This window comes from Hoplias malabaricus, chromosome 2, assembly GCF_029633855.1.
Source record: "Hoplias malabaricus isolate fHopMal1 chromosome 2, fHopMal1.hap1, whole genome shotgun sequence".
Taxonomy (NCBI): domain Eukaryota; kingdom Metazoa; phylum Chordata; class Actinopteri; order Characiformes; family Erythrinidae; genus Hoplias; species Hoplias malabaricus.
The window spans coordinates 56,751,315-56,858,702 of record NC_089801.1 but is presented as its reverse complement, the minus strand read 5'-3'; the positions used below and the strand labels follow the sequence as shown (position 1 = coordinate 56,858,702).

Sequence of the window (107,388 nt, the reverse complement as noted above, 5' to 3'; positions counted from 1 at the left end):
TTAATTCAGCCAAACTCGGTAAGCACTACAACATGAACAGGCTCACGGTGGGTCCAGAGTCTACTCCAGAAAGTTTCACTCACTCACAACTTCATATAGAGATTTATGAGAAGTTTTCTGGCATTTTGAGGAAGTGATACAAGGAGGCCAAAAGGCTACAGTTTGGTGAAATACGTTTTTACTGTCAAAGCAACATTAATAGCTATAATACTAATAATAATAAAATTTGTGTTCTTTTTTTGGTCAGTCTTCTTGATAATTTAAAATTTTCTACATTAATCCACGGTGCCATCTTCATTATGAATCCTCATGTGAAGGTTAAAGTCTGATAATGTTGAGGCTCTCTCTCCACACTGGAAGCAGATGAACGGGTTCTCCCCAGTATGAATCAGCTGGTGTAGGTTTAGTTCTGAGAGCTGAGTGAAACTCTCCTCACACTGTGAGCACTTGTGTTTGTCCTTCATGTGGACGGTCATGTGTCTTTTCAGAGCGTTTGACGTGGTACAGTGTTTCCCACACTGAGCGCAGGTGAGAGTCTTCTCTCCAGTATGAATCATCACATGATCCATAAGGTACCTCGATTTTGAAAAGCCTTTCCCACACTCTGAGCAGGTGAATCTCTTTTCTCCGGTATGAACTTTCATGTGGAGTTTAAGGTATCGTGATGTTGAAAAACCTTTCCCGCACAAACAGCAGGTAAATGGCTTTCCTTCGGTGTGAATCATCAAGTGGTTTTTAAGGTTTTTGGAGCCAGAAAAACTTTTCCCACACTCTGAGCAGCTGAAAGGCTTTTCTCCAGTATGAATCACCATGTGGTTTTTATATTGCGACGATGTCAAAAAACTCTTCTCACACTGAGAGCAGGTAAGAGTCTTTTCTCCGGTATGATTCGTCATATGGGATTTAAGGTACTTTGATTTTGAGAAACCCTGTCCACACTCAGAGCAGGTGAAGCGCTTCTCTCCGGTATGAATCATCATATGGGTTTTAAGATATCTCGATGCTGAAAAACCTTTCCCACACTCCGAGCATGTGAATGGCTTCTCTCCGGTATGAATCATCTTGTGTGTTTTGAGGTTGCTTGAGTCTGAAAAACTTTTGCCGCACTCTGAGCAGGTGAAGGGCTTTTCTCCGGTATGAATCAACATGTGGCTTCTGTAGTGGGTTGATGTCAAGAAGGTCTTTCCACACTGAGTGCAGGTGAATGGCCGTTCTCCAGTGTGAATTCTCATGTGGGTTTTCAGGTGGCTTGAGTTTGTGAAACCTTTCCCGCAGAGGCAGCAGGTGAAAGGCTTCTCGCCAGTGTGCATCATCATGTGGGTTTTGAGGTGAGTCGACTGGGAAAAGCCTTTTCCGCATTCAGAGCAGGTAAAAGGCTTTTCTCCGGTATGAATCATCATGTGCGTTTTGTAGTGTGTTAAATTTAATAAACTCTTCCCGCACTGGGGGCAGGTGTATGGCCTTTCTCCAGTATGAATCCTGATGTGTGTTTTAAGATACTGTGAGGTGGTGAAGTGTTTTCCACACTCTGAGCAGCTGAAGGGCTTTTCCCCGGGGTCTTCTCTGGTGTGAATCCTCAGGAGCGAGGCGTCACTGAAGTGTTCTTCGTGTTGAGTGTTTAGGTCAGGCTCCTGTTCATGATATTCCTCCTCAAGTGGCTTCACCTCAACTTTGAAATCTTTGTTAAAGTCATCTGTTAATGACTCTGTAAAAAAAATAAAGAAAATCCATTGTTACAGTAAAATCAGTGAGATATATCTCACTCTGCATCTTTCTCTAAATAAACTCAGGTGTCAGCTCTTCTTAGAACAGTATCAGTCTCTATCAGATGCTTAGTTTTGCAGATGGTGCCCTGGAACAGAGCATTTACAGTAGGCAGTGTATATTTTAGTACATTACTGAATGACACTAACATAGAGGGCTAATAAACATTTCTCTGGAGAGTTCAAACGATGAGTAAAAACCAGCTACATTTGAACCAAACTGGACATTTTCTCTGGGAATCCATGATGTTACTGGTTGGAAAAATGATTAAACATAAAATAAAATAATAGTTTAATTATTAGTCAGAGTGTAGAGGCTTAAGGACTGTGGCCTGATTCTACAGTGCTGTAAGTAACTGGACAATGACAGTCTGTATTCTGCATAATGAAACCATGATTTAAGGTGAAGAACAGAAGTGTAATCAAGATTCCTCTATAGTGAACAAAACAAACTGTATAAAAAACCCAGACTGACCTTCCTTCATCTCCTTTATCTCCTCATCTTCTGTCTTCAGCTCCACTCCCTCCATCACACTGACATCCTCACTCTCCTCTTTAACACTCCACATCATGACGAGTTTCCCAGAGTAAAAATATCTGGACACGACCCTCCAGGAATGAAAAGTTATCATGAGAAAATGCTCGGATCAATGGTCTTCTCAAAATGAATGGACTATAAATGCATTATTTCTGGCCAATTATTTATTCTCCATAAAACCAGCACATCAACTTTTTCCAGCTTGAGGCTTGAACATAGTATCAGACAGGCAGAACATTACAATTCGTCACTCAGGCGTTTAATTATGTAAATATTATTAAGACTTAAGACAAATGAACTGAGTCCACTACTGAATCTCTTATATTTATCCCATTTCATTTTATGCTAATGCTGCAAACCAAACATGGCCTACTTTTCAACAACATTTAATGGAGACAACCATGAAAATATCTGATCTGAACCTGAAAACTGTGTATATGAATGTTAAACACATTAACCTTATACTATCTGCCTTTAAGTCCAAACTTTATAGAAACTTCAAGCAACTCAGAAACGGGTTCCTCTTTGATGCAGTAACAGTCAGGTAAGGCTAAAAGCTGGACCACTGCTGTAAGGATTTGTTGTCATTACTGAGGTCATATGCTGATGCTGCGTGGAGTTTTGGCAACCATGAGCCTTCATCTCTCTACAGATGTGGTTCTCAACTGTGGCACGTGTGCCTCTGGTGGTATGGGTAGCATCCTGAGGTGGACACCTGAAACTTTACTACATTCACTGGAAAAAGAATGATTGGGTAATTGAAAACGTGAAGTTTTCATGTGTAAATTAAACAATCCGTTTCATAGTTTTCATGATTATTTTAAAATCAATGTTTTTCATTAACAAAATACCAAGTGGGCAAATATAAACGTAAAGATCTGAAACAGTGAGCGTACATGATGAAGAATATTGTTGCCTTAGGTAAGCCATACAAAACTGATGAAGGACTTTGTTTAGCACTTGTCAAAAACCCGACAAGGCCAAGTACCATAACAAAATGATTGCTGAGCTAGATCTGTTTTTAAGGTTCACTGATCTAGTCCCTTCCACTACATGCATAGGCTCAGTCCTTTCACTAAATTTGTAATCAGTAAATCAATTTGTAGGCCTACTGTTTATAAGTTTGGGGTGTGTGATATGAATTATAGATGGTATTTAGAGATTTGGGTTTGATGATAGGTGGTACTTTGACTGATAAATACTGTAGCTGACACTGGGCACTGAGCAATGTGAAACAAGTGCTCATTCACATCCCATTTTATTTCTTTTTTTTTTTTTTACAGAAAATATACAGCATCGCACCTTTGAGAAGGTGAAATCACTGATGATTTACTGGTATCCTAAAGACGGTCAAAACTCCAATAAAAACAACGTACAAGACCTTCATCCAAGTCAGTGTTAAAAATACATTGACCATAATGCACTGCGGTGATTCCAGAGGCGTCCTCTCGGTGAATTGTAGCCATGGGAACCGAACCAATGCTCATATAACACAATCACCACATCTCTGGGTTATATCCACTAAGGATTAAGACTGTAGATATTACAGAGTTTACTAATCACAGCAAACACGTTTCATAAAAACACAATTTCCTTCAGAGCCAGCACAAACAGTCCGTCTGATGGCTAAGCTACATTAGCATGTTTACTAACCACTGCTAAACTTGGACAGTTTTCATTAAAAAAGGATAAATTACAGATATTTAAAGTGTCAGCTCATATTTATTAGATAAAATAAAGCTATATCTTCGATATCATCCTGAAAAACTAACTCGAATCTGTTAAACTCGCTTTATTTACTGCAGTTCTACAGAGAAACATACCTTTATTTCCTGAGGAATGTACCATCTCTAAAAAAAAGAGGGGGGTGGGGTGTAGATGGGGGTACCACATTCTCACTGACATCTACATCAGCTTGCCATTAAGAAACTACCAACAATGAAAGGTGGGGTGGGTGTCATAATATTACAATATCCTACACAACATGGGGCTGAGGTTATCGTTAATAAATGTCTTATATGATTAATGACAATAACTATATTAATAATCTTTATTTTAGGCAGGTATTAATAGGAGGGTAGTGCAACAGGTGGCATCTTTTTCACACAGCTCCAGGGTCCTGGGCTTGTAGTTCTGATGCTGTCAGGTCACTCTCAGTGAAAAATGTGGTGTGTTCTCACAGTGCCTGCATGGGTTCCCTCCAGTGGTTTGGCTTGCCCCCAGTGGACTGGTAATGTAAAGTATCCATAGCCATAGCTGTGAGTGTAATATACTCTGTGACAGACTGGCACCCCACCCAGGTTGTGCTCTTGCCCTGTGCCCAGTGACTCCAGATGGGCTTCAGAACCACCACAAACCTGTGTTGGATATACAGCTACAGGCTACAAATGAATACATTGACAAATGGGGAAGGATTTCTCTGGGGATGCAAATAAGCGCATTAGTGAGGTCAGATGTTAGAGGTCAGATTACTTCTGGATCCCAAATGCAGCTCTAACTCGTCCCAAACACACACTGGCTGTAACACCATCACTCCTGAGAACACAGTTCCACCACCCCACAGCCCAGTGCTCTAGTCCTAGCTTGGCATTAAGAAACTGCAGCTGCTCCTGTGAAACCCTTTTAATTTCATGCTTTTCTGTAGAGATCATAAACACTGTGTGTTTCTGTGTGTGTTCAAATAATCATCTGGGTGAATTTAACTTATTCAAGGTGTGTCCACAAACCTCTGGGTGTATAGTGTGCCGTTCAATATTCAGTCATATTTAAAATAAATAAATAATTAAAACATATACCTTTATTGTATTCTTAAAAAAATAAAGTATATAAACACAAATTCTTAACACTGAAAAATTAAGGTAAAGTTCATTGGAGTAACTGCAGACTCACCATCCCTCATGCTGAACTGTGCTGGAGATCTTTCTCCACACTCAGTTCAAGTAAAGACTTCATTACAGGGTTAAACTGCTTGGGGAAAATATCTAAAAATCATTTAATATGAATATGATAGGGCTGGTGTTTTACCAGCATAATCACTATGTCCATTCTTCATGCTTAAAGAGGATATTTATAAAAAAAAATCCCTTGTGCAGTTCACATGTTCACATTAAAGTGTGAACCTGGAGCCCCCCAACCCACACAATGTGAAAAAAAGTTGGAGGGCACAGGAAAGACTGATTTTAGTCTTGACAGCTTTCCCAAAAAAAAAAAAAACCAGGATCACATGTGGGAGAACACAACTCCTAAAGCCCCATGGCTCTGCTCTCATCAATTCACTCTAGAGGGCATTTCATTAATTCAGTAGACCACAATTTCTAATGGTGCTTTTCCACTGGCAGGGTTCCCTGTGAAATGGAGCCAGTGCGTCACAAAATCCCATCTCTAACAGGAATCGTTGGTTTTGAAAACCGTAGCAAAGTTGGCGTTAGTGTTAGGCGCTGTTTACTCATCATGTATCGTGTGTTGTTTTTGGTTTTTTTTTTTTTTTGGACTGAACAAGACCCAGTTCTCACAAACCAGTTTTACTTGTTGCGCGTTCTGCTTTCACTGGAAATTTATGTCGGCTGTAGAGATTTTACAAGCAGTGGTTGGTGCTGGATTTGAATGAGCTCTGCATTTGTGCCGATTGATAGGTCTCTGGCTAATCAGCGCTCTGTAGGGTTTACACCTCACCATTTAGTACGTACTCGGCCCAATTGGACCCCGAAAAGAGCTGGGAATGAAAACTTACCCGGTTCCAGGATCAGGGCCAGATTTGGCCAGTGGAAAAGCACCATAAGAGACTGGACTTATGTTGATGGTTTCAAGTGTTGACTAAACACAGTGCAGAGCCCCAGATAATGAAGCAATGAAGCAATTTGAACATACACTGGATTCACCAGAAAAGAGTCCAGTGTATGTTCAAACCGGTTCATATGGTTCTTGCTCCATATTCTGGAACAATTCCTATGTATTTCACCTTTAGGTTCTTCTGCCTCTTTAACAGACCCTCAGAGTGAAAGTACAGCCTTAGAGATCATGAAAGACTCCAACGAAACCCAAGCTACGGATCAACTCCGGACACTCAGAAGTCTGTGCAGTGTTTCTCCATTACAGAAGCACAGTTTCCACAAAACACCAGACATTTCACGTCTCCATAATGCATGTGTTCATTATTATTTGGGTGTGTGTCATCATCAGTAATTTCAGAAATGCTTAGGTATGGCCCACGTCCTGTATGTACCAGAATAAAGGTCCAGTAATACTGTATTTGACATCACTACTTAAAGTCTGCCTCAACAACAACCATTGCGGTTGTGTATGTGCAGTAGGATTTTTACACAAAATTAAACTATATATTTTGAAGTTTTTAAAAAGTGTCTTAATAATTAAGAGTAAACCCATCATATGACTACTTCTACGAACTGTTTTTTTTAAGGGCTTTCATCAGCTCAAGATTAAATATTACACTCCTTTGAACAGCAATTTAGATTTATAAATTCTTCTGCTGTTTGTGAACCTTCATATGGTTGTGAATGAGTCTCTTTCCTGAGACATATTTCTCTTCTTTTGTGTGAATCACCATGCATCTTTGGACATTACTCAATTTCAGAAAGGTTCCTACCATATCTCATGCTGACTCTTCTAGTGAGAACCATCATATGAGTTTTGAAGTGGCTTCAGCTAAAAAAAGCATTTTGTGATTTCAGAGCAGATACACCCTTATTTTGTGTGAATCTTCATGTGTCTTTTAACATCACTCTGCTTCGAAAACCTTTTTCCGCACTCAGTGCAGCCAAACGGCTTTTCTCCAGTATGGATCAAATGGTGTGCTTTAAGGTGGCTTGTATTAGAAAATCCTTTTCCACACTCAGTGCAGAGATATGGCCTTTGACCTGTATGAATCGTCATGTGATTTTTATATTGTGCTGAGGTAAGAAATTTCTTCCCACACTGTTTACATGTGAACGGCTTTTCTCCTGTATGAATTCTCATGTGTAATTTCAGGGAGCTCAAACATGAATACGCTTTCCCACACTGAGAGCAGGTGAAAGGGTTCTCCCCGGTGTGGATCTTCAAGTGTTTTTTAAAGTCACTCGATTGTGAGAAACCTTTCCCACACTCGGAGCAGGTAAACGGCTTTTCTCCAGTATGAATCATTTCATGTGTTCTTAAATGTTGTAAACTTTTAAAACTCCATTCACACTGAGAGCACTGGTGAGGTCTCTTTCCTTCGTGCTTCTCTTTGTGATATTTCAGTGATTTCTCAGATGTAAAACCCTTCCCACACTGTGAGCAGGTGAAAGACTCTTCTCCGGTATGAATTCTCATGTGTGATTTCAGGGAGCCTGAGACAGAATACCCTTTCCCACACTCAGTGCAGGTGAAAGGCTTCTCCCCGGTGTGGATCCTCAGGTGTTTTGTAAGGTCACTTGATTGTGAGAAACCTTTCCCGCACTGAGAACAGGTAAATGGCTTTTCTCCAGTGTGAATCATTTCATGTGCTTTTAAATGTGAAATGTTTTTGAAACTCCAGTCACACTGAGAGCACTGGTGAGGTCTCTTTCCTTCGTGTATTTCTGTGTGATATTTCAGTGATTTCTCAGATGTAAAACCCTTCCCACACTGTGAGCAGGTGAAAAAATCTTCTCCGGTATGAATCAGCATGTGGGTTTTAAGGTGGCTTGACTCTGAAAATCCTTTCCCGCACTCTGAGCAGGAAAACGGCTTTTCTCCAGTGTGAATCTTTTCATGTGTTCTTAAATGCCATGAACTTTTAAAACTCCATTCGCACTGAGAGCACTGGTGAGGTTTCTTTCCTTCGTGTATCCCCATGTGATATTTCAGAGCTCTCTCAGATGTAAAACTCTTCCCACACTGTGAGCAGGTGAAAGACTCTTCTCTGGTATGATTTCTCAGGTGGGTTTTAAGGTTTGCTAATTTTGAAAAACCTCTCCCACACTCAGTGCACGGGAAAGGTTTCTCCCCAGTGTGCTTCCTCATGTGGATTTCCAGTTCAAGTGATTTGGAAAAATCTTTTCCGCACTCTGAGCAGAAGAACGATTTCTCTCTGGTGTGAATCGTCTCATGTGTTCTCAACTGCAGTAAACTTTTGAAACTCTTTTTGCACCCAGAGCACTGGTGAGGTCTCTTTCCTTCGTGTATGCCTATGTGATATTTCAGAGTTTTCTCACAAATAAAACTCTTCCAACAGTGTGAACAGGTAAAAGGTTTTTTTCTCCTGGTATGAACTCTCATGTGGGATTTCAAGGAGCCTGAGACTGAAAAACCTTTTCCACACTCAGTGCAAGTGAAAGGCTTCTCACCGGTGTGGATCCTCAGGTGTTTTTTAAGGTCACTTGATTGTGAGAAACCTTTCCCACACTCAGAGCAGGTAAATGGCTTTTCTCCAGTGTGAATCATTTCATGTGTTTTTAAATGAGAAACAAATTTGAAGCTCCATTCACACTGAGAGCACTTGTAAGGTCTCTTTCCTTCATGTAACTCTATGTGGTATTTCAGAGATTTCTTACAAATAAAAGTCTTCCCACAGTGTGAACAGGTGAAAGTTTCTTCTCCGGTATGAATTCTCAGGTTGTGTTTCAGGTTAGAATTCTCTGTGATTTCATGATATTCCTGGGCACAATGTTCTTCCTGAAATGGTTTCTCCTCCACTTTAAATTCCACTTTAAGGTCTTCTTCTAAAACATTTCCTTTAACAAGAAACACCACAGATGTTTAAAAAAAAAGTCAGAACAATGTTTATACTTTTTAATTATACTTTCTTAAAACAATATACAATTAGGATCAGTACACACAAGTAGATAAAAAAGATACATCACATACACAAAGCAGAGTGGATTGTAAAGCGTCCTTGGGTATCTAGAAAGGTGCTATATAAGTAACAGATAGATAGATAGATAGATAGATAGAAATACAGTATCACTGATAATGAAACACAACAATGATAATACCTGTTAGAATTTAGGTTAGTGTGGTCACCTCAGGACACAAGCATGATTGTATGTATGCTACTGAGCAGTAGAGGTGCAGTGGATGGGTATTCAGGCTAATCAAGACCACTGTTATAATTTAATTTTTCCCCCCCAAAGTCTAATTTTTATGGGCAGGAAAGAAAAATGCTTGTCAATTTTGAAAGTGAATGCATTTAAATTAATGATGTATTTTACAGAACATTCTGCATTGTATAGTTATTAATATTGTGAATTAAACAAAAACACTATCAAGTAAATGGCATGAAGTGTACAGGCTTAAAGACTGCAGTCTTGATACTACAGTGTTGTAAGCAATTAGACAGTGGCACTCTGTCCTCCAGCACACAGGATTTATACCAAGACTTTAAAGTAAAGTACAAAACTTTAATTCAGTGTTTTCTCCACCCCAGACTGACCTTCCCTCGTTTCTTTTATCTCCTTGTCTTCTGTCTTCAGCGCCATCCCTTTCATTACACTGACATCCTCACTCTCTTCTTTAACACTCCACATCATGATGGGTTTCCTGAAGAAAAATATCTGGACACCATCATCCAGAAAATAAAACAAATCATGAGAAGTTTGGATAAAACTCTGTCTTCTCTGTCTGAACTAAACTGGTGCCGTGGGTAGGGCAAAACCACTTGGGGTGAAAAGGTACTTCTGATATTTCTGACCAGTATTGCAATTTAAATGTTATTTCTTAAATTATTTGTCACTGTAATGCAAATAAAACCGAGAACAAGGTTAATGCACCATTGTTAAAAATACATTGACCATAATACATTGCGGCGAGTTCACGCGCGTCTTCTCGTTGAACTATAGCCATGGGAAACGAACCGTCATTGAGATAACACAATCACCACATCTCACATTTATATCCGCTAAAGATTAACAGTGTACAAATTACAGGGTTTTATAATCACAGCAAACACGTTTTATAAAAGCACCATATTCTTCTGAAACAACACAAACAGTCCGCCAGATGGCTAAGCTACATTAGCATGTTTACTAACCACTGCTAAACTTGAAGTGATCTTTAAAAAAATAAACTAAATATTTTACGAAGGAGTTACTTCAGAGTAACCCGATAAATTACTGTTTAATTTTCAATATTATCATGAAAAACTGAAAAGAACCTTTTAAATTGCAGTTTAACCGCAGTTCTGCAGGGAAACACACATTCCTTTAGGAGTGTACCATCTCAGAAAGGGGGTGGTTCAAAATCTCACCGATATCCTCCACTATGAGCTTCCGATTTGGATTGCACCATGTCTGAATAAAAAAGGGGAGGGTGGGGGGACAATTTACACTTGAATTAAAAGTAGTTTATTCAATTTAACTGATATTCTCCACTAGATGAGGTTTCCATTAGGAATGTACCTGCAGTGAAATGGGTGAATCTCCTAGAGTAGACTGCGAAGTTACAGTAAACATTTGTTATGTTCAAGAAAGTTGTCTTTTTATTTATTTTAGATTAATTTTGGTCATATCATATTGTGGGATATACTGATTTTATAAGGCATTGTGTCCATTAAATATTCTGTCATTGTCCTTTGTTTTTTTCTTTTTTTATCAAAATGTATTGTTTTCAGGGAACTGATTGGTCTTTGAGAGAGAAACACTAGATACCAGCAGTGTGTGATTAGTTATTTATACCATACAATGCCAATGTTATGTGGTAGCCTCTGAAAACCCATACCAGTCCATACAGAGAGAAAATTATTGTTTTCAAGATACATAGAACTGTAAACTGAATACTGCAAGAAAGGATTCAGTGCTGTCCCGTCCCACCCCACAGGACAGTGCTTGTCATTTATTTACTTTCCTTTCTGCTTCTAGGGAAGATTATATGAATGGGAATATTATTATTATTATTGTTTTAGGCATTAACTCACTCTGAAGACAATGTTGGTGATTACAAGCAAAATCTGTCATATTTGTGCTTCATATATCTTTATTACAATATATTATTTATAATAAAAGAAACCTGTGTGTCCTGGTCATAACACATTATTTAATTCATTATCTGTAACCGCTTATCCAATTCAGAGTCACGGGCGCAAGGCAGGAATACACCCTGGAGGGGGCGCCAGTCCTTCACAGGACTACACACACACACACACACACACACACACACTTTTAAGTCTCCAATCCACCTACTAACGTGTGTTTTTGGACTGTGGGAGGAACCCGGAGCCCCCGGAGGAAACCCACATAGACACAGGGAGAACTCCTCACAGGCACTCACCCAGAGCAGGAATTGAACCCACAACCTCCAAGGACCCTGGAGTTGTGTGACTGTGACACTACATTGTGCCGCCCTGGTCATAACACATTCTTCTTATTATTAATAATAATAGCAGCAATAAAGATCATCCTGAATTGGATATGCGGTTACAGACAATGAATGATGAACGAATTCTAGTAATAATAAGAACATTATTAATTCATTATCTGTAAGCCCTTATCAAGTTCAGGGCGGGGGTGTGTCTGGCGCCTACCCAGAATCACTGGGCGCAATGCAGGAACACACCCTGTTGGAGGTGCCAGTCCTTCACACTCAAAAAATTTGCTAATGATCTGTATTTTGTGCAAGTACTCATTAAGCTAATTCACCGAAATGTTAATTCCTTATAACAATTTTATTCACCTTTACCAGTTGTTCCAATAACTGTGAATGTTCTTACAAACTCTGTCTTGAAAATATTGAATTTTTCTCTAGTTCCATGTTTTATCACAAAATACTTATTCCTTCTACAGATAATTAATCGTATAAACATGGAAAACTGCAACAGATAAAAAGACATAATAGAAAACAAATGTCAAACAGACAAATGAAGGACTAATACATGAGATAATGCAAAAATTTAGTAGCAATGCTGGAAGGTAAACACTTCATGTGTGAATCTTCATGTGATTTTCAAATCGTTTCTTTCTCTTATAAGTCTTTCCGCACCGAGAGCATGTATAGGACTGTTCCCGAGTGTGAATTACAGCATGGACTTTAAGGTAGCTTAACAATAAAAAACTTTTTCCACATGTAGAGCAGGTGTATGGTTTTTCTTTTGTGTGATACTTCATATGTCTTTTAGCTTTATTCGGTTCTGAAAACTTTTTACCACACCCAGAGCAGGCAAATGGCTTTTCTCCAGTATGAATCAACATGTGAGTTTTAAGTGTTCCTGATGCCGAAAAACTTTTCCCACACTGAGCGCAAACAAAAGGCTTTTCTCCGGTATGGATCATCATGTGGGCTTTAAGGTGGCTTATTTTAGAAAAACCTTTTCCACACTCAGAGCATGTGAATGGCTTTTCTCCCGTATGCGTCCTCATGTGGACTTTGAGGTGGCTTGCATCTAAAAATCTTTTTCCACATTCGGAGCAGGGGAACGGCTTTTCACCTGTATGAACCATCATGTGGAAATGACAGGTCCTTTTTAATCTGAATGTCTTTCCACATAAAGAACAGATAAAAGGTCTCTCTCCAGAATGAATACGTTCATGCACTTTTAACTTGGATGAACACATGAAGCCCTTCTCACAGTGAGAGCACTGGTGAGGTTTCTTTTCCATGTGGACATTCTTGTGTTCTGCTAGAGCAGTCTGTGAAATGAAACCTCTCCCACACTGAGAGCAGATAAATGGCTTCTCTCCAGTATGAATCCTCATGTGTTTTTTAAGGTAAGCTAAGGTCAAATATCTTTTCTCACACAGAGTGCAAGGAAAAGGCTTTTCTCCAGTATGAATCATTATGTGGATTTTAAGGGCGCTTGAGAACGTAAAACCTTTCCCACATTCAGAGCAGGTAAACGGCTTTTCTCCAGTGTGAATAATTTCATGTTTTCTTAAATGCGAAACAAATTTGAAGCTCCATTCACACTGAGAGCACTTGTGAGGTCTCTTTCCTTCGTGTATCTCTATGTGGTATTTCAGAGATTTCTCAGAAATAAAAGTCTTCCCACAGTGTGAACAGGTGAAAGTTTCTTGTCCAGTATGAATTCTCATGTCTTTCCTGTGAGAATTCTCTGTGTTTTTATGAGATTCCTGAGCACAACATTCTTCCTGAAACGGCTTCTCCTCCATTTTACATTCCTTTGTAACATCTTCCAAGAAATCTATTCCTAAAATAAAATACAGTAAAAGGTAAAAATAATTAAAATAACAGCTATGTTTCTATTCCCCATGAGCACCTGCTACATGAAGATTTTAAGACCAAATTAATGCATGCATTGTCGCTTTTCCACTTAATGGACTCTACTAAACTCCACTAGGCAAATCTGGTACCTGGTCCCTGGAACAAGGTTTTTTTTTTTGCATTGACATGTTTACAAGGCAAAATGCCGACCTTCAGTGAAAACTAGCAACTTGTAAAATGTCCAGCTGCAGCAGAGATCACATTTGTTTTTATCGGACCCACGATGGCAGCTTGTAAAATTACGCCGTGGTCTTTTGAAGAGGTTCAAAGCTCCTTGGATCGGTGGCCGACGAAAGAATCCAGCAAGACCTGGACGCTGCAGCAAGGAAGGAGCAAACTCTACTGATCTGTCTGAACTGATGACGGAGCTGTGTTCAGTCCCAAACAACAACAACAACAGTTTCCAAAGCCCACTGTTCCCATTAAAGACAAGGTTTTGAGACAACACCGGATACATTTCAGAAAGGGGTGGGAGGCAGTGTTATAGTGGAAAACCCACCAATGAACAAGAGGGCATAGCTGAGTAAAGCAGTGTAGAGTCCAGTAGAGCACATACCATGCAGTGTGTGGAAAAGTACAATATGAGTCCTCAACACAATGTCTGTCCTTTACTTCTGCTGATTATTCAATATTTTCACTACAGTGAAGGAACCAAGCCATATAAAACCCCCAGACTGACCTTCATCCATCTCCTTTACCTCCTCGTCTTCTGTCTTCAGCTCGATCCCCTCCATCACACTGACATCCTCATTCTCCTCTTTAACACTGTCCATTGTGTTGAGATTCCTGGAGTGAAAATATCTGGACAAGTTTGTGATCAGGTTCAACAACTCCAAAACGTTTCACAGTCACCTGAGGCAGGGCTCAAACTTACAACCCCAAGCGTCGACACTGAGCATTGTGACAGGGACACTATTTTGCAGCACTTCACCACCCAAAAACACAAAATAAGAATTAGAATTCATTATGTGTGTGTTTCATGTGCTTAAAGAATTATAATTGAAAAAGACAACAAAACGCTAAAAGACAAAAGAACAGCACAGGTAGCCACAGTGAGCACTCAATAATAATTTGGGTGTAAACAAATGGACGGATCCTGATCGAAAGACAAAAGCAGACCAGGGTTGGTCCACTGGGGTCAAAGTTTTCTGGACAGACCACCAGTCATTAACAGAATGTTAAATTGTTAAAACAATTTAAAAATGTTAAATTGTAAATTGGTCAATTTATTAATTTTTCCTTCATTAATTTATTTAGTTATTCTTTGTAAATCAAATTATTAAATTATTTTAATCAACATTGTCACACTTTTCAACCTAATAATTTAATATCAGGCCTATTCATCTTTGTATTTCTAATAGTTGTTGGTAATATTTGTAATTAGTTTATTTTCCATAATATGAAACATTAAAATTAAAATAATATGTGAACATTAAAATTACTTTGAGGACAGTAATCAGAGCGGTCCGATCATGGACTAGCGGTGTGCCGATTATATTTTTGAGACAGTGGACCGATATATGCTCGATGTCTGGGAGATGTGATACGAAATTAAACAAAACAATAAAGCCGCGCTGCCCTTTGTGACTTCGGTATTAAACTACATTCACCATAATGCACTGCGGCGAGTACACGCGCGTTCTCTCGATGAATTTATGGGAACCACTACTGACATAACACAATTACCACATCTCAGGGTTATATCCACTAAAGATTAAGACTATAGATGTTAGAGTTTTATAATCAGAACAAAAACGTTTTATAAAAACACGATTTCCTTCAGAACCAACACAAACACTCTGAAGGCTAAGCTACATTAGCATGTTTACTAACCACTGCTAAGCTTGGACAGTTTTCATTAAATATGAAAATAACACTATACTGAAGATGTCAGTTTATAGTAATCCAATAAATAATCCGTTTTATCCGTGATATTGTTATGGGAAAAAAGCAAACAGAAAGGTTCAATTCGTTTTATTTGCTGGAGTGGTGCAGATAAACATACCTCCTTTCCTTAGGAATGTACCGTCTGTGAAAGAAAAGGAGGGGGCTCCAAAACTTCACTCAACAACTTGGAATACATGAGACCAGACGAGATTTCTACTTGGAAAATGCCATCTCTGAAAAATGGGAGGAGAGTCCACAATTCTGACATTCTCCCTGTTCATCATCAGCCTCCCTGGGAAAAGGGAATGGCAACTGTTACCCATAGAGCTACTAAAATAGCATTAAACCCAGACTTCTGGCATCAATATTGGAGGCAGGATACAAAAACAACATGGTTAAATAAGGGATATGTCACAATAGTTACAAACTATAAAAACATATAAACTTATTAGGAATACCTAATGTAGGACATAAACTAATAGACCAACATAGAGACAGATTATTTGTTTAAAAAAAAAACATACATTTTGCAATTGTCTAAAACTTGCAGAGTTCTGGAGGATTATTCAAAAAGAGATTAAGTGGAATCTAGGAATTAATGTTAACCTGAATCCTGCATTATTTATATTGGGTATACTTCCATAACAATACAGATGATGATTAGACTTATTTGCAGAGAACACTGCTTTTAATAGAAAGGAAAATGATATCCATTTCCTAGTTGAAATTACAGCCCCTTTTATAGTGCGGTGGATGGAAAGGTGGAAAGTTAAAACAGGTTTTTATTATGGAGGAACTAACATCAAGTTTGCAACAAAGAACAGGTAGGTTTCTCAAAACAAATGATCTCACTTAATGCCAGAACTACTGTAACATGTTCTGTATGCCTTTTTCTCCTTGTGATGAGATGTGTTTAAATTTTGTTTAAATTTTAAATAAATTGATGTTGTGTTTAAATTTTAAATAAAGCCTCAGCTAAGAAAAAAATTATAATATGGTTAACAGTTAATTGTTTTCTGTTTCTCCTCACTGTAAAACACAGCAGGATCATTTACCCCTGACGTTTTTAAATACTGTGAGACTCTCTCCAAACCAGTTGGACGATCAGTGTATCAATAAATATTGGTACATTTATCCACCTATTCCATCTGTTTATATTAGTGGTGCACTATGTAAACAATCTGAACACAATATTGCACCCAGGCCAAACCAATCATATGACTGAAACCCACGGAAGTCCCCTCTTTCCAGTAGCGGTAATAACATGGAAAGATATCGGCACCTCACGTTCAGGTGACAGTAACATCGACATCTTACAAACCTATACATTAGGGTAAGAGCGTGTAGGTGAACTGATTTCAAAAGAAAAGCCACAAGTCATTAAGATATCAAGACATTGTGTCATTTAAAAAAAAATGTTCTTAAATGATGACATTTATATCGATTTTATACAAAATGTATTAAAAAGGAATGCTTTACCAATTTCATATACAAAAAATGATAGTACACCATCTGAATGTTTCAGTTATTTAATATCAAGGCATTCTTTATGTAATTTTAAAATAAAGACCTTTTGTGTTATCACATTTCTTTAACTTTAATTCAAAACATAGTTAATTATTAAAAGGACAATTTTAAACAATTATGAAGAACACCGTCTATAAAGAGAGAACTTTTTTTTTTTTAATTTTTAAGGTTTAGTAATCTGTTTTTATTTCTTAATTTTTCATTTATTTTTTGGAAAATAAATAATATTTAATATGCCAGGCCACTTTTCACTTTGTTCTGCAAGTTAAAATATTTAAAATGAACAGACATTTGTTCCCTCTAGAGGCTATTAATTTATTGTCATATAGAAAACCAATAAGACAACTTATTCAGGGGTGCCCAAACTTGCATAAAACTGACACACACACACACATATATATATATATAATCAAGATTTCCCCTATATATATATATATATATATATATATATATATATATATATATATATATATATATATAGGGGAAATCTTGATTATGTATGGTGATATGTTAGAAGCCTAATTCAGAATGTCATAATGTCTTGGCTTAAATGTCAGCTTTCAAGTACCTGACATGCAGTGTTGTAAAATGTGCCAATGCAATGTACCACCTACCTTATCAGTAGATACTGGCACCTACCTATAAATGACTTTTAGATCTCTGCTTATTTGTGCTGACACAGACATTTAACGTGATATTAGCATGGGAACAGCTTGTAGTTCAGTGGTCCATGAACACAGTAACATTGGACTATGTGTTAATATGGGATGCTATGCTTGTAACATGCCACTTGTTTGGCTTTAAGGCTTTAAGTTTACTAGAATTTAAGGCACCTATGTTTAGCTATAGCATATGGATGTTTGGCACCAACTTTTAGCTAGGTGCTTATAAAAACATCCAAGTGCTTGTTAAATGTACTGGCAGATGTTCCCCAATGGAATATATGGCAATGTAACAATAAAACAAATGTCAATGACATCGACATGTGCCACTATCACAAAAACAAAAAAAATTCAATGCCCATGTCATCCGTACGTAGGATACCTATGTCAATGGAATATGCCACTGTCACCCATATATAAGATGCCCATGTCAACGGAATATGCCACAGTCACCCGTACCTAAGATGCCCACGTTGATGGAATATGCCACAGTCACCCGTACCTAAGATGCCCATGTCAATGGAATATGCCACAGTCACCCGTACCTAAAATGCCCATATCAATGAAATATGCCACAGTCACCCGTACATAAGATGCCCATGTCAATGAAATATGCCACAGTCACCCGTACCTAAGATGCCCATGTCAATGGAATATGCCACAGTGCCCATATCAATGAAATATGCCACAGTCACCCGTACCTAAGATGCCCATATCAATGAAATATGCCACAGTCACCCGTACCTAAGATGCCCATGTCAATGAAATATGCCACAATCACCCGTACCTAAGATGCCCATGTCAATGGAATATGCCACAATCACCAGTACCTAAGATGCCCATGTCAATGGAATATGCCACAGTCACCCGTACCTAAGATGCCTATGTCAATGGAATATGCCACAGTGCCCATATCAATGAAATATGCCACTGTCACCTGTACCTAAGATGCCCATGCCAATGGAATATGCCACAGTCACCCGTACCTAAGATGCCCATATCAATGGAATATGCCACAGTCACCCGTATATAAGATGCCCATGTCAATGAAATATGCCAGTCACCTGTACCTAAGATGCCCATGTCAATGGAATATGCCGCAGTCACCCGTACCTAAGATGCCCATGTCAATGGAATATGCCGCAGTCACCCGTACCTAAGATGCCCATGTCAATGGAATATGCCACAGTCACCCGTACCTAAGATGCCCATGTCAATGAAATATGCCACAGTCACCCGTATATAAGATGCCCATATCAATGAAATATGCCACAGTCACCCGTACCTAAGATGCCCATGTCAATGAAATATGCCACAATCACCCGTACCTAAGATGCCCATGTCAATGGAATATGCCACAGTCACCCGTACCTAAGATGCCTATGTCAATGGAATATGCCACAGTGCCCATATCAATGGAATATGCCACAGTCACCCATACCTTAAATGCCGATGTCAATGGAATATGCCACTGTCACCTGTACCTAAGATGCCCATGCCAATGGAATATGCCACAGTCACCCGTACCTAAGATGCCCATATCAATGGAATATGCCACAGTCACCCGTATATAAGATGCCCATGTCAATGAAATATGCCAGTCACCTGTACCTAAGATGCCCATGTCAATGGAATATGCCGCAGTCACCCGTACCTAAGATGCCCATGTCAATGGAATATGCCACAGTCACCAGTACCTAAGATGCCCATGTCAATGAAATATGCCACAGTCACCCGTATATAAGATGCCCATATCAATGAAATATGCCACAGTCACCTGTACCTAAGATGCCCATGTCAATGGAATATGCCACAGTCACCCGTACCTAAGATGCCCATGTCAATGAAATATGCCACAGTCACCCGTATATAAGATGCCCATATCAATAGAATATGCCACAGTCACCCGCACCTAAGATGCCCATGTCAATGGAATATGCCACAGTCACCCGTACCTAAGATGCCCATGTCAATGGAATATGCCACAGTGCCCATATCAATGGAATATGTCACAGTCACCCACACCTTATATGCCCATGTCAATGGAATATGCCACTGTCACCTGTACCTAAGATGCCCATGCCAATGGAATATGCCACAGTGCCCATAAAAATGAAATATGCCACAGTCACCCATACCTAAGATGCCCATATCAATGGAATATGCCAAAGTCACCTGTACCTAAGATGATCATATCACTGGAATATGCCACAGTCACCCGTACCAAAGATGCCCATATCACTGGAATATGCCACAGTCACCCGTACCCAAGATGCCCATATCACTGGAATATGCCACAGTCACCCGTACCTAAGATGCCCATATCAATGGAATATGCCAAAGTCACCTGTACCTAAGATGCCCATATCAATAGAATATGCCACAGTCACCCGTATATAAGATGCCCATGTCAACGGAATATGCCACTGTCATCCATAGGCAAGATGCCGATGCCATTTCATTACTGCCTCTCCCACTTTCAGTGCAGGAGTACCAATAACTGCATGTGTGTTGTAAAAAAAAATATTTATGAATTTGCATCTCTTTAGATTCACTTAAAGTTACTTCAAATAAATGTTGGGTTTTTGTTTTATTTTCTCACTGTGTGATTATTTCACAAAAATGTGATTTCCTTAGAACAGCTTTTACTAATCTTTAACAAAGTTGGTAATAATTGTGGAGAGAATTAAATGTAAACATTCTACAAGCAAAAACTCTAAAAACACCAACCTGAAGATTCATAAACTTCATAAAAAATCCATATTTAATCCCAAACAAATTATTCATTATACAAATAACACATTGTGTAAACACAGAAAACTAACATAAGGAAGCAGTAGAATAAACAAAAACCAAATGTAAAATAAACAAATGAATGCTAAACAATTTCAGACACATTTTAGAAATTTAAAGTCTTCATCATGTGTGAATTTTCATATGATTTTCAAAGTGTTTCCTTGTCTTAAGAGTTTTTCCGCACTGAGAGCACGTAAAAGACTGTTCTTGAGTGTGAGTTACAGCATGGGCTTTAAGGTAGCTCATCAATAAAAAACATTTTCCACACTCAGAGCAGACATGTGTCTTTTCTTTCATATGCATTTTCATATGTCTTTTGGCTTCGTTCGATTGTGAAAACCTTTTACCACACCCAGAGCAGGCAAATGGCTTTTCTCCAGTATGAATCCTCATGTGAGTTTTAAGTGTTCCTGATGCCGAAAAACTTCTCCCACATTCAGTGCAGACAAAAGGCTTTTCTCCGGTATGGATCATCATGTGGGCTTTAAGGTGGCTTATTTTAGAAAAACCTTTTCCACACTCAGAGCATGTGAATGGCTTTTCTCCAGTATGAATCATCATGTGGACTTTAAGGTGGCTCAAACGTAAAAATCTTTTTCCACATTCAGAGCAGGGCAACGGCTTTTCACCTGAATGAATCATCATGTGGAAGTTACAGGTCCTTTTTAATTTGAATGTTTTTCCGCACACAGAACAAATAAAAGGTCTCTCTCCAGAATGAATACTTTCATGCACTTTTAATTTGGATGAAGATGTGAAGCTCTTCTCACAGTGAGAGCACCGGTGAGGTTTGTTTTCTATGTGGACATACTTGTGTTCTGCTAGAGCAGTCTGTGAAATGAAACCTCTCCCACACTGAGAGCAGATAAATGGCTTTTCTCCAGTGTGAATCCTCATGTGGTATTTTAGGTGAGCTGCGGTCAAATATCTTTTCTCACACAGAGTGCAAGGAAAAGGCTTTTCTCCAGTATGAATCATTATGTGGTTTTTAAGAGACCTTAATACTGTAAAACCTTTCCCACACTCAGAACATGCAAAGGGCTTTTCTACAGTGTGAATCATTTCATGTTTTCTTAAATGTGAAACACTTTTGAAGCTCCATTCACACTGAGAGCACTTGTGAGGTCTCTTTCCTTCGTGTATCTCCATGTGGTATTTCAGAGATTTCTCAGAAATAAAAGTCTTCCCACAGTGTAAACAGGTGAAGGTTTCTTCTCCGGTATGAATTCTCATGTCTTTCCTGTGAGAATTCTCTGTGTTTCCATGAGATTCCTGAGCACAACATTCTTCCTGAAACGGCTTCTCTTCCACTTTACATTCCTTTGTAACATCTTCCAGGAAATCTATTCCTATAAAAAATAGGTTAATGGTTTTAAATAAATAAAATAACAGATATGTATCTATTTTTCATGAAAACATTGAACATGAAGATTTTTAGACAAAATTAAATTAAATATGAGTTCTCAACAAACGACTGGCAACCCCTCCAGTTTGTGTTCCTGCCTTGCTCTCAGTGATTCTGGGATAGGCTCAAGACCCTGAACTAAGCAAGTGCTTACAGACAATGAATGAATTAATAAATGAGTCCTCAACACAATGTCTCAGTTACTTACATTGGTCAGATTTTAAAAATTTTCATCACCGCAATGTGCAGCAGCTCGTAATTAAGGAATAAGAAAACTGAATGACTGTCAAATATACTTTACAAAATGTACAAACGTGAAAGAACCTAACTTGTTATATCAGGAAAATGGAACAATTGAAAGTATGGATCCATGGCTTTTAACTACTTTGAAAACTTGGAGCACAGTTTAGAAAAGTGATATTACATGTAGGATTTAACTGCACTTTTATTCTGGAAATAATGACGTTTCTTGTTGATAATATTGAGATTGTGAAATGTTCTCATTTTATTAGTCAAAATAAAGAACATTAAGGACTGCAGTCGTAGTGCTGTAAGTAATCAAGATACAGGATTTATAATGAAAGGAATGAAATTGGGGTAATGTACAAGACTTTAATTCAGTATTTTCACAATAGTGAAGGAACCAAGCCATATAAAACCCCCAGACTGACCTTCATCCATCTCCTTTAACTCCTCGTCTTTTGTCTTCAGCTCCATCCCCTCCATCACACTGACATCCGCGTTCTCCTCTTTAACACTGTCCATTGAGACGAGATTCCTGAAGTGAAAATATCTGGACAAGTTTGAATTCAAGTTCGACAACTTCAAACTTTTCAGTCACCTAAAGAAAGGCTCCAACACATAAATCTGAAACTGGTGTTTTGTGAGATCGACAAGACTTTTACAACACTCCATTACCACAAAACAGAATATAAGAATTATAATTCATTACAATTATGTGTTTCAATTGCTTATGACACTTAAAAACAAACAAAAAAGACCTATTAGACAAATAAAACACACAGAGTTCAGGAGTTGAAGAATAGTACAGATAGCAGGGAGAACAAAATAAGTCCTTAAATGTGTGGCAACGGCAACAGATGGAGAGATAAAGTACATAATAATTCCTCCTTGGGCTAAAATAACAGATAAACACACTCACAAAAAAAAAAAAAAAAAAAAAAAAAAAAAAAAAAAACAGTAACACACCGCTCTTCCATTCACTTGTTAAAACTACATTGACCATAATGGACTGCGGCGAATCCACGCGCGTCCTCAGTGAACTGTAGCCATGGGAACCGAACCACTACTGATATAACATAATCCCCACATCTCAGCTTTATTTCCGATAAAGATTAACACTGCAGACATTAGCGTTTTATAATCACAAAAAACATATTTCATAAAATCATCATTTCCTTCAGAACCAACACCAACTTTCGCCAGATGGCTAGCTACGTTAGCATGTTTACTATATCCACAAAGCTTAGGCGATGTTTTTAAAAAATACGAGTCTAATTAGTTTTAAGGTGACAATTCACAGTAACCCGATAAATTGCCCTTGTATCTTCGATAGTATTATGAAAAGCTTAATAGAAAAAAATGTTAAATTCGCTTTATTTAGTGCAGTTCTACAAAGCTACATACCTTCCTTAGGAATATACCATCTCTATTTATAAGAAAAAAAAAGCAAGGGGTCCACACAAATTCACTACAGATTTCCTTTGGGAATGTACCATCTCTGAAGAACAGGGAAGGAGGGTCCGCAATTTCACTGACACACTCCCTGTAAACTGAAGCTGACTGACAACATCATCAGGTTTTTAAAAGAATATACGTTTCAAAACCCGCGTAAATATGAGGAATGGAGCTGATAGATTGTCATCAGCTTTCCAGGTCAAACTCAATGAAGTAGATGGAGACTGGCTGGATTCCAATAATTGCATGTGTATTTGTAAAATTGTAACTGTGTTTTTTAAAAATTATTATTTATTGACGAGGGAATCTTTCCATTTACTCTGTCCCAGTCAGTGAGCGTACATCGGTCCACTGGCATACCACTGACTGTAGACCACTGCTGGTCCACCATCGGACCACTCACATTACTGTCCTCTACAGGATATAACTAATTATTAATCTCCCCTAACAGATTTTAAATTCACAGAGACTTTTATTCTGGAAAACAAACTAATAAAAATATTACTAACAACTATGAGAGATATAATAATGTTTTGTTGTAGAAAACAATTTTATTACTTTGTGTTTGTTGACAAATATCCTTAAATGATGATTAGTTAAATTAGCATACTCATTGTGTGAAATCCTGTACCCTATATGCATTTATATGAATGACTAACCAGCATTTACATTATGAATTACTTACACATGTAGTTAAACATTTTTGCTTGATCCTGCACTACTAACTCATATGATAATTACTCCTAAAGACATATTATAAGCTAACTTCACTATATGGCATGATAACTTGATATTTACACACAGTTTTAATTCTTAACGTCTAACCTTGAACAGATGTGCACTCCAGAATTGTAACACACTGACATCAATCATAGTGTTGGTCACGGAGGCGCTGATCTGTAGCTTCTGTTTGTGGCCTTGAAGTGTATTTCTGACTCCCTAAATTTTAGTCTCTAGGGAAAAAGTGCTGAGAAGAGAGGCCCATTATCAGCCTGGCCAGATAATGAATGTCTTCAGGGTCACAACAGGCACCTGAATATTGCACGTGAAGAGCTGAGTACTAACACGTGAAATTATGCATATTAATATACGCTAATCAGCCAGAAACGCCTCACCACCAGGCTATACGTCATCATGGGTATAACTATCGCAGTCAGATGATGGGAGGTCAGAATTTTCACTTGGGAGGGGTATCACACTGTTCTCAATGTGTAAGTTCTCCTGGATCCAGTATTTGGTAAATAAATACTTTGATTTGCTTTGAACTTCACTCGACTGGTGTCTGCGACTCTCTCGTAACGGACACGCCTCCCCCGAAGAGGGAGAGTGTATTTTGGACCTTTTTGTTATTTTCTCATGAGTTGGTAAATTTTAAATACTTTGAGAACGGTCCAAAGAAACATTTTTATCTTCAGTTTATAAGCCTGATATAAAATGATTATGCTAAAAATGCTGACACTGTGCTGGATTAAAATTATTCATTAATCTTATTTATAAAGAATAAGAAAAGAACCCAATGAAGGGAAAAAAATGTAAATTGGACTGTGAATGGAAAAGTGCTAAAATGTGGCATTTTGTCTAAAATTCTGTTTAATCCCCAGTGGTTCGCCCAGAAAACACTACTGGACTTCCAACTTTGCCCTCAGTGGGTCAACAGTGGTCCGCCGTCTCCTTGCTATCAGGGGTGTGAGAATCATTAACCATAATGTTAATTCCTTATAACTCTGTTTACTCAACTCCATTAACAACTGTAAAGGGTAGTTCTCTTACACATCCTGTGGTAAAAACTTTTTTCCAAAAATGTATGGAAAATTCATTAATTTTATTCCATTTTTCTCCCCAAAATCCACATTCCACATAAAAATGCCTTATTGTGTTAACCACCCCCCCACCCCCCCAAACACACAGACACACACAACCCAAACCCTCACAATAGCTCCACGCTTTGGGAACCCTCTAGTGTAAACATAGAAATGTATAACATTTAAAATAAACAAACAAATGATTTTTAATTTAATGAATGTAAAAGAATTTCAGACACATTTCTGAAAGTTAAAAGTCATCATGTGTGAATCCTCATGTGATTTTCATAGCATTTCTTTCTCTTATAAGTCTTTCTGCACTGAGAGCACGTATAGGTCTGTTCCCGAGTGTGAATTACAGCGTGGACTTTAAGGTATCTCAAGAATAAAAAACGTTTTCCACACACAGAGCAGATGTGCTGCTTTTCTTGAGTGTGAAACAAAATGTGTCCTTTAGCTTCACTTGATTTAGAAAACTTTTTATCACACCCAGAGCAGGCAAATGGCTTCTCTCCAGTATGAATCATCATGTGGTTTTTAAGGTGAGCTGCAGTCAAATATCTTTTCTCACACAGAGTGCAAGGAAAAGGCTTTTCTCCAGTATGAATCATTATGTGTTTTTTAAGGGAACTTAATACTGTAAAACCTTTCTTACACTCAGAACAGGTAAACGGCTTTTCTCCAGTGTGAATAATTAAATGTGTTTTTAAATGTGAAACACTTTTGAAGCTCCATTCACACTGAGAGCACTTGTGACGTCTCTTTCCTTCGTGTATCTCCATGTGGTATTTCAGAGATTTCTTACAAATAAAAGTCTTCCCACAGTGTGAACAGGTGAAAGTTTCTTGTCCAGTATGAATTCTCATGTCTTTCCTGTGAGAATTCTCTGTGTTTCCATGAGATTCCTGAGCACAACGTTCTTCCTGAAACGGCTTCTCCTCCACTTTACATTCCTTTGTAACATCTTCCATCTTTCCAACATCTTTTCCTAAAATAAAATACAGTAAAAGGTTAAAATGATTAAAGTAACAGCTATGTTTCTATTTCTCATGAACACTTTGAACATGAAGATTTTGTAGACTAAATTAAAGTAAATACGAGTCCTCAACACAATGCCTGAGTTATTTAGGTCTACTGTTTATTTTGGCCAGATTTTAAAATGTCATCATCACCACAATGTGCAGCAGCTTGTAATTAAAGAACAAGGAAACTGAATTCACTTGTAGGACGGAAACTGAATGACTCTCAAATATAATTTAAGTTTCATTGTATGTGTGTGACAGTAACCACAGCCACTGAAACAAGCCAATGGTAGTGTGAATTTTTGTTTTCTTTTTATTTCCCTCCCACTCTGTATGATTTTCTAAAAGCCCTGTGTGATAATGATAATTAATCAATCAATAATTTGAGATCTGTAAGTAACTTAATTAATTATTACAGTGAAATGGAATCATTGAAAGTGTGGTTCCATGGCTTTTAAATGTTTTGAAAATTTAAATGCTTTGAAAAACACAGTTTCGAAATGTGTAATTGAATACAGGTTTTAACTGGATTTTATTCTGAAAATCAATGATTTTACTGGTTGGTAATATTAAAAGGTGTTTGTGAAATCGTAATTTAATTTCTAAAAGTACAAAAACATGAATTGTATAAAAACTAAAGACTGACCTTCCTCCATTTCCTTTATCTCCTCATTTTCTGTCTTCAGCTCCAACCCTTCCATCACATCAACATCTTCAGTCTCTTCTTTAACACTCCACATAGTGATGGTTTCCTGGTTTCCTGAAGTAAAAAAAACCCTGGAGAAATTCAGAAATTCATTAAACTTCAACATACAAGCTCCTCACAGAGAGTCACCAGGCAGGGCTCAAACCCACAAATCTTTGTGACAATACCTGTTGGTGCCCCAAGACATAATATAAGAATTATAATCAATTAAGTACATTTTACATTTGCAATCGCTTGTAATACCTTTTGTAATATAAAAAAACACAACAAAACACACACACACACCCCACTACAGTACATGGGGTATAGAACAGCAGTGAGGGCAGGTGTAACTGGATATTGTGATAATTTGGGTGTCTACAAACAGATTCTTTTTAAATGCATGCTATATAATAACTACGATTAAAACATGAAACAAAATGACATAAAAGTAAACTGCTCGTCCAGTGACTTCAGTGGTAAAACTACATTAACGATAATGCACTGCGGCAAATCCACGCGCGTCTTCTCAGTGAATGGTAGCCATAGGAACAACCACGGTCCTCACATCTGAGTTATATCCACTAAGGATTAACGCTGTAGACTTTACAGAGATTTATAATCACAACAAACACTTTTTATGAAAGCACCATTTACTTCAGAGCCAACAAACAGTCTGCCAGATGGCTAAGCTACATTAGCATGTTTACTAGCCACTGCAATGCATGGTCAGTGTCCTTTAACAAGGAATACCTAAAGATATATATATTTTCATAGTATTTCATATTTCATAGTAGTCCAATAACTGAGATTTGTATTTTCGATATTATCATGAAATTAAATACATATAAACGGTTGAATCCACTTTATTTACTAGTTTTCAAAGAAACATAGCTACCTTTCTTCCTTTAGGAATGTACCATCTCTAAAACGAGGGTCAATACTAGATAGCATCAACTACATGGGATTTCCTTTGGGAATGTACCAACTCTGAAACAGAGAAGGGGGGTCTACAATTTCACTGACATTCCCCTTGCAATAAGATGTGTTCAGCAAGGATTTTAAGTGAATCTGAGTGAGTACATAACCAGAGTTCGGAAAGAACTTTTAACCAGTTTCTAAACCCAAAAACCTGACTCCTAACCTGGTGGTAGGAACCAAGGTGATGGTGTGTCATCAGCTTCAAGCTCAGAGACCTATGCTGTGAGGATCCTGGAAGCTAGGGGCTGTGCTGGAGACACACCTGTACAATAACGCATAGGTGCAGCATTTCTATCTGTATTAATTTAACATAAAGTGGTTTCTACCAACTGTTGGAATAGTGTTTCTCTAAAGATAATTAGAATTAATTCTTTGCATTAAAAAACAATAACCACATAGTTAATATTTTTAAATTTTATTCCAAAATGTGCATTCCTCATAAAAACACTTGGTTATATAAGTACAAACAGATTAAATTAGGTAACAGACTGCTGAGATTGTTATTGTCAGGGTCAAAATGGATAATAAATAAACAAGGACACAAATAATGAATAGTCAGCTTCAGTTAATTTACTATAAATCTGATAGTTGTACTGTGCAAATTTACAAGAATGCAGCACTTGTACACAATTTACATTAAAGTAACAAAGTTTGTGGTTGGTAAGTTGGGGATCATCAGCAGTGGGGTCTGATGGGAGTCTGAGTTGGAGAGACCATGCTCCCATTGTGTTGGTGTACACATAAATCCAGCATGTTTTCTTCCACCGTGTGTTGGTAAAGTCTGGGAAAAATGTTACTCGGAATAACATGGTTTAAATTGTCCAGAACAACAAGATGCATGTTCTGAAGTGAGATGACCCTAGAGAGTCCTCAGCAACTGCACTTAATGTAGCAAACACAGATGCTGTAAACAGTGCACATCTCTCAGGAATAACAGTGGGAATGGCACTTTGATGTTATATAAAAGCTTTTGTACATCCATAACTGTCATAGTCTCTTTCTCCTGGGCTTCCTCTAAAAAAATGTGTGTTTTACTGCACGGATTGGGTTAAATACAGAGAACAAAATCCTCTGTGGTTGTGGTAAACTGCTGCATTTTTCTTATTTCCAGCAGTGCTACATGGCTGCGCTTGGTTTTGCCAGTGCAAAAACATGTAGGTCCAGTGAAGATTGGACTGGGACAAACATGAAATATAGGTGTAAAATGCATCATGTAATGACCAAAGGAAGCTACAGCTGCTACTCATGTGCAGGCATAGCTGAAGTTAGAGGCTTGTCTGCATAGTTGGTCATAGGTGCATGGCACCAGAGAGATAATGGGAGTTGCTAAAATTTTCCATTGAATTTTGGCTTGTATGTCATTTGATAGCAAGCAAACTCTTTCGCTTTGGAAATATCAATCTGTTTTTCTGCAAAACTCTGAAAGCATGTTTGATTTGACTGACTTGACCATGTGGTTCACAAATCTAATACTGCTGTGGGGGGCCGGGGTATTCAGCCAGTCTATAGAAGTGTTTTTAACTTGTGTTTGTGGTAGATCTTCACAGAGTGCGTTTACATGCTCTTAATCCGATAACTGCACAAAATCAGATTTAATCCCATCAACATGTTTACATGAGTCAGACAACAATCTGATTTGTTTTGCAGCAGCCAATAATATCACAGTAAAATGTAACATTAACTTCCTGCTGTGGATTTTTATAAACACTGGTTCATATTACTTCTTATTTAAACATTTTATTTTTAAGATTTCTAATAATACACGATGCTGTTTTGTCTCGCCGTTTTCTCTACACTGCATATGAGACAGACAAGCTTTTTTTTAAACAACAATCTGTTCTTTTAAAGCTCCTGGCAACTCATTTGAAATGCTGTGTTTTTTTGTATAATGCTAAACACTCTGTAGAATGGTGTGGGCATGGTCTAATACTAATGACAGTGTGACTGACAGTTCTCTGTTTATGTTGCCATGGCAACACAGCATCAAGATAGGGTTTTTCTGGGTTTTTACTTTGAACAGCGGTTGTCATTTTTCACAAGATACACAACAAAATGGCACAGGCAGGTAGAATTGGCATTATACAGCTGTGCATGTACAAACCTATGGACGTCTTTTGGCATTTATTTGTCTTGTGTGTGGTTTGGTGTGATTATTTTGCTAACATAATTGAACGAACGAGATACTTCTAGAGCATCTCCAAATTAGTCCTTTCCCTCTTGGCTACTCTGCTGTACTGCCGACCGAGTGGGTCTGCCTTCCCTGCTGCTACTCTGATGTACACGCCGACCCTACACCTAGCTCAATAAGATGGCTCCTAAGCTTTAGCTCACCAGTCCCTTAGACTCAGGGAGGAGGCGTGGCTATGACATAAGCATTACCCACTTTTAGGACTGTTTATTCTACACAGAGAGGAGAGCAGTACTGGCCATTTTTATCATATTTCTGTTTAGCGTTTTGTATTTAAACTTTGCTGAACGTCTCACATAACACCCACGTTTAGAATTATAATAAATAAATAAATAAATAAATAAATAAATGGGCTCCCAGTGACTTTAAACGTTGTGTGTCACAGACAGAGACCCGAGCTGCGGGACACGTGTTTGGGGTGAGGACTGGGGGGAGCGTGAGCCGAGAAATCAGATCACTGAGATGAAGTCCAGCGTTTTTAAACCGATTTCTTGCGCTGATCTAAGAAATCTGAGTATGATTTTTCCATGACCACTTTATTCATGAGATAGCTCCAGAAACCTGATTAAGATAGATAATTAAGCACATGTAAACGCACTCATAAATAATAAAAAGGGATTTCTGGCATCGAAAGGAGTTGAGCACCCATCTCAATAACTGGCAAACTGCTAGACATTGTCTGATTATCATTTTGCTGTAATCCCCTAATAAACAAAACATATAACAGACAAGTGAAAGATTCATGTGTGAATCTTCATGTGGTTGTGAAAGTGTTTCTCTTTCTTATACATTTTACCACACTGGGAACACTTAAAGATCTGTTCCTGTGTATGAGTTACAGTGTGGGTTTTAAAGTGGCTTAGCTTTGAGAAGCCTTTTCCGCACTGTGAGCAGATATACGGCTTTTCTTTCGTGTGGATCATCATGTGTCTTTTAGCGTCACTTGATTTAGAAAACTTTTTTCCACACTCTGAGCAGGTATGTGGTTTTTCTCCGGTATGATTCATCATATGAGTTTTAAGGCAGCTTGACAATGAAAAACGTTTTCCACACTGAGTACAGGAGAAAGGTTTCTCCCCGGTGTGCATCCTCATGTGGACTTTGAGATCACTAGATTGTGAAAAGCCTTTTCCGCACTCGGAGCAGGTGAATGGCTTTTCTCCGGTGTGAATCATAATGTGGGCTTTAAGGTGGCTTGCGTTTGAGAAACCTTTTCCGCACTCAGAGCAGGGAAAAGGCCTTTCGCCGGTATGAATCATCACATGGCACTTAAAGGTTTTCTTCACTCTGAATGTCTTGCCACAATAAGGACAGATGAAAGGTGTTTCTCCAGTATGAATCATCATGTGGGTTTTAAGACACCTTGACACCGAAAACCCTTTTCCACACTGAGAGCAGGTGAAAGGTTTCTCCCCGGTGTGCTTCCTCGTGTGGATTTTAAGGTCATTTGAGTTTGAAAAGCCTTTTCCGCAGTCAGAGCAGATGAATGGCTTTTCTCCGGTATGAATCATCAAGTGTGTTTTAAGGTGACTCGCTTTTGTAAACCCTTTTCCGCACTCAGAGCAAGAAAATGGCTTTTCTCCAGTATGAATCATCATGTGCGTTTTAAGGTGGCTTGCGTTTGAAATACCTTTTCCACAAACTGAGCAAGTGAAGGGTTTTTCTCCAGTATGAATCATCATATGAGTTTTAAGGTGGCCTGAAATTAAAAATCCCTTCCCACACTCAGAGCAGCAAAAGGGCTTTTCTCCAGTATGAATCATCATGTGGGTTTTAAAGTGAGCTGAGGTAAAGAAACTTTTTCCACACTGAGTGCAACTAAAAGGCTTTTCTCCTGTATGAGTCATCATGTGGGTTTTGAGATTTCCTAATTGTGAAAAACCTCTCCCACACTCAGTGCAGGTGAAAGGTTTCTCGCCAGTGTGCTTCCTCATATGGATTTTCAGGTCACTTGATTGTGAGAAACCTTTCCCGCACTCTGAGCAGGAAAACGGCTTTTCTCCGGTGTGAATCATTTCATGTGTTCTTAAATGTGATAAACTTTTGAAGCTCCATTCGCACTGAGAGCACTGGTGAGGTCTCTTTCCTTCATGTATCTCCATGTGATATTTCAGAGCTCTCTCAGATGTAAAACTCTTCTCACACTGTGAGCAGGTGAAAGACTCTTCTCCGGTATGAACTGTCTGGTTGTCTTTCAGGTGAGACTGCTCTGTGTTTTCTTGAGACTCTTCGGTGTCACATTCTTCCTGAAATGACTTCTCTTCCGGTTTGAATTCATCTTTTACTTCTACTTGTAATACAGCTCCTGTGACAAAAACACACCACAGATAAAAGATAAACAGCATTTGTTACAGGAATCTTTTAGGCTCAAGGCTCAAGGAAATGGGGGTCTTCATCATATGATGTCCAAAACTGTGTCATATTTATCTGTAACTAATAAGATATCATCACAATGTGGAGATGCCCCTTGGCTTGTGAAAGCCAAATTACTGTTCTTTGTAATCTTCTTATAATTCTTATTCTCTTTACGATTTTGTAAACGCTACTTCTGGGGTTTTCAAGGTACAGCCACAAAACATCCCATGTTCATATGCCATGTTTTTATGTAATAACAACTATTGGCAGAAACAAACGCAAAATCATGTTTCCATCCACTGCACTTTTGTGAATAACCTTCAGATGACATGACAACTTAAATCAATAAATATAATTTGACTGAGTGCTTGATTTAACTAACTTAATTTTGTTTCCATTGTGAGTGATAATTACAAAAGCTATGAAAACAAGCTCAATGAGGGGCTCATTCCTCCCAGGTTGGGATTTCTAAGAGAACTGTGTCTCTGGTGAGTAAGACGGGCCCCTCTCCCCTCACTGCTCATGGAGAAACGCTGGGCTGGCTCTGTGTGTCTCCGACAAAGCACAAGGAAAGGCCGCAGTAAAGCATGGTCTTTCTAAAACTCAAGGCCTGCCAAGGCTGAGAGGCGTCATGGGGGTGGGGGACACGCAAAAGTCCACAACGTTATTAGTTTGTATCATTAATTATTTAATTACTATACAAACTAAACAGGCTTAAGGACCACAGTCTTGATTCTACATTGCTGTAAGTATTTGGAGAATGACAACTGGACGAAACTTATTCAGCGTTTTCTCCAACCCAGACCAACCGAAGTGTACAAAAACAAATCAAAAGACTAAACAAATGAAACCCAGACTGACCTTCTTCCATCTCCTTTATCTCCTCGTCTTCCGTCTTCAGCTCCACTCTCTCCATCACACTGACATCCTCACTCTCCTCTTTAACACTCCACATTGTTAATTCAACCTGGGACAACCTTCCAGGATGAAAATAAATCATGAGAATGTGCTCTGAACAACTCTGTCTTCTCAGTCTGAACTGAACTGGTGCAGTGGATCTAGCCAAATCATTCACTGTAAAGATCTAACGGTGATATTTCTGACGAATGCTGCAATTTAAATGCTTTCCTGCAAAATTTAGCTTTGGGATTTGCTACTGGATTTCAGAACATCTCGACATGAAACAACCGTTACATTTACACAGTGACCTGATGTTATCAGAGATTCTGTAATAAACCTGTCGTTATGGAGACTGACAAATCCACTGCAACACAAGTGCTATAAATAGCATAATTGGTCACATGACTAATAAATCAACAAAACACGTTATTAACAATTTATTAATCAAAAATTGAGAAAAAATATATTACAACTGTAAATTAACTCACTAAAGAACACAAATAATACAAGCATGAGAATCTAGTGATATGTATTGATTGTCTTGAATGTGTAAACCCAATAAGCCTCACTTTCGTTAAGCTTCCTTTCTCTGTCCACTTTTGTTTTTTTAACATTATTTAAAGGGTGTACTAGTTCTACCAATCAATCTTTATAATTTGCCAATATAAGAAACTGACACTGCAGATATTCCAGTCTACAGATAACACAAGTCAACATATATTTGGTAAAAATTTTGTTTGAAAACTTTGAAAATATGACTTTGAGCGATATTACTACAATTGTGATTATTACATTTAATATACACAGTTCTCTTTTTGTGAGGCTGGGAGATAACTACTCCTTTATCAAGTGTAGGATATTTTAAAGGTAATTCCTAGAAAACAGAAAAAAAAAATCTCAGTCTAATATATGACACTGGATAATAATCCAAATGTTCTTCATACTTTAACTGTTTGAGCTACTTTACTATATTATATGTCTCAAGATATAACTGAGAATGGGAAGCTACATAAATCTCATTAGATATGTTATACACCACATTGCAGGATTAGTGCTAGATTCTAAACCAGCATCTCTCCAGAGATCACAATTCCACCTTATAACGGAACAATATTCATAACTCCCCACAACACTGAGCTATACCTTAAAAAGATTAACACTGTGGATACTACAGAGTTTTATAATCACTGTAAACACTTTAAAAAAAAAGCTCAATTTCCTTCAGAAACAACAGTCCGACAGATTGCTAAGCTACATTAGCATGTTCAGTGGCACCTGCTAAGCTTCGACTTATTTAAAAAAGAAAAAACAAACTATTTTTAATGAGTCAGTTCGTAGTAACCCGATAAATGACTGCTTTATTCTTAATGTCATTAAAAAAACAAAGTTTAATTCGCTTTAATTGCTGCAGTTCTGCAGAGAATCATACCTGTCCTTCCTTAGGAATGTACCATCCCGGAAAACAGGGGGGTGTCAGAAGAATGGTAATGGCGGTGAATTATGGTACATTTGCGCCACCTACTGAGTTAGAAGGTGAAGGGTAACATCAGAAGCATATATCTGTCTATCGTCAGTGAGTATACCAATTCTTCCCTTTGTGTTGAGGACATTTTACAGAGAAGCAGAACAGGTTCAGCTATTTCTAGTACGTTTTGAAGGTCCCTGTAAAGCCCCGTTTCATGCTTCTTTATTAATGCAGTGAGTAGTAACACTGTGCCTTATTCTACACTGTCAGAAAAGCTCACTGTGGCAGTTTACAAGGTGTAGTGTACCTTTAAAAGTACAGCAGTGGTGTTAAAGTCCAGTTGTGTTCCCTAAAGTTCAATTACATTCTCTTCTCCAGAAGGAGAGGGGGGTCTCTGTAATCTTTCATTACAACTGTGGAGAATAAAAGAACACAATAAAAGTCCTGGAGATGAAACGGGGTGAATTAAATCAACACAACTTTAATATCTACAGTTAATATAAAATAAGGTACAGTTATGATCCCTAATTAAAGATACTGTAAATGTAAATTCAGCATGATCATTTATAGTGGCGATAATTAGGGTTTTAAGTGAGTTGTAGAAGTTGCACAGTACCTTCTGTGGTCCCTCCAAATTTCAATGCAGTATATTTAATAATAGGAGATTAAATGTGAATGGTTGGGCAGGGAGTGTCTTGCAAACACAGAGAGACCACCCATAGTTGGACCGATCCCCTGCCATTATTTACCATTTTTCAAAACCCTACAGTGGGCAAATCTGCAAATATCATCACAAAATCTCATTTGTGTCACATTTATTTGCACAAATAATTTTAATTAAGCTTTACATCAAAAACCATATAAATTTTTCATGAAATACAGTAATATTACAACACTAGCTGAAAATAGCTATAGTAAAATCAAGTCTTTTTACACATCCAGTAGTGAATGTTATAGCATTGTTCCCTCACCATTTTATTTTGTTTTGATATTTCCAAGTGCAAATCAAAGAACCGTAGCTGACGTCTGATCCCAACCCCCAGCCTAGGATGTTCTCTTCAAAAAAGGCAGCTTTGCAAGTAGCTTAATTACCAATCAGTGCATTATGTCTGTCTTACAACCAACCCAACTCAAGTGCCCTTTACCGTACACTGCTTTATTCACATTCACAGCACAGCTTAGCTGAAATCTTTGAGCATTTACCACAGACAAATCGCTTACAAGTCTCACAGATGTCAAATGTTTTGTTGCCTGAACATCGTCCGACTTGACACTGTTTCCTTTTAATGGGCGAGAAAGGACTTTCAGGTAAGAGCCGTCTACGTGCCGCTACATTTGCTATTCTCTGACGTGCACACAGCTCCTTTACCAGTTCCAGGATGAATGTTTTCCTGCTTATGTTAACATTCATGCACTGTTTGTAAAGAATATGTGCATTAATGGCAGCCAGGTCCAGGATGTTATAAAACACGGCTATAGGCCAGCGGCGGGTGCCTCCCTTTACCGAATACAGCCGTGCCATTTGATCCATAGCATCAACACCACCTTTAGTGCTGTTGTAGTAATAGACAGTATCAGGCAGTTTCTTGGTGCTGTTATCTGTGGAAACAGTCTGATGCATCGTGCTGAGGATGCAGATATTTTTTTTTGGTTTTGCTTGGTAAATGGTCAGCGTTACTTTCCCTGCTTTCAGAATCTTGGTGGAAAATAGCTCAGACTGTACCTCTGTGCATCGGGGCATCTCACGTTTGTTTCTCTTAATTGCCCCAACAATGGTGGTTCTGTGCTCCAAAAGGCTGTTTGCCAGAGACAATGTGGTGAAGAAACTGCCTGTTGTTACATTTCTTCCTTTCCCCAGGAACGGTTCCATCAAACGCATCACAATGTTTTCTGTCAACAGTTGACCAGCCTGTTTCTTCTCATCTTTCCCAAGATAGGGAAATGTATTCAGCATGTAGTTTGTCACAGAATCGGCAGCCACCCAGAATTTAATGCCAAACTTGTCAGGTTTATTGGGCATGTACTGAGTGAACCGACAGCGTGTCTTGGTGGGGAACAGTTGTTCGTCCACAGTTATGTTCTGACCGGGTGTGTAAGAAGCAATACAGTTTTGCACAAATTTATTGAAGATCTCAGAGATCATGGCAAATTTATCCGTCATGAGCCGGGTAGCCCTCGTGTTCTTGTCATCAAAACGCATATGTCGCATGATTTCTCTGAACTTCTGTCGCGATATTGTTTCTCTAAAAATGGGCATTCCCAAGTCAGAAGACCAGTACTCATCCAGTTTCCTGTGTTTACCCCCAGTTACCCCTCTCAAATAAATGAGGCCAAAGAATGCTTTCAGTTCATCATCTGTCAGCGTGAACTTAGCATTACTTCGTTTAATTTCTGCTTCAGTGTATTTATAAAGGTTTTCCCACATTTCGGGGTCAATCAAACACAGCAGACTGCTCAGGGGACTTCTGATGTTGTCCTTGGCGTAAGATGTGGGTCCTGGGGGTTCTCCTGGGTTATTCCACTCTTGTGGTTTATCCTGAGGTTTGCCGGCTGGTTGTTCAACCCACACTGTGCCATTTTTCGCCTCTTGAAACGAGTCCCCGGCATGTTCAGTTTCGGAGTCTGATTCTGCACCTGAATCAGATTCAATTTCAAACGTGCCGTCTGCCTCATCGTTCCCTTCCGGCACCTCACACTGTTCACCCTCCGATTCCATCTCATCGATATTCCACAGAAAGTCCAACACTTGCCGTGCAGTACGGAGCCTGTGAGTTTTATCGCGAGCTGGGGTCGGAGGAGGACTTTTCTCACTAGTAAGAGGTGTGCTAGTAAGAGGTTTCTTTCCTTTGTGTTTCCCCATGTGAAATTTCAGGGATTTCTCAGACGTAAAGCCCATGTCCCATTGTGAACAGGTTAATGATTCTTCTGTGGTTTTCCTTCTCAGGTTGTATTTCTGTTGAGGAGGGTCTGTGTTTTCTTGAGATTCCTCGGCACCACATTCTCCCCGAACCGTCTCCTCTTCTTTTAGTTCGTCTTGTAATTCATTTCCTATAAGAAAAGAAAATCAGAAAATGAAGAATTTAAAATCGTAGCTCGGTACAGGAAGCCTTTTAGGCCAAATGAAATCAAAATGTGTGTCCCCAACATATGATGTCCAAAACTGTGCCACATTAATAAAACATCACCACAATGCGGATCAGCCTGTATATCACACAAGATAAGAAAACTACAATCACCTTGTAGAAAGGAAACCAATTTATTTTCAAATAAAGCAACAACTAATTGAATGTAGTGAATTTTAATTCAGTATTTTCTCTAAAGTGAACGCACCAAACTGTATTAAAACCCCAGACTGACCTTCCTCCAGCTCCTCCCTCTCCAGGTCTTCTGACTTCATCTCCATCCCCTCCATCAGACTGATGTCCTCACTCTCCTCTTTAACACTGTCCATTGTGACGGGTTTCACTGAGTGAAAGAAATGAGAATGTGCTTCGATCAACTTCTCAGTTTGAGCTGAACCTGTGCAGTGGGTAAGTCTACATAATTTGGGGAAAATATACAGTTTATCGCTCAATAAAGACAAATCCATTTATTTCAGCTTAAGGCCTGGATATACATCCAGACGACCGATGTATCAGCTCTACGATGTTGGGTCACAATACCCACCTTAAAGATTAAATAATGTGGTTTACGCTGTATATCAAGACTTATATTTTTTTGTAATTGCACATCTTTACACACCTCACTGACTGGTCTGTTGTTTTATTGAATCCACAGTCTCCATCTTATAGCTTATGTCTGTGTCACATTAATTCATTCAGGGTCGCGGTGGGTCTGGAGACTACCTGGAATCATTGGGCACAAGGCAGGAACACACCCTGGAGGGGGTGCCAGTCCTTCACAGGGTGACACACTCACACATTCACATCTATGGATACTTCTGAGTCTCCAATCCACCTACCGTGTATTTGGAGCGTGGGAGGAAATTGGAGCACCTGGAGGAACCCCACGGGACATGGGGAGAACACACCACACGCCTCACAGACAGTAACCCAGAGCGGGACTTGAACCCACAACCTCCAGGACCCTGGAGCTGTGACACTACCTGCTGCTCCACTGTGCCGCCCGGTCTGTGTAACAGTTAAGTATTAAATTTATTTACAGTCCACACATATTTTAAATTTATAAAGCTGAGGTCTATGCAGCATCTCTGATCCAATTACAGACAAATACTAAACACACAGAAGCAGTTAACAAATGGAAACAAATGGAACCAGCTGATAGAGAACATTAGATCCCCAACTTTAAACAGTTTTATATCAAGATTAAAACATTCAAATTTGAGCAGCTTACAGCTCAGTTTAAAATACTCTTTATTTATTCTGTAACGGCACTGTACAAAAGATGCACTATGACCAAACTGGCCTTGCCTTGTAGTCTATTCCTTTGCCTACTTTATCTCCATTTCACCCTGGCCTTCAATGGTCAGGACCCACATTTTGGAACTTAAACTGACCATTTAATGTACTACAAAGAAATTTTATCCTTCATTTCATACAATTTTCCCATTACAACATCACAAAATAATAATCATATTTATAAGTAGAGTTAGCTTTTGTTGTGGTAAAAAGGATTATAGAATTATACATCTAAATATTTTTGAGCAAAATGTCCAGTTTATTGTTCAGCCAAATATGAAGAAGACAACACTCAAACCAAAATACATATTTTTTAAATTAAAGATTTACACATAAAAATATGGGAATGTGATTTTACTTAAACCTCATTAGTCTTTCTCATGCACTACTTTGGCCAAAGGTTTACAAAAGAAGGATATCAATCAGGAGTATGTTCTCCTTTCCCTGAAGTGGCAGACGTCAGTCCTCAGAGAAGGATTTACACCAGATGCTGGAACATTTCTATGAGGATTTGATGGCACTCACCCAGTAGCCAAGTTTACATTAGTGATGTAATGATGGAGCTCCATCTCTCCAGAGAACTCCAGAGAGTTCAAATCTGACAGATCAGTACTAATTTATAACATAAACCCCCACATTCTCAGAGCTGTATCCGCTAAATATTTACACCGTAGACTTTACAGAGTTTTATAATCACAGCAATCATTTTTATAAAAGCACCAGTTCCTTACACTAACCACTAACACAAACCGTCCGCCAGATGGCTAAGCTACATTAGCATGTTTACAAACCTCTGCTAAACTTAGAGTTGTACATAAAAATGAATAAAACACATATTAAATATTTTAAGGCGCCAGTTCAGAGTAAACCGATAAATAAACGTTTTACGAGTATTTTACGTTGTTTACTGCAGCTTTACAGATACACACCTCGCTTTTCTTAGGAACGTACCATCTCTGAAAAAGAGGGGGCCACAATCTCACTGATATCCTCCACTACATCAGTTTTCTGTCGGAATGTACCATTGACTATAATTGGGGGTCCATCTCTTATATCGTATACTTTTTAAGTAGTCAATTTCAATTATTAATAATAAGAATAAATATAAACTATATATATTTTATGTAAATGTACATATATTTGTTAGAAATCGTTTTTGTCAGAAAAAGGTTAAATGCTTATTTTTATATTTACAAAAAAACAATCAAGGTTTAAGTGACAACAATGGAAATATATTCTTTGTGCTTTTGTTGTTATACACAAGATAGACACTTAAAAGATTCTTATTTCTATTTCATTGTTAAATCAATCAATCAACCAACTAATCAATCAATCCAAATTTTCCAGATATGGGGGTGGCATTATTTCATATTTAAATTTCAGACCACAGTTCCACTGCTCCACAGCAGTGCTTGCATTTGTTTAAAGGCTTAGAACCTACAGTTTACATATAGTGCCTTTCCTTTTTCCATTTTCTTGAAAAATAAAAATAAATAAATAGAGGATTTTTAGTTTTATTCCAAAATACATATTTCTCATATAAACACCTGATAATGTAAACATAAACAATTAAATTACAGATCATAAAATAACAATAGATCATATATTATTGGATTATTAGTCATAATGAACAAGGGCAGCACAGTGGTGCAGCAGGTAGTGCTGGGCATCTTTGGCCTAATGGTTAGAGACTGGGCTTGGTACCGGAAGGTTGCAGGTTTGATCCCCAGGACCAACAGGAACATCCACAGCTGACGTGCCCTTAAGCAAGGCACTGAACCCCCAAATGCTCCCCTGGCTGATGGCCGCCCGCCTATCTGGGTGTTCCTTCACAGCCCCTAGCGCATTAGTGTGTGTGGGCGTGTGTGTTCACTACCACAGATGGGTTAAATGCGGAAGACACATTACGTTGTACGTTGTAGAATGACAAATAATTGCACATTATAATTATCACTATTATTAGTGTCTCTGTCACAGCTCCAGGGACCTGGAGGTTGTGGGTTCGAGTCCTGCTCCGGGTGACCGTTTGTAAGGAGTTGGTGTGTTCTCCTCGTGTCTGCATGGGTTTCCTCTGGGTGCTCCGGTTTCCACCCACAGTCCAAAAACACACGTTGGTAGGTGGATTTGCGACTCAAAAGAGACCGTAGGTGTGAATGTGTGTGTGTGTGTGTCACCTTGTGAAGGACTGGTGCCCCCTCCAGGGTGTATTCCCACCTTGCGCCCAGTGATTCCGGGTAGGCTCTGGACCCACCGCGACCCTGAACTGGATAAGGGCTACAGATAATGAATGAATGAATGAATAATTCAGAACCAGTGCTGAAAATTAAAGTTTAATCACATGTGGATCTTCATGTGATTATTAAAGTATTTCTTTTTCTTGTAAGTCTTTCCACACTGAGGGCACTTAAAGGGCGTTTCCTGACTGTGAGTTTTAGTGTGGGCTTTAAGGTAACTCAGTGTTAAAAAACCTTTTCCGCACTCAGAGCATATGTGCGGCTTTTCTTCCGTGTGTATCATCATGTGTCGTTTAACGTCGCTTGAGGTTGTAAACTTTTTATCACAGTGAGCGCAGGCAAAAGGCTTTTCCCCGGTGTGGCTCATCATATGGGTTCTAAGATATTTTGGAGCTGAAAAACCTTTCCCACACTCTGAGCAGTTGTGTGGCTTTTCTTCGGTGTGAATCAGCATATGTCTTTTAGCGTCACTTGATTTAGAAAACTTTTTATCGCACTCTAAGCAGGTGAATGGCTTTTCTCCGGTATGAATCCTCATATGGGTTTTACAGTGAGTCGATGTCAAGAAGCTCTTTCCACACTGAGTGCAGGTGAATGGCCGTTCTCCAGTATGAAATCTCATGTGGGTTTTAAGGTGGCTCGAGCTGGTGAAGCCTCTCCCGCACCTGGAGCAGGTGAAAGGCTTCTCACCAGTGTGCATCATCATGTGGGTTTTGAGGTGAGTCGACTGGGAAAAGCCTTTTCCGCATTCAGAACAGGTAAAAGGCTTTTCTCCGGTATGAATCATCATGTGCGTTTTGTAGTGTGTTAAATTTAATAAACTCTTCCCGCACTGGGGGCAGGTGTATGGCCTTTCTCCAGTATGAATCCTGATGTGTGTTTTAAGATACTGTGAGGTGGTGAAGTGTTTTCCACACTCTGAGCAGCTGAAGGGCTTTTCCCCGGGGTCTTCTCTGGTGTGAATCCTCAGGGGCGAGGCGTCACTGAAGTGTTCTTCGTGTTGAGTGTTTAGGTCAGGCTCCTGTTCATGATATTCCTCCTCAAGTGGCTTCACCTCAACTTTGAAATCTGTGTTAAAGTCATCTGTTAATGACTCTGTAAAAAAAATAAAGAAAATCCATTGTTACAGTAAAATCGGTGAGATATTTCTAGCTCTACATTAAAGCAACACTAGATAAGATTTGGTATATTGCTCCTGGGCTCCCCTTACAGTTGCAGCACTGTCCTGAATTCACAAGGAGGTGGAAGGAGTGGTGATTCCTACCCTCCTCCAAAAATTACATAGTGCCGTTTCTGCAGTGCTAAGCCTGGAATAGCAGAGACAGAGGCTCTGTTCTCCATGTTACAGCTCAGAGGACCATCACAATGATTTTTGAAGCTGTAATTTTAAGGTAAATATACTAAAGCTGCCTTGTTAGAACAGTATCATACGCTAAGATCATTTCTATTCACACAAATGTCTCTAGTTAGTTGGATTGTATTCATGTTTACAGGCACAGTGCGAAACACGCACAAGGAATTTGTCTTGGTGAGTGACACACGTGACGCTAAGACACTGAAAAAACACACGGTTTACAGTGTTCAAGAAAATTAGATTTTAACAGAAGATAAATGACGAGAAAATTAAAAATACACAGAACATCACTTCACAATGAACAGCTCTAAGAAGTTCATCAAAATGAAAGGAGCCGAAGAGATGAATGAGTGTGTGACAGGTGAGCAGTGTCCTCCATTCACTCCATTTTAATCAAATTTTCAGTGACTGTGATTATCTCCTTTGTGCTTTTGTTGTTAAACAAAGCTTTAAGACAATAACCACTTCGCAGGTACTTGTGTCTATTTCACTGTTAAAACAAAACAAACACATTTTCCAGGAATGTGGTTTGAACTATTTATTAATAAAGCAGTTCAAATGTCAGAACACAGCTCCACTGCCCCACAGCCCAATGCTGGGGTTTGTTTGTAACCTTCTAACCCACATTTTATATATAATGTGTGTCCTAACAGAGTCTGAGCAGCACGAGGTAAAACTGTTAGACTTTATTAAAGTGTACTACCTAAAACTGACAAAGGTGCCTGGCAACAGTTTGTAGAAAGTGTATTATTACAGTACAATGACACTAACATTGGGCTAATAAGCATTTTCCCTAGAGAGTGTAAATCATGAGTAAAAGACAGCTACAGGTGAACCATGGTACACTGCCTTACTCCATTCTCCTAAACTTTGGAGCACAGTGTTGAGTTTTTATGTTAAATGCAGGTTCTAACTGGAATATATTCTGAAAATTAAAAATATAGTTTGTACTGAGTTTATTCAGAATAACCATTCAGTTACTCATCAAAGTGAATGATGTGAAGTACACAGGCTGAAGATCCGCAGTCTTGATTCTACAGTGGTGTAATTGGACAATGACAACTGGACAGGATTTTCATAAAAAATTTTCTCTATGGTGGATCAACAAAAACCCCAGACTGACCTTCCTTCATTTCCTTCATCTCCTCGTCTTCTGTCTTCAGCTCCATCCCCTTCATCACACTGACGTCTTCACTCTCCTCTTTAACACTCCACATTGTGAGTGTTTTCACTGAGTGAAAATATCTGGACACAACCCTCCAGGAAAGAAAACAAATCATGAGAATGTGCTCTGATCAATTGGTCTCCTCAGTATGAACTGAACTGGTGCCGTGGGTTTTGGGGTAAAGGTCTAATTGTGATATTTCTGACTGATACTGCAGGTTATATGTCATTATTTTCCATAAATTAATTCCAGTTTTTTTATTCCTTTGCCATACCAACCAACAAATGAATTTATTCCAGCTTAAGGCATGAATAAAGCGTCAGAGCCATTTAACTAGCACCGTGTAACTGGGCTACAACTCTCCAACTGAACACTGAATAATGTGTTACTAATAATGTGGGATAACATTAAAACAGGAATTTGCAATTAGAAATCAATACTTTCAAACTGTAATATCAATATAAATGATTAGTTGTTTAGGTGAAAACCTGGCTGTTTTCATCAGTAATTTTAAGTCATTTTCTCTTGATTTTTCATCTCATTTTAAAACAGCAGTTATACTGACACCTAGTGGCCTGGATATATCAGAGGTTCTGTATTAACTCTATTATAAACATAGTGTTGGTGATCACTAAGGGAAAGGCATCAGTCCATCACAGGATACCATACACTCACTCACTCACTCACCAACCTGTGGACAGTTTCTCACACACACAAACTGCTTTTCTTTGAAGGACTTAAAAATAGATGTTGGGATATTTCTGTGGAGATTTGATCTCATGGCAACATATACATTACTGAGGTCAGGTTCTGATGTTGGGTGATTATGTCTGGATCTCAGATCATCCCAAAGGTACAGGATGGAACTTTATCTCTCCAGAGAACACAGTTCCACTCTTCCACTGTCCAAAACTATTGGGTTTTTAAACACCACTGGTGAAGCATTGGAACAATTTCCCGACCCATTCTTATATTCGATAAAAGATTAAAGCCGTAGTCATTAATAAGCTTAATAATAACAGAGCAAACACTCCTTATAAAAGCATCATTACCTTCTGAACCAACACAGTCAGACAGATGGCTAGGCTACATTAGCATGTTTACTAGCCACTGCTCAACTTGAACATTTAATTAAAAAATAAATAAAAACAAAGGAATATCTAAATATTTTAAGGTGTCAGTTCATAGTGACCTGAAAATTCACAGCTTCATCTCCGATATTATCATGAAACTCCAAATATAAACGGTTTAATTCGCTGTATTTACTGCAGTTCTACAGAGAAACATACCTTTATTTAGGAATGTACCATCTCTGAAAAATGGGGGGGTTCACAATCTCACTGACACTCTCAAAGTTGTTTACAGGCAGAAAAATATTAACATATTATTCAAACAATGATCAAATTCAAGCTTGAGTGATACGTAATTTTTTAAAACCAAATGTACATTGCTATTCAGTAACGAATAAGTGAAATATTCTTGCCATTAATCAGGGTGATTTAGGATCATGTATAACTGTTCTCAAGCATTAAACTGTAATTCATACATTTCTGGGAAGATTATATAACAGGAGCTCCTAAAGTAGCTGAATTCACTAATTATTTGGGTTTCTACAAATGTTTGGACATGTACTGTACAACAACCATATTGCCTTAAAAACTCATTTGCATTTCTCACACCATATTCCTATGCATATTTATCTTTATAGATAGAGTACTGTGCAAAAGTTTTAGGCCCCAAAGATTGAGGTTTAAAAAGCTATTTATCTAAGCAGTAAGGGTTTATTTGCTAAAAAAAAACAAATAAACAAAAGATCAAATAAACCCAAATCATATTATTCCAGTGTGATACTCTGTTTGTGAATGTGTTGGTTTAACTTTGTCCAAATCTCTCCTCATGGAGTCCGTATTATTTGAGGTTATCATCCAGTACGTAGTTTTAGCGGTTAATAAATAATGATTTTAAATAATCTGTTCTGTTGATTTAATAAATTCATGCAAATCAAGGAGAATCTGTACAAAACATTGTTCTTCAAACTTACGCTCACCTACAACTTTATAGAAAATAATTACCTTATATTTCTTATTTGTTTTATATTATTAATCTTTTGTATTTACTGTGATTATATATAACTTTATAGAAGCCCCACGCTCACTGAGAAGGCATTAGTTTAAGGCATCAGTGACCACACTTGCATATGCAGGACATTTCCACTGATGTGGAGGCAAATATTGGGTTTTTTGAGAGAAATAGGCTGCCGTCAAGACAACATCTTTTGGGAAGTCCATGGTTATTTCAGCAGGACAACATCAGGCCTCATTCTGCATGTGCTACAACGATTCATGGCTTCATGGATACATACTGCCTATATTTCAGAGACCTGCCTGCAGTCCAGAGCTGCCCACTATGGTCATCATGAAAAGGATATTGAGGCAACAGGTACCACAGTATGTTAAACAGCTGAAATAATGTATCTAGTCAGAAGGGAGAAAAAAAAAAAATTAACAATTGCTATAGTCAGTTCCCATATGACTAAGCAGTGTATTTAAAAGGAGAGGAGATATCATAACGGTAAAAATGACTCTCCCAACGTTGTGTGTTGCAAACCAATCAGTAGAAAATCCCCGATTGCAGCTTGATCTTCTTTCAATTCTTTTACCTCCTCACTTGGAGTATCTTGAACAGCAGGATATATATATATATATGGATCCCAAATCATCCCAAAGGAGCTCCATCTCTACAGAGAACACTGTTCCACTGGTCCACAGACCAGATCAGGAGGGCATATGGACCTCTGGCAGATCATTATGTATTCATAACAACAAATATCTTTTATGAAAGCATTCTCTTCAAAACCAACACAAACAATTCCCCAGATTGCTAAGCTACATTAGCATCTGTTCAGATTGGACAGCTTCCTTAAAAGGTTTTTTAAGGTGTCAATTCATATTACCTCGACCTACATATTGTCATGAAAACATAAATTAAACACAGCTTAACTCGCTTTATTTAGTTACTGCTGCTCTAAAGAGAAACATACCTTCCTCTAGGTATATTCCATCTCAAAAATATAAGGGTTTACAAACGCTGTACCATTACTGAAATATGGGGGTGTCCACCTCCTACATTAGTACTGTTAAAATAGCAGTAATCCTACAGAATAATCCGTGTTTTTTGCAGGTGTGAGGGACGGTTTTGTGATGCCATTCATAAACTCTATAAAGAGATATAGGAATATAGTGTCCTTATATTCATCAAAACCAAGCAGAAAAAATAAACATTACTCATGCTAACACCTAATTATGTAAATACAAACAAATGTATTAGATTTAAATCAATAAAATATACAACATTTACAATAGATAAATTATTTTTTTACATTAATTAATAAATAATCTTTTCTGAACTAATGCTGAACTAATTTAGCCACTGTTATTTCCCATCTTAGCTAGGATTTCACTCACCTGGGAGAGCGTGGAGCACACGCTTCATCTGAGGTGGGTGAAGTCAACTATTGCTTCTTTTTGAACTGCTGTACAAATAACTCCACCTCACAGCTGGTCATGCTTGGAGGGGAATGCTAAATGCCCAGATATTTTATGTCAGCTAAGAGATGACTATCTTATCAGAGAGTGAGGGAGACCAGTTGTGCTCTCCTGGATCCTTAGGACTCCTGGCCTCAGACAGCTGAGGCATCAGTAGAGATGGAACCAAAGGCCTCCTGATAGAAGAAAACACATTTAGACATTGGGAGCCCCTGTATATTCTATTCTGAAGACAGGCCACAAGATGTCCTCATATGGCTTCAACATGATGAATAGTGTGGACTGCGTGTCAACTGTCCACAGTGATTTCATGTCCTCATTTTTGGTCTTCAGTTCAAAAGCCTCAGTCACACTAATACCCTGTCTCTCCTCTTTAACACAGGACATTTCTTTCAGTGTTCAAAATAAACAGCTACAAGGAGGATATTCCTCTGCAAAATTTGCAGTGACTGAAAAAAGAATCGAAAAAGCACAGACAGATGATCTCACAGTTGCTAGGATATATTAGCTCTTTTAGCCTGTTTGCTATCAGTTGCTAACCCTGTAAACATCCCCCAAATGAGAAATACATGTTAACATTAAGACAACTGTTACATAATACGATAAATGACCACTTTATCCTAAACAGACATGAGAAGCCATATAAAAGCTTTTTATTTCTTAAACGTTGAATTTTCAACAACATGCTTCCATTGGCGGCGATGGTTGTAGAGGTGGTGAGTTTTCACATCACTTCTATTATAATCTCACACTTTTTACGTTTAATAACATAGTTACTGGGCTGCCTTAAACTTTTGGAGTTAATTAAACTTTTAAAAATAAAAAGAGCTAGAATCTGTGCTTATGTCTTTGTAAGTTCATTAGTTCAGTTTGCTATGAAGTATTCTCAACACAATTTCAACACAATACTAGAAAGGACAACAATCATCTGTTTTTGTTTTTTAATAATGATTTTGAAAATGCCAGTTCCATGCAGACAGGATATCAGACCAGCATAAAAGACACTTATATGACACATATTTCACAGCACCAAAAACAGATAGATTTAACATTCAGATTCAGGCTTTTTCAGGAGCAAGATCCATTTATTTCACTTCCTGGATTTTGGAAATGTGGGTTTTTTGTGGGTTGTTGTTTTTTTACCTATGCATTCAGATTACTTTGAAAAGTCATTCTTGCTCATTGAATGCAATAATTTGCACATATTAATATAACCTTGTTCATATTTTTATGGATGTCCCATTACCAGTACGTCAAAGTGAGGAGCATTAATGATACTGGCTCAATTTTGTTTGTGTCCCAGAAAGAGCATTTCACACTCTTTCTTTTCATGGTCTACACTAAATTATGCCAGTCACATGTGTGTGCATCATTTAAAGAGAGGGAAAGACTGCAAATGATATCTTTTTCAACAAGAGATTTTCCTTGTAAGACAATATTATCATATTAACAAATATAAATGAGTAATCAATTTATAAATATATGACATACATATTTATTCTGTATCAATAATTAGAACTAGAAGAATAGAATCATATTGTGGGATACTGTATTTTATTTAAATTTAAATTTGAGGGGCTTAGGGCTTCTCACTTTTGGTGTTGGTAAATTGTAATGACTGTAATCATTAAAACTGGGTTGGGACATCATGTATCCTTTTTTATTTTGGCTCCTCATCTAGGTGTCTGCAAAGCTTTGGATCAGGTGGAAGAGCGTGACATTGTAGAGCACCTGGTGGCCATTGTTCCATGTGTAGAGCGCCCTCTCTCTGGGGTTGTAGTCCAGCATAGAGATGTGTGAGTACTGGTTGTGGAAGGGAATGTCTGTGTACTCGTACGAAGACGTGTTTGTGTGGTAGGCAAAGTGGACTTTGGCTCCGGCGAGGTGTGAGTTGGTGACATAAAGGGTTCCACAGATGAGGAACGCCTCTCCGGCGCTTCGTTTGGGGAACCCTGTGTCCCAAGAACGCACTACCTCAAGGGTTACTGGGTCCAGACGGCTAACCACCATGTTCCCCCCATTGGGGATGGTGGTATAAACCGCCCAGAGCCCCATCTCGTCAGCCATGATGTCGATATCCGAGGAGCCGCCCCAAGAGTAGGGGAAAGTGTTGTTGTAGCCGGCCTGGCCCAGGTTACGCTGCATTAAAATGATCCGAGACTGCAGGTGGTACTGGACGATAATGTTAGTCTGGTGTTTGTTGTAATACAAAGAGCCATTATACACAACGTGACCTGTACCTGAAAACAAACATGGGGAAAATACAAAAAGAAAAACAATGACTGTAGGATATCTCTCCAGGTACTTAAAAAAAAAAAAAAGCCATACTCCCTCACTCTTCTCCACAGTGGAAGACATTTCTGGTTCTTAATGAAACGTCTGTGACCTGCTTTGGTCCAAACCCCACAGCAGTGTTCTCCCCCTGTGTAAACAGCCCTGTTCAGAACGCTCGCTTTCAGCACCTGTTCCTTTAAATGACAATGAGCCGCTTGCTGTTCACCTCGACCCCGAGTGCACAGCAGCAAGGAGCAGAAGCTCAGGTTTTTAGCTGCTTTTACTGGGTTCTCTTTTTTCTCCGTTCTCATTTTCTCCGTTTTTACTCAGTGCTCTTATTTCTCCACACTCCAGGCCTCCACCAGCCTCAGAAATAAATTAATTTGGGTTTTATACCCTGTTAATACAGAAATAAATGGCACCAGACTTCATCTTTCCTGATAAGTCCCACTTATCTGCAGTGTTGTGTTTTTTTTAATTCTCCACGCTCCCCCTCATCCCACCCTCACCTCAAAAGCAAAAGTGGTCTGACCCTCATTGCATGAAAGTCTCTCACATCTTTTCTGAGTTGTTAGTGGTACAGACCTGTCTAAATTAAATCAAAAATCTGCCATAGAGTGAGACAGAGACAAATAGAGAGCGAGAGAGACAGTAAGACAGACAGACAGACAGACAGAGACAAATAGAGAGCAAAAGAGACAGAGACAGACCGACAGACAGAGAGAGAGAGAGAGAGAAATAGAGCAAGAGACAGACAGAGAGAGAGAGAGACAGAGACAAATAGAGAGCGAGAGTGACAGACAGACAGACAGAGAGAGACAGACAAATAGAGAACGAGCGAGACAGATGCAGACAGACAGACAGAGAGACAGAGACAAATAGAGAGCAAAAGCGACAGAGACAGATGGACAGACAGAGACAGAGAGAGAAAGAAGGCCCATTCTGACCCATTTCTGCTACAAGAGGGGAGCTTGAAATGGTCCAAACAGTAAATACTGAGAGCTAGCTCTTCCTTTTCTGATACAGTGGAACACTCCAGGCGAGGTGAGCTCCTCAAAGCTGGTGGGTAACCGGTGTTTCAGCTCCCAAGAAACCATTTGATGAACAGTTCAGTATAATCGCACTAAGTATATTTAAATAAAGTATCACATTAGAAGAGTGTAATACCAGGATCGATATCAGTAGTGTGTTCATCAGCCCCTGCACCGTCTGCATTTCTGCAAGCTCAGTTCCCTGACTGACTGACTACAGGTAAAGTAAGAGGGGGAACTGTGAAAATGTTTTTTTTTTTTCTGAATCGTATACCTGCCCAGGGATGAGGAAGCTGATGCACCACAAAGTTCTGGCCTTTTATGAAGTCCTGAAGTGACCTGTACTCTAAGACACGCCTGCCCTTAAAATAGCCATCCATGGACCAGACCTACAGAAGATAAAGGGATTAAAGTCTTCATTCAGAACATTAATGAGTGGGTGATGATGATTTAGAGTGTGGGGCAGATGTGCTCATGGGCTCAGGCAGTGTGGAGAGTGTGGAGTGAGACCACGGGCAGGATTAATGAGGCCAGATAAAGAGAGGAGAGTCTGAGTAATGGTATCATGCATTTGGATGCAGATGTTGTTATCAGTCTGGTTTCTATGGAGATGTGAATAAGAAGCTAATGTGGGTCAAAAGAGCTCAATATATCACAATCACTGAACAGTCTCAGTGATGACTACAATGAGACACCTTTATTTTTAAGAAATACACTTGTTAATCACAGTTTAGCTCATTTAAATTCCCCAGTTTGTTTCTTTTCCTCAATCCCCCTGATTTACCTGAATGGTTCAGGATCTGAGTGAAGTGGGCTTACTCGATTATCAGAGCTGGGAATCATGCTGTCCATCATCCAGGAGCCGAATCTTGACCCAAAGGACCTGATCGTGACCGGGTAGCTGATGCCTGTTAGCTTACCACAACCTGACAACATACACATACACAAATTAAGCTACTGGGAATAAGTTGCTGAGTTGCATGTAACAAGACTTAGTCAAGTCCAGAGTCAATAAAAACAGTATCTAAACAGTACCCCCAGGTCTTAGGTGAAGTCAGGAGTCAGCACCGCCCCCCTGTGGAGTGCAGGTTCCCTAAAAACAAGTCTCAGGTACAGACCCTAGTCATAAAGGCTCAGGTCCAAACTTGAGTCAGTGAAGTTGTTAATCAAATCCAGGGAGCCATGTCAGTGTTTTGTACTGAAGACAGGTCCTGTGGGTCATTTTCTGGTTATCGTACTGGTCTCGTAATTTCCTGGGTGTTGTACTGGCATCGCAGGGGTAAAGGGTAGGAGGGTAAAGGGTCACTGTAGGAGTGTAATGAATCAGTGGAGGAGGGTAAAGGTGGGTGTGGGGTACAGACCGAGGGTGTTGATGCAGGTGTGCAGTCTGTTCTCCAGCAGTACGGCCCTGTGCTGTAATTGGTTGTAGTCGAAGGCCTCCATCTGCTCCTGTAGGTTGATGAGGGCGGAGTTTAATCTCTCCACCTCCTGCTGCAGGTACTCCAGCTGTCCTACATCTGCACTGTACTGAGTGATCACTGCCAGCAGGGGGAGACACTCATTTACACTCCGCCTCAGGTCCTACAGGTGAGGAGAGGGGTGACAGAGAATTACATTATATTCTTAATATATGTTCTCCTGTAAATCCAGCATTTTGGAGATGTGAAGTTTTACTGTAGAGTTTGTGTGTGTGTGTGTACCTGCCGGACTTTAGCTGTGAAACTGTGAGGATTAGTGTGAGCTGCTCTAACTCGTCCCTCCACTACGTTCACTTTCCTCTCAGAGTCTCTGAGATACTGCAGATCACGAGAGGTCCTCAAACCCAGCACCTCCAGATACTGAGACACGTTCTGGACCTGAAACAAACACACACACACACACACACACCAGGCACATTATTAAAAACCTCACAGGTGCTGTACAGTTGTTGACGCAGTGTTTGTGTTCTCCATCCTCTAGCCCAGTGGTTCCCAAACTTTTTCTGCCATGCCCCCTTTTGTAGATGATAATAATGCCCCCCCCACCCCCCCCACCATCACAACAATGATCAGATCCACAGTTATCAAACCAAAAAAACCTTTCACACATTCACCGTCTCCCAGAACTGTTCCAGACTTTACCCAGAGGAGCTGTGTGTGTGAACACAAACATCTGTAACATTGTCCCAGACATTCCCTAAGTTTATCCTGCCCCCGGTTCACACCTGTGTGAACAAAGCTGGGAATGTTCCCGAGAATCACGCAGTTTCTCCTGCATACACAGGCTCCGCCAACTGCTTGAAAGACGCCCTTTCTCTGAGCTGCACAGGCTCCACCCTCTACTTGAAGGACACCTCCTTCTCTGAACCACACACTACACAGGCTCCACCCCCTGCCTGAACCATGCCTCCTTTCTGCACCACACCCTGCACAGGCTCCACCCCCTGCCTGAAAAATGCCCCCTCTCTGAACCACAAACAGCATAGGCTCCGCCCCCCTGCCTAAGCTCCACCTAGTCCCCTGGGTCAGCCTGTTCTCATGGTCAGAAATGACTCTGGAATAAATAAATGTGCAATGTATTTTCTCTTTTTTTACTCTAGACTTAGTTCTGTTTCATGTTGGAAGTGCTGCAAAATCTCAGCCTCAGAAGAAGCTGCAGTGTGAGATAATGCTTTGCTGCCTCTGAGGGAGATTCTGAAAGAGTACTTTCCTGCACATGTGAGCTATGATGCCTCTAAGGATGCTGCAGAAAGGTACATGACAATGCTCTGCTTCCTCTGAGGCAGCGATAATGTGCTATTTTGCCTTAAGCCCAATATATACTTCTGTGTCAAACTTGTGCTGTGGGCAACATGTCAAAGCAAACCCGATGTGTATAAGGCCATTGGGCTCAAAACATTAGCTCTCCACGTTAATGTGCAGAGTATAATTTCACATTAACACGCACATATTTACTAGGTTACCACTCAAAGATATTTTCATGTTAATGTGTTCTGAATGTGTTAGCACTGTAACTTTCCTAGGATGGTGTTATTAAAATTTTTAATTTCATGTTTTGTTATATACAATGTAAAAATATTTTTAAAAATCAACACTGACTAATGTATGTAAAATCTATTACTTTTAAATTTTGTTGAGTTTAAAAATTGAGTTTATTTTAAAAAAGTTAAGTTATTCAAGTCACATGACAAGAATTGATGGTGGCATTATGGGGAATATAGCAAGCAAAGATGCAAATATAGGGCTTACGTCTCCTCCTAATAATTTAATCCTACATTTGGTCCATGAGGCATACTCGCTAAAATGCTTTTTATTTTGTACATATGTGTACTTTAGGGCGGCACGGTGGCGCAGCAGGTAGTGTCGCAGTCACACAGCTCCAGGAACCTGGAGGTTGTGGGTTCGTATTCCCGCTCCGGGTGACTGTCTGTGAGGAGTTGGTGTGTTCTCCCCGTGTCTGCGTGGTTTTCCTCCGGGTGCTCCGGTTTCCTCCCACAGTCCAAAAACACACGTTGCAGGTGGATTGGCGACTTGAAATTGTCCGTGAGAGTGTGTGTGTCTGTGTTGCCCTGTGAAGGACTGGCGTCCCCTCCAGGGTGTATTCCCGCCTTGCGCCCAATGATTCCAGGTAGGCTCTGGACCCTAAATTGGATAAGCGGTTACAGATAATGGATGGATGTACTTTAACATGGACTAATTCTTACATTTATGTGATTATATTCGAGTTCTTTGCTAACATGTCTAGATTTATTCAGTATTTTTTTCGTTTGTTTGTTTTTTTGTTTGTTTTTTTTGTATTCTTTTTTATTTTCACCGTGTCTGATGAAGAATAAGAGCAAGAGAGAATGAGAAATAAAGCTTCAAGAGACATTTGTATGATGTGTGACCATTATTTGTTGGACCAATGCAGCAACTAACACTAATATTTTGCATGTTATCATGTTCAGTTTATGTATTTGGATTTTTTCGTTGAGGGGAATCATGATGTTCATGTATTATGATACTTTACTGCCACCTACCAGTGTAAGGTGTTACTGCTGAAACAACACAGAGCTTTAATGTATCAAATAATAAAAAACTCCAGTGTTTAATTTTGTATAAACATAAATACATAAATAATGTATATATTATTTTAAAGCATAAAGTATAACTCACACATATATCATGAACATTACTCCTGCATTTATGCTGGCTCCTCTCTTTTAAGGGATATTACCTTTATATTAATCCCCCGTCTGAAGACGTGGGCTCAACGTAGCCAGCGCTCAGCTCAGTATGTAATGAATAATTAAAGTGAAACCAATTGGCTACATTCACATAGGCTTTATGTTTTCGTTTGTCAGCTATAATGTGTGATGTAAGTCCTATTATGAATATGTAAATATGCCTGGATTTGAGGCCTCCCATTGGCAGAGACCATAAAAAGTGTGTAAACATTTTTTTGGTCACGTGTTAATGCGCAAAATGTTAATTTTGTGTTATTGTGCATGTGTCAACATGTATTGAGCCCAACAACCTTCCATCTCTATGCTGTAGCTTAGGATGCAGACCGCAGACTCAGAGGGACATTGTTGAAGTTGAACTGAAGAAGTACATGAACATGAACTCCTCTCCTTCACACACAGATGCAGACAGCAGCACATTCACAGTGAGAGATCTCAGACACGGGGTGGGCTTCAAAGATGAATAAAAATGTTGAACAAAGGAAAAGCTCAATAAAATAAAAAAAATTAAAAAAAAGTCAAAGAGAAGATCACGCGGGATAAACGTACCGCTTTGTAATTGTTACTTTCCTGGAACCTCATGTAAACTCTGTTCTTTCCCAAACAGTGCCCTACTCCCTACATATTTCACTTTAAAGGGAGAACAGAGCTCCTATCGCTGCTCCTCCAAGTTCAGCACTGCAGAAACTGCACTATGTTATGTTGGTAAGAGTGTAGCAAACCACCCCTCCTCCCTCCCACTCCTCATTTATTTCAGCAGGGAGCTGTAGAAACACCAGGGGGAGCCCCAGGAGAAAAAGAAACCCAAATGTTAACTAGTGTTCCTTTAACACACAGGAAGCAGAATGTACTACCTTTTCCCATTGGGAATGTAATAAGACACAGGAGTTTACATGGCTACTCTTCTATTTAGTCCCCATTTACAGCCAGTAGATATTTTTGGATGGCACAGGTCCTGAGGACAGAGACTGGACAGTGATTAATGGGAATCAGATGGAATTGTAGGTCACTACTGAATTCAGATGGACTTCTTTGTTGTTTAATGTTATGTGGAATTAAAAATGAAGTCCCCATTTATCCTCCTCTGTCACTGGGATATGATGATCTGAGTGCCAGTGGATTTCAGAAAGCTCCTGTTAGTCAGAGTCAGACGCGTCTCCTGGTGAACGCTGTGCAGGTCTGGAGCTGTTAGCGTGTTGAAAAGTGTTGTGCATTTGGTATCATTTTGTGATAATGTTGATTAATGAGCTGTAATTGTGCTTGATTGCACTCATTATTCTGTACTCCTGTGTGTGTGTGTGTGTGTTCCTCACATGCTGTGTGAGCTGGCGTAGGCGAGCGTGTCGTGGGTCTTTCCTGCAGAGGTTCTGCGGGGGGGCGAGCAGGGTACACACACACTTCCCCTCCACATCCGACACAGAACCGAAAACCTGCCAACCTTCATCATACCCCGGATACACAGCCTGCAGAGAGAGAGAGAGAGAGAGAGAGAGAGAGAGAGAGAGAGAGAATTGACAGAGATAGGAGAAGGTGAGTGAGAGAAAGAGGAAAAAAGAAGAAAAAAACAGTACACAGAGACAGAGAACACAAAGAGAATGGAGATCCCAAAGAGAGAGAGAGAGAGAGAGAGAGAGAACAGAGAGAGAATCCCACAGTAATTCGTAAATTGTCTCAGTGTTGTTATGAATATAAAGCTGCTGAAGAGAACAGACGTCATTAAAATGTTTCCCTAAGTTACACATTAATAAAACATCTGACATCATCAGTTCCTCCTCGTTCTGTTTATTAGTTTTGACAGAAATCGCTGAAATGTTCAGAAAATGTATTTCACAGCTGTAGAAATGATCAACACACTTCACTTTAGTCTAGGATTTGAATTTACAACCCCCTCTCATCTCTCTCTCTCTCTCTCTCTCTCCGTTGAGCTCTTTAATTAGCCAAGCTGCTCCCTAATGCCACTCCATCTGCTCTGATTCACCAATTAACACACACACACACACAAACAACATGCACCCTTCTGATAAACATACACTAACACACGTTAAGACTCAGTGGTCACCCAAACACACACACACACACACACACAGTGTGTGTGATGGAATCAGTTACAATGTCCTCACTCCTACCGCAGTCTCACAGGGTACTAACAGAATCAGGACACTTGGTCCCCACAGGAACAGCAAAACAAGTACACAAGCAATCAATATGTGCATGCACTATTCAGTTAATAAATAAACTAATACATATGCAGAATCAGGATTGTTACAAATTCAGGACCATGTTGGCTTCAAGATTAATTTTTCTCTGATCTATTCTGTCCTGGAAATATATGAAAATAAACACACACACACACAGTCTGGACTCTGGGAGTAAAGGCCAGATTAGATACCATTTGTGAGAGTTTGAGTTTTTATTTTCTGAAATCTTAAAAAAAAGTTGAAAAACATCCTCGTGGACAGAGAGAGAGAGACACAAGTACAGACACATTCTTCTCGCCCACACACACACCCCTCACCCCCACACACACACACCCACTGTGCTGTCCAGTTCATTAGGTTCTTGGTGGAAGCCCAGGGTCAGTTTTTATGCAGCTTGCACTTCAGGGAGCATTTAGACCAAGATCCATTACAGCTTTAAAGAAGCAATCAGTCATTTTTTAACCTTCAGAAAAGTAGCAAACAATATTGATAATGGCCATTGTTTATTATTTCACATTGTTTTCTATAAAGTGCAACTCACGTTAGAATCAAACTGCTTTATTGTCTCTGTATGAACAGTCTATGCTCCATAGAGAGGATCTTCCAAAAGGGGGCAAAATAGGGTTTAATATAGAATCCCTGACACATCCAGGACACTAGGTGTCAGTAATATGGCTCTTTTATATGTTGAAGAGGAACTAGACGAGAAACGGCCGACAGCTCTTCGAAGTGCTACTGACATATCTCTGACTGGACGAGACAGATTCAGGGTCTGAAGCTTCAAAGTTAAGTTTTACCTTGAAGCTGTGAGTCTAATGAAGCTAATAATTAATGGCTTGTCAAATAGTGGCAAACTGCTCAGTTAATTAAAGGGGAAATCTACGATTGTGGGAAAACGCTGTTCTATCAGGTTTTGTTTACATTCAGAAGCTTTGTATCTTTTAACGTGGAGCGGTGTGTCTGAGTAAGAAGCGACTGTATCTTGTTGGTGTCTGAAATGTAAACTTTGTAGCACTTTCGCTCTGTGTTTACTTTCATGCAGTTAGCCCTCTCCTGAATTTAGAGTCAGTTCCACTTTAAGTAATGTAACTGTAACAGCAAAAAGAAGTCAGTGTTACCCCCCTATGGAGCAGAAACAGAGCAACATCCTCATCTCAGTTGGTGCTTTTCAGCATTTGGAGTCTCTCCGTTGTCTAAAAACCTCCAGATGATGTTTCTCTGTCGTGAGCAGAGAGAGAGAAAGCCCAGCATACAAGTTTTTTTGCCCATTTACAGACACTGGGGCTTCATAAACACATTAGAGTGGTTACTAGAGCAAACCGACTGCAGAGTAGCACATGGAGAGGAGACACACTCATAGCTTTATACACAGGGCTTGTGATTAAAATTGTGGATGTCAGATTTAATATAAAAAAAATAAACAAAGGAAACATCCAGGATCAGGCGCATTACTATTAGCACAACTATGGGGTTTACGATTATATGTTAGTATTTAGACTCATCTCCGTTTTTCTCTCAGACCCAGTGTCACTGCTGAATGATGCTGATAGTTAATCTTACATGTATGACCTTCAGTTCAGCCCCTGAGTCCTAACCAATGGGAGAGAAGCTTGGCTGAATCTGTATAAACACCACAGGAAACACAACTTTTGACCCTTCCCTTTAGATATTAACCCAGTGTTAACAATAAAATAAGAATTTTAATGCAGTACTTGTTTAAACCCAGTGTAAATCCAGAGTTGTGCGCTTAATTTTGTTTAGCCTTGTTAAAATGTGTGTGGTGCTGTTTAGTTTTGTTCACCTGTGTATGATGCTTAGCAATTTTTTTGTGTGTGTGTGGGTCCAGGAGACCGGAGGTCCGGTTTCCTCCCAGGCTCCAAAAACACATGTTGGTAGGTGGATTGGTGACTCAAAAGTGTGTGTGTGAATGAATGTGTGTTTGTTGCCCTGTGAAAGACTGGCGCTCCAGGGTGTGTTCCTGCCTCGTGTCCAATGAGTCCAGGTAGTCTTCGGACCCACCGCCACCCTGAACTGGATAAGGGTGGGGGGGGGGGGGGGGGGGTTGTTGTTAGCATGTGTGTGTGGTGTATCCTTCCCTCCTATAAATGTTACATGAGTCTGGAATATCAACAACAGAGGCACTGTTCTCCCTTTTACAGCTCAGTGGAGCATCACGGTGATTCTGAAGCTGTGATTTTAAGTCTGAGAGAAATACCGAACACCTGTGTCCAGGTAACAGCAGGAGACACAGGGTAAATTAGATCTGTAAAAGAAGAAGAACAAGCCATTTCCCTGAGGGGATCAATTAAGGTGATTCTACTATTTAACGGAACACTAGGTAATATTTGCCCTACATAACTGCTGCATCGTACTGGTTTACATTGTTTACACTGGTCTACTGCACCACTTCACTCACTCACATACATGGTCAGATTTTTACATTTCATTTTATATTTTATTTTTATTTATATCTCTACTTTTGATTTTATATTCTAAATTTAGTTTTATATTTCTATTTTTCTTGTCATTATCATATTTTACATTTTACTCTTATCTCAATGGTAACTGTGACTGTCTGTGGGACAGCTTCCTTGTCTGTCTGTTTATCTATCTGTCTGTCTGTCTCTGTATGTCTGTATATCAGTCTGTATGTCTCTGTATATCCATCTGTCTCAGTATGTATGTATGTCTGTCTACCTGTGTGTCTATCTATTTTTACCTTACAACTGTAGCTTTAAACTATAGCTTTAAACGCTCGGAGAGTAGATCCACTTGTCTTGGCTCAGAACTACCGAAACTGCACTGTGTAACTTTTAAAGGATGGTTTGATTTCAGAACAGTGCTGTAAATATGAATTACACTTTGCTACTTCAGGAAGAGCCCAGGAGTAAAAATACCCAATCTTACCTAGCATTTCTTTAAATCGGATATGTATTTGCTGAAAGATGGCACTGAAAGGAGGCTCTGGAGCAAGTGAACTCTCAGAGCGCACTGAGCAGGGTGTGTACAGGCGCAGATTGGGACACAGTGAGGCAGGAACCAGTTCTTCTCACTAACAACTACGGCACACACTTGATTTATTTATCCGTTACATAACCCGCTCATGCCTGGGGGCAGATATTAATAAACACAGACTTTCATTCCAGGATCTGAAGAGATCGGGGTCCTCAGAGTCCTGGAAACCTCAGGGCAAAAAAAACCCCAAACAAACCATGAAACAAGATGGACCCCGGAGCAGCTGCACAAGAGCGGGTCCAATGCCAAGTGTGGGCTAGAGGGGTATAAAGCTCCCGCGCTGGGCTGTGGGGCAGGGGAACAGCAGGTGAAAGAGGCGGTTAACTATTATGCCGCTCCTAAATGTAGACCCAGTTGACAGAGGACATTAGAACATCCCCAACTTTAGATTCTTTTAAATCAAGATTAAAGACCTTCCTATCTGAGCAGGTACAGCGCAGTTTATAATACTCTTCATTTTGCTGTAACAGATTTATATATTCTACTTTACTGTCTTTCTTTTACTTTTTAAAAATTCTTAATTGAATTGCTTTTAAATTGTTTACATTATTTTTAAAAAATTGTAATTCTTTTACTGATATATCCCTGATGTTCACGTGGCCATCAAATCCTCACAGGAATGCTCCAGGTTCCACACACTCATGATTAATGCGACTTGTTGAATAGGTGTCTATGGACTTTCTGCCCGGTGGTGCGCTCTCCTGTGTTTTACTTATTGATGTTTATATTAATGGCTCTGATTTATTATTTATTGATCTGATTGATGTTCAGTTAATTTAATAAAGTGTGTGTGTGAGAGAGGAAGTGTGTTCCCTGTAGTGGATGCCTCACTTATTTTGACTTGTTGTTATATATCTGATATTCTGTGTGTGTGTGTGTGTGTGTGTGTGTGTGAGAACCTGTTGCTGTGAGACTGATCACTGGAGCGTCTGATTGGCAGGGTGGTGTCCCACAGTTGCTGCAGCATTCCCACAGCAACCAAGCCAACACCAGCCAATCAGGACTCATGACTCCACCATCTGAGAGGAGTCCAAACACCAGTGTGTGTGTGGGTGTGGACTTGGAATATATATTTATATCACATGTGGGACTGGTTTTCCATATGATAACCACTACCTGCTCCCCACATCATTAATCATCACATTTAAAGTTGAGGACAGCCTTTTTGGATCAGGGTAAGTGTTATGTCCTAAGGTTGGGGTGAGTGTAATGGTGCTCTTCCACTGCATGGTACCTACTCGACTGAGCTTGACTCAGCTCTACACTCTTTCTAGTCCCTGGTTGGTTTTCCACTCCCACAGCTCCCCCCTGAAATGTATCGATGTATCGGTGTCGTCTCTAAACCTCTGCTGTCTCTAAGGGGAACAGTGGGCTTTGGAAACCACAACAACGGCGGAAGTAACGTTAAGCGGTATTTACATGGTGTATTGGCGTGTTGTTGTTGTTTGGGACTGAACACAGCTCCGTCATCAGTTCAGACAGATCAGTAGAGTTTGTTCCTTCCTTGTTGCCGCGACCAGCTCTCGCTGGATTCTTTCTTCGGCCACAGATCCAAAGAGCGTTTGAACCTCTTCAAAAGACCACCGCGTAATTTTACGAGCTGCTGTTTGTGAGTCGGATAAAACTAATGTGATCTCTGCTGCTGCTGGAGATTTTACAGATGGAGAGTTGGTGCTGGACGTCTGCATTGTGTGGCGTAGAGTGATGACTCTCTCTGGACAATCAGGGCTCTGCAAAGTTTACAGGCCACGATTTAGTCTCTACTCGGCTCGCTCTGAACCACGAGAGAACAGTTTTGGATTTCTTTTGGACAGTGACAATATTTAATAGACAAAATATTGAGAAAGCTTGATTATTATATTTAATATCTTAATGTATTCTGTGCTTATAAATCCAATTGTAAGCTTCATTTAATTAAATATTTTATATGAAATTTTTATAAATTGGGACTCTCGAGGGGTTCATTGTCCTTTTCCTCTGGTTATGTCCCAGCCATCCATAAGCGGGAGGACAAGAGCATACCTCACCCCTCGGTGTCTCTTCAGGTGTAGGGTGGGCTTCCCTGTCCCCATCACTCAGCTCCAGGCTAACAGAACTGGGCTGGTAGGTGCTGACCAGATTCTAGCCATAAACCCCACAGTATAGTGACCCCCCCCGACTGAACAGTTAGCATTATACTGTTATTAATACGTACGCTGATGATCTTCTCAGACGTCCCGGGCTGAGCGAGGGTTTGGTTGAGTCCCACCAGTGAGGGCAGGGTCTGGGACATCCAGTTAGTGATCATTGCCATGGTGCTGAGGACCATCCCGATCTTCAGTATGGGGACACTCATCACCAGACACTGGAACCTCAGAAACCTCAATGCAGAACCAATGAAGGAGTAATGGCACTCTCTCACTCCACTACCTGCAGCAATCTGACTGTAGAACTAACACAGAACCAACAAACTACAAATACAGAAGCAGTGAAGACCCAACACACACTAGCTTAATGTTGCATCTACACAGAACAGTACAGAACCAAAAGAATGAGGAACAAATGCAGGATAAACAGTGCAGAGTCAACTTAGAACCGATACAAGACCAACACAGGACAATATCGATCTAGCGCTAACAAAGAACCAACACAGGAACACTAGCAGTCTCAGTGTAGAATTAACATAGAACTGACACGGGAACACTAGCGGTCTCCATGTAGAATTAACATAGAACCAACACAGGAACACTGGCAGTCTCAGTGTAGAATTAACATAGAACTGACACGGGAACACTAGCGGTCTCCGTGTAGAATTAACATAGAACTGACACAAGAACACTAGCAGTCTCCATGTAGAATTAACATAGAACCAACACAGGAACACTAGCAGTCTCAGTGCAGGATTAATATAGAATCGACACAGGAGCACTATTGGTCTCAATGTAGAATTAACACAGAACTGACACAGTAACACTAGCAATCTCAGTGTAGAATTAATATAGAACCAACAAAGAACCAGCAGAGGAACACCAGCGGTCTCAGTGTAGATTTAACAAAGAACTGACACAGGAACACTAGCGATCTCAGGGTAGAATTAACATAGAACCGACACAGGAACACTAGCAGTCTCAGTGTAGAATGAATATAGAATCGACACAGGAGCACAGTGTAGAATTAACACAGAACCAACACAAGAACACTAGCGGTCTCCGTGTAAAATTAACACAGAACCGACACAGGAACACTAGCGGTCTCAGTGTAGAATTAAAATAGAACCAACAAAGAACCGTCACAGGAACACTAGCGGTCTCAGTGTAGAATTAACACAGAACTGACACAGGAACACTAGCGGTCTCTTTGTAGAATTAACATAGAACCAACAAAGAACTGAACCAGGAACACTAGCAGTCTCAGTGTAGAATTAATATAGAACCAACAAAGAACCAGCAGAGGAACACCAGCGGTCTCAGTGTAGATTTAACAAAGAACTGACACAGGAACACTAGCGATCTCAGGGTAGAATTAACATAGAACCGACACAGGAACACTAGCAGTCTCAGTGTAGAATGAATATAGAATCGACACAGGAGCACAGTGTAGAATTAACACAGAACCAACACAAGAACACTAGCGGTCTCCGTGTAAAATTAACACAGAACCGACACAGGAACACTAGCGGTCTCAGTGTAGAATTAAAATAGAACCAACAAAGAACCGTCACAGGAACACTAGCGGTCTCAGTGTAGAATTAACACAGAACTGACACAGGAACACTAGCGGTCTCTTTGTAGAATTAACATAGAACCAACAAAGAACTGAACCAGGAACACTAGCAGTCTCAGTGTAGAATTAATATAGAACCAACAAAGAACTGACACAGGAACACTAGTGGTCTCTGTGTAGAATTAACATAGAACCAACAAAGAACTGAACCAGGAACACTAGCAGTCTCAGTGTAGAGTTAACACAGAACCGACACAGGAACACTAGCAGTATCACTGTAGAATTAACATAGAACCAACAAAGAACCTACACAGGAACACTAGTGGTCTCAGTGTACAATTAACATAGAACCAACAAAGAACCGACACAGGAACAATAGCGCTCTCAGTGTTGAATTAACACAGAACCGACATAGGAACAGTGATTGCCACCATGTTCCATTAATCTAAAACAAACGAAGAACAAACACAGGACCCATGGCAATCTAAACCTAGCATTAAAACAGAACCAACAAAGTAACTGTGGCAGACTCAAAGTAGCATTAAAATAGAACCAACGAAGAACCAACACAGGAACTATGCCTACCTCTGTGTGGAGTTAACATAGGACCAACAAAGAACCAACACAACTTCGGCAGTGTCAGTGCAGGAGCAGAGAACCAGCAGAGGAACCAAGGGTACGCGGATGTCACAGTAAGTGAATAGCGTTAATAAGGAACAGCGGACGCCTTCGTGGAACTTTGCTGATCATAAAGCTTTAGTCAAACAATGACAATGTATAGGATTAACCCTAAAAACACTGGAAACCCCCTGGAAAATGTAGCCTTTGTCGCGAGGAAGGTGCCGTACTAGGTTCCTCTAAAGCTACAGGTGAAACTTTGGTGCAACGTTGGAATAAATCACTTCCACAAATGTTCACAGCCCAAAAACATCCAAAGACAAAACACTTTCAGTGACCTTAAGAACCCCTGAGTTAAAAAAAAAGAAACAAAACCATCCAGAACAGGAACGTTGTGCCACTCAGATCCGTATATTTCCTCCAGAAACCACAGAAATTTGTGGAGTTCTTCCAAAGTCAGGTTTAACAGCAATATGAAGAACTGCAGAGAGAGAGAGAGAGAGAGAGAGAGAGAGAGAGAGAGGAAGAGGAGAGAGAGGAGGAGAGAAAGGGTGCAATGCTGAAATGGTGAGATGAGAAGATAAGAGACAAGTGAGATGGATGGAAGGATGATGAAATGGAAATGAATAAGAGCTGCTGCAACAATTCGTTTGGCTGAGAACGAGTATGCTCAATCTCCCTCTCCCTCTGTGCTCTCTCTCTCTCTCCTCTCTCTCTCTCTCTCCCTCTCTCACCCCCTCTTTTTCTCCGGATAAGATGCCACCCTGTGGACAGGAGGAGAACTGCACTCTATTTTCTGAAATATTTCTTCTTCCAAGTCAAAACAGAAGGAATGAATTTGACCTGTTTATTGTTTCACATAACTTCATTTTTGTCTGTTTCTTCATCTGTTCATCCATCTCTTATTCATCATCTCTCTCTCTTTTCTGCATTCATCTCTCCATCCATTATTTGTCTGTTTATTTGTTCCTTTGGATTGGAGACTCAAAAGTGTCTGTATGTGTGAGTGAATGTGTGAGTGTGTGTCGCCCTGTGAAGGACTGGCGCCCCCTCCAGGGTGTGTTCCTGCCTTGCACCCAATGATTCCTGGTAGGCTCTGGACCCACCACTGCCCTGAACTGGATAAGGGTTACAGACAATGAATGAGTGAATGGTTTGTCTTTATTTATTCACTTATTAATCTGATATTGAGATTTCACAAATGAACCCGTTCACCAAAATGGAAAATACTTTACTAAGAATATGGTAAAAGTCTTGTTTATTTAATAATATTTTATTAATAAAGTTCCCTCAGGATAATAATATTTATCAAAAATCTCTGAGAAGCTATATGTCTTTTCTCCCAGAAACAAACACTCCCAGAACTTTATTTAAAATCAAAATATGACTGTGTTTCTATTTACTTTAAAATCAGAGCACGTCTTTAACACACCCACCTTTTCACACAAAGAAAACAAACAGAATAAACAAAAACAAACAAACAAACAAAACGTGCAACTTTACTCATGTTTCCCAGAATGCACTGCAGGTATTAGATATAAAATATGTAAACAAATCTTCAGGTGTGTTTGTGTGTAGCACCATGGAAATGTAACACTCAAATAAACAAATAATAAAATATTTTAAAAAAGGAGAAAAAAATAAACATCAACGACTTTATTACAGTATGAAAAGAACAATTATGAGGTTTGCTGAAGTTTGGTAAACAAAAACAAAAGCAGTACAGTAATGAGTGTTCAGGACAAGGTAAAAAATTATTTAATAAAATAAAAGCACCTGACAGGTTTGGCCATGGCCCTTTTCTCATGGCTCCATAAATACACTAAAGTCTCTGTGTTTCTCTCTCACTGCACTCTCTCCCTCTCGCCCATTCTCCTCTCGCTTGCATGGTCCCCCTTCGTTAGCCGCTGGATGTTAGCCATTAAAACACACTGTTCCCACCTCAAAGCCGAATTTCTGCTTGGGTTTTCCGAAATCAGACACAGCCACGTCAACGACGGGCAGGACCTCGGCATCCGGAGAGTTCACCTCCAAAACTGTCCGGTCCTGACCCGAGCGAGACTGGAATAACAAAACACACACAACGTTATCACTAATTATTATTAGCTTCTTTTGGTTGTGAAGATTTTAGAATCATCAAACAATAAATTATATTATAATATATAAATATATTATATTATATACCATTAAAACAACTAATGATGTTTAATAAAGAAATTATTGCTTATTTGTACATTTCTATATTTAAGATTAATTGTAATCACATATGAAGAATCAAACTGCTCTGTCGGCCCTGAATGACACAGTTTACACTCCATAGAGCAGTTCCCCACATTGGGAGAACATTCAAATACATGTACCATATTTGCAATAAGTGAAAATAAAATCAGGCCCTTGTACTTAGGGTGAGGTGGTGTATATATGTGTGTGTGTGTGTTCAGACCTGGCAGCCGTCGTAGATGGGTTGGAGGAAGTGTGTTTTTGTGTAAGAGAGCTCCTGTCCATTGCTGCCCCGGAGCCGAAGTGCTCTGGAGTGGCTGAAGGTGGCGCTGTCCATCCAGCCCACTGCGTTCTGGCACAGAAAAGTGAAGATCTGCCTCGCTGTGGCACTCAGAAGCTTCAGGAAACCCAACTGGACAATGTGCACGTCATTACCATCAACGTCTATATAGGAGAACTAGAGAAAGAGAGAGAGAGACAGAGAGAGAGAGAGAGAGGGAGAGAGAGAGAGAGAGAGAGAGAGAGAGAGAGAGAGAGAGAGAGACAGAGAGAGAGAGAGAGACACAGAGAGAGGTCAAACTAACAAACATATAGCAAATAAAACAACAGGATCCGTCTTCAGATAATGATAGGAGCATTAACTGTAAACAAGCAGTGTTTACAGAAGGGAATGTGTTTATTTATCTTCAGTGTGTCACTGTCTAAAAATAATAAACACAATACTAATCAAATAACCACACCACCCGAGGCCCTCACCTCTGAGCCCTTCCTGAATTGACTGAACCACGTTCCGGGAGTTTCTTTATTCCAAGCAGCCATCTTAACCTGCAGACCAACAAACAAAACAAACAATGAGACAAAGACAAACAACGCTGTGTGTAAATGACCTGTAGAGATCAACGTTCTCACCGTTTGGTGTTTGCTGTATAAACGCTGTGTGTAAATGACCTGTAGACATCAGCGCTCTCACTGTTTGGTGTTTGCTGTATAAACGCTATGTGTAAATAACCTGTAGAGGTCAGCGTTCTCACCGTTTGATGTTTGCTTTATAAACACTGTGTGTAAATGACCTGTAGAGGTCAGCGTTCTCACCGTTTGATGTTTGCTGTATAAACGCTGTGTGTAAATGACCTGTAGAGGTCAGCGTTCTCACCGTTTGATGTTTGCTGTATAAACGCTGTGTGTAAATGACCTTCAGAGGTCAGCGTTCTCACTGTTTGATGTTTGCTGTATAAACGCTGTGTGTAAATGACCTGTAGAGGTCAGCATTCTCACCGTTTGGTGTTTGCTGTATAAACGCTGTGTGTAAATGACCTGTAGAGGTCAGCGTTCTCACCGTTTGATGTTTGCTGTATAAACGCTATGTGTAAATGACCTGTAGAGGTCAGCGTTCTCACCGTTTGATGTTTGCTTTATAAACGCTGTGTGTAAATGACCTGTAGAGGTCAGCGTTCTCACCGTTTGATGTTTGCTGTATAAACGCTGTGTGTAAATGACCTGTAGAGGTCAGCGTTCTCACCGTTTGATGTTTGCTGTATAAACGCTGTGTGTAAATGACCTTCAGAGGTCAGCGTTCTCACCGTTTGATGTTTGCTGTATAAACGCTGTGTGTAAATGACCTTCAGAGGTCAGCGTTCTCACTGTTTGATGTTTGCTGTATAAACGCTGTGTGTAAATGACCTGTAGAGGTCAGCATTCTCACCGTTTGGTGTTTGCTGTATAAACGCTGTGTGTAAATGACCTGTAGAGGTCAGCGTTCTCACCGTTTGATGTTTGCTGTATAAACGCTATGTATAAATGACCTGTAGAGGTCAGCGTTCTCACCGTTTGATGTTTGCTTTATAAACGCTGTGTGTAAATGACCTGTAGAGGTCAGCGTTCTCACCGTTTGATGTTTGCTGTATAAACGCTGTGTGTAAATGACCTGTAGAGGTCAGCGTTCTCACTGTTTGATGTTTGCTGTATAAACGCTGTGTGTAAATGACCTGTAGAGGTCAGCGCTCTCACCGTTTGGTATTTGCTGTATAAACGCTGTGTGTAAATGACCTGTAGAGGTCCGCGTTCTCACTGTTTGGTGTTTGCTGTATAAATGCTGTGTGTAAATGACCTGTAGAGGTCAGCGTTCTCACCATTTAGTGTTTGCTGTATAAACGCTGTGTGTAAATGACCTGTAGAGGTCAGCGTTCTCACTGTTTGATGTTTGCTGTATAAACGCTCTGTGTAAATGACCTGTAGAGGTCAGCTCTCTCACCGTTTGGTATTTGCTGTATAAACGCTGTGTGTAAATGACCTGTAGAGGTCCGCGTTCTCACTGTTTGGTGTTTGCGGTATAAATGCTGTGTGTAAATGACCTGTAGAGGTCAGCGTTCTCACCATTTAGTGTTTGCTGTATAAACGCTCTGTGTAAATGACCTGTAGAGGTCAGCATTCTCACCATTTGGTATTTGCTGTATAAATGATGTGTGTAAATGACCTGTAGAGGTCAGCGCTCTCACCGTTTGGTGTTTGCTGTATAAATGCTGTGTGTAAATGACCTGTAGAGGTCAGCGTTCTCACTGTTTGGTGTTTGCTGTATAAATGCTGTGTGTAAATGACCTGTAGAGGTCAGCGTTCTCACCGTTTGGTATTTGATGTAGAAATGCTGTGTGTAAATGACCTGTAGATGTCAGCGTTCTCACCGTTTGTTGTTTGCTGTATAAATGCTGTGTGTAAATGACCTGTAGAGGTCAGCGTTCTCACCGTTTGTTGTTAGCTGTATAAATGCTGTGTGTAAATGACCTGTAGAGGTCAGCGTTCTCACCGTTTGGTGTTTGCTGTATAAACGCTGTGCGTAAATGACCTGTAGAGGTCAGCATTCTCACCGTTTGGTATTTGCTATGGGGTTGAAGGCAGGTCTCTCCCTCCGCTGTGAAGTTACAGAAGACTTTGAAGGCATCTCTGTGGCAGCCTTGATTCGGATCAATCCAGTACACACCTGAAACACACACCAGGAATAGAAATACCACCTTAAAAATTCCAGAGGTTGGAGCAGGCTGTACAAAAATAAAACTTACATAACGCAACGTACATAACGCCATATTCAGCTCCGCAGTGTTTACAACCAGTGGCGCAGGTAAAAGTGAGTGTCCAGTTTGGTTTGTCGGCGGTTGGTGTTTTATTTTCACTTTGTCAAACGGAGTGAGACCATTCACATGCTTCACAAAACTAATCTGTATCAGTGTGTCTCCCGCTCCAGCTCTGACACTCTGTGAAGTAACAGTGAATGACTGGGGGCCTTTTTCTTGTTTGGCCACTCACCAGAGTCAGAAACTCCCGACAACAAAATCAGAATATTTAAAAAAATAATAAGAATATTTGGAAAATAAATTATTTTTGGGAAAAAATTCAGAAAATTCAGAAAATTATTTCTCAGCATCTAATAATCCTCTATGAAACATTTAGTCAGTGTTTTTTGGGCATGGTCAGAGTTGGACGATGGGTTTGTGTTCAATGTTCAACTTCAAATGTTGCAGACTTTTAAAGTGTTCTGTGATCTAACAAAATTTGAGAAATGCTGCTGCAGATAACACAGCTCCACTGTTCTTCAGCCCAAAGAAATGACACTGTGTCCACAATGGGTTCAGTTTAAATGTGCAGAACCCACTCGGTATGAATGGCTACAAAGGACCAATACACCCCCTCCCCCAACACACACACATACACACACACCGTCAGGTAGGCGAGGGTTACACATCCACAGTTCTTTGCAGGTTCTAGCCGGACTGTGGAAGGTTCCCTGTGGGTTCCTCAGTCCTTCCACCTCCGTCTTCATCGAGGCCAGAGATGCAAACACCTCTTCCATGTCTTTCTCTCCTCTTCCCTCTGCTCCATCACTCTGCATCCACTCCTCCTCCTCTTCATCCTCCTCTCCCTCCACCAGAGACGCACCATCCACACTGGAGTCATGTCGCCGCCTCCTCCCTCCATCCTGAACTGGGAAAGGCACCATCCCTACTGCAGGAGGACCCTGGAGAGAGAGAGCGAGAGAGTGAGATAGTGTGTGTGTGTGTGTGTGAGAGAGAGAGAGAGAGAGAGAGAGAGAATATACATATAAAATTAGTATGTTGTGGGGCTGTGTTTGGGGATTAGTGTTTTGGGGTGAGTCTGTGGTTTTGTGGTTTGGGGATTGATGTTTTGGAGATTCATTTTGGGATTAGTGTTTTGGTGTGGGTTTGGAGATTAGTGTTTTGGGGTGAGGTTTGGGATTGGTGTTTTGGGGATGAGTTTGGAATTGGTGTTTTGGGGTGGGTTTGGGGATTCATGTTTTGGGGATTAGTTTGGGATTTGTGTTTTGAGGTGGGTTTGGGGAAGAGTGTGTTTGGGGCTGTTGGGGGATTAGTTAGTTTGATACTCACTGGAAGTCCAGGAGGACCAACAGGTCCAGTGTCTCCTCGAGGTCCGATAGGGCCCTGAAACAGGACAGAAGACAATGTCTGACTCTGTGTGAGTGTGTGAGGAGTGTGTGTTTGAGTGTGTTAGATATACTCCTCTGACCTGACTTCCTTTTGATCCTTTCTGCCCGATGTTTCCCTGAAACACAGGAGACAGGTCACTGTAAGATTTCTCAGTCTGAGCTCTATCTTGTGTCCTGAACTCATTTCTGTCACTGAGGGCTTTTATTGTTGCGTGTAGGTGCAGGTGTGTATCAGTGTTAGAGACTCACAGACAGTCCTGGGGGTCCGGGAGGTCCGTTGGGGCCTGGGGGGCCGACTGGACCCTGAGGGAGGAGCAAAAAGAAGACAGTGGTTTAGAGACAGAAGAGACCAGAGAACCAGCGGAAGGAATAGAAAAACAGAAATGGCAGGAAAAAAATGCTGTTTCACACACTTTATTCTGTGTGTGTGCCTGTGTGTGTGAGAGTGAGAGAGAGAGAGTTTGAGTTTACCATATCTCCCTTGGGTCCTTGTACTCCCTGGATTCCAGGCAGTCCTCTGTCTCCTTTCTCTCCGAATTCTCCCGGAGGACCAATCAGACCAATTAGACCTCCGTGACCCTGTTTAACACACACCCACACACACAGAGAGAGGGAGAGAGAGAAAAAGAGTGCATTGAGTTCATCTGTAAATGAAAGTAAACTTTGCATTGTGTAGCTCTCGGAAAAGCATCTTCTAGAGCTCCAGTGCTAATATTAATATTACTGGTATTACTAATGTTTACTGATATTTCTGATGTTTAAGTAAGTTTAATCATTCTGAATATTCCCGTTACAGGGCTTACAATTATCATCCTGTCACAGAGGTACACCTGCAGTGTTAAGGCTAATTTATGCTTACATAGTCTGATGCAGCTTTCCCCAGGAATGTAACCACACATCATAACAACAACAAGACAAATGAAGAGGTGGAATGGAAAAAACCGATGCCTCTAAAATAAAGGAGACCGAGGTAGGAAAATGTGCCAACATTGAATATGTTTATTCCTGGCACTGCATGTAAACTACACTCACAAATACCTACAAAGTACACTTCAGAGATTATAAAACCAATACCACTGCACTCAGACAGTGTAAGAAATGTTAGGCACAGAGTGCTAAATCCAGTATAAATGGTTTTATTATACATAGGTTTATGACCTACACTGTGCACTATATAGGGTGGAGACGTTTGAGATTCAGGCCTAGTGTTTTGGCAGTGTGATTGCAGAGTGAAGCAGACACCAACACACAAGTATAAACACATACAACAGGGTGTTTTTGCAGGCTACAGCAGTAACTCTGCCCTGTTTCAACTCAGATTCTGTGCAAGACATTCTCCTTCTCTCCTCCAACTTGTTTTCTCTCCCTCTTCAACTCTCTTCAGCCCTTTATTCCCATCAGGGCATCTTTGCTAGTTGTTCCTCACTCAGGTGACCACAGCTCTTCCTGTTTGCTTGGCTCTGTGCTCCAAAGTTGCCTATTCTCTGTTGCCTCATTACAGTGAAGGCCGCAACCAGTGACACCCAACTAGCAAGACCCTGGAGGATGAAGGGGGCTGGTCGGGTGTAGTGCGATATTTGTGCCTGAAACAAGACAGTGCCTGTCACTGGTTTCTGATTATTTGTCTAGTCTAGCTCTAGTCTAACCTCTTTCTCACAGCTGCCATTCCATCTTACACGGTGCAACAGTTACATTCTGTACAGCTTCCGTGGCATTTAAGGTGGAACAGCAGTCCTCAACTTCTCTAACTTATATCTCTGATTTTACAGATGTTTCACAAACAAGGAACATGTGTTGAGTAGTAAATCAAGGTTAATAACATTTTAAATTGAGAACGATAATATAAACTTTACCTTTTCTCCTTTTTTTCCGGGGTCTCCTTTCAGACCTGGCAGACCAGCAGGACCCTGAGGGTGAAAGATAAAAAAATCTTAACATTCATATCACTAAAAGTTTCAAAATGTTAAAATCAAGCACCTGCTAGGCCTACCATTGGTCCTGGAGGTCCGGAATGACCCGGGGGTCCAATCAAGCCTTGCTCACCCTGAGAAAAAGAGAGAGAGAGAGAGAGAGAGAGAGAGAGAGAGAGAGTGGGGGGGTAAGATATAACATGTAATTTTTGATCCTAAAATGGATCAGCCTGTGGAACTGGAGCCGTGGTGTTGTGTTGTGGTCAGTTCACATACCGCGGGTCCTGGTATTCCTGGGAGCCCCTGAGGCCCCGATTTCCCAGGATTCCCCTGGCCTCCAACCGGGCCGGTTTTACCCAGAATTCCCTCATAGCCAGGAGCTCCCTGGGAGAATGAGGATGAATTGGTAATAGTTGTTCATAGATATGTTCATAGAAATACATAAGGAGAGATAGTCAATCAGTCAGTGAGTAAATAAGAAAGTGAGCAAGTGCGTGTGTGAGCGAGTGAGTCAGTCAGACAGTCACTCAGTCACTTACTCACTCAGTAATTCTCTCAGTAAACCATACAGTGAGTTATCCTGGTAGTGATAAGGTATCAGTCATCTCTGAGTGTAAATGTGTTCATATTGCCACTGTCATGTCCTTTACCTTGTCTCCTTTCAAACCAGGCTTCCCTTCTTTTCCTGGAGGACCTAAATGCCCCTACAGAGGGAGGTGAAGAGCAAGGGTCAGTTTAGACTCTGTTACTCTGTTACAAACAACTTAAGACCATCTGCACTGACCCTTCGTCCAGGCCGTCCTGGAGGACCAGGCTCTCCAGAGGCTCCTGGGGGGCCCTAGAAAGTGAAGAATGAAAATAAATGAATGAGTAGTGGGGAAAAAAAACTGTGAAAATGAGCAGATTATAAACGGGTGCACTCACAGCTTTTCCGGGATCTCCATTGTCTCCTTTTGATCCAGGACCTCCATCGATACCCTGAGAGAGAGAAAGAGAGAAGAGAGAGAGAGAGAGAGAGAGAGAGAGAGAGAGAGAGAGAGAGAGAGAGAGAGAAGAGAGAGAAGATCAGTGTGGTGTCAAAGACAAACATGAGCAAGGACTATCACATCAAAATGTAATGAGTGTATTTCAGTCAAAGTAGAAGGGTCACTTACATCAGGACCAGCCTCTCCAGGAGGCCCTGGGTCTCCTGTAACACCAATAGGACCCTAAGGAAAGAAGAGGCAAGAATAAATCATTACAACAACATTTGGATCCTTTAACATGAATTTCTTATGTGAAAATGTTTATTCTAAATTTGAAACACTGGAATAAGAGAAGGTTGACCAATAATTCACTCCACTTTTATTCGTGTGAGGTCTTAAGACGCCCGGTGATCCAGTTTCCTGTTTAATGATCTGTATTTCACACCTGCCAATATTTTGCTGATGTTTGTTTCATATCAGAAACTCACTGAGTTTCCTTTAGCTCCGTCTTCTCCGGGGGCTCCTCGAGATCCTGGGGGTCCCCCAGCTCCTGGAGGACCTGAGTCTCCCTTCTCGCCCTGGTCTCCTTTTTCTCCCTGGACACATAAAACACAAACACACACACACACACACTTTAGCATGGTCATGCTAGGACATGTCGGAAATCAAAACCAGGTTAACTTCCGTGTGGCTGACACCATCTCAACAAATAGTAACTTCAGAGGAGAAGAAAAGCACATTCAAACTAAAAGTCCCATAGTCAAGTCCCCATACACAAGAAGAGTGTCTTTACTTACAGCTAATCCAGACACGCCAACAAGACCAGGGTCACCTGACTCACCGTCCTCCCCCTACAAACACCATCATCATCACCATCACCATCTTCACATTCATTATCATAAAACATAGCAGAAATAATTGTAAAACTCTTTTGTGTGTAGTGTGTATAGTGTGTGTAGACTGTGTAGAATGTATAGTGTGCGTAGTGTGTGTGGTGAGTGTAGACTCTGTAGTGTGTGTAAAGTGTGCAGTGTGTGTAGAATGTGTAGTGTCTGTAGAGTGTATAGAGTGTGTAATTTGTAGAGTGTGAAGTAGAGTGTGTAGTGTGTGTATGGTGTGTGAGTAGTGTCTGTTGGGTGTAGTGTGTGTGTGTAGAGTTTGTAGGGTGTGGTGTGTGTGTAGAGTGTTTAGGGTGTGTAGGGTGTAGTGTGTGTACTGCCTGTAGAGTGTATAGAGTGTAATATGTTGAGTATGAAGACTGTGTAGTGTGTGTAAGGTGTAGTGTGTTTAGGGTGTGTAGTGTGTTTAGAGAGTAGGGTGTGTAGTGTGTTTAGGGTGTAGTGTGTATAGCGTGTATGGGGTGTGTACTGCCTATAGAGTGTATAGAGTGTAATATGTTGAGTGTGAAGACTGTGTAGTGTGTGTAGTGTGTTTAGGGTGTTGTGTGTATAGGGTGTGTACTGCCTGTAAAGTGCATAGAGTTTAATAGGTTGAGTGTGAAGACTGTGTGTTGTGTGTAGGGTGTAGTGTGTGTAGTGTGTTTAGAGAGTAGTGTGTGTAGGGTGTGTAGTGTGTTTAGGGTGTAGTGTGTATAGTGTGTATAGGGTGTGTACTGCCTATAGGGTGTATAGAGTGTAATATGTTGAGTGTGAAGACTGTGAGTGAGTGTGTGTGTGTGTGTGTGTGTGTGTGTGTGTGTGTATTGAGTGTGGCTGTGTAGTGTGTGTAGCATGAAGTGTGTGAAGAGTGTGTAGCTTTGTTTCTCTGTGAATCACTCCACTAGATTCTGAGAGTGTTATTACAAAATGAAGAAAGGTTGATGAGACATCATTCCCACCTTTTCACCAACTGCACCTGGCTGACCACGAACACCCGGCCTACCAGGAGGTCCCTGTTCACCCATAAACACAAGCAAATTTAGAATTAGGGTTCACACATTCACACTTTATCGTTTTTGCAGCTCCAGTGATTCCTTCAGGTCTTTACTGGGACCCTAAGCTTATGTTTCTTCTCCACCCTGGGTTCGGGGGTTTAGTAAAAGATGATGATTGGTCGGGGGTGTGTTGAGGGATGATGATTAGTCAGGGGTTTAGTGAGGGATAATAATTGGTCGATGGGGTTAGTGAGGGATGATGATTGGTCGATGGGGTTAGTGAGGGATGATGATTGGTCGGGGTTTAGTGAGATGATGATTGGTTAGTGGTTTAATGAGGGATGATGATTGGTCGGGTTTAGTGAGGGATGACAATTGTTCTGGGGTTTAGTGAGGGATGATGCTTGGTTGGGGGTGTGTTGAGGGATGACGATTGGTCTGGGGTTTAGTGAGGGATGATGACTGGTTGATAGGGTTAGTGAGGGATGATGATTGGTTGGTGGTTTAGTGAGGGACGATGATTGGTCGGGGGTGTTGAGCGATGATGATTGGTCGGGGGTTTAGTGAAAGATGTGTCAGGGGTGTGTTGAGGAATGATGATTGGTTGGGGGTTTAGTGAGGGATGATGATTGGTCGGGGGTTTAGTGAGAGATGATTATTGGTCGGGGGTTTAGTGAAGGATGATGATTGGTTGGGGGTTTACTGAGAGATGATGATTGGTCTGGGTGTTTAGTAAGGGATGATGAATGGGGGTTTAGTGAAGGATGATAATTGGTCGGGGTTCAGTGAGGGATGATAATTGGTCTGGGGTTTTGTGAGGAATTATGATTGGTCAGGGTGTTTAGTGAGGGATGATTATTGGTCAGGGGTTTAGTAAGGGATGATGATTGGTCAGGGTGTAGTGAAGGATGATGGTTGGTTGGGGGTTGAGTGAGGGATAATGATTGTTCTGGGGTTTGGTGAGGAATGATGATTGGTCAGGGTGTTTAGTGAGGGATGATTATTGGTCAGGGGTTTAGTAAGGGATGATGATTGGTTAGGGGTGTAGTGAAGGATGATGGTTGGTTGGGGGTTTAGTACCCTAATACATTTTACCAAGCAATACATGAATGTGTAAGTGATGTATTCAAAATAGTTTTGGATACAAATGTCAAACATACCTGTCCACCGCTGGGTCCCTGAGGGCCTCGAGGACCAAGCTGACCGGGCGGGCCCTAAAATCAGAAATCATTCATCAGAGACACAGTTCACAAACTTCTGAACCTGAATTCAACGACTGGGTCATGATAAAAAAAAACAAAACCTTAATGTTATTTTTTCATATAAACGATGGAAAAGACCAATATCTCACAATCAATCCAGCGTGACCGCTCTCTCCCTTCTCTCCTGGGGATCCAGGCATTCCCTACACACATAGACACACACACACAAACACACACACACACACACATACACACACAAATATTAATCTTTTATTTACTTCCAGTCTAGTGGCTAGCCTCTTCTACAGTTCTCCCCCTTGTACCTCCACTCACTGCCCATGTTACTAATCTGAATGAACTGGACAGTACCTGTAATCCTATTGGTCCTGTGGCTCCTTTAAAGCCTCTCAGTCCTTCATCTCCTTTCTGGCCGTACATCCCCTGCTGCCCCGGGGGACCCCTCTCCCCGTCCACTCCCTGAGGGACAAAATATGTCACTAATACAGTAAATCTGTCACTTCACTAACACTGCTTCCAAAAAGAACACAAGACAGAGACATGATAAACAATCACACACTCCAAAACACTGTTTACCTCCCACTTGTGGAGCAGTTAGTAAACATGAATAAGTGAGTGAGTTGGTTCAGGTTAAGACTCATGTTAAGACTCATCTGTCGTCCAGTTCACAGTGTCTGAATATTTACAACTGAAATATCTGTTTTCTCACCGGAACTCCAGGCTGCCCCTCCGGTCCCTGAATACCGGTCGGACCCGGTGGTCCCTGGGGAGAAAGAATGAATAGACTAATTTAACACATGTCAGAGATTAGTGTAGAGAAGAGAGGAGAAAGGGAGAAAAGAATAGAGGAGAATAACTGACAGCAGAGAAAATGAGAATTGGAGAGAAACACTAGAGAAGAGAAGTGCAGAGAGGAAAAAGAGAACAGCAGGATAGGAGAGAACAAAAGGAGAGAGGAAAATGAGAGAAGTGAAGAGACAAGAAGAGTAGTGACAAGAACAGAGCAAAAAACTACAGAGGAGAATGACAGAGATCAGATAAAAAAAAGAAATTGTAGAGAATGAAGGGAATATGTGAGAACAGAAAACAGTAGATGACAAAGAGAATGAAACAGAAGAGTGAAAAGCGAAGGATAAAAAAGAGAATAAAGGAAAATAAAGCAGAACAAAAGAGAACAGAAAGGAGAATAAAGGTGAAGACTGAGGCTTACAGATTCTCCTTTGTCTCCTTTGCTTCCTTTCTGTCCCGGGCCTCCGGTTTCACCCTGAGGGTAAACAGAAACACTGAACCTCATATTCAACTCCGCAGACAGCATAAGTCATGGTATGGCCCTGTTACCTTATCTCCATCCTCTCCTGGGGGTCCAGACGGACCTGTGGCTCCTGGTAGACCCACAGGACCCTGCTCTCCATCCTGACCTGCGGGGCCTATCGGACCCTTCTCTCCCTGCACACAGAGACAGCACAAGCTTACAGAGAGACACAGTTCTAGGACTGTAATCCTCAGGATCAATGCCTCTATATGTATATGTGCTTTCTAATGTCCTTTTTCCACCGCATGGGTCTGGCTCTACACGACTTGACATGGCTCGCTGCGCTTGAAGCTTCTCTATTAAGCTTCTCTATTCTCTATTGTCTCTATTAAGGAATCACTGACATTGAAAACCACAACAACTGAGGTGGTAAAGTTAAGCACTGTGTACTCATCGTGTATCGCGTGTTGTTGTTGTTTTGACTGAACATGGCTCCGCCCCAGTTCTCACAGATCAGTTACTTGTCAAACGTTCTGCTTTCACTGGAACTTTTTTGCCTGCCATCGAGAGCTGCTGCTGTGAGTCCGATAAAAATAAATGTGAAAGCTGCTGTAACTTCAGAGATTTTACAAGTGGCTGTTTGTGTTGGATTAGAATGAGTTCTGTATTGCGTGGTGATTAATATGGCTCCGGCCAATCAGCGCTCTGCAGGGTTTACAATTAACCATTTAGTACCTACTTGGCTTGGTTGAAACCCGGAGCCAGCTGGAACTGAAAACTTACCCAGTTCCTGGGTCAGGACCAGATTTGGCCAGTGGAAAAGCAAAAGAGCCATGCAGAGTGGTGTAGAGAGTAACTACGCCACATTAATATAATTAAACATTCACTCTCATGTTGACTAGCAATAGTGTTCACCGTTAAAGTTAATATTATGTTAACATTGTGTGGTGGAAGAATAGTCTATTGTGAATTTTTCATTGTAAATAAATACATCTATAAATTGAACATCGATGTGTTTTATAATATTTTATATTTACCTCCCTTCACAAAAAGGCAGGCCTTTAACTTTTTTTTATTCTTAATTATTTAAAAGTTTCAATGTAAACTCTAATAAAAGTTTAAAAACATGAATTTTCAAAATATATACCCTCTGAAACTAGTGGCTATAAACGAGTGTCTCCGTGGCTGTTCCTTCTCTTCAAATGAGGCACACTAGGGTGTCTTGTCTGGTGTAAATGGTCCCTTACTGAAACACAATTGACAGCAGGGGGCGCTGTCAGGCTTCTACACACATCTGTGTGAGTCATTTAAAGAGAAGGAACAGCCAACACGTCTGCAATCACGAGTGTTAAAACATGAGGTGAAATCATTTTAATGTTTTTTACCGGTTCTCCCTTCTCTCCCATTGGTCCAGAACCACCGACACTTCCCGCTCGCCCAGGCTGACCAATTGCACCCGCAAGACCAGGAGGACCCCTCTCACCTGTCGGCCCCTAGAGAGAGAGAAGGAGAGAGAGAATCAGAATGTAATTAGTTTCATTTTTGATGATAATGTAATTGTCTGAAGTAAACTTTGTATCTCTATTTTCTTTGGTGATAAAGACATAATCCATCCAAATGACAAAAAGATCAAACACTTACATTTGGTCCAGAAGGTCCAGAGGGACCCCCACTTCCTTTCAGTCCAGGTGGTCCCTGTCAATAAAATATTAGATTAAGTATTAATTGAATTAAATATTTAATACTGTAATATCACACACACATTAATAAATACAGCTCCTTCCTCTCTTTCACTTTGTCATGGTTTCTCACTCCTGAGAATCTGGACTCAAACATTACACAGGTTCAGTTCTCCGTCCCGGCTCTGCCCCTTGATAATGACTCTCAGTTGCGGCTTTTTTAAGCCCTGTGTTTCAGCAAGTCTCTGGTAGACTGTTCCTGGTCTGGGCTGCGTTTATGTCATCCACTAAGGCTGTGGCTGACCATGGTTTTGTTATCATTACTTTATTGAGGTTTTCAGCCAGCAGGTCATAAATTAAGCACCCTTGAGCAAGGCACCTAATCCACAACTGCTCCCCAGGCGCTGTGGCTAGGGCTGCCCACTGCTCTGGGCACTGTTAACTGCCCCCTAGTGTTCACCAGTGTATGTGTAAGTTTGTGTTTCACTGCACGGATTGGGTTAAATGTGGAGAACAAATTTCACTGTGTGAAACACCCTGCCCAATAAAGTGATTCTATTCGATTCTGAATAAATTGAATTTTAATTACATGTCACTGTTTTATTGAATTTTATTTTTGAGCTCTCTATTTTAAATTGACAAATAAGAATTTAGATGAAAAATGCAAAATTACAAAACTTTGAAAATTACAAATACTTTCAGAACGTCATTATATTTTTGCAAATTTTATGATTAAAAGTCAATGGTAAATATTAATTTAGCTAAAATAAAATGAGCAAATTAATATTCAAATCCTTTAAAATGTCCTTGTGATGATGCAGGACTGTTGTGGCTGTAGCTATTAACTCTTCACACATTTAGACACTGTGTGGAAGTGAATATAATCATCAGATACATTTTTCATTGTTTATCGCAGGAGGAGTTTTTTTAATATATATTTTTAAATATTTTACTTTACCACAGAAGCCTATACAATTGTAAGCAATGATGCTCTATTATGTTTCTTCCTTTAATGATGAGTAAATGTCCGTTAGCGACTGTTACCATGGTGCCTGCAGCTCCACGAGTACCACGGAAACCTTTTAATCCGGCCGGTCCGCTCTTCCCTGGGGTTCCTGTGGGTCCAGGGTCTCCCTGCCAACCGAAACAAAAGCACACACATATTTAACGAAGGACAGGATGGTAACAACCAGAAATATGACACGGATGATGATTCTGAACACGACTAAGACCTTTGCCCCCTCTTTGCCTGCAGCTCCTGGTAGACCCTGCTCTCCGGGTGGTCCTGCAGAGCCTGGGTGACCTCTTTCTCCCATTGGTCCCGTCTCACCTGAGTTACCCTGCAAACAAATGGAGATACATAGTAGAATGCCCTGAAACATCTGCTCTGACGTCCTGTGGATGATTCTGACTTGTAGCTCAGGTGGAGAAATTATTTTAACATCATTAGGAATTAACATTTACAAGCTTTACAGTTTTAGACTTTTGTTGACATTGAAACCAGAAATAAACCAGGAGTGCAGTCTCAAACCAGTTTGAAGAGAGAGGAAATAGGAAGCACACTGAAATATAAAATCCTAATTATATTAAGGGTGCAGTCACACAGCTCCAGGGTCCTGGAGGTTGTGGATTTGAGTCCCGCCCCGGATGACTGTCTGTGAGGAGTGTTCTCCCCGTGTCCGCATGGGTTTCCTCCGGGTGTTCTGGTTTCCTCCCACGCTGTTAGGTGGATTGGCGACTCAAAAGTATCCGTATGCGTGAGTGTGTGCGTGGCGCCCCCTTTTCAGGGTGTGTTCCCACATTGCGCCCAGAGATTCTGGGTAGGCTCTGGACCCACCGCCACCCTGAACTGGATAAGGGTTACAGACAATAAATAAAGGAATGAATTAGATTAACCCTGAGCATACTGATGTCATTGAACTTTGTTCAAGACGAGACGCGTCAAAGCAAAGACATTCTGTCACCAACTTCAGTCGAAGATACTGGCTTTTTGCTCTGGGTTCATTTTGGTTTAATGAGGATAGACAAAGTAGAAACTGAGGTATAATAATTTAAAATGTGATCAAAAACATCAGGCTCACAGTAAAAGTGTGCAGAATCGGTATGGCCAAGCTCTGAATTAATTAATTAATTAATTTTAATATCTTTGTCATTCTTCATGTTATAACAAAATAGAAAAAAAAAATGGAATTTACTGACTCTTTTTTACAATCTGTATACAGTAAGGAGGTGGGGGTGATCTTGCTGGATGAATGACAGACAGTAGAGAGAATAGATATAGAGAACTGAAAATACATCAAAAGTCTCATGGTAAACATTGTTTAATATGCCGTAAAATGGCCACAATACGCCAAGCCTCCTAAGGGTTAAGGAAAGAACTCCAGTCATCTCTGGCCAACCCAACCTCTTTTGGCTCCTCCTGGGGCATCCCCAGGTTCTCCCAGGCCAGAAGATATAATCCCTCCAACAGGTCCTACCCCAGGGCCTCCTTCTAGTTGTATGTGCCTGTTATACGTCCAGCAGGAGGAGGCGTCCTTAAAAGACGCCTGGACCACCTCAACGCAAAGGAGCAGTTACTCTGCCCTAAGCTCCTCACCCTACTATGACACTGATGTATGATCACAGTAAGTGAATGACATCAACATCAACATAAACAAAAACACCTGGTGGACTCACCTGTGGCCCCACTACACCTGAGGGTCCCGGGGGTCCAGTCTTTCCTTGGAAACCCTGAGAGAAAATGAGACCACTCAGTGGAGAGACAACAGATGACCAGAGAACAACTGTACAGCAAGATGCAAATAGTTTATAAAGGCATCCTATGATATCCCAGGTGGCTGCTAGGATGCTGTAATGTTATCTCAATTGTTTGGTATTGTAGTCTTATGATATGGCAAGTGGTGTGTTCATGTAATTAAACTCACTGGCTCCCCCCGCTGGCCGGGATGACCTGGAAGACCATCCTTCCCAGAAGGCCCCTGGAAGAAATGTATGGTATTAGGTTTGTACTGTGTTTATTATTCAGGATAAAATGCAAGGATGATTAAGGTCCACTTACAGCTGGCCCTTTAGGTCCAATCTCTCCAACACGACCGTGAGGCCCTTGAGGACCCTGATAAGCAAAGAAGAAATCCAACAGTCGGTCCTCAAACTATATGTAGTTTAATTAATTTCAATTTCATTTTAATTTGTGTGTGTATGTGTGTGTGTGTGTGTGTGTGTGTGTGTGTGTGTGGACCAGGAATATATGGCATTGTAGGGAACAAATCCTGTGTTAACTAGCACATGCTTTAGTGTTAGTGTTATGGTGAACCTAGTAGGAACTAAGGAAAAATTAATGGAGAGTCTCCACAAAATTAATGTACATCTATTTAATGTAAAACATTCACAAATACAAAATGGTGTGTGTGCTAAAGCTTACTCTTTCTCCTGTTGGACCTGGGGGTCCATCATGTCCAGCAGTCCCCTTCAGGAAAAACACAGATCATTAACTTTTATCAAAAAAAACTCATGACCTCAAAATTAAACAAAACAAATTCATGATTCATTATTTACAGGTAGATGAGGAGGTATTTTATGATGAATTGTCTGATTAAAATTTCTTGTTATGTGTAAATCTTTATCATTGTACAACATCAAAATAAACAATAAAACAAGTTATTTCTAGAGAATTTAAATCACTTTTTTTCATGACAAATTATGGCCTTAACCATGGGATTGGATGGAGGGGGTTCTCTAAAGCCTTGGTGCTAGAGCTAGGTCCTGGAACCTCACAGAATGCGGCAGGGAATTATCAAGACCACCCTAATCCTGTCCCCGGGGGGCCCAGACTACTCTAATATTTCTGGTTATAGGGTGAAACGTATCATAAAGCCTATAGGAGAAGAAGCCTGAGGAGGTCTGACCTTTTCTCCAGACTTTCCTGTGGGTCCTCTCGCACCTCTGGCTCCACGAGCTCCCTAAAAGAGACAAGCACACACACACACACACACACACACACACACTCCTAAGTTAATAACTGCTTTCAGTATGCAGTTCATACTGACTTGCAGATAGACTGTTGCTATGGTATCCTGGGTGGTTGCTAAAGTGTTGTTAAGGTATTACTATAGTTTCCCAGGTGGTTGCTAAGGTGTGGCTAAGGTGTTGCTATGTCATCCAAGAATGCTAATATTTCCATCAGCTGTCTGTAAAATGGTAAACATGAACTAGACACCCACAAGACCCCTCTGTCCTTAAGATAGACTATTGCTATAGTAAGGCAGGTGGTTGCTAATGTGTTGCTACACATTTTTATGTTACTATGGTTTGCCCTGTGCTTGCAAGAGGTTGGCCCTATATTATCCCAGGTAGTTGCTAAGATGTTGCTATGGTATTCATTGTGGTTGCTAAGGTGATACTGTGTTATCCCAGGTGGTTTCTAAGCTGCTGCTTTGTTATCTCAGGTGGTTGCTAATTTGTTGCTTTGCTGTCCCATGTGGCTGCTAGGGTGATCATACGTTATCCCAGTTGGTCGTTAAGTTGTTGCTATGTTATATCAGGTGGTTGCTAAGATGTTGCTATGTTGTCCCATGTGGTTGTTAGGGTGTTGATATGTTATCCCAGGGGGGTGTGAAAGTGGTACAAGGGCTTTGTTATATAATCCAAGGTGGTTACTGTTGCTATGGTATCCCAACTGGTTGCTAAGGTGTCATCCTACAATTCTAATCCTTTCTGAAATGTATAATCAGTAAATACAGAGACTCACATTAGGGCCTCTCTGTCCTGCAATGCCTGCTTGTCCTGGAGGACCCTGGGAAAACAAACAGACAAACAGACAAACAAACAGCACTGTAAGTTTCTGAAAGGAGCCTCCAAGAGAGTCGTAAGAAATGGAGGAAGAGATGGTTCCAGGGTTGATATATGAAGAATATATATTTTTTCTCTCTTTATTTCTGTAACTGACCTTTCTCCCTTTCTCTCCCAGAACTCCCACAGCCCCCGGGAAACCATCAGTCCCCTTAACACACACACACACACACACACACACACACACACACACACACACACAGAGAGAGAGAGAGAGAGAGAGAGAGAGAGAGAGAGAGATAAACAAACACACGGAGAGAAGTTATCAAGTTTATAAAGTATTTTATCATCACCATCATCGTCGCCTTCTTTATCTCACCTTTGGCCCCTGACGTCCTGGATACCCAGGCAATCCTGGAACACCCAGCTTACCCTGAGAGAGTGAGAGAGACAGAGATAGAGAGAGAACAGAGACAGAGAGAATAAATTAAAAGAATATATGAGCAGCATTTACTAAATAATTTTTACAAATATATCAGACAGTTCGTTAGCATATCCAATCAACTGCTAGTTGTACCTTTTCTCCAGCGATGCCTATGGGTCCAGGATCTCCAAGGGGTCCAGACTGACCCTTTGGACCTTCAGGACCATCCTCTCCACGCATGCCTGGGAGTCCTGCTTCACCCTAACAGAGACAAAAGGTTAAATGTTTATTTATTCCTTTGTTTTTTAAATTTAACATCCAAAAAACGAACAACTGTGTCCTTACATCTTCCCCTTTAACGCCCATCTCTCCTTTGGCTCCCGGAAAACCGTCTTCACCCTGAAACACAAAGTGAAATTTTCTCATTTTTCAAATGAATAAATAACATTAATATGTGAATCTGGAGCTCACCAACCTACACATTGTCAGTTTTTGGTGCGCTGCCTAAATCAGAAAACATGGGATAAAACGAGCCGTTCTGATATTGCTCGCCTTCTGACGTCAAGTGCAGAGCCTTTAGAATTGCCCTGCCCCCTCATCTGAGTCTGTCCAATAACAGCGCTGGACCCGCATTTATGTGAGAGCACAAAGACGAGGTTAAACACAGCAAAACAGACACAACGAGTGTGGAGAAATAAGAGCACAGTAAAAACGGAGAAAGTGAAAAAATGAGTGAAAAACGGCTAAAAACCAGAGCTTCTGCTCCTTGCTCCTCACTGCTGTGCGCTCGGGGTCGGGGTGAACAGCGAGCGGCTCATTGTCATTTAAAGGAACCTTGCGTTTGAAAGCAGGCGTTCTGGACAGGGCTGTTTAGACAGGGGGAGAACACTGCTGTGGGGGTTTATCAGACACTGAACCAGGGACAAAGGTGACACAGATTTGGCTAAAGTTCATCTGCTGTCTGGGGATTCTTCCTGATTTAACCTCTCAGCCCTTCAAAAACTCAGTATACCTGCGTGAGATTAGTCAAGACTCGTTTTTTAATAAACTCTCTGACTCCAAACCTCACTGTAACACTCTTCATCATCCTGTCACACACTGGGCATCTAAAAACCAAACAAACTGACGTCTAGACACTAGAGGTGGGCGGATCAATCCAAATATCGATAATACCGATACCAACGCTGGTATTGGGATTGATCAATACTCGTGTAAAAAGATTGATACTTAAGCTTTTTTTCTCTCCTGCTAAAGTCTGTGTGACTCAGCACAGAGCAGCGCGCACCCCCGTTATTGCTTCGTCATGTTTTGCGAAGACTAGAGGTATCGGTAAAAGTGTCTTTTATGATTAACTCACCTTCTCTCCTTTACTGCCTTTCAGCCCCCTCAGACCATCAGCACCCTGCAGAACAGAGAGAGAGAGAGAGAGAGAGAGAGAGAGAGAGAGAGAAGCACAGCATCCAGTGTATGTTAATGTACAGAGACTTTGTTATATATTAATATAAAATAAGAGAATGCAGAGCAAAAGGCAGACTTTCAGAACAACAAAGTGCTCCTGTGTAGTCAGTGGAGCTGAGAGAATGGAAAATGAGAGTCAAAATAAGGAGGTAGATTTAATCTTATCTCTGATTGTAGTTCACACTGTGTTTACATAAATGGCATCATGATTTCCATGCATTTATCAGAGACATTATGAACCACACAGAGATAAACAGATCTCTAAGAGATATTACCTTCACTCCTCTGGCTCCTGGATATCCGACTGGTCCCTGTACTCCTGCCAATCCCTGCGGCAAGACACAAAACACTTCTATCCAATCTACCTCTGAAACTGACAGCCATAAATGACTGAATCGTCAAATTGTTTAAAATAGTTACATAACTAACATTAAACTTGGGCAAAAACTGCTTGTGTGGATTATAATTAAATTACTACACTCAAATATCCACTTTAAGGGTTTGATACCACCTTATGGCACCACATCTTGTCTAATACCACCTTAGAACAAAACATCTTCTTTAATATTAACTACAAAATACAATTTCTGTTTCATACCAACATAAAACAAAATATATTTTTAATACCACACTTAAAATAGGGTTTCCCCTTTGATATCATCTTAACACCCCATATCTCATTTAATACGAATTTGAAACATATTACTTAATACCACATTAAAACACAATAGACTTCATACCACCTTAAAAGACAATATATTCTGTAATATTAACTACAAAATACCATTTCTTTTTTCTACCAACATAAACCACAATATTTTTAATACCACCTTAAAGCGCAATTTCCTGTTTGATTCCACATTAAAACAATATATCAAATTTGATACCACCTTAACATCCTATATCTCATTTAGTACGAATGAGACATAATTCCACATTTTGACTCCACATTAAAATATATCCTATTTACAATATAATACCTATTTAAAACGCTACCTATCTTCTTTAATATTAACTACAATATACAATTTCTGTTTTATACCAACATAAAGGAAAATTCTGTTTGATATGATCTTCAAACACAATATCCTTTTAACACCATCTTAAAACACAATATCCTAATTCTAATTGAATTTTATTGTCCACCTTAAAAAGTCCAGTAGTTACATGAAGGCTGTGTCTGAAACAGAAGGCAGCATCCTTTGAGCCTTGTTGGCCCTGTGGTTGGCCCTAGAAGGCAGGTCATTGACTTGTACCTGCTACTGCTAACACACAGGATTATGGGAAATATAAACCAGCAAAGGATATAGCTTCACTGTCTCCATCAGACATACAGAGGAATCCAGCAGGTGGCGTCTAATACTAACACTCGACTCAGACAGGACTTCAGTCCTCCTTCCGAGGCAGTGCTCTGAAGAGGCAAGGTCACGACTTTCTGGATCTGTGTTTTTCTGTTTTCACATGTTCTGTGATTTTGCTGACCATGTGCCTTATGGTACTTTTCCACTACTTGACTCGACTCATCTGTTCTGCTTCTCCACCAGGTAAATCTGGTCCTGGTTCTGGAAGCGTTCTGGAAGTGTTTAGTCGCTGTTCTCTCGTGGTTCAGAGAGCGAGCCGAGTAGGGACTAAACCGTGGCGTGTACACCTTGCAGAGCGCTGACTGTCCAGAGAGAGTTGTCACTCTACGTCACACAACGAAGACGTCCAGCACCAAGTCTCCATCTGTAAAATCTCCAGCTGCAGCAGATATCACATTTGGGGGGTCTGTGGGAGTGGAAAATTCCAGTAGAGTCCAGTAGAGTTCACTAGAGTAGTAGAGCTCAGTAGAGTTCATCAGTGTTCAGTAGTGTCCAGTAGAGTCCAGTAGAGTTCATCAGTGTTCAGTAGAGTTCATCAGTGTTCAGTAGAGTTCATCAGCGTTCAGTAGAGTTCATCAGCGTTCAGTAGTGTCCAGTAGAGTCCACTAGAGTTCAGTAGAGTCCAGCTGAGTTCAGTAGAGTCCAGCTGTATTCAATAGAGTCCAGTAGACTCCACCAGGGTCCAACAGAATTAACTAGAGTTCAACAGTGTTCAGCTGAGTCGAGTAGAGATCACTGGAGTCCAGAATAGCTCAGTAGAGTTCACTAGATTCCAGCAGAGATCAGTAGAGTTCACTGGATTTAAGTAGAGTTCAGCAGTGTTCACTAGAGTCCAGTAGAATCCAGTTGAGCCCAGTAGAGCTCAGCAGAGTCTAGTAAGGTCCAGCAGAGTTTAGTAGAGGCCATTAGATTTCAGCAGAGTTCAGTAGAGTCCACTAGAGTCCAGTTGAGCCCAATAGAGATCAGTAGAGTTCACTAGAGTCCAGTAGAGTTCAGCAGTGTTCAGTAGAGTCCAGTAGAGTTCAGCAGTGTTCAGTAGAGTCCAGTAGAATCCAGCAGTGTTCAGTAGAGTCCGCTAGAGTTCAGCAGTGTTCAGTAGAGTCCAGTAGAATCCAGCAATGTTTAGTAGAGTCCAGCAGTGTTCAGTAGAGACCAGTAGATGCCAGTAGAGTCCAGCAGTTTTCAGTAGAGACCAATAGAGTTCAGTAGAATCCAGCAGTGCTCAGAAGAGTCCACTAGAGTCCAGTAGTGTTCAGTAGAGTCCAGCAGAGTTCAGCAGTGTACAATAGAGTCCAGTAGAGCCCAATAGAATTCAGTAGAGTCCAGTAGGGTCCAGCAGAGTTCATTAGAGTCTAGTAAATTCCAGCAGTGTTCAGTAAAGACCATTAGGGTTCAGTAGAGTTCATTAGAGTTCAGTAGAGTCCAGCAGTGTTCAGTAGAGACCATTAGAGTTCAGTAGATTCCAGCAGTGTTCACTAGAGTCCAGCAGTGTTCAATAGATTTTAACAGTGTTCAGTAGAGTCCACTAGAATCCAGTCAAGTCCAGCAGAGTCCATTAGAGTTCAGTAGAGTTCAACAGTGTTCAGTAGAGTCCAGTCGAGTCCAGCAGTGTTCAGTAGAGCAGAGTTCTTAAGGTGGAGGGTGGAATGGAAAATGCTGAAGTTTGGTCATTGAAGGTGGAACAGACTATTACAAAGGTTTTTTTATTTACTAGTGCTTCACTGCTCCAAACTTCTGCTTCAGAATAAACAACAGCACAGTTCAACCCCGGTTTCAGATCAGAACACTCACCGGTAGGCCTTTCTCTCCGGGGGGTCCTTCTCTCCCTGGGTGGCCCTGTGAAAATTGACATGTTTTGCATGTTACTATGGCAGCCATATATTTCAAGGCCCTTTTATCAGAAACACACCTTCTATTTCAAGTTACTGCCCACTTTACAGGAAACATTTTACAATCATAAAAGTAAAAAGAGGTGTCAGCATGAATACATTATGAAAACAGATGTGGAAAATGCAAAAAAAAAAAAACCTATATAATGTCCTCTGAAACAATGGAGACAAGATTGTGTGTGAATGTGTGTGTGTGTGTGTGTATCTTACCGGGGGTCCATCGGTTCCGGGTAATCCCCTCATTCCTTTCTTTCCAAGAGGCCCCTGTAAAATAATGTAAAGAATGCTTTTTTCTTTTGTTCCTTTTTTTTTTCTTAAAGTGTTACTATTTTGGAGATACAGTTTTATTCGGAGTGCAACAAAATGTACCTTTTCTCCTGGTAATCCGATCTGACCCTGGGGACCTGGAAAACCCTTAAAATCAACAGAAGAACTGTTCAGAAATATTCAGTAACCGTATATGTACATAAATGAACGAGATCAGTACGCCCCTTGCTGTTTGTGTTCAGAATTTACATATCAACGTGCTGAATTTGTGCTGCATTGATGACGTACTGATATTCATATATACCTGATACTATTTCAGTAATTACAATAATAACTGGGCAGTGAACTAGAGAATCAGTAGTTAAAGGTGTGAAGTAATAAAAACCATGTATGTACTTATGCAGTAAATTCTATAAAAATAGTATGATTCCAAAAGGAGCCTGTTTTAATTTTTAAAAATAAAATAAACAGTTTTTTCAAACTTTAACAGGTACTCACATACAAATATTAGCATATGGTGTTTTGAGATAAAATATACCAGTGAATGTCTAATATGTACTATTAATTATATCTATTTATTTCTGTAGTAAGATTCTGTGTAAAATTAATGTTACATTACCATAAAAAGTAATATACAAGTAAATTAAATGTTTGCATGCACATTTTGGATACTGTCAGCTGCTGGTTAGTCTATTTAAACAGTCCAGTGTGATTATGTTCTTATACCTGGTCTAAAACAATGGAAGTGACTTAAGCATATTTTCATAGGCTAATTTCAAGCTTACAGATTTAGAGATTTCAACATATCTATTATTTATTCTTATCGCTATCATCTGTGTTCATCAGTGATGGGATACTTTCAAGGAAAAGACACCAAAAATCAATTTCATTCATTTGGTTTGTGTACCAGTTGGGGTTATACATTTTACAGTTATTTTCCCCTATGGTTGATTATATATCATCTCTGGGTATTGATGTAAAAGAGTTTCAGGCAATGAAGAAAGCAATAGCTAGTCACTCGTCTCAAAATTTGTATTCGTTCTGATTCAGTAAAACAGTAAACCTGCAGAAAGCTTATGACAGGGATGTGAGTTGGGTTTATTGCAGTCTACATCCATAAAATAGCAACGTGTTTCCTTTGCTCAGATGAGCCTCTCTTGCTTACTCCCCGTAACTCTGTTTACACTGTATGGTCACTTTGGTGTTCAGTGCTGGTTGCAGGTGAAAGAGGAACTGAGAAGAGAGCTGTCATGCATGTCTTGGGCAGTTCTCTCAGTGTTTATATGAACTCCTCCACAATGGCAACAACAGCAATGTTGATAATACAAAAGCAGATTCAAAATATGTTCAACTCAACCAACAGTGTGTATCAGTTATGTGTAAATGTTTTTTTTTGTGTGTGTGTGTTATTTACCAGAAATCCAGGGTTGCCCTGTTGACCTGAAGCTCCAGGCTCCCCTGGTGGTCCCTGTAAGTACAGGAAGTGTTTTTTATCACACATGATCACTCACTGGGATACAACTTTACAAACACAACACACCTGATCGATTGAATTACACACATTCCTATAATAATGGTTATAGTACATTGCGTTAAATTTGTACAAATTATGAAGAATTACACACACCGGGTTTCCTTTTGCACCCTGAACTCCGTCAACACCTCGAACACCCTGAGAAACACACACATATTTAATATTTGCATGTTAAAGCAACAATAGAAAATTAAACAGCTGTGTGTGTGTGTTACCCACAGTCAGTCCTGTGGGTCCAGGAAGTCCTCTTGGCCCAGTCAGCCCCTGCAAACCCTGCAGTAAGCAAGAGTAAACACATCAACAAACAAAATATTTAACACTAAAACATTTACAAAATTTCACCTGACAATAAATTTACTGCTGGCCTTTTTTCTACAAAAATCTATATAATCTATGATAATCTACCAGTCTGATATACAGAAGTTGTTTAAATACATTTTAATTTCTATTACTGTATTGTCATGAACAGATTAGACACTCACCGGTTCTCCTGGCTGTCCTCTTGGTCCTGGCTGACCATCTGAACCCTGAGAAAGAACAATGCATTATTATGTGATCACCTGATAATGTGATCTCATGGTCAAATATCATGTATATGTTTATACACATAACAAAAAGCTTTTACTTTTTCTCCCATAATTCCTGGTGGACCAATAGGACCTCGCCGTCCCTGCTCTCCCTGAAAACACAATAAAACAACATCATATTACCGTAAACACATACATCTTCATCTGATAACAGAACATTAAACTCAGCTGCCACTTTAATCTCGGGATGCCATTACCATTATAGCCATTATATATGCCATTATATCTACTGCTACCATTACAGTCATAATCTACTGCTACTGTTACAGTCATAATCTACTGTTTCAATTAAAATCTTCTGCTGCCATTACAGACATAATCTATTGCTGCCAATACAATCTAGTTATGCCGATACAATCATAATCTACGGCTGACATTACAATAATAAAGTACTGCTGCCATTACAATCATAATCTTCTGTTGCCATCACAATCATGATCTGTGATCAAAATCATAATCACATGCTGCCATCACAGTCATAATGTACTGCTGCCATTACAGTCATAATCTACTGCTACCATTATAATCTACTGCTGCCATTACAATCTACTGTTGTCAATACAGTCATAATCTACTGTTGCCATTACAGTCATAATCTACTGCTGCCATTAAAATCATAATCTTCTGCTGCCATTAAAGTCATAATCTTCTGCTGCCATTACAAATACTGCTGCCATTACAATCTTAATATACTGCTGCCATTACAATCATAATCTACTGCTGGCATTACTGCATAATCTACTGTTGCTATTACAGTCATAATATACTGCTGCCATTTGAATCTACAGGGTGTGCCATTTATATGGATACACCTTAATAAAATGGGAATGGTTGGTGATATTAACTTCCTGTTTGTGGCCTATTAGTATATGGGAGGGGGGAAACTTTTCAAGATGGGTGGTGACCATAGTGGCCATTTTGAAGTCGGCAATTTTGGATCCAACTTTTGTTTTTTCAATGGGAAGAGGATCTGACACATCAAACTTATTGGGAATTTCACAAGAAAAACAATTGGTTTTAACATAACTTTATTATTTCATTATTTACAAGTTTTTAACCACTTATAAAATGTGTTCAAAGTGCTGCCCAATGTGTTGGATTGTCAATTCAACCCTCTTCTCCCACTCTTCACACACTGATAGCAACACTGCAGGAGAAATGCTAGCACAGGCTCCCAATATCCGTAGTTTTAGGTGCTGCACATCTTGATGGTATGGTGTGGTATATGGGGTACAAAGATAGTGGGGCCATTCTTCATCAATGGAAACCTCAAGGCCACTGGATATGCAAAATCTCTACATGATGAGTGTTTTCCTCTTTATGCACTGAAGCTGACACATTCCCTGAGTTTTTCCAGCAAGATGGTGCACCACCACATTATGGGTGTCAGGTCAGAGCATTCCTAGATGAACAGTTTCCTGGAAAGTGGATTGGTCATCGTGGGCCAGTTGAATGGCCCCAAGGTCTCCCGATCTGACCCCCTTAGACTTTTATCTTTGGGGTCATCTGAAGGCAATTGTCTATGCTGTGAATATACGAGATGTGCAGCACCTGAAATTATGGATACTGGAAGCCTGTGCTAGCATTTCTCCTTTGCTAACATTTCTCCTGCGGTGCTATCAGTGTGTGAAGATTGGGAGAAGAGGGTTGCATTGACCATCCAACACAATGGGCAGCACTTTGAAGGCATTTTATAATTGGTCAGAAACTTGTAAATAACTCATGAAAGAATACAGTTATGTTAAAACCAAGTACACCATTGTTTTTCTCGTGAAATTCCCAATAAGTTTGATGTTACACATGACCCTCTTCCAATTGAAAAAACAAAAGATGGATCCAAAATGGCCACTAAGGTCATCACCCATCTTGAAAAGTTTCCCCCTCTCATATACTAATGTGCCACAAACAGGAAGCTAATATCACCAACCATTCCCATTTTATTAAGGTGTGTCCATATAAATGACCCACCATGTACTGCTACCATTGCAATCATAATGTACTGCTGCCATTACATCTACTGCTCCCATTACAATAATAATCTACTGTAAACTGTAAAATCTACTGCCTTTACAATCTATTGCTACCATTATAATATACTGCTGTCATTGCAGTCATAGTCAGTTGCGTCCAATAAAATCATAATCTACTGTAATCTGCCATTACACTCTACTACTGACATTACAATTTACTGCTGCCATTACAATCTACTGCTGCCATTATAATCTACTACTGCCATTACTATAATAATCTACTACTGCCATTACTATCATCATCTACTACTATTATTACAGTAATACTCTACTGATGCCATTACAGTCATAATCTACTACTGCCATTACTATAATAATCTACTACTGCCATTACTATCATAATCTACTGCTGCCATTACAGTCATAATCTACTACTGTCATTACTATCATAATCTACTGCTGTCATTAAATCATAATCTACTACTGCCATTACAATCATAATCTACTACTGCCATTACAATTGTAATCTACTGCTGCCATTATTATCATAATCTACTGCTGTCATTAAATCATAATCTACTACTGCCATTACAATCATAATCTACTACTGCCATTACAATTGTAATCTACTACTGCCATTAATATCATAATCTACTGCTGCCATTACAGTCATAATCTACTACTGCCATTACTATCATAATCTCTGCAGCCATTACTATCATAATCTTCTGCTGCCATTACTATCATAATCTACTGCTGCCATTACAGTCATAATCTACTACTGCCATTGCTATCATAATCTATTGCTGCCATTACTATCATAATCTACTACTGCCATTACAATCATAATCTACTACTGCCATTACTATCATAATCTACTGCTGTCATTAAATCATAATCTACTACTGTCATTACTATCATAATCTACTGCTGCCATTACAGTCATAATCTACTACTGTCATTACTATCATAATCTACTGCTGTCATTAAATCATAATCTACTACTGCCATTACAATCATAATCTACTACTGCCATTACAATTGTAATGTACTACTGCCATTACTATCATAATCTACTGCTGCCATTACTATCATAATCTGCTACTGCCATTACTATCATTATCTACTACTATCATCACTATCATAATCTACTGCTGTCATTATTATCATAATCTACTGTAATCTGCCATTACACTCTATTGCTGCCATTACTATCATAATCTACTGTAATCTGCCATTACACTCTATTGCTGTCATTAATCATAATGTACTGTAATCTGCCTTTACAATATACTACTGCCATTACAATGTACTGCTTATATTACAATCATAATCTACTGCGGTCATTACAATCAACTGCTGCCATTATAATCTACTACTGCCATTACAATCATAATTTCTTACTACCATTTCAGTTATTATTCTCTCGCTGTAGTTTCTCTTACTCTGTGGCCTTTGTTTCCGGGAAGACCAGGTAATCCATCAAACCCTCGGTCACCCTGAGAAAGAGAGATAGAGAGAGGTCGATAGAGAGAGAGCGAGAGAGAGAGGAAGAGAGAGAGAGAGAGATGTGAAAATATGTTTAAGTACATCGGAAAGTTTTGGTAATTTCCATAAAAATCAGTTAGAGCAAAGCAATGAGGTCACCTCAGAGGTTCAGATTTAAAGGTAAACTGACATTTCAAAATTTCTCCATAATTATAATTAAACAGTGGGGGACAGTGGACAGTGGAGGTGAATGGAAGCACACATCCTCCTCTAAAAGCCCCTCAAAGAAAGTGAGGACAGTAGATGGTGGGGGACAGTGGACAGTGCAGGTGAATGGAACCTCATTTCCTCCTCTAAAAGCCCCTCACAGAAAGTGAAAAATTCTGAAAAGTGGGTAGGGTTCCCCGTGAGAGTTTGACAGGCTGATAATCAGTGATATACTTTAGCTCCCGTTTCTCCAGGTTCCCCTCGACCTCCATCTGAACCATCGCGTCCCTGAATAAACAAACACAACACAAACACATTCACACAATCAATATGTGCACATTATCAATCACTATTGATTTATTTATTGATCATCTCCATATGTTCCCTCACTCTTTTCCCAGGTTTTCCATTGGGTCCTGGAATACCAAGCACACCTCGAGGACCCTGAGAGAAAGAGAGAGAGAGAGAGAGAGAGAGAGAGAGAGAGAGAGAGAAGAAATAACCAAGAAAGAGAAAGAGAGTGAAACAGTGAGACAGAGAATGAAAAGAAAGAGACAGATGTATAAATATATAATATGTTACAACAGGAAGAGAACTGTATTGATATAATGTGAAGTAGCTGTACACAACGCCCCCTACCGGAGGTCCAGGGAGACCATAGTCCCCTTTCAGTCCCGGTGGTCCTGAAAGACCCTGAGAAAAAAAGAAGAGTTTAAACACAAACATTAAAACCAAAACAATTCTCTTTTCTTAATTAAAGGAGCAATCAGTCATTTCACTGACACCTGCTGGTCTGAATGAATTAGAAAAAACATATTTTAAACATGGCATCCTCCATGTGGGCGACCTGCTCTGTGGAGCGGAGCTGAGCTGAGCTATTTTTTGTGGGATCTGAGGTTTTAAGCTGTGTTCAGAATCTCTCCCTGATTCAGAAACAGTGCACATATTTCAGTTCACAAGAGCCTTAAGCTGAAAAGTCAAAAACGGGACAAAAAACTTGTAAACTGATGAAAGTATATCCAGCACATATTTATGGAGCAGTGGTGTCTAAAAGGCACAGGGTTGTTCTGTGATTGTTCCCTAGTGAAATCACTGCGTAGCACACACTGCGTTTTGAACTGTGAACAAGTGAAAGAGTGAACTACTCTGAACATAGTGTTATTACACTGAGTCATCTAACTCAAATGAATCATGATTCATAATCATCTGGATCACCTGACTCCCCCTCCACATTCGTTACTCAGTTCTATAAGGACTTTCTGGTTTGAATCATGTATAAGTTAAAAGTAATAAAAAAATAAAAATTATATTAAACACATAAAATAGTTATAATGGACACAACCTTGATTTGTTTGATGCTGTCCAGGCATCAATCAAATGTAAAACAACAGAGATAACATTTTAGATAACATTTATATGATTTTTGATACATTTTTAAACATTTTCTTTTACCATTCTTTTATTTTGATTATTATTTTTATTATTATTTCTTTATACAATTTTAGTTATTGCTTCCTGTTTTACTGCTGTTTGTCTTAGGTTTTTATGTTCACTCTTATTTATTCATTTATGTTTTTTATTCTTATTAAAAGATTCTATATTTATATCTTATTTATTTATTATTTATTTTGCTTTTAATTCATTTAATGATCATCTTTTATGATTTATTTTACTTGTTTACTTTGTTTACATTATTTCTTTTACATTTTTAAAATGTTAAAGTGATTATTAAAATGTTTTTCTTTTTTTTCAGTCCCATTTTTGTAAGAATGTAAATGAGGATTTCCTCAGTGTACTTCCGGGTGAAATTAAAGGCTGATTAATTGATTGAAGTCTTTCCGTTTGAAAAAACAAGCTGATGAATTAAGAATGTTTTAATGATAAATAATACTTTTAGCAACAACCTCTAAAATTTATTTAAAATGTCTCCAGCTCAGAGAACACATGAACCAAATGGAAATACAGATTCTGGATATGGACGTTGAAAGGTTATCTGTAAACCAAACATTGTTTAGTGGATTTGTAAACTCCCGATGAGCAGTGTACCCACAGTCTGACTGATTTCTTCTCTGATGAGCAGTACAGGGGTCAGACAATAGGGGGCAGCACTGAACTGTGTTACAGCGGATTGGGCAGTGTATTTTAGGTCCTGAGCCTATAGAAGCCCATTTCTGTTACTAAGCATCAGTTGGTTGAAAAAAATTACCTGTTTACTCTAATCCAGTTATCAACCGTGTGACATACTGTCACAGTAATGACCTATTACTAAGTTGTTTATTGACTCATTGTTACAAAATTATGACATTTTTACTCCAGACTTCACCCATAGTGCCTCACACTCTGATGCACATACTTCCTCTGAGTCATGTGACACCAACCACTGTTTCTTTTCAAACTGCTGCTAATAAAACGCCACTGGACCTTTAGTGAGGATTATAACTGGACACTCACCAGTGGTCCTGGACGTCCAATCAGTCCTAATGGTCCTGGAGGCCCTTTCAGAGCGAGCTGTGACACACGCAAACACACACACACACACGCGCACACACACACACACACACACACGCGCACACACACACACACACACGCGCACACACACACACACACACACACGTTACACTCTCACATCAGATTTGTTACACTTTTAAACAGTAGGTCAGATTTTTTTCCTCCTGGGGATGCTCCTAGTGTAATTCATTTTTACAACACTATTTTAATCAATGCGGGGGGGGGTTAGTATTAGTATAACACTAATAACACTTTGCGTAAATATTTTCAGTGAAATCTTCTGCAAAGTGCTTAGTAAACAGATCTGATTTTGGAGAAGGGGTCTTGCCTTGGCGTGCTGAAGAATGGCCTGAGCCTGAGCCTCTTGAGCTGAAACGATCGGCACCTTCCGACCATCTCCACCAGACTGGAACTGAGAGAGACAGAAAGAGACAGTGCTTTTTAATATAATTGATGTTTTTAGGTTTAAAGCATCATTTATTCCTTTTTGGTCCATTTCTTTTTCTTCTTTCCTTGGTTTATAACTGTATCAGTCTTGTCTGGTGAAGAATATCCTAGGTGGAGTCTAGTATCAGGACTGGCGCCCCCTCCAGGGTGTATTCCTGCCTTGTGCCCAATGATTCCAGGTAGTCTCTGGACAAACCGTGACCCTGAACTGGATAAGGAGTTACAGATAATGAATGAATGATTGCCAATAACTGTCAGGTTTTTACGCCACCGCTGACTGACTCTGCTCAGGGTGAGTGGTGAAGTGCCCCAGAGGCATCCAATTCGAGAACCCTGATTGGCCAAATTTATGTGGCTACATGTGTTTTTTCTCTCAGAAAGAGTTGTAGATTGGCTGTTCTCCTGTCGCCTGGGATCTTGCACTCTACAGCAGAGCAGTCAATGAAAACACTGCCCTGTAGGAACAGAAATTAAAAGAGTTCCCTCTTTCCAATATATTTTAATATATATTAACAGTATATATTTATAAAATATTTATTTGTAAGATACTCAATCAGTAACTCCTCGAACAAGTAACAAGTAGTTGCTGATTATACAAATAATGTTTCGTTCATGAAGGAACAAAGTTAATTCCACCAGGGAATGCAGTGCCTGGGAATGGTGTGTACAGTCTTTCTGAGAGAGTCCCCACGTGTTTCACTCACTCTAAGTGAACACTGTGCTGAATTTGAGTAGAACACAGCCCACACATTATGTGACAGGATTTATACATTTTAACTCTGTAATTCAGCCAGTTATGCTCAGGACTGTTTGGGAACCTCAGCACTAGATCAAGATTATTTTAGAGGTTTGTTACAGGACCTTCTTCCTGGGCTTAACGACCGGGTTTATAATGCCTGCCTCCTAATGGTGAGCATAATATACTACACAATGTACAGAAAAAATACTGCATTGCTACTCTCACTCTCTCTTTCATACACACACACACACACACACCGGTAACATCAGCAGATTCCCTGGGGGTCCTGGTATTCCATCAGCCCCTGCAAGCCCTGGACGACCAGCAGGACCCTGAGAGAGAGAGAGAGAGAGAGAGAGAGAGAGAGAGAGAGAAAGAGAGTGAGAGAAAGAGAGAAAGAACAAGAGGGAAGGCATGATAAAATGTGGCATGTATGTTATGTGGCACTCTTCAAGCTTCTCAGAGATAACAACGTTTATTAATGTGTGTGTGTGTTTGTTTGGGTGTGAGTACCAGATCGCCTGGATCTCCTCTTGGTCCTGGGGGTCCCATTTCACCAGGCTCTCCAGGAGAACCCTAAAAAAATTCAAACAAATCACACACATTTTTACCAGTCTCTCTCCCTCCCTCACAAACACACACACACACACACACACACACACACACACACATACACATACACACACACATGCTGAGACTTGTGTGTAGGTGGTGTTACCTCAGGGCCTGGGAGTCCGTGGGGTCCTTCAATCAGAGTCCCCTTTGTAACACATCAAACAAAACATTTTCTTATTTAAAAAAACACATTAACATTTGTTATTTCTCATTTCTTTAATTTTAAGTATTTTAACTGAATGTGTTTTTATTGTTTCTCCAACAACTTCTCCATTTTGATGCCACCTTAAAAACTCCAACTTAAAAACTACCTACTCCACACACAGAAAGAAAAGATTCTGTTACTACACTTACATCTTTATGGTTTCATAACGACAGAAAGTTAAATTATAACCAACACTTATGACGTTCACATTACAACACAAATTTACAAACTTATTAGCAACCATTTGGGATATCCTAGCAACAACCTGGAAAGCCACAGCAACCACCAGGTGTAATATAGTCACATAGAATGCCCTAAGCAACCACAGCAACTGATAAGCAACCACATAAAATGCCGTAGCAAAAACCCTAAGTCCCTTACCAACCAACTGGAACAACACTGGAACCAACTGGAGCACCACACCTGACACCTAACAACAACATAGTGTTACCATAGCAACTCCAAACCACAAAAAACATATAGCAAATTCTTTATACACCTTAGTAACCACCAGGGATACCATAGCAACTCCAGTACCATAACAAATATATAGCAGCATACTAGCAACACCACAGCTAACACCTAGCAACCATCAGGGATACCACAGCAACTCAGGTACAATTACAATCATAGAGCAGCCTCCTAGCAACTACCTGGAATAATAAAAATATGTATGAGTGTGAACGCTTCCTGTAGGTTCCCTGAATTTCAAAACTGAACATGATAGTGATCTCACCGGTCCTAAAATGGCAGGTTCTCCTTTTTGACCCTTCTCTGGTCCTGCAGGACCCTGGAAACACAAATAATACAAGAAAGTGAGAGGACAGAAAATGTCCAAATGTCTCCTGGAGAGAGAGAGAGAGAGAGAGAGAGAGAGAGAGAGAGAGAGAGAGAGAGAGAGAGAGAGAGAGAGAGAGAGAGAGAGAGAGAGAGAGAGAGAGAGAGAGAGAGATACCTGTCCATTCCAGAAGTCTTCTCCAGTTCTGGTGGCTGGTCCATAGCGGTCATCATAACCCTCATACTCTTCATATTCTTCATATTCCTTTACAATATACTCCGTCCCATTACCCATCTCATCATACTCTACTAACTGACACACACACACACAAGATAAAGAAACAAAATACACTGTAATCACACAGTATTCCACTTAGAATCAGGCTTTTCCTCCAGTGATTCTCCTTCTGTTATGAAACATCTATTTGACTGACATCTAGTGGCTTGGCTGTATCTGGGAATCCAATATAATTCTATTTTAAACATGTCCGCCTCCATATGCATGGCCCACGCTCTGGAGGATAAATTGATCATTTTCAGTGAAAATATAAGGATAATAAACTTCCCTCTTATTGTTTGCTATTGTTTGGGGACAGAGCCCTGCCTTTGCTCTTATCTGATTACCTTTATGTTTTTAAAACACAAGATCATTACTGAACACTGTCAGAATTGTGACTGACCACTGCGTTCAGCTCCACGGTGACATTTTCTTCATGCTTCTACACACTGCAGTAAGTGCTTTCTCTGAAACAAGTGAGGCCTCACCACTGGAGGAGAACATATACACCCAGAGGGTGAGGACAATGGGATCCGCTAGAACTCCCGGCCTTGGACTGGGTCCACACACACACACACACACACACACACACACACCTCATAGTCGGTGAGGTTGGACCCAGCTGTAACTGTGGATACGGAGAGGTCACTGTAGAAGTCATCGTCGTAGTCCTGCACCACAGGTTTTCTGGCTACTTTCTGCACCTGTGAACAGCACACGTTGTCAAGGCAACAACAAGCATCACAGCAACACACACCATGATAACACACACCATAGCAACACACACCATGGTAACAAAAGCTAATGCAAAACATATATTAAATCAACACAAACCATGGAAACACACGTCATAGTAACCCATACCATGGCAACACAAACCATGAAAACACACACACCACAGCAACACACCATGCAAACACCAAGCACAGAAACACATTACATTACACATCAGACACTGAAACTACAACTTTCACGCAGCCTCGACTTTAACTCAAACCTAATAATGTGATCAGAGATTTACACTCCGCTGAGAACCTGCAGGAACATGCCACGCTTTTACAGCTCTCACATGACATCACCTCACACACACACACACACACACACACTGCTGATCCAGCTGTACACGGCTCAGAGCCAGAGACATGCAGCTATAAATCATACATACAATCACACTGCTGGAGCTACCACACACACACACACACAGAAACACATATTCATACACTGTTTTGGCTGCTGCTCTCAGACAACATGTTTAACACCAGAGTCAGAGCCAAAAACACAGTACCACTATCAATGAAGAGAGAGAGAGAGAGAGAGAGAGAGAGAGAGAGAGAGAGAGAACCGAGGGAGAGAGAGAGAGATAATAATATTATATAAAGCTGTTATTAGTATATCATAATAATATAATATAATAATAAGTTCAATTTATATAGTGCCTTTCACAGACCCAATGAGGCTCTACAGAGTGTTAGGGGAAAGTAAAATAAAATAAAATAAGAAAAATTAACAAGGATAAAGAGAAGAGAAGAGAAGAGAAGAGGAATGTTTTAAGCAGAGCTCTGAAGGAAGATAGAAGAACAGAGACGGAGAGATTGAGGCAGTGTTCCAGAGACTGGGAGCAGTTGCAGTAAAGGATCTGAGGCCCATAGCTGAGTGTCTGAGGGACAGTAAGAAGTCCAGTGTTGGTCGGTTTAAGTGTGTGAGAGGGACGGTAAAGGACAATCAGATCAGAAATTAAACCCAAGCCAAGCCATGTAAAGCTTTAAAGGTTAAAAGAAAAATGTTATATTCTATCAGAGAAATGACAGAGAGCCAGTGCGGTTGTGGGAGGACAGGTGTGAAGTGTGCTTGGTAGACATAAGAACTGCAGCTGCAGAGTTTTGGATGAACTGGAGACGGTTAGTTAAATATGACCGGAAGGCCATAGAAAAAGGGAGTTACAGTAATCAGTAGAGAGAAAAAAAGGCATTGATCATCATCGATAATCGTGCAATGTTACACAAATGGAAAAATGCAGTTTTAGTGACAGACTTGATATGAGACTCTAAGGTGAGTGTGGAATCAACAAGGTTTTAATAACCTGGACCGGCTTCATCAGTGTCAACAGAGAAATGAGAAACATGAGAAGGTGGTGATTTGGCTCCAACTAGCAGAACTTCTTTTTTATCAGCACTGAGTCTTAGAGAGTTAGTGTGCAGCCAGAGTTTTAAAATGACAATACAGGAACTCACGCCTGGGCAGAGGCAGTGGGAGAAGCCGTGCTGATATAGATCTGACTATCATCAGCATAGCAGTGAAAATTAGAACCATGATTACGGATAATTTTACCAAGTGGGATAACGTATATAATGAAGAGGAGAGGCCCAAGAACAGATCCCTGGGGTACACCCTGATCAATAGATGATTTATGAGATCCTAATGCAATGTAATATTGTCTGTTCGTGAGATAAGACCGAAAACAGTTAAGGGCTAGGCCAGCAATGCAAACAGAGGATAGTCTGGAAATGAGGATGTCATGATGATAGATCTAGAAGAACCAGGACATTAAGAAATCCAGCATCTGTTGATTGAAGCAGACTTCATTACAGACTTATAAAATGGCGGTCTCAGTGCTGTGCACGGTGCAAAATCCAGATTGTAAAGGCTCATATAGATTGTTGCTTGACAGAAAGTCTTGTAGCTGAGTGGCTACAACTCTTTCCATCACTTTGGCCAAGAAGGGGAGGTTAGAGATCGGTCTGTAATTGGCCAGTTAGGACGGATCTAACCCAGGTCTCTTTAATATAGGCGTGACAGCAGCTACCACAGGTTGATTAAATGTGAAAACAGGTACAGAAATAATGGAAACAGCAGATTTAAGAATAGAAGTAGGAGCAAGATCAAGTTGAGATGAGCAGGACAATGATCCAGACAAAATATGACAGACTGTGGAAGGATTAAAAGAGGTTAAGAAAGACAGATATCAGATGTTGGAGAAACAGCGGCCTATGAGAGATAGGACTGAGTTCTCAAGGGGAAGTGCTTGTAAATGTTATTAATTTTGTCCTGAAAATATTTCAGAAAGATTTGACACTGCACAGAGGAATAAGAGATGGTGGGAGAGAGGTTGAAGAAGTTTATTTATGGTGTTGAAGAGAGTTTTGGACTTATGTCTGCCAGTATTGATAAGATTTGAATAGAAAAGAGAACAAGCAGTGTTTAGAGCCTCCTTATAAATGGAAAAAAAAATATACCGGAGAGAAGAGGCAGCAACAGACGCACACTTCGTGCTCTCGCCCAGCATACATTTACACTGTAAGGCACATTGTACCTTTGGTGGCAATAATGTAGCTGTACAGTATAAGCAGTATATGTAAATTTAATGAGTTAATCTGAAAGTGGAGGTGTATGCAGATGAGTGTGGGTGGGGTTTACCTCCTCAGGGTCCAGTATTAGGCTGCTGTATAGGAGGGCGGAGTCACAGTCAGGAATGTAGTTCACACAGTATTCAGCCGCAGCAGCTGGGTCTGGAGAAATCAATAACTGCTGGATCTCTCCCTGTAACACACACAAACAAACACACACACACACACACACACACGCACACATATATATTAAATATTGCTGTCGAGTTAAAAACCAAATCTCCATGTTTGTGCGTTTAGTTTACGTAATGCAAATTTCATGATGAATGACCAATAGAAACACTCCAATGCAAACTTTTATGTAAAATTATAGAATCAGTTTTTAATTTTCTAACTTTGAATGTTTGTTTGCTCTAATGTTGTTCTAATGGCCTCTGTGAACTCTCATTTATATATTTTCTAATCTTTTTGTGCTCTTTGTATTGCTGTGTCTGTTTCTTCTTTGATGTTTGTTAACATTGTCAGTGCTTTTTGTTCCTGAAATGTGCTTTTAAAAATAAAATGCATGATCATTATTACTATTATTATTATTATTATTATATGTAAATTATGTGGTGCTGCTCTAACATGTACATTTCCCTCAGAGATTAATAAAGTGATCTATCTATCTATAAAGTGTAAATGATATTATGTATATTGTGAGTGACTGACAGAAGGAACCGGAAGTGTGTGTGTTTCAGGTCTTTATTTAATCCACACAGCGTGAGCTTCAGGTTCACCTGTCACATCCTGGCACTTTCTTGTTTGTTTTCCCCTTCCATGTGGCTCTTTCTGTCTATCATTGTTCATATCTCCACCCTAGCTCCACCTTTGTTCCGCCTCTTTGTCATTTTCCTTCCTTATCTGTGTCAGGTGTCTCTTGTTAGTTCGTGTATTTAAGTCCTCTTCCCTCACTTCCTGTGATCGGTCATTTGTGTTGTTGTTTTGCTCTGTTCTGTTAAAGTCGTGCCGTAGTCTTTCCTACTCGTTTATATTGTTATTATTATTGTAGTGTGCGTTTCTCTAGCCCGTTTCTCGTTTCTCGTTCGGTTTCTTGCCTGTTTCATGCCCCAGTCCTGTAATGTTGTTTCGTGCTCTTTCCTATGTTTCTAAGTAATGCTATTTCGTGTTTCTCGTCAAGTTCGTTTTGTTGTGTTATCTCTTTAATAAATTAACTGTGTTGTAGCGAGTGTGTCCGCCTCCGTAAGTCCACCCATCACGTCCCCGTGACATCACCACAATGGAACCTGGGCTAATATTATTATAACAATCTTAATGGGAGTTCAGTTAAAATGTATAAATAATACACTGCAATTTTGTATTAACACAATTTTTTTTTCTCAGATTATTTGCCTAGAAATGTGTTTTGATTAATATTAATTATATTCATAAATATAATTGATCAGATCTTTATTTATATCACAATATTCACACTGTGCTGATAATAAAACTAGAACCCTTTTAATCATTAATCAGAATCAAAATGGGTTAAGTACATTTGAAACTCTTATATGAAACATTTAAAATCATTTTTTAAATGGTAACCGAACATCTTGCACTTCTGCTGATGTCCAGCAGGGGCACCACATGCACTGCTCAAATGGTATCATGGATGTTTTCCCTAAAAGCAGTGAAAGTTCCTCGTTTCAGCGCCAGAGCACAAGTCCAAACATGAGGCCTGGTCAATCAGACATTCCTTACACTTTCACATCCACACACACCCACACAGATACACATAAACTCAAATACACACTACACACACTCACACACTAACATGTGCTTTTTTGGGGAAATAGTTCGGAAGTCAGGTGTACTGAGACATTCAGAGAGCTAGGGCCCTGATCATCTCAGTAAAGAATATTAAGAGGTCAGGCCTGAGGCAAAGTTACTCCACTCACCTCAAACACTTCCTCGTCCAGGAGGCGTGTCCCAAACACAGTCACGCCTTCAGTGCTGACCTTGGGGTCGTCCCCTCGGTGGAGGTCGAGGGTTGTGACCTTCTGACAGTCCATGTAGAGAGTGACGGTCTTCCCTTTCACACTGTACGCCAGCCTGTGCCACCTGGAGTCACGCACATCTCATTATCAAGACACAACGTCTAATTATGCTTTGTTTTACGGTTCTTTAAGCACTAGATTTTACCTGGGAACTGGGAGATGCAAATAACACAGTACAAGTTTGAGTAACACCAAACAGCACTGAAAACAAGACCACAGACCAAGCTGGACGTGCACCGGCGTTTTAAAGAGTTTTCCGGGCGTTTTAGCATTTTTCCATTCACAGTCCATTATACT

At 40.1% G+C, this 107,388-nt stretch overlaps 10 protein-coding genes across 19 annotated transcripts; all 10 read right to left on the bottom strand.

Moving 5' to 3' along the window:
• Positions 1–209: 209 nt before the first annotated feature.
• LOC136686529 (oocyte zinc finger protein XlCOF6-like) lies at positions 210–4,184 on the bottom strand. 2 transcript variants are annotated; one of them, XM_066660375.1, is made up of 3 exons: positions 4,125–4,184; positions 2,239–2,372; positions 210–1,705 (listed from the first exon to the last, which is right to left on the bottom strand). In XM_066660375.1, the coding sequence occupies exons 2-3, from the start codon at positions 2,333–2,335 to the stop codon at positions 276–278; spliced, it is 1,527 nt and encodes a 508-aa protein (XP_066516472.1). In that variant the 5' UTR covers positions 2,336–2,372; positions 4,125–4,184; the 3' UTR covers positions 210–275. The 2 variants fall into 2 exon arrangements, with proteins under 2 accessions (XP_066516472.1, XP_066516471.1); XM_066660374.1 differs by lacking the exon at positions 4,125–4,184 and having other exon boundaries at positions 2,239–2,579.
• Positions 4,185–5,109: 925 nt separating this feature from the next.
• Positions 5,110–15,493, bottom strand: LOC136686519 (zinc finger protein 729-like). 4 transcript variants are annotated; one of them, XM_066660350.1, is made up of 5 exons: positions 15,476–15,491; positions 14,150–14,256; positions 10,412–10,547; positions 9,692–9,812; positions 5,110–8,993 (listed from the first exon to the last, which is right to left on the bottom strand). In XM_066660350.1, the coding sequence occupies exons 4-5, from the start codon at positions 9,786–9,788 to the stop codon at positions 7,003–7,005; spliced, it is 2,088 nt and encodes a 695-aa protein (XP_066516447.1). In that variant the 5' UTR covers positions 9,789–9,812; positions 10,412–10,547; positions 14,150–14,256; positions 15,476–15,491; the 3' UTR covers positions 5,110–7,002. The 4 variants fall into 4 exon arrangements, with proteins under 4 accessions (XP_066516447.1, XP_066516445.1, XP_066516446.1 ...); XM_066660348.1 differs by lacking the exon at positions 10,412–10,547 and having other exon boundaries at positions 15,476–15,493; XM_066660349.1 differs by lacking the exon at positions 15,476–15,491 and having other exon boundaries at positions 14,150–14,273.
• LOC136686538 (zinc finger protein 345-like) lies at positions 10,622–15,637 on the bottom strand. Its single transcript, XM_066660394.1, has 3 exons — positions 15,476–15,637; positions 14,150–14,256; positions 10,622–13,396 (listed from the first exon to the last, which is right to left on the bottom strand). Exons 2-3 carry the CDS (start codon positions 14,241–14,243, stop codon positions 12,171–12,173), a joined length of 1,320 nt encoding a protein of 439 aa, XP_066516491.1. The 5' UTR covers positions 14,244–14,256; positions 15,476–15,637; the 3' UTR covers positions 10,622–12,170.
• Positions 15,638–20,320: 4,683 nt separating this feature from the next.
• LOC136686537 (gastrula zinc finger protein XlCGF26.1-like) lies at positions 20,321–23,522 on the bottom strand. 3 transcript variants are annotated; one of them, XM_066660393.1, is made up of 3 exons: positions 23,395–23,522; positions 22,419–22,525; positions 20,321–21,691 (listed from the first exon to the last, which is right to left on the bottom strand). In XM_066660393.1, the coding sequence occupies exons 2-3, from the start codon at positions 22,510–22,512 to the stop codon at positions 20,466–20,468; spliced, it is 1,320 nt and encodes a 439-aa protein (XP_066516490.1). In that variant the 5' UTR covers positions 22,513–22,525; positions 23,395–23,522; the 3' UTR covers positions 20,321–20,465. The 3 variants fall into 3 exon arrangements, with proteins under 3 accessions (XP_066516490.1, XP_066516487.1, XP_066516489.1); XM_066660390.1 differs by lacking the exon at positions 23,395–23,522 and adding an exon at positions 22,957–23,327 and having other exon boundaries at positions 22,419–22,540; XM_066660392.1 differs by lacking the exon at positions 23,395–23,522 and adding an exon at positions 22,957–23,327.
• Positions 23,523–25,377: 1,855 nt separating this feature from the next.
• Positions 25,378–27,926, bottom strand: LOC136686547 (gastrula zinc finger protein XlCGF8.2DB-like). 2 transcript variants are annotated; one of them, XM_066660412.1, is made up of 3 exons: positions 27,853–27,926; positions 26,916–27,046; positions 25,378–26,235 (listed from the first exon to the last, which is right to left on the bottom strand). In XM_066660412.1, the coding sequence occupies exons 1-3, from the start codon at positions 27,906–27,908 to the stop codon at positions 25,508–25,510; spliced, it is 915 nt and encodes a 304-aa protein (XP_066516509.1). In that variant the 5' UTR covers positions 27,909–27,926; the 3' UTR covers positions 25,378–25,507. The 2 variants fall into 2 exon arrangements, with proteins under 2 accessions (XP_066516509.1, XP_066516510.1); XM_066660413.1 differs by having other exon boundaries at positions 26,916–27,029; positions 27,853–27,875.
• Positions 27,927–28,372: 446 nt separating this feature from the next.
• Positions 28,373–34,892, bottom strand: LOC136686528 (zinc finger protein 665-like). The gene is made up of 3 exons (XM_066660373.1): positions 34,808–34,892; positions 33,340–33,455; positions 28,373–32,428 (listed from the first exon to the last, which is right to left on the bottom strand). Exons 2-3 carry the CDS (start codon positions 33,431–33,433, stop codon positions 30,864–30,866), a joined length of 1,659 nt encoding a protein of 552 aa, XP_066516470.1. The 5' UTR covers positions 33,434–33,455; positions 34,808–34,892; the 3' UTR covers positions 28,373–30,863.
• A 306-nt stretch (positions 34,893–35,198) lies between these two features.
• On the bottom strand, positions 35,199–40,220 carry LOC136686524 (piggyBac transposable element-derived protein 4-like). 2 transcript variants are annotated; one of them, XM_066660365.1, is made up of 6 exons: positions 40,191–40,220; positions 38,805–38,973; positions 38,585–38,721; positions 38,201–38,308; positions 35,460–37,891; positions 35,199–35,256 (listed from the first exon to the last, which is right to left on the bottom strand). In XM_066660365.1, exons 4-5 carry the CDS (start codon positions 38,292–38,294, stop codon positions 36,000–36,002), a joined length of 1,986 nt encoding a protein of 661 aa, XP_066516462.1. In that variant the 5' UTR covers positions 38,295–38,308; positions 38,585–38,721; positions 38,805–38,973; positions 40,191–40,220; the 3' UTR covers positions 35,199–35,256; positions 35,460–35,999. The 2 variants fall into 2 exon arrangements, with proteins under 2 accessions (XP_066516462.1, XP_066516461.1); XM_066660364.1 differs by lacking the exon at positions 38,585–38,721 and having other exon boundaries at positions 40,191–40,214.
• A 17-nt stretch (positions 40,221–40,237) lies between these two features.
• LOC136686542 (gastrula zinc finger protein XlCGF57.1-like) lies at positions 40,238–44,203 on the bottom strand. The gene is made up of 2 exons (XM_066660402.1): positions 43,973–44,203; positions 40,238–42,590 (listed from the first exon to the last, which is right to left on the bottom strand). Exons 1-2 carry the CDS (start codon positions 44,127–44,129, stop codon positions 41,596–41,598), a joined length of 1,152 nt encoding a protein of 383 aa, XP_066516499.1. The 5' UTR covers positions 44,130–44,203; the 3' UTR covers positions 40,238–41,595.
• Positions 44,204–48,526: 4,323 nt separating this feature from the next.
• Positions 48,527–65,269, bottom strand: LOC136686534 (noelin-2-like). Its single transcript, XM_066660386.1, has 7 exons — positions 62,473–65,269; positions 56,379–56,528; positions 52,565–52,720; positions 52,226–52,445; positions 51,684–51,790; positions 51,139–51,253; positions 48,527–49,799 (listed from the first exon to the last, which is right to left on the bottom strand). The coding sequence occupies exons 1-7, from the start codon at positions 62,611–62,613 to the stop codon at positions 49,237–49,239; spliced, it is 1,452 nt and encodes a 483-aa protein (XP_066516483.1). The 5' UTR covers positions 62,614–65,269; the 3' UTR covers positions 48,527–49,236.
• A 549-nt stretch (positions 65,270–65,818) lies between these two features.
• Positions 65,819–107,114, bottom strand: LOC136686513 (collagen alpha-1(XI) chain-like). Of its 2 annotated transcripts, XM_066660338.1 has the most exons (63): positions 106,993–107,114; positions 105,126–105,248; positions 102,308–102,415; positions 101,613–101,747; positions 101,394–101,447; positions 100,556–100,597; positions 100,351–100,413; positions 100,095–100,169; positions 98,980–99,063; positions 98,595–98,651; positions 96,783–96,836; positions 96,534–96,587; positions 96,378–96,431; positions 95,894–95,947; positions 92,517–92,570; positions 92,374–92,418; positions 92,111–92,164; positions 91,985–92,029; positions 91,772–91,825; positions 90,460–90,504; positions 90,301–90,354; positions 89,993–90,037; positions 87,116–87,169; positions 86,740–86,784; positions 85,728–85,781; positions 85,536–85,643; positions 85,338–85,391; positions 85,116–85,169; positions 84,918–84,962; positions 84,076–84,129; positions 83,592–83,636; positions 83,229–83,282; positions 83,095–83,148; positions 82,847–82,900; positions 81,403–81,510; positions 81,215–81,304; positions 80,133–80,186; positions 79,877–79,984; positions 78,578–78,685; positions 78,450–78,503; positions 77,949–78,002; positions 77,591–77,698; positions 77,371–77,424; positions 77,180–77,233; positions 75,984–76,037; positions 74,944–74,997; positions 74,635–74,742; positions 74,336–74,389; positions 74,106–74,159; positions 73,966–74,019; positions 73,832–73,885; positions 73,458–73,565; positions 73,262–73,315; positions 73,125–73,178; positions 71,743–71,850; positions 71,521–71,574; positions 71,352–71,387; positions 71,213–71,266; positions 70,527–70,824; positions 69,680–69,792; positions 67,575–67,643; positions 67,042–67,275; positions 65,819–66,659 (listed from the first exon to the last, which is right to left on the bottom strand). In XM_066660338.1, exons 1-63 carry the CDS (start codon positions 107,104–107,106, stop codon positions 66,513–66,515), a joined length of 4,695 nt encoding a protein of 1,564 aa, XP_066516435.1. In that variant the 5' UTR covers positions 107,107–107,114; the 3' UTR covers positions 65,819–66,512. The 2 variants fall into 2 exon arrangements, with proteins under 2 accessions (XP_066516435.1, XP_066516436.1); XM_066660339.1 differs by lacking the exons at positions 65,819–66,659; positions 67,042–67,275; positions 67,575–67,643; ... (4 more) ...; positions 71,521–71,574; positions 71,743–71,850 and adding an exon at positions 72,616–72,854.
• Positions 107,115–107,388: the final 274 nt, after the last annotated feature.

Bases quoted from the DNA above. Each gene is read 5' to 3' on its own strand.
- LOC136686529 (XM_066660374.1), bottom strand. From the start codon at position 2,395: ATGATAACTTTTCATTCCTGGAGGGTCGTGTCCAGATATTTTTACTCT. The intron at 1,706-2,238 runs GTCAGTCTGGGT...TTTTTTTTACAG, and splicing joins GATAAAGGAGATGAAGGAAG to AGTCATTAACAGATGACTTT.
- LOC136686519 (XM_066660348.1), bottom strand. The intron at 8,994-9,691 runs GTCAGTCTGGGG...TTCTTGTTAAAG, and splicing joins GATAAAAGAAACGAGGGAAG to GAAATGTTTTAGAAGAAGAC.
- LOC136686538 (XM_066660394.1), bottom strand. From the start codon at position 14,243: ATGGACAGTGTTAAAGAGGAGAATGAGGATGTCAGTGTGATGGAGGGG. The intron at 13,397-14,149 runs GTCAGTCTGGGG...ATTTTATTTTAG, and splicing joins GGTAAAGGAGATGGATGAAG to GAATAGATTTCTTGGAAGAT.
- LOC136686537 (XM_066660390.1), bottom strand. The intron at 21,692-22,418 runs GTCAGTCTGGGG...TATTTTTTATAG, and splicing joins GTTAAAGGAGATGGATGAAG to GAATAGATTTCCTGGAAGAT.
- LOC136686547 (XM_066660412.1), bottom strand. From the start codon at position 27,908: ATGCTATCTAGTATTGACCCTCGTTTTAGAGATGGTACATTCCTAAAG. The intron at 27,047-27,852 runs GTAGCTATGTTT...GAATTTCTCCAG, and splicing joins ACATTCCTAAAGGAAGAAAG to GGTTTTTTTTACTTCAGGAA. The intron at 26,236-26,915 runs GTCAGTCTTTAG...ATTTTATTTTAG, and splicing joins GATAAAGGAAATGGAGGAAG to GAAAAGATGTTGGAAAGATG.
- LOC136686528 (XM_066660373.1), bottom strand. From the start codon at position 33,433: ATGTGGAGTGTTAAAGAGGAGAGTGAGGATGTCAGTGTGATGGAGAGA. The intron at 32,429-33,339 runs GTCAGTCTGGGT...TTTTTGTCACAG, and splicing joins GATAAAGGAGATGGAAGAAG to GAGCTGTATTACAAGTAGAA.
- LOC136686524 (XM_066660365.1), bottom strand. From the start codon at position 38,294: ATGGACAGTGTTAAAGAGGAGAGTGAGGACATCAGTCTGATGGAGGGG. The intron at 37,892-38,200 runs GTCAGTCTGGGG...CTTTTCTTATAG, and splicing joins GAGGGAGGAGCTGGAGGAAG to GAAATGAATTACAAGACGAA.
- LOC136686542 (XM_066660402.1), bottom strand. From the start codon at position 44,129: ATGATTTGTTTTCTTTCCTGGAGGGTTGTGTCCAGATATTTTCACTCA. The intron at 42,591-43,972 runs GTCAGTCTGGGG...TTTTTTTTACAG, and splicing joins GATGAAGGAAATGAAGGAAG to AGTCATTAACAGATGACTTT.
- LOC136686534 (XM_066660386.1), bottom strand. From the start codon at position 62,613: ATGAGTGTCCCCATACTGAAGATCGGGATGGTCCTCAGCACCATGGCA. The intron at 56,529-62,472 runs GTACGTATTAAT...CTCTCTCTGCAG, and splicing joins CGTCTGAGAAGATCATCAGC to GCTGTGTATCCGGGGTATGA. The intron at 49,800-51,138 runs GTATACGATTCA...GTTTGTTTTCAG, and splicing joins GCTTCCTCATCCCTGGGCAG to GTACAGGTCACGTTGTGTAT.
- LOC136686513 (XM_066660338.1), bottom strand. From the start codon at position 107,106: ATGGACTGTCAGAAGGTCACAACCCTCGACCTCCACCGAGGGGACGAC. The intron at 73,566-73,831 runs GTAAAGGACATG...TCATTCTCCCAG, and splicing joins CTGGTTTGAAAGGAGACAAG to GGAGCTCCTGGCTATGAGGG. The intron at 67,644-69,679 runs GTGAGAATGCTG...GTTGGTCTGCAG, and splicing joins CCCATAGCAAATACCAAACG to GTTAAGATGGCTGCTTGGAA.